The following is a 142,933-nucleotide window of genomic DNA, read 5'->3' on the forward strand; positions in this document are numbered from 1 at the left end:
AAGTCGTGACCTTTGAACGAGGATACAAAATCATCATCAGCGCCAACCGCCGGGTTGAGAAGGGAGAGGAGGTAACGTACCACCAAGCAGACCCCTCAGTTACTCTCAGCTTCAGTATTTAGCATTCTTTACAGGTCTTCACCTGCTGGTAAATTAGGATAGATTAGATTTAACTTTATTGCCTTTACATAAGATACAAGACAGTGAAACACCGTTTAGCATCTAACCAGACGTTCAATAAGAAAGAAGTGCAGAATGTACAGTAAATACAGTGTATACAGAATATACACAGTGAAATGGACAAATATACATGTGAATATATATATATATATATATGTGAATGTTAATATCTAATATACAGAAGCTAAAGTTTTGACTACTGTCTCAGTTCTCTGAGGAATTATTTCCATGTTGTGTGAAAATCAGAAATGTTAAAATTGTATTAATAGCTAATCTGTGTTGTGCTGTGAGTTTAATCGCTGTATTCTGAGTCTCACTCCGCTTTTTGTGGGTTGCAGCTGTGCTACGATTACAAGCTGGGCCTGGTGCAGAACCAGAACCAGAAGACGCCGTGCCTGTGTGGCGCCGTGAACTGCCGCAAGTGGATGAACTGAAATCCGGAGAGGATCTCCGTCGGAAACCCAGCATTCCCTTAACTCACAGGTGCCAAGCGTCTGCGCAGACTCGGGTGCTGGCGACCGAAGACTCGACTACACCGACTCGACTGCAGTGTGAGGCAGCGAGAGGAGCCCTGTAGCTTTTGTCAGCCTGGTGATGAAATCATTTAGAAACCGTTTTTATTTTTATTTTAATTTGTTTGTTTGTTTGTTTTTGTGCAAAATCAAGAGGAAAAACACAAACGCCGGCGAGCCGCTGTGTTTTATAGCCATTTGCGTCGTTCTCTGGACTTGAGGAAGGAGAGGTTTGGTTAACCTGCATGTGCCATGAGTGTTTACGTACGTGTGTGTGTGTGTGTGTGAGTGAATGATTGTGTGTGTGTTTGTGTGCGAGTGTGTCACCCTGGGGCAGATTTCACCAGCGAATAAGGAGCGAGAGAGCGAGCACTGTGCCGGATATGCCTTATTGGTCGAAAGAGAGGGCGGGCCCATTTGTTTAGTTTGTTTTTGTTTTGCCGTGATTGGTGGAGACTGTACAGGTGTAAATCAATGTAGAACATCACTGAATGAAGAATGTACGGAATTGACTTCCGCAAAGGGAAAAGTTTAACTTGCACTAAAAAAAAAAGGTAAGGATTAAAAAAAAGACAACACACGAAACCAACTCACGAAAAAGAAAAGCTTCAAAATACTTGATTCCATGAGTCAGTTTTATCCTGGGTTTCTCTTTGTTGTTGTTGTTGTTGTTGTTGTTGTTTTTGTGTAAGAAAAGAAAAGGTGTTTTGTATTTATTACTGTGTGAGTGGATGAGTGATGGGCCTATTTTTAAAATAAAAAAGATGCAGAAACAAAAAAAAATGGAGCATACAAAAGTACAACATTAAAAATAGGATGCCAAACTGCGAACGTCAAGAACTTGGGGAACGCCGTGCCGCAGTTTGCAGAGATTCTGTTACATCTGTAAATAAATTGTACATAAGGATAAAAATATTGGAATGATTGACCAAATACTACCTTATTCGTATTGATGTTTGGGTGTTTAGATGTGCTCGTTTTGATTTGTTTTTAATTTCCTTTTATTTTTTCTTTCTCTTTTCTTTTTTAAAATTATTTAATAAGGATGCGCCATGAAATCCGTTTCAGAGGTTATTTTAAATGACTATTCTGTACAGAATTGCAAAGTAATTTCAAGAATTCACAAGAAAGTATTTTCTCTGTACTTTAGAGTATGGTATTGTAGTGACTCTTTGTGATTGACACATTAATTCTGACCACTTGAAAAGCTGTATTTTTTTTTATTATTACTATTATTATTATTATTATTAAATGTACGTCACGTTCAGTTTTATGCAAAGACAAACTGGTGACAAAGAAGTGGAAAAACCAATCATGGAGAAATTTTATGGAATTTTAAACCACCCACACACACACAAAACAAAAAGAAATGGACTTTATCTAGAACCGGCACAAGTAGAACTTTTTGTTTGTTTTTTTCTTGTTTTTTTCCAGTCAGGGTGCTTTTGTATAACCTTTGTGTCCAATTTTAATTCAAGCAGTTTTAAAGCATTTCAGTCGGATAAGCTTTAGCCGGTTGTTGCAGAAATCCCAAGAAAGTTGGAAGGACTTTCCTTGCTGGAGGAAACGGACGTGTGTACATAAACCATGCATTTAGAATTTGCTGGAAGAGTGCTACTCATTTTTTTTTTGTAGCTGAAATAAATAAATAAATAAACCAACCTCCAACCCGCTTTTCACCTTTCCACACGCCTCCTCGCCGAACTAGCCGCTTCGAGACGTTCTCTCTTTCCTTGTAAACAACTTTCCCGATCTAAACAACGGAAGCTTAGAACACTGATTGTACAGGGCAGGAATTTTTCTCAAAAAAAAAAAAAAAAATCACAAAAAATGTCAGTTGTATATATATTTTTTCTTGAACAGCTGTAACTAAATTGTTTCATGAATATTTTTCTTGTCCTGTAAAAAAAAAAAAAAAAAAAAAAAAAAAAAAATATTGGCTTTTTTTTTTTTCTGGTGGTGTTTTTGCCCTGTATAGTAGCGTCAAATGTTTTGGAAAAATGAAGCCTTTTGAAGTACAGAGCGATTATAGGGTTTGGTATTCAAGGAACTGAATTTAGGAACATTTACAGAAAATAAAATATTTTACATCATTATTTGTCGAAGCCGCTCCTTTTTTTTCTTTGTTTTTTTTTTCTTTGTTTTTTAATCTAAAGTATTGATGGTGACGCTATAGAGGGGGAATCTGTCTGCCATGTTGTCAAATTTGCAACCATAGGCGGAGCCAGACTAATCACCTACTCATTTGGTAGACCCGCCTACCCCCTTCTCCCAGACAGAGCCTCAGTGTCTCAGACCGTCTTCACTGAGCTTCCGGCGCAGAAGCAGAGCAGATTCCCAGCATTCCTGCATTCCCAGTCTGTCCAGTAAGTGTACTGAACAGAGAGGACGCCATGCAGGTCCTGCTGCAGACGACCGGCCTCTTCCAGCCAAGGCTGTCTGTCAATCACTTAATGTGTAGCCCCGCCTCCTTACGATAGAGCCAAGTAAGGGTTAAAAACGCTGCCTGATGCCTGAGACACTGTTCTACCAGAGTTCTGAGAAGAGCTCGGCTCTAGAACCTGCTTTTAGAACCAGATCATTAAAACGGTGGAGGGATACATGCTGCCTTTAGGGTGTAGTGCAGCAAAAAAGTAGTCCCTAAAGGAAACTGGATTAGTTGAGATTCTGCATTCACTGTTTTACCATCATAGTGGCAAAAATAGTGGCTATTTTTGTGGTGTTGTCATGGCGACAGAGGCCTGTTTTATTCACCACCACTGTAAAGAACTGAATGTAAGACTGTTCCTTTAACCTGCAGTCCTCTGGCCTCTGGATCGGTGCTGCAGAGCTCTGGACCACAGAAGAACCTCCACAGACAGTAATACAGACTGGAGTGGATGTAGGGGTGGAGTCATGGCAGAGGGTGTGGGGAGCCTTTGTGCATCACCATGGAAACTTGGTGTTTAGTGGATGGGTGAGTGTGCGCACACACACACACTCCTGCATTTAGCTTCCCCCGCTGTGGACTGTACTGCGCCTTTAAGACTGGCATATGTAAATGAGCTCAGTTTTGATTGGCTGCCCTCTATTATGTTAAATGAAAAAAGCAGTCCAGGCTGAAACTCTGCTGGTGAGGTCAGGCTGAATGGGCGGGGCTAAATAGGCGAATTAATGTGTTTATAGAGTCCTTATAGTGATCCAGGACATGGGCCCTTTAAACCTGACCACTGTAGGTGAGGGGTGAGATACATGGGTGTACACACCTGACCTGACCAGTGTGGAACCAGGAGAACCTTCTAGAACAAAGACAGGCCAGATTAACCAGTACGAGAACATTCTAGAACAAAGACAGGCCAGATTAACCAGTACGAGAACATTCTAGAACAATGCCAGTCCAAATGAACCTGTATGAGAATGTTCTAGAAAGAACCAGCGTGGAACCATGAAAGCATTCTAGAACAAAGCCAGGCCAGATGAACCAGTATGAGAACTGAAGAACATTCTAGAACAATGCCAGTCCAAATGAAACAGTATGAGAGCTGGAGAACATTCTAGAACAAAGCCAGGTCAGATTAACCAGTACGAGAACATTCTAGAACAATGCCAGTCCAAATGAACCTGTATGAGAATGTTCTAGAAAGAACCAGCGTGGAACCATGAAAGCATTCTAGAACAAAGCCAGGCCAGATGAACCAGTATGAGAACTGAAGAACATTCTAGAACAATGCCAGTCCAAATGAAACAGTATGAGAGCTGGAGAACATTCTAGAACAAAGCCAGGTCAGATTAACCAGTACGAGAACATTCTAGAACAATGCCAGTCCAAGTGAACCTGTATGAGAATGTTCTAGAACAATCAAAAGCCAAATAAACCAACGTGGGACCAGGAGAACATTCTAGAACAAAGCCAGGCCAGGTGAACCTGTATGAATACAGGAGGATGTTCCAGAAGAATACAACAAAGGAACCAGTGTGGAACCTGGAGAACATAATTAACCACCACACCCCTTCCACCCCCTTCCACCCCCCATCCCACACCATCAGGTTCCTTGCCTCTTTATTTGGGGGAAAAGGGGCTCCGCTCTTTGTTTGCTGTGGTCTGCAGCTGACCAACCACCTGTAGAGCACCAGGGGGAGGAGCCTAAACACTCCTGCACGTTTGGCTGAACCTCACAGGGACACAGAACCCTTAACCACGAAAAGGTCAGACCTCGGTCATCAACCCCGCCAGAGCGAGAGGTGAGGGTTTCACGGTGGACAGTCCTGTCAGAGACAGCCACAGCCTGAAAATCAGCGTCACATTGGCTCCACCTGCTGGTGATTAGGTGTGAGTGCAGGCCTGGAGGTTCAAGGTCATTCAGATCCACTGCCTGGTGTTGGAAAGGCCAGCAAGGATGGACAAAAAGTGTTTTAATGGGTCTTGGTCTACCACTGGGGACGTCCACTGGGGACGTCCAAACCCTGCTTAAAAATGGTCCGCTTGGGGGTCCCAGTGGACAGTTTGTGTTTACGCAGGATTTGGATGTCCCCAGTGGATGGTCCATTTTCAAGTATAGTTTGGATACTTTGGATGTCCCCAGTAAAGGTCTGTTTTTAAGCATGGTTTGGACGTTCAGGCTGACTGTCCCCAGAATGTTTTAGCAGGGTTTAAGTGTCCCAATTTTAACACAGGGTGTGAATGTCCCCAATGGACGATACATTTTAAATGCAAGGTTTGGTTCCTTTGGCCGTCCCTATGAGACAGCTCTTTTTGAAGCAGGGTGGGGACATCGCAAATGGATGAGCTTGTTTTAAGCAGAGTTTGCTTCCTTTGGACAGTCCATTTTGGACCACTGGATAGACGGTTTTTAAGCAGGGTTTGGACGTCCTCATTGGATGGAAATTTTTTAAGCAGGGTTTGGACGTCCCCACTGGACGGAAATTTTTTAAGCAGGGTTTGGATGTCCCCTCTGGATGGGCATTTTTTAAGCAGGGTTTGGACGTCCCCACTGGACGGATGTTTTTTAAGCAGGGTTTGGACGTCCCCACTGGACGGAAATTTTTTAAGCAGGGTTTGGATGTCCCCTCTGGACGGAAATTTTTTAAGCAGGGTTTGGATGTCCCCTCTGGATGGGCATTTTTTAAGCAGGGTTTGGACGTCCCCACTGGACGGATGTTTTTTTTAAGCAGGGTTTGGACGTCCCCACTGGACGGACGGTTTTTAAGCAGGGTTTGGACGTCCCCACTGGACGGAATTTTTTTAAGCAGGGTTTGGACGTCCCCACTGGACGGAATTTTTTTAAGCAGGGTTTGGACGTCCCCACTGGACAGAAATCTTTTAAGCAGGGTTTGGACGTCCCCACTGGACGGAATTTTTTTAAGCAGGGTTTGGACGTCCCCACTGGACGGAATTTTTTTAAGCAGGGTTTGGACGTCCCCACTGGACAGAAATTTTTTAAGCAGGGTTTGGACGTCCCCACTGGACAGAAATTTTTTAAGCAGGGTTTGGACGTCCCCTCTGGATGGGCATTTTTTAAGCAGGGTTTTTCCGCTCCAGTGAACAGTCCATTCTTTGGACATCCCAAGACAGGTCAGGCATGTTTCTTTGAGCTGCAGAGACGGGGCGAGGAAGAGGAAGATGAAGGCGTAACGGCAGCTAAAGGAACATCAGGCAGCTCTGCGCTGAGCGGAAGGAGGTGACTCATGCTGTGTGCAGCGCCTGCATGCGCCAGATGGCGCACAAGTGTGTGTGTGTGTGTGTGTGTGTGTGTGTGCGTGTGCTGTGTGTGTGTGAGTCATGGCTGGGGTGAATTTGGACAGGCCTCTCGTTCCTTTGGAGGCGAATCCAACATGAGGCCTTGTGAATACGCCGTGTAGACATAAACACGGTGTGTGTGAGTGTGTGTTCACCTCCCGACTGAGCTGACGGCTCCTGTAGAAAGACCCCCAGCGCTGAGCTGTGGAATGATGGTGGTGCTCCATCCAGTCCTTACTAATAACTAACTAACACTGCAATCAAATCCTCACAGCAATGTTCCTCCTCCTCTAGTAGAAAGTCTTCTTCCCTGGACAGCAGAGACAGTTACTCCAACAGAAGCAGGATCAGCTCTTTTAACCCCCCTGATTTCAAAGAAGCCATGAACACTGAGCAGGTGTCCAAATACTTTTGCCCATATATTATATGTAAATGAGCTCTGTTCCCATTGGCTGCTCTGTATTGTACTGTACTTGTACAGTCAAAAGCCAAGCCGAGCCAGGCGAGGCACCGTAGAGCTGAGACAGCTGAAACGCCCCTTATAGCTGTGGCTTGAGTGGGCGGGGCTAAACTGCTGTATGATATTACGGGTTTTATTGTTTTAATATTTTTGTGACGTCACAAAACCGGTTCCATCTGCGCGAGCTGGGTTTTTTAAGTGTTTTTTTTTTTTTCGTGCTATGGGCCCTTTAAGGGGTAGACTGGTGTAGCTCCGCCCACGCCGGACACGCCCACTCCTCCGTACGTAGACCCTAAACAAGCGTGCGCACGTTCCTCTACCCGAGCTCCCTCTCGCGCTAGCGCTACCTGGAAGAGCTGCAGCTTCAGGTGGCTAAAGCTAGCTAACAAGGCTGCAGCTGAGAGCACGCGCCGTGGCGCGCGAAGCTCGTTTCTTGTTCGTTCGTTTGTTTGTTTGTTTATTTGTTTGTTTACTTTACACAACCAGGGCGCGTGATGGATACAAAGCGCGAGCGTGGCCCGCGGAGCGCTGCGGGAATGCGGATGTTTTCCCGCGGCACGAGGAGCTGGAGCCTCGCGACGTCGCCCGTTTGGCTCGCGCTTCCGTAAAAAAACAACAGGTTGGCCTCGCGCGGAGGGCTCCGTGACGGATTTGTTTTGTTTCGAAAAAAAAAATAAAAAACGGTTGAAAACGGAATTCGCGCGCAGCAGCAGCGCGAGGAGCCGCGCGAGACACCAAAACACCAAAACACCGCGGAAAAGAGGAGTGGAGGGGGGAGAAGATGGGGAGCACCGTGATGGACGCGAGGAAGAGGGAACCCTCCAAGAAGAACCCCAAGAAGAAGAAGGCGCTGAGACTGTACATGCCGGTGAGTTGTTTGGGGACACCTCTCGAGACTAGGTGGGCTCGGTGGTCGCGTGCTGCGCTCGCCTTAAAGGGTCCGTATTGTGGCAAAACTAAGACGTGTGACGTCATACCTGCTAGAGTTACCCCAGTCCAAATCTACAAACAGTCCGTATTCAACCAAACCAAGCTTCAAAAAAAAAAGTGTTTTCAGCCATAACATTAGAACCACTGGCAGGTGCAGAGAAGAACACTGGTGGTCTGGTTCCTGAGGGTGAATCTGAGACACTTTGGCCAGAACCAGACTGTGAGGTTCTAGACGATGACCGGGGTCAGAACATCTCCAGAACAGGGCGGTGTTCGGCCCGGTATGCCGCCGTGTCCTGCTGGTCAGGGATGCTTCGGCTGCACGAGTGGGAACCTTCACAATCTCGGTGATGGTCATAGCTGGTTCTAATGTTATGGCTGATTGGTATTGGCTCCGCCCACTCATGCTGTAGTCTTAAGGGGTGATTAAGGTGATTAAGTTAGGACTGCTTTGTGAAACAGGCACAATACAGGGCAGCCAGTCAGAGCGGGGCTCATTTACATGGGAAGGTGGGAAACCCTCCTACTGGTGACATAGTTTTGAAGGTGGGAGGAGCTTTAGACAGACTTGAGGTGGATTTTCAGGGGCCGGGGCTTATTTTGTTTACCTTTCTCATCGTAATGTTAGCTACCCAGTCCAGCTCAGACCTAGTCCTAGTCCTTGACTCCACCCATTTATGCAGAAGTTATAAGGAGTGTTTCAGCCTGATCTACTTTTTAATTATGCGCAACACTGGACAGCCAATCAGAACGGAGTTCAGGGTGATAGTATTTGAGTTATATGAGCTCGTATAAGTGTTGTCATTAAAATAAAAATATGAGATATGGCTCCTTTAAAGGGGCGGGTCTAAACATGAAGGACCACATCTTATATATTGTTTAATAGCTTTGCGGTCGTTTGATGTAGAGACTTGCTGTAAGTTGCGTTTTCCGGCAGAGGTCCAGAGCTTTTCGGAAAACCATGATTGCTGTTCCAGGTTCTCTCCTAGCTTTTACAGTTAAGCAGTAAATCATCCGCAGGCTTGTTTGCTTTTTTTACATTTCTATCAGAGAGAATCCAGCGTAGTTCCTAACGGCCACGGACGACACGAGTTCAGAGGTCTATATCGTCCACCACAGACTGCACTGAGGGTGAGGACTGAGCCGTCGTAGTCCTGTCAGTACCTGGATTCTGACCTGTGGCCTTTGGTAAATCTCAGAGAGCTCTGGGCAGCTGCGCTCTCCACGTTCAGCTCTGCTGAGGGGTCATAACGAAATCAGCGAAAAAAGGAGGTTACGAAACGGTTGGCGCTTCGTCTTCGGCTGGTTGTGAAACAGTTGGCATGTGTTGGCACACTGTCCAGCGGCCAATTCTGAACCGTTTCAGCGGACGGTCATAACAAATAAGGGAACTTAAAGGGGAAATCCACCCACTTTTCCCAAATTTTCCATAGAGCTCAGTGTTTGAGAAGAGCACACACAGAGTCGGGTTCGGTGTGAAACTGAGCTTCACTGTAGAGAAACTGACCCACTCTGATCTCTTTACAGTGGTGGTGAATGAAACCAGGCGTCGGTCGCCATGACTACAACACGGATACAGCCCATATTTTATTCACTATCCAAAAAAAACCCACCAGTGAAGCTACAGGAGTCTTCTGAGTTTTATATGGAGTGATGATGATGATGATGATGATGAAGGTAAAATAGTGAATAGAGAATCTCAACTAATGCAGTTTCCTTTAGGGACTACTTTCTGTAGCCGCACTACACCCTGCAGCATGTATCCCTCCACCATTTTAATGATCTGATTTTAAAAGCAGGTTCTAGAGCCGAACTCTTCTCAGAACACTGGTAGAACCGTGTCTCAGGTGTATTCTCTGGTATGTATGCGGTGCTCTGTTTGTTTAAAGGCGCTGTACTTTAGCCCACAGATAACGGCCGGCCTCCTCTTCCTCACGCTGCTTCCTCGTACTGAGGGCCAGCGTTCAGTAGAGGGCTGTAAAAGAGCTCTAATGACCCGCTGGCACAAGAACACCGCATTAATGCCTACTTATTTAGTCCAATAAGAATATACTGATAATATCATTAACTGCACTCCTACACACTGCGTCACACATTAATCACTACACACACATTCATACACGCGCCTCAGACCAAGCCACAAGACCAAGCTGGAGTTTAACTTCGTTAGCGTAAGACGTTCATTTCCGTCGTTTTATTTATTTCTGATTTGTAAGCGGCTGTGAGGAGAGTGTGGATTCTGAGGAGGAGGAGGTGAGCCGAGCCGAGTGTGAGGGTAGTTGTTATTGACTCCACCTGTGTCTTGTTAACCAGAACGACAGTTTTTTGCTGTTTTTATCATTTCTGGACAGAAAAACAAACGGGAAAAAGTAAACACTGCTCAGTTCTTTGAATGTTAATTAAAGGTAAGCGTAATTTTACTAAGTAATTGGTAATGTACTTTAAATAATGCTTAATTACATTACTCTTAATTAAACATGAAAACGTTTCTAAAAGCTTCTCACCCAGTAGAATGTAAATTAGATGTAAATGATGACTGTAACAGTGTAATTATGTAATTTTAATTACATTACTCAGAGTCGGAGTGTCATCCGATACCAATCCATTGTAATTGCCTCCGTGCTGAAGGGTCATCTAATCGGAGTACCTCAGTGCTGAGTATCATCCGATATAGATCTAATCCGAAGACCTCAATATTGAGTATCATCTGATACTGATCTAATCTGAGTGCCTCAGTGCTGAGTATTATCCGATACTGATCTAATCTGAGTACCTCAGTGCTGAGTATTATCCGATACTGATCTAATCTGAGTACCTCAGTGCTGAGTATTATCCGATACTGATCTAATCCGAGTGCCTCAATGCTGAGTATCATCTGACACTGATCTAATCAGAGTACCTCAATGCTGAGTATCATCTGATACTGATCTAATCTGAGTGCCTCAATGCTGAGTATCATCCGATACTGATCTAATCCGAGTACCTCAATGCTGAGTATCATCTGATACTGATCTAATACGAGTACAGCAACAAGCCTGCTGGTGACAGCCCCGGCCACACCTCCTGGCCCAGGAAAGAGCTGATTAAGCACCTGTTGATTTTGCTGCTCGAAGGGAAAAAGAAATGTGAGAATTCGATCACTCCTGACAAAACAAGCTGGCAGATGTGGTGTGAGAGGAGTGAGGGCAGGACGGGGCAGGACGGGGCAGGGCCGGGCAGGTCCGGGCAGGACAGGATGACATAACATTATGAAGCGAGACTGCAGTGATGAGTTATTATGAAGCAAGACAACATTAATGCAATCTTACATAATCAGACATAACAGGGCTGGAGCCGTTTCCACAGATACTGTAAGTGTGTATATATATATATATATATATATGTATCTATACAGCTGATACTATAAACACATTTGATCAATATCTGGCAGCACTGTAGAGGGGTATTGAAACGATAATGGTTATTAAAATAAGTAACTTGGATTTGGACTTGTAACAATATACAGGTATGATCAGATAATGATACTAAAACACATATCGACTCCGTATTGGATGAAACTATAGACTGAATTAGTACTGGTCATTACTATATGTGTATATATATAGGCTCAGTATCTGGCAATACTGTAGATGTATATTTGATCAGTATAGTTGGACGATATAAATACATATTGGATCAGTATTGAGCAATACTGTAAATATATAAGGGATCTGTATCAGCAATATAAAAAAAATAATATACTGTTATTTTTTGTATTGACGGTATGTTTTTGCGTCAATATGTATTTTTGGTAATTATATATTATATAATATGACACATTTTTTTATAGATAATATATTATTTATATATTAATATATAACATAAATAATGTCTCATATTCATATCTAAGTGGACTAATAGCTCAATACTCTCAAAATGTAAGTTAAAATATGTACTGAAAACTGATTGATACAACCAGGCAAAGAAACATTTATATCTCACGGTTCTAAACAGAACCATTGGCTCTATTAAAGAACCCTTTTTTACAGAGTAGTGACATCATTATTTTGTCTTTTTTTTTTCTGTTTCTACAGGATCTAAGTCCGTTCGCATCTCCCCTTGTGGATGGAGAAATGGACAGATCGGGTAAAGTCGGGACCCCAAAGGTAAAGATGATGTCAGAATGTAGGCGGGACCCTCGAGCGGGGTGGGAGGTTGGGCGTTTTGCTAAAACAGCTCCTTGTTCCCTGTGTTATTGCCTGTAATTGCCTCTGTAGATAAACCGCGGCACTGATTAGCCTCACACCACAGGATGGACGTTCACCTGCCGTAAATTCGGCTCTCTCTCACGTTTGTTTGTTCGTTGGAGAAGACGTTCTCCGGGTTCCGCGCTCTAACAGAAGAAAGAGGGGCCACTAGAATAAACCAGCCAGTCTAAAAACTCAGATATGATCTAGACAATGGACATGCTTGGCATTCCGGGTTATAGTCATGGTTATAGGCATATGAACACGCCTGCCTGCCTTAGCTTTAGCCGTAAACACCAGATCGCACTGAGGACAGCCATGATCAGCTGTGTCAGTAATCCAGTAACTGAGTGATTGTTTTGATGGTGAAGCACGTTCTAGGATCTAGCACCTTCAGACATTAGCAGCAGATCCTTTATGTTAAGTTCTGTAAGTTGGGAGGTAAGGCCTCCATGAGCATCAGCGAGCCTTAGTGGTAAGTGAGGTGAACGCAGTGGGATGGTGGTGTTGGTGTCCTTTCCAAAACACCTCTGTTTAAACACAAACACAGAAGTGAATCCAGAACAAACTACAATAGTAAACAGCTACTGAGAACTGTGTACTCGTATACGCTGAGTTACGCTGAGTTACGCTGAGTTACGCTGAGTTACGGAACAAACTTTCCATTGCACTGGACATCCCCTTCAACTCTGGTGGTTGTCCCCTCAGATCCACTGGACACCCCCCAACCCAACCCAACCCATAGCTCTGGATACTAAAACCCCCCTCCAATGGACGTCCCCTCCAAACCCAGTGGAGATACCCTAAATTCCAGTTGACATCCCCTCCAGTTCAGTTGGATATCCACCCACTCAATTAATTTAATTGAATTGGGGATACCCCTCCCCATTCACCCCACCCCCCCATTACATATCTCCCTCCGTATTATCATATTTCGAAGGAATGGTCTGAACTCTGTATACTGCTGTATAAAACATGGACGAGGTTTTCCTTCTTGTTGGATGCGCTGTTTTTTGTTTGTTTGTTTTTTGTTTGTTTTTTTGTTTTTTTTTGATCGATAAGAAGTGATAATGTTTTTGTGATGCATGAATCATATTTCTATCCATGTGTTTGTTGTTCAGTGTTTTCACTGTCAATCACTGCTGCACATGCACAGCTTGTTTAATCTCTATAGAAAAGCATTGCTGATATAACCGGACGCCTCAGAGTGCCCAATGCCATCCCATAGATAGAGGGGTATAAAGCCCTGCAGCACTGGAGTACAGGAGCTCCAGCCAATACTTCTAGGATAAGTTTGAGTAGAACAACAACTAACCATCTATTATCAGTACCTGACCATACCAAATGCTATCAAAACCTCACAGCAATGTTCCAAAAACAACAACAATCCAGTGCAAGACTCAGAGCAGAGCACACTCCCTGTTCTTACCATTGATTTCAAAAGCAGCTTCTAAGGAGCAGGTGTCTACAAACTTTTGGACATGGTAGTGTATCTCTACTACAGCCAGGCCTATGCTCAGGTGCTGCCCTCCTCACCGAGCTCATGCACAGCCTGACTGAACCTCCATCACAATCAAAGGGCAAATATGACCCAGGCCAATAAAACAGCCTGAGGTGGGGGGGAGGGGGGGGGGGGGTAGCTCGAGGATTGTAAAAAGCTCGGGTCACATGATCAAATAAACCGCCCGAGCTCGATCCAAGCGCGTGAAGGTCACCGCTTTGAGGTTTGAACTTAGACTTTGGTCTCCTGCCCAGTGAACGATGAGAACATGTACAGCAGTTCCAGGTGGAGGCATGGAAATCAGCAGGAGATCCTGGAACACGTTGCTGAAGGGCTAAATGATTCTGACCAGGTGCTGACCTTGCTAACGGGAGTCTCCGGGGGGTTGGGCACCCATGGTCTGATGCAGTAGTAAACCTTCAGTGGGTAAAGTAGGTTAGGTCACACAGTCTGTAGGAAGCATGGGGAGCGCAACGTCTCAAGCAACCACAGGTCTAGCGCCTCTGCTGGCCGGTTACAGTATAATGTTTAGCCTCGCCCATTTTCCATCTCATTGTCCTCCTCTAAACTGTCTCTCCATCTATATTGTCTCCAAACTCCAGAAGTTAGTTCTCCATGTGCTGATACTGACATTTTTACCAGAAAATCAGTTTAACCCATAGTCTGCTCTATCATAAGAAGGCGGGGCTACACTTTGGAGTGAAGTGATTGACAGACAGCCTTGGCTGGAAGAGGCAGGTTTTCTGCAGCAGGACCTACATGGCGCTCTCTCGGTTCAGTACATGTAGAGAAACTTAACGTGTAGTGGAGCATCCACTTACTGGACAAACTGGGAGTCCAGGGGGAATCTGCTCAGTGAAGGTGGTCTGAGACACTGAGGCTCGTTCTGCGAGAAGGGGGTGGGTGGGTCTACCAAACGAGTAGGTGATGAGTCTGACTTGGCGGACAGTTTTGGCTTTGTCTCTGGAGAACGGAAGGGAGTGGATCCACCGTGTCCGTGTTTTCTACAGTCATTAATGCGCTATTAGAAAATGCTTAAGTTATTAAATGTTGTTATTACATATTTTTGCTGATAAGCCTCTTAATGTTAATAAATGTGCAGCTCAGATGTTCATTGGGTTTCTGTCATGCTCAGAGTTGTGAAGGTCAGTAGAAGTCTTGCTTGTCTGATCCAATGTTTTCATACATGTTAGCATAGCTGTTGGGCTCAACCCTCCCTGCCGAAGAATCCACTTCAAGCTGGTTAAGCTGGTTGACCAACTTGGCTCTTGACCTGATCAGGATATGTTTTCATTGGAGTTTGAAGGTTTATGAGAACACATGCTATGCTGGTTCAAAGCTAAGCTGGTCAGCCATCATGGGTGGATTTTCATGGCATTTGACCATCAAAGACCACCATCTTGGACCATCTGAACCAGCAAAAGGCATGTGCAGGTCAAATAGCTCCAACACACTGATGCATGGACTTCACAAGACCTCTGAAGGTGTGGTATCTGTGGCATCCAGCATCAAGATGTTATCATCCTGTAAGTCCTGTAAGTTGGCAGGCAGATTGGCCTTGGGTTGAGATTGGGGAATGTGTAGGCGAGGGCAACACCTCAAACCCCTCGTAGGAGTCTCCTTTATTTACGTGGGTGGTCTTATGGCCGTGTTCGTGGTTTGGATGGGAAGGGTAATCTCCAGCTCCTAACTGAACCGAGTGTGTTCTTCTTCCTCCAGGCTGAAGAGAGTTACTCCGCCAGCCCGACTAGAGGCTTCTTCACCAGGGGTTCTGCCACACAGCCTTCCAGCCCCATGTCGGCCCCCATACGGCCCAGGACCAGCCCGAACACGCCAAAGACCGTTTTCCCGTACCCCTCGTCCTACCAGGAGTCGCCTCCCAAATCCCCCCGCCGCCTCAGTTTCAGTGGCATCTTCCGCTCCTCCTCTAGCTCCGCCCCTGCCAGCATCAAGCTCTTCTCCAGGGCCCGCAAAGGTAAGAGAGTGACCAGCTCACCACTGCCAAGATACTGCTCGGGTCATGCACTTGCTTATTAGCTTTAGGAGGTGGTGTGGGGGCTCACTGCTAAGAAAACAGGTGGAGAGAAAATAAATAAATAAAAACAAAAAAACAAGCCCCCCATAGTTGCAAGTTTAGCCAAGCTGGGTTCGACTGAAAGCCAGAGCAAGCAAACCTGGATGAACCAGTCGACTAAAAGATCCTGAAAACACAAGAAGGCGGGGCTACACTTTGGAGTGAAGTGATTGACAGACAGCCTTGGCTGGAAGAGGCTGGTTGTCTGCAGCAGGACCTACATGGCGTCCTCTCGGTTCAGTACATGTAGAGAAACTTAACGTGTAGTGGAGCGTCCACTTACCGGACAAACTGGGAGAAAGTGATTTCTCCTTTCTGTTCCTCCCAACACCAGTCGCTTGACTTCGCTCTTAGACCCGAGTTTTTATGGTCAGCACTGGTGTGGGGGTCAGCAGTTAGCTAGCTAGCTGGTTAGCGAGCAGCAGCTGCTCTGGGCTGTAGCTGAGCTAGCTGAGCAAAGGCTAGCTTAGCGAGTGGCTACAGAGCCAAAACTACGGTGGAAAACCTTAAACTTCAACCTCCTGCGCTTCCATTATTATCATTAGCCACATTTTTAAGAGTCTTTCTCGTTTAAACATTTAAAGTGGAGTTTCAGTCAGACAGCTGAGGAAGTTCTGTGGAGAGCAGAGCAGAGTTAGCTAACTGAGCTAGCTAATGCTAACCGCTTCTCTCTCCTGATTCAGAGCAGTTTAACATCAGCAGTAGTTCCCAGACTGATGGGTTAACACTGTGATAACAGTGCTGTATTTGATGGTTTTCTGGTATGAGATTTTATGGAAGTTGTGTAAATACGGGACTGTGTGCTACTTGTGCAACTTGCACTACTAAAATTTTGAGCAAAACAAAAATAATATTTCCCTAATTTTGCTTTTTAAAATAATTAAATTAAAATAATGTTTAATCTTTAACGTTATTTGGAGATTTCATCTTTTACACACTTCTACAATTCACAACAACAACCGCTGCATGTCTCCGGCACCGCCCCCGAAGCCCACGTCTAGTAGAGCGTCCTGTGTAGGGTTATTTAAAACCCTACCATATAAAATTCCCTCATGATGTGCTCTCAGCAGCTCCTCCAGCCCTCCTCTAGCACTAATGCACTGCGTTTCTTTGCCCAGGCTGTAATGAATGGCGGGTGAGCTGCTGAACTGAGGGGAGCAGCAGATGCTAGGCTGTCTGCTCACTGCACTGAAATAGCTGGATGTATCTGAACGGTCTGGCTCCAGCTCCGGCTCCGGCTCCAGCTCCGGCTAATGCGCTTCATCCCGCTCTCCGTCTGTCTGGATGAGCGCAGGGCATGGACCGGATGCCAAAGCCAGCCTAAGCATTTTTTACAGCTACAGTGAGACACGGTAACACCCCGACCGCACAAAGCTGTGTCCTCACCGAAACAGTTTCAGTCTGATTGTACGGCTTTAAAGTGGTCAGCTTTGTTGGCTGGGCGCATCCTTTGTGCTTATCGAGACGAGGCCTCACCAGGCTGCTGAGGTTAGGTGTCAGATAAGAGACTATGACTCTGGATCAGTGTAAACAGCCATCCGGCGCAGGGCTTCCTGTTTCAGAGTGCTGAGGCGCGGAGCAGGAAGTGCTGTGATCGCGCTCGCGGTTGGCAGCCTCTTGATTTGTATAAATATGGCAGCGAATGAACTCCTGCGGATTTGTGTGGAAAACGCTGTTGGAAACAGGGGTGTGCAAAAATATCGATATACGAAGTATCGCAATGTTGTGTAATACTGTATTGATTCTCAAAAACATAGTATTGATCATTAATGTTGGTTTGGATGGATAGATTGGTGTCGGACAGTGGGTCACCACTAAAGGGCAGTATAAGAGGGCATCTCTCACCTAATTAAATTATTATTGTAATTCAAAAAATAGTTTTAGTAAAGTAATGACGCCCAGATTAAAAGTTAAAACCTCTATAAATGTCTTCAAATGGTTTACGGGACTCTTCTTTAGGTCAAACTTATCAGACAGCTTTCAGAATATGTGAACACAAGCATTTCTCGCCCGCTACGCCACAGACGGCTGTTCCAGAGTGAAGGACCCTTCGTATGCAGCCTAGGTTCAGGGCGCTTTGGAGGACGCAACTGGTGCGTCCTTCCCGGTTAGCCTGCCAATGAGGACCCATCCTACCTCAGCTGCAGCCTGGGCTGTGGACCTACGAATAGTCATATCTCAGAATGCTGTTATCTGATTGGTTCAAACACCTCATTTGTTTGAGATACAAGTTTGTACTTCAGTAACTTGAGGTCAGAGATGGTGGTGAGCTTCATAGGGGCTAGTTTACCCTAAACTAAAAATAATAATAAACAATATACTGAATCAGAACTCCTGAATCAGAACTCCTGAATCAGAACTCCTGCTAATGCCAGGTGTGAACGGCCTCAAGGTGGTTCTCGCCTTCTCTGTGGGCCCCTCAGAAGCCCCTCCCTGCGCTAATGCTGTGCTCAGCTGGGTTTCGAGGGCCGATCTTGTCTAGGCCGTGCAGCTGAAACTTCCCCACAGTTGATCCGGTTCTAGTTCTGCTGACCGCTGCACTCTGCTGATGTTTACGCTGGAGTGCGATTGGGGAAGTGAGGCCTGAACTGCACTTGAGCCTCAGAGCACTCGCGCAGACTCTGACCGTCCCTGCTGCCGTATTAATGAAGTGGTCCAGCTTCACTGGCTTTATCTAACGGGGCTCCACTGACCCCACCGTCGCTACCCTGAGTAGACCATCTCGGACGTCCAGAGCTCCACAACTCTTCCCTTTCTGTTCAGTGCGAGCGCTCCTGCGCCGCGTTTCTCTCAGACAGGAAACACAGTTCCACCCTAATGCGCGTGTGTGTGTGTGTGTGTGTGTGTGCGTGTGTGTGTGTGTGTGTGCGCTGTACTGCTACATCCTTTTTTTTTTTTTTTAATGGAGCTGTTATTCAGAGGTTAGTCAAAGCATAGTGCACTGATAGCTCTGTCTAACAGCGAGAGAGAGAGCGAGAGCGAGCGAGAGAGATTGTATAAATGTGGGATTTGGAGGCACTGTTTGTCCACGTCCAGATAAACGCTAGCCTAAGCATCGCTCTGGCACGTGGTGCGCTGGCGAGATGGGGAAACACCACTGTGCGCCTCCGTGAGTCCTTGACTGAACCACAGTGAAGCTAACATATACTGGGCTGCTTAGACACCCGTCACCTATCTCCCCGTTCAGCTGGGGGCCATTCAGCAGTTCACGCTAGAGCCTAATGCAGGAAGAAGCAGGTCCTTCTCGGCCCCTGTTTGTCGCTCGTGTCTGTTGGAGCCTTTATCATGATTAAGATGAAGTTTGTGGTTTTTCTGCAGCAGGGGTTTGATTGCAGCAGGGGTTTGATTGCAGAGCGGCGTGTTTGTGTTTCAGCCTCGAACTCTGTCCTGCATTAGTCACGACTCGCTGTTCCGGACGCGTCTTACTGATGATGATCAAAAACTTGAGGCCACAGGACGCGCACACTATGTGTCCAAATGTTTGTGGACGCGTTTTCTAATGAATGCGTTTGGCTACTTGAAGTTGCACCAATTGCTGACCGAGAACCACTGTTTAGAGAAGACTGGAAAATGTGGAAACGTGTGTGTGTGTGTGTGTGTGTGTGTGTGTGTGTGTGCTGAGCTAAGCCTCCCGTCTCCATCTGGATTAAGGGTTGGGTTTGGTTTTATTACAGAGGAGATTCTAAGCGGTTCTCATTTCCTCATTTCTTCTGCTTTCAGTTTCAGCAGCTTCCCCTGCTGTCGGGCAATGAAAGTGCAGAAGGACAGAGCAGCTGTGATTGGCTGAGCGCCGCTGCTGGCCTTCAGCAAGACTGTACATGCTGATATTACTCTTCTGTAGTGGCCAGAAAGCTGGATTAGACCTTGGTACAATAAGCTGACAGGGGGTATTCCTGCCTTGAGTCCGGTCATTTAGAATAAGCTCTGGACCCACCATGACCCTAACCAGCCATGTAGAAGTTGAAGATGGGTGGATGGATGGATGGATTGATGGATGGGTGGGTGGGTGGTGGTCTGGCCACGGTGCCAGATGTTCTGCTGTCCCATTCCTGTTAGGGAGTTCGGCTCTATTAAGATGCACCCATTGCTGATGCAGGCCTGATCACACACCTCCTTAGAAGCAGCATCCTCTGTAGGAAAGCACTGACCCAATAAACGGCCTGCTGATGGTGATTGCAGGACACGCAGAGACTCTTCCGTCAGCAGGCGGTCAGTACTGTCCATACTGCAGGGAGCCTCACTGTAGAGCCTCATTGCAGTGGGTAAGGAGGCAAAGCCAGGCTTTAAATAACTTAAGGTGTTGAGGCGTCAGGACCCAACCCCGACCCCAACCCCAACCCCGAAAGCTGAGTCACTCCTCCCCTGCTGTGGTGGAAAGAAGGCCTGTTTGTTTTTTCATGAGAGGAATATTCCAGAGTTTGGTCCAGCCACAGTGACCTCTGGCACGGGCAAGCTTCTTTTCCACCCGTAGTGGCGCTGCCACGGATGGGCCTCGTTTCTAGAAACTTCTCTAAGAAGTGGAATTCTTGACCATGTTTTGGGTTGAAGACTCTTACGGGCGGCTGGAACGTCCAGTCGTCTTCGGTGGCGGCCGCTAACCGTGTTTGTTTGGTTTTCCTTCGTTCAGTATCATCACTAGTGATACGCGCTGCCCTTGGATGTGCACTGTAATGCGGAAAGTTTGTGGACACCAGCTTATCTGGTGTTTCTGTAATCAAGGATACAAAAAGGAGTTTAACAAGTTTGACATCTGGCAAGGCTTTACTGTAGATGTTGGAACATTGCTGTAAGGAGGGTTTGATGGCATTTAGCCTCACAGTGAGAGCATCAGTGAGGTCAGGTGCTGTCCGATGTTGGATGATCAGTTAAAAAGTGTTGGTTAGAGCACCAGAGAACCCTGTTCTGTAGTTCAGTCCACAGCTGCTCCACAGCTCAATGCCGGGGGTCTTTTTTCCAATTGGTCACTGCTTTTATATAGAGATTATACATGGCTATGTTGTTCACTGTGTCAGTGGTGAATGCTACTTAATAAGAAGGGGTGTCCACAAACTTTAGGACATAGTGTACTTTTAATGCAGTAGAGCTTTACATTGAGTATTAATAAGAAGGTAAGAGTGGAAAATGTTGTATATGGTATAAATATGATTGCTGTGGTTAGGGGACAAACCAGACGTCCTCTTGGGCCAGGTTTCGCCTGCAGGCCACGTTTTGAGCAGCCCTGGCCTAATAGAACTGTGTCAGGATATTTAGGATCTAACAGCATCCAGGGGGTCGTCTGGAAGGCCTCAGAAGATGCTGATATTGCTTTTTAAGATAATTTCCAGTCTTCTGTCTTTTTGTGCCTCTCTTGATGATGCTTTACTTTTCATTTGAACTGTATTGTCTAAAGAAAGAGCTTTCTTGGTTCCTATCATCCTTGAACTTCCTTCACTGCTCACTAGGAGGTGCTGCGACTCAAACCACAGAGTGAAGAGATGAGATATTAGGTAGTGAGACTCAATAAAAATGTATCGCACCCCCTCAGTCCTGTCCACTGCCTGGGTCTTCTCAGCCGTAAGGCAATGCTGTGACCCGTCAACCACAAGTGAGAGGAGCATGTCCATCCTCGCCTCGGTCATGTGATGAGAGCAAGCTGAGTGACGACACGTCCGTGCTCTCTGTTTCCTCCTGGCTGAGGTGGGACTGTTATCTAAAGAATTCTCACTCTTAAAGAGGAGCGCGAATGTGTGACCTTATCTGAACATGTCTGACCGTGCAACTCCAGCCGTCCATTTACGGCCAAAAACGGGAAGCAGTGGGGTTCCAGTTCGGTCATGAACAATCATCTCCCGATTCCTTTTCTGGGTTTTAGTTGATTCTCCACCCAAATAGAGAGGAACACACTTCACGTTCTGTGCTGAGAGATGCTACGCTATATGGACAAAAGTATTGGGACACATGCTCATATATTGTTTCTTCTGAAATCTGCTAAAGAGAGTTTCTGCTGCTTTTGTTGGAGTAACTGTCTCTACTGTCCAGGGATGAAGGCTTTCTAGGTTTTGGACTTTTGGTTGCATTTGATTACAAGAGCATCAGTGAGGTCAGGATGAGGTCAGCATAATGATCACCACCCCACCTCATGCACAACGTGTCCTAAAAGTATTGGATGGAGCGCCGTCCATAGCTTAGAAAACACACAGAGAGGGAGAGAGCACGGTCGATTGTGCTCTCTTGGACTCTGGCCTCTGGCCTTTGATGGCAAAGTTGAGATTTGAACCTCTGAGCCACTCAGAGCCCACCAGAAGTAAATCTGTAAGGCCACTATGTCCATGCTGAGCCCCAGCACCAGGCTGTGCAGTTCTCTGGAGTGATGATTGAGCTCCATTACCTTTAGGGATGGGTTTAAGCTGCAAAACTAACCATCCAACACCAGTACCTGACCTCACTGATTCTCTCACTCTTGTGAGGCTGAATGCAGTCAAATCCGCCTCACAGCAATGTTCTACCATCTAATTCAAGGCCTTCTTAGAAGAGTAGAGGTCACTGAAGCAAAGGGGTGGCAAACTCCTTATCAATCACCCTTGTTTTCAAAAGAAACACTGGATGAGTAGGTGTCTACATACTTATGACCTTGGCCATATAGTGCGTGTCATGATACGTACTGTAGCACTTAAGTGTGAAGAGTGTTTACTGCGGGATAGTAAGCGCTTTTACTGATGGTGTACTTATTAACTTACAATAAAATTCAGGCTCAGAGATGCTACAGCGCCCAACAGTGGCTGCTTAGTCGACCTGGGTATTGAACCCACAACCCTGTGATCTATAACCTAATAATCCATAACCCAGACTCCATCAACTGAGCAATCACTGCCGAATCTGCTGCTGTATTTAATTGACAAACATTAATGAACTGGCAGGCAGTTCTACCCTAACGAATGTCAAGCTGGCCACAAGAGCTTGATTTTGACGGCTGTAGCGGTTCTTGGCCGCTGTAGTGAAAAACCCCAGACTGTCTGACGGCAGCCCGAAGATAGGCAGGCTGCTACCCCACTGGACGAAACGCAGCTAACGGCTATCATATCACACATTGTTGTTCCAGGGTAGATCGGCTTCTTGCTCCTCGGCCCCTTTCCGATACCTTATCCAGCATTTTCTGAAATCCGTCCCCATTCCCGAATCCATCCCTACGCCGCCCCTGGCAGCAGCCGCCCCGGTTTCCTTCCGTCTTCAACATGTCCGGCTAACGGAGTCCCAAACACACAAGCCTTTCTGAGATGAGCTTTGTGGGAACAGCAGGAAGCTCCAGGAAGGCAGAGGGAGGTGGAAGCTGCTAAAGCGAGAGGTAGAAGGATGGCATGGGACTCTGTCCCAGAAGGAGACCTGTCTTTTTAAGAATAGATCTCCCAAAGGGGCAAATTCAGACCAGTGGGGGTCGACTGTGAGACGTGGTTTAGGAAGAGTCTCGGTTCAGGTCTTTTTAGTCGATGCTGTGAGGAGCAGGACAGGCAGCGATTCAGGACACCGCAGAGAAGAATGTGACGGTGCGATCAGTGCTGGCGGGACTCCCACATCCAGGGTGGGAGGCGTGGTCAGGAAGGAGGCTGGGCCGCTGGTGGGGGTTGGCTGGGCCAGGCGGTGGGCGTAACTGGCTCTGGACGGTTGGTCTCCTTTTACACCATCCTGCCATATGGGCTATTTTAAAAAGGCACTCTCTAAACTTGCACCTGGCAAGTTACCGCAGAAAGAGCAGGGGATCGCTGGCCTACAGCTTCAGCTGACCGAGGGAGGGAGTGTGGAGGGGCAGAGTATCAAATCTGAGAAGGTCTCTCCGACACGATGCTGGGACCTTTTATTTTCAGTAAGTCTTGGCTGGGCTGGAGCACTGGTATCAAGAGCTTGAGGGAACGTTGCGTCCGAACAGAGGTCTAAAAAACCTCCATCACCTTCTGCAATGCGACAACCGCTGCCTACAAGAGGTTCGACAAGCGCTACGAGTCACACCCCCACGAGATGCAGTAAAGGGTCTTAATCCTCTAGAAATAGGAAGGACATCTGCTACGCCTGCCTCTCAGTCCAGGCAAACCTCAGATCGAGTACCGGTTCGGCTCTGGGACCTTGTGTCGATGCCTTCAGCGGGATCGTCTAGGCCGTCTCCTTTCTGACTGTCCTGGAATTCTGTTTGCATGGTCGTCAAACGACGACTGAGCAGGAGCCCACCACCTCGCAGCCTTCAGGTCTTCAGTCTGAGGGGAATGGTTTACGATCCATCCAGGGCAAGGCATGTCGTTTCCCTTGAAGAGGTTCGGTAGCTTCAGGAGGAGCAAGAAGCGCAAGAATGAGGAGCAGCTCAGCCTAAGCCGGAGGCGGCAGTCCGAGCCCCCGTGTCTCCCCGGTACTGTATCGTTGGGAACCATGAGTGACGAATGACGAAGAGCTGTAGCTTTTGAGTCAGAAGTGTTTCCCTAAAATGAACCGTTTTGCTTCTCCAGCACTGCAGATTCATTTTTTAATAACTAGAACTTGGAGCTTCATTGTTTTCCTGTTCCTCCTGGGTTTGGGAGAAGGAACTTGTGGTGTGTGTAGTTTGTGTTTAGCAGTAGAGAGTGTTGTCAGAGTGCACTGGGGCTGGGGGGCCCGGTCTTAGGCCAGCGTACCGCCGGACCTTCGCAGTCTGGCTGTTGAATGGTGTTAATGTTGGTAACAGGCTGGAAAGAATACGCTGGCTCGAATTGGGACAGGCGTAGTCTGATTTCCGTCTCTCCGGGGGTCTGTTTGAAGCTCAAACTTCATTAAAATAGACGCCCCAGGCTCCTCACCTACAGTACAGCTCAGGTCCTGATTTGGAAAAGGACTGACCCCGACCCTCACAGCTGAGTCGCAGCGACCAGCAGACCGGGCGCCTCGGTCACTTGAGCTGTTAGATAAGCGGTGTGTTTGTGAGAGAGAGGTTTCGGTCTCTTAAAGCTGCAGATAAGAGCTTATGTCATTAACGAGGAGTATAAGAGATGTGTGATTCATACACACACACACACACACACACACACACACACACACACACACACTGTGTCCAAATGTTTGTGGACATCCTGTCTAATGAATGCGTGCACCCATTTTTAACACAGACACACTCCACGTCCCTGTAGAGAAATACTGCCAATAGAATAGGACTCTCTGGAGTGGGTAAACATCATGAAGCTATTGGCACCATGCCTATAAAGCCCCCCAGCATTGAGCTGTGGAGGACGGTGTTGGAGCTCCATCCAGTACTTTTAGGATGAGGTTCAATATCCTGACCACACTAACGCTCTTGTGACTGAATGCAACCAAATCTTCCCTGAACAGTAGAGACAGTTACAGGATAAATGGTGTCATCAGCAGCCGGAGCCAGAGAGAGCACGACTCTCTCTCCCCACATCACTACAGTGTGATACTGGCTGGCATGGGCATCTGCTAGCCGCTGCATCAGAGCTGGGTACCCCGGTGCTTTCCTTCCAGCACCTTCCTTGGTTACCCGGTTATGTCGCATCAGTTCAGCAGTTCATTCAGTGTTGGAGTGAGTTGGGTAACTGGCTATCTAAAATTGGGGAGGGACATTCCTAACCAGTCACTGAACACCCCTGTGAGGAGTGTGGCGCAATGTGAAACCAACCGAACCAACTGACCCAAACAATCTAGGTATGAAGATGGTGAGCATCCAGACTCTTTCCTAGAAAATTCTCTTTCCTAGATCAAAACAAATCTGCTCATGGAGACGTTTTCTCTTTCAACAAATCACAGCGTAGGGGGAGGTTCTGCAGGGGTGCCTTTCCCAGAAAGCGTCATAGCGTGACGGTCATCGTGACCTTTGTATATCAAGTGTTGGTTTAGACTCCATCAATCTTCCAAAGATCTGAGACCCCCTCACACTCGTGTTGCCAAACTTAAGAGAAACTCTGCCAGATTGGCTATTTTTACACCAGCCAGTGTTCACACTGCACCAGAGCTTCAGAGAAAAGGAGAGATGAGGTTTCAGCAGTCCTTCTTGACCCCGGGGGGGGGGGGCATCCCAGGAGTGCTATACTAAGGACTGCTGGAACTGGTCAGAAGAGGGTTCCTTAGAGAGCTGCTTTGTTTTCGTTTTTTAAATATTGACCCAGTTTTCCTCCCTAGTTTAAGACTAGCCAAGTACCCGACCCCCTCCTTAGTACCTGACCCCCTCCTTAGTACCCAACACGGGAAGGCTTTCCACTAGATGCTGGACCATTGCTGTGAGGGTTTGAATGCATTCGGTCCACATGAGCGCATCAGTGTGGTCCGGTGCTGACGTTGGGTGATTTTGTTGAACCGTATCAACTTCAGATGAAGCACCGTCACTCCAGAGAACACTGGGGGTCTTCAGACTCCGCGACACTGGACTCGACGTGTATCATCAGCTTCAGTCTTTGCTCAACAACTGCTGAGCAGACCCAACGATGGGAACAGCACTTGGCAATAGTAGCGAGAAGGAGCTGACCTTTGGGAGAACAGTCCCTCGCTCGCTGAGCTAATTAGTGGAGTAAAATTGGCTCTGTTCCACTTCAGCTCACGTCTCTCAGGTCTTTGCATGTGCTGGCCAGTTCTTTTTCAGTTTAGGGCTAGCAAGACTTGCAGTTTAGAGACGGTCCACTTCAGCAGGCAAAATAATAATGTCCAGAAAAAGGTGAAAACCTTTACATTAACATTTGACTTGTTTTCCAGTCATTATATATTGTTAGGGTTGTCTTGGATATATATTTTATTTATTTATTTTATAGTTCTCTAAGAATTATTCTTAGAATAACAAAGTTAAAGCAGCATTATGCAAATGGAGTATTTCTTGCTCCTGGCCTCCCCCTACAGTACAGGGTGTTTTGCACTTTGGTAAACACAGGCTGTGCAGCATGTTCTTTAGGGGTGTCACAAGCCAGGTAGAGAAGCATGTGGGCTGAGGTGGTAGAGTAATATTACAGGATTTTACAGTAATACGCCTCGGGTTACGCAGCGATACACATTTCTCGTAAGCGTTGCCCTGCTCATGTCGCCAGACCTCCATAGTGCAGTTAGCAGTGTGCTGAGCCCTGAGTGGCAACGATAGTGACCCCATTCTTCCCATTACTGTGAGTGTGCCATCATCAACGTAAAAAACTACATAATGTTGCTTTAAATAGTCCCGTTATGTTCTTACAACCTTCTCAGACTGAGGCAGTGTAGATTTCAGGACACAGGCCAGGTCTGAACACTGCATAAGTTCAGTCGGCTCGGCTCGGAGTGCAGGAGTGCAGTCGGCTCGGCTCGGCTCGGCTCGGCCCAGCCCAGCACTGCCCTGCCCTGCCTTGCCCCGGCCCGGCCTGGCCCTGAGGCAGGCTAGCTTATCTGCTCCTGTGGAATGTGTAGCAGCGGCAAGGCTAAAATAAGAAGTTAACACAGTGACCCACCAAGCGGGCCGCGGCCAGCTGGCAGAATGCGGCTAAATGTCAGGAGATAGCGGGAATTCCGGAGACCCACCGCTCTTCCAGAGTCGCTGCCGGTTGGAGAAGAGGAATTCTCCCACATAGTTTCCTTCAATGTTGTGATTTCCCCTCGACAGGTGGGAGGAAGCTGGGCTGAGGGGATTGTGTCAGCTGGCCTCGGGTTCTTTCACTAACTGGAACTAACAGCCCAGACAGATATAGATATAGATCAGTGCACTAGTATAGGGTGTAGGGTAAAGGGTTCTTCAGTGCTGTTTTTAAAGCAGAAAGGCCTGTGAGCGGTTCTCCGGTTCTCCCGCTGGTCAAACAGAGCGCTTCAGTGAGGGGTCTATAAAGGGTCCGATGGTTCCAACACGCAGCAGGACAGTCCTGTTCCTCTGAGGCTGTGAGCAGGGTTGGTACAGTAATGTCAGCAGGGCAGCGAGTGTGTGAGTGTCATGTGTCAGCCAGTGCTGGGGGTGACGTTTGTGATGACTGTCGTGTGACACACACACACACACACACACACACATTTCTTCAGGTCTTGAGTGTATCGACACACACCGGCGTCACTCACCTGTGGCTGCCAGCGCGGTCAGCTGAGGGCCGTTAAAGGGCTGATCTGCTGCATACCTGAGTACCAGAAACGGTCGGGGTTCAGTGTTCACTGCTTACCAGCCTCTTTATCCTGTGCTGAATTAGCACTATTTCTGTATGTAAATGAGCTCTGTGTGGATTGGCTGTCCTTTTTATGCCAAGTGTAGTAAAGGGAGAGCTGCTGGGAGTGTGTTAAGCAAGTTTAACTAATGCTGTGAACTCTAGCTAATGTTTGGTAGATGTTAACTGATGTTGGCTAGATGTTAAACACCCTAGCTGATGTTGGCTAGATGCTAGCTGATGTTGGCTAGATGCTAACTGATGTTGGCTAGATGTTAAACACCCTAGCTGATGTTTGCTAGATGTTAATTGATGTTGGCTAGATGTTAATTAGTATTTCCAATGATTTATTATGTTGTTTGTTTGGTTTTTGTAGCCTCTGGGGTCTCGTCTCCCCCCAGCACGCCGACGCAGAGCTCCAGCCCTCTGGTGTTTTCACTGGACGCCCCCAGCAGTGCTGCGGAGCGGCTGGAGGAAAGACGTGCCCGGTCCCTCTCCTCTCCCCCAGACACTGGCCAGCGCTTCAGCGTAGCCTCCAGCTCCAGCAAACCACCGCTCTCCACGTCCATCCCCACCTTCTCACCACTCAGCTCCTCCTACCTGGTGAGTGCCTCATGCTCACTCTGTAGCCTCATCTTAGCCTTATGGCGTTAATAATAAGAGAGCCTCCTTTGGGTCCACCACCCTCAGCTTTACTTCATCCACCTTTTAACCCTCCTCCATGCTTTAACCCGCCTCTGCTTCATCCGGCTTTTGGTACACCTCTCTCAAAACTCAACTTTGGAGCAAGAAGGGGGTGTGAAAGAGACTCCACAGAGAGGCCAACCATCACTTTGGAGGAGCTACAGAGTTCAGTGGCTGGCACTGGAATGAAGGTGCACCAGTCAACTGAGACTTTGCTAGTGGGTGGGAACTGGGGAGGGCGGACACCCAAGAGTCTGAGGAGGGTCCAAAGAGAAACACTGTAGGAGCTGTTTTACCTTTTAGTGCTGATCTGGGATTTGATCTGCTGTGCCCCCACCAGAAGTAGGACGTAAACCACCCCCCTTTCCAACGCCTCCACTGTTCAAACAAGACGACTAGAGGATGAAGATCAAAGGCACCAGGCGAATGCTCCCTGGCTGGAAGGGTGTGTGTGATCTGTGAATGTTTTACCTGCTGTGTGTGTGTGTGTGTGTGTGTGTGTGTGTGTGTGTGTGTTCCACATGTGGAGCTGCATGGGCAAACTCATGGGTGAGAGAATTTCACAAGGTGCCCTCTGTCCCTGTGTCCATGCGCTCTGCTGGCCTTTAGCGTGGACAGGGCGAGCAGGCAGGTGCTGTCTTACTGGTCAAATTCCTAATGTGGCTCTGCTGACGGTTCAGATGGTGGACTGGCCTTCGCCGGTGACCGGTCCTGAACGTTGCTCTTGTGGTTTGATATGTTGCCTTTTGTTCACTTGCAGGTTTATGGTGTAGCTGAAGGCATGCTGGAGAAACTTGACCTCGGTGATGAAGGTAATCTTCACCTTCTTCCAGACGTTCTGCTCGTTTCCACTCTAAGGACTCTGAGGGTCAGTTAATGGTGGTCTCTCTTTTTTTTGTCCTTCCAGCTTCAGAGGAGCCAGGCTCTGATATTTACACGCGCTTTATGAAGTCCCACAAGTGCTACGACCTCATTCCCACCAGTTCAAAGCTAGTGGTCTTTGATACCACACTACAGGTAGGTGTTCATTCAGTTACGCTGTCCATCGGTCCGTTGGACCTTACTCGTCCAAACATGCATCCATTACACCCCCAGTTTTGTTTCTTCTGTGTTCTGTCCAGTCAAACTCCTGTCTAAGGCAGATCTCCTCTGTTCTCAGGTAAAGAAGGCCTTCTTTGCTTTGGTTGCTAACGGAGTAAGAGCTGCTCCACTGTGGGAGACCAAAAAGCAGAGCTTTGTGGGTAAGAAAGTTTAGTTCACGCTGACCACACCTACTCTAGGGCAGTGGTTCCCAACCCTAGTTCTGATGGACCTTCTGCCCTGCACAGTTTAGTGTTTGCCTTACTCCCAGCTCACCTGATCCAGCTGATCAGCTCATTAACAAGCCCTTCCTGAGGTGAAGGTGGTGTGTTGGAGCAGGAGACCACTATAATGTGGGGGTGGGGGGGCTCTCCAGGCGTGCACTGGATTTGCTCATGTTGGGTGGGTCCCAGGTGGTCATGGGCTCTGAGCCTAGTTGAACTTCCCAAATGGGCCCCATCATTATAGCCCACCCTAATCTCACAAGTCCTGTCTAGGTCCAAATGCTCCGTGGACAACCCACACGGGGCCCATGCTCAGCCCCTAATGGTCCCATTACTGATCCTGGTCGGCATCCATATGTAGAGCCAACATGGAACTCGAGGACAAAACTTGTCCTCTGGTTCCCAGTTGGGCCACCCATACAGACCCCACATGGACATGTTAGCTGGGACTGTGTCCATATTTGGTGTTTATGTTGGTGGGCCAATCAGAATCAACCTAATGTTAATGTGACGTGTGAGCATCGAAACTGGTTTAGCTTTCTCATAGCAGAATAATGGTGACAAAGAGCCTGTTTACACCTGGCTTTAACAGCACTTTTCACGGGTCAAGTGTAAACAGTACCCGGTCGAAGTAGATCCAGATACTATCCGGATAAAAAGCGCACGTTAAAACCAGGTGTAAACCGATCCAAAGTGAGCGCAAGTCATGGAGTGAGAATAGGAGAACACACAAAGCTGGCAGCAGGGAAGTGGAGAGCCAGGTCAGGGCAGAAGGCAGGAACAGCTCATCTCCCAACATTAGAGAAAGATACAGGAAATTGATGCAGCAGGAGAAACTGGTCCAGAGGTTCGGAGCTTCTGATGATTTAGAAAATAATGGTTAATTTATGTAATTGATCGAATTGTTTTGCTTTAGGAATGCTGACCATCACAGACTTCATCATCATACTACACAGATTCTACAAGTCACCTTTAGTAGGTGTTTAAGCATTTTCACTTTTTCCTCTTTAAACACAAATGAATTCAGGATTTAAAGCAGATTTGAGTTTGTTTGGGAAAATAGTCATTTCTTTTTGTCTGCACAGGTACAGATATACGAACTGGAGGAGCACAAGATTGAAACCTGGAGAGGTACCTATTACTTTAGAAAATCATGATTACAATTTATACACAGCTTGTCTACTCTCTGTAGAGAAGTACTGCCAATAGAATAGGACACTCTGGAGCAGATCAACATGAAGCTACTGGCTCTATGCTGCCTAATGCCAGGCGTGGACTAGAGGGGTATAATAAAGCCCCCCAGCATTGAGAAGCTGTGGAGCAGTGGAAGAACTGTGTTCTCTGGAATGATGGTGGTGATTCATCCAACACTTATGGGATGGGTTGGGGAGGTGCTCAGTCAACATCCTAACATCATTAATGCACCAACATGAAGCGTCGCTGAATGCAATCAAATCCTCACACCAATGCTTCTCCTAAATCTAATATAAAGCCTTCTTCCCTGGACAGTAGAGACAGTCCAACAAATACAGGAGAATCTCTTTTTAATACTCTTGATTTTGGAAGAAACAGTGAATGAGCAGGTGTCCAAATACTTTTGTCCATATAGAGTATAATATCATGATACTTGTTACTCCTTGTTTGACCTCATACAGAACATGATGCAGCAGTACTCGTCAGCCCTAGACTGGAACCTTAGATGTACATTAATTCGGTTCTGACCAACAGTCTAGTTTGCTTTAGTCCAGTGTGGCGATGCAGTATGAAGAAGTATAAAGAACACCTGCCAGATTCCCAAAATGCAGCGAAGGGTTTTGCATCAATGATAAATTTGTCCAATTCATTTGTGGCTAATGTGGAGCAGATTTCCCCCAAGGGGTTTAAATCTGTACTAGGACCAGGCCAGAACATCAGATGGTCCAGGAGCTAAGAACTAGCTTCTGATTGGCCGTGTTGTAGAGATTGTAGTGATTCCCTGTAACAGTGATGGAATGCTGACCCGTGATGTTGAGTGTGTTGTTTGGTGAACCGGGGCTTGTGTCTTTGCTCTGTTGTACAGAACTCTACCTGCAGGAAACGTTCAAGCCCTTAGTGAACATCTCCCCCGACGCAAGGTACGTTTCCCTGCTCCTCATTTCCATAAACCAGGGCCAATCCAGACCCACTCTTAGAAGACCTCCCTGAACTGCAGTGATGCTGGATTCTCTCTCTAACTGTGTGTGTGTGTGTGTGTGTGTGTGTGTGTGTGTGTGTGTGTGTGTGTGTGTGTGTGTTTTTCAGCATATTTGATGCTGTTTACTCGCTCATCAAAAACAAAATCCACCGGTTGCCAGTGATTGATCCGGTCACAGGGAATGCACTCTACATCCTCACACACAAGCGGATCCTCAAATTTCTGCAGCTTTTCGTAAGTAAAAGCCGCCGCAGAAAAATCTCTTGCTTTTTCATTCTTTTTTATTATTAAACACACACAGTATGAATCATTTTCTGATGAATGTTATTTCAAGAAATCCAGTTTAGTAGCACAGGTTTTCAACACAAACCGCCTCTATGTTTTCCTGGCAGGTGTGTGAGATGCCCAAGCCGGCCTTCATGAAGCTCACGCTGGGAGAACTGGGCATCGGAACCTACTCCAACATCGCCTTCATCCACCCGGACACGCCCATCATCAAAGCCCTCAGCATCTTCGTGGAGAGGAGAGTGTCTGCGCTGCCCGTGGTGGACATCACCGGTAAAACTCATCTGCATAAAATACAATGTTATTAAAATACATAATGTTACTTATGTCAAGTTCTTCAACAGAGTCGGAGCAGCACAGAGCGAGCCTGACCCACAAACTAATATATAAGGAATAATATAGGAAATTACTGTTAATTGAATCCAGAGAATTTAGTAGAATTAAAAAAAAAAAAGAAAATGACTTTGTCAAGCCGGGGTATCGAACCCACTACCCTGTAGTCAGTAGGCCAGTGCTCTAACCACTGAGCCACCATCACCTCAGTGAATAAAATTTTCGGAAGTCATATTCATGGTTTGAGAAGGAATAGGTTCATTCAATTAGTAAAATGATCTTGATTAAATAGAGAGTGTAGGATAGAAAGAGGCCTAAATTAGACTATATCAGTAAGTAAAAATGACAAGTAACTAATTAGTATCTTGATTCTCTTGTAGTATTAGAACTTGATTTAACTTAAGTAACTATGATCAGAAGATTGCTAGTTCAAATCAAGACAGCTATTAATAACACCCTGATTATATATGCAGGAGACCAGGGGGGGGGGGGGGGAGGGGGGGGTTTGTGAGAGGGGGACGCAGACTGGGGGGGGGGGAGAGACAGAGGGGGACAGACGAACATAGAGACGCGGACAGACAGACAGACATAGAGACACAGAAGGAGAGAGCAAATGGTAAGCTGGGAGCGGAGGGTTGAAGGTACTCATGCTTTGCTCAAGGGGCAATTGGCCAGCAAGTCTGCCAAGCCCCGGTTTCGAACCCACAACCCTTTGATTAGTAACCCAGTGCTCTAACCACTGAGCCACCTCCGCTCCAGTAAAGACAGCGTTCGGAAGTCGTATTCATGTACTGAGCTGCAATGGGAGGAATAGGACGAGGCCTAAATTAGACTGACTCGAAATCAGTCAGCCAGTCAAATCCTCAGCAGTATACAGTAAACACAGTTCTACTGCAGGGTGTTCATTACCGCCCCCTGCAGGCAGTGAAATGAAACCGAAGCCTGTAATGTATCTCTGCAGATGTTTGGAAAGGTTTAGTAAGGGCTTTCCCAGGAATAAAACATGATCTGTGTGTAAACAGCCCCACAGGTGTTAGCAGTACAGAGTAGTGAGACTTTACAATTAATTAATTCTATAAATAAATAAATAATAATTATGTTTCTCTTCTGCAGGAAAGGTTGTGGATATCTATTCCAAATTTGACGTCATAGTAAGTCCTACATTCACTTTCTAACTCTTCTAACTCTGTTTAATTACGTACAGCTGGGGCCCTGATACACAGTATACTTTTCTATGCGTACGGAGGACGTTGTTGGTGCTTAATAAACACTGATCAACTGCAAGTATCTTTACAAACAGTAATTAGACTGGTTTACCTGGATGGAGTTCAGCAGATTTAGAAATCACTACTCCAATTGGGAGAGAATCTGAACAACAGTTTAAGAATCTGCTGCTACTGAAGTATTTAGTCTGTGATTAAAATATGCATCATTAAACATCTCTTTAAATATGATTAAATATCATTAAAAATGTCTTTGCCCAGTCCTAGTTGAGTGTTATTTTTATATATGAGTTAGTAATGAAGAAAAAAAATACATTTGAATAATAAAAGTAAAATTTAGGATGCGTCTACATTGCGTACTTATTACTAACTATTTTGTTTAGCATATAGCATAGATAGTGTGTCAAAGTTGAGTATAATCAAATATCAAAGATACATGCTCAACTGTGGTTACAATGTATGTTGGCACAGCAACGCATCACTTCTTGTTAGTTCAAAATGGATTACTTTGTTAATATTGAGTGCACTGACCTGCCAAACCTGCACAAAATGAGTATATAGTATTAGTGTTAATATACAAATTACTTCATTAATTACGTTTCATAAAATCTAGAACTGCTTTTGTAAATTTACTGTTTTCTTCAAATTGATCAAATTATTATTTAACAATTTGAAGTTGCATAATTAAGATTACTCTTATTTTCCAAGACCTGATATTTAATTGCAAAATGCACAAATTGAGGGAAATAGAAAGTTATCATGTATAAAACCCCCTGTTCTCTCAGAATGTCAGTATTGCTGTGTCTGGAATACACACTACAGCCTGGGCTATTTTTTATAGAATGGCACAGGCCTGTGTGTTAAGTGTGTGTGTAGTGGCGGTGGGTGAGGCTCCGTGTTCATTAGTGTGGTGGGTGTGTGTGTGTGTGTAGAACCTGGCGGCAGAGAAAACCTACAACAACCTGGACATTACGGTCACTCAGGCGCTGCAGCACCGCTCGCAGTACTTCGAGGGGGTGATGAAGTGCAAACGGCACGAAACGCTGGAAACCATCGTGGACCGGATCGTCAAGGCCGAGGTGAGGGTCCAGAAAGGGCTGAGCGCTTATCACTTGGGGCAGATTTCGTCAAGAAGATTTGGTCCTAAAAATACATGAAATGATTCTTTTTCTGTATAAATTTTATGCTGGACGCTGTTTGTTGTGCAGGTTCACAGGCTGGTGGTGGTGGATGATAACTCCAGCATTGAAGGAATCATCTCACTGTCTGACATCCTCCAGGCCCTGGTCCTCACTCCCGCAGGTCAACACACCCGGCTTCAAATTCAATATTTACCCATCCTTCATTAGCCTGGATTAAAACCGCTACAGTGCTTATAATCAGACACTGCAGATTCATACTGGATTAAAAGTCACTACACAGTTACGAACAGCCTGTAAAACATTTACACCACCTGGATTAAAATCTACACTAAAGGCAGATTCATACTGGAGTAAAATTGCTCCATCACTACTACCATAAGACTATAAAAGGTGCACATTAACTGCAGATTCATACTGCATTAAAGTCACTTCACAGTTACAAACAGCCTGTAAAATAAATACACCCTGGTGAACCAACCTGGATTAAAATCTACACTAAAATTGTTCCCTCACTAAAATCACAAGACTGTAAAAAGTAATACTGGATTAAAATCACTCAAATGATTTCCACCAGTCCAAACACAGTGCAGCTACTGCCTTCAGACTTTAATTCAGTATGAATCTGCAGTTATTACCTTCAGACTGGCAAAATTCACAAATTCATACTGCACTAAAACCACACTTTCTTTATATCCCCTTATACTATTAAAAAATTATAAACATTAAAGATTCATACTGGATTGAAGTCAATTCAATTACTTCCATCAGACGGACAACAACTCACATTTCACATTGGAAATTCATACTGGATACATATTAGTTCATTATTTAAATAACAGAGCCCCTAGTGGGGCTTTACAGACCACTCACTTCACCATTGCACCTTTAAAACCTTGTGCCGTTCCCTTTTACAGGGGGAAGCAGGAAAGACGTCACCATGGAGTGACGAGCGGCACTGACTGTTTAGGGGACAGCCTGGAAAGGAGGAGGAAACCGGTCCAGTTGGACTCGTGGCCAGTCCGGCTGGACGTCTTGACCCAGGGATCGTTTTGTAGGACTCTCTGAGAAATCTACTGGAAGCACTTTGACGCGTTTGGACCTGCTTTTTCTTTAGGTGCCTTTTGGAGCGGCTTTGCGATCGGACACGTTCGGATATTACGCACACTTATATTTTGATACACTCGTCTAAAGTAAGCGTCTCTGGGGGTCCAGTCCTGAGCGTCTGCTGCTGTACTGCTGTACACTGGTCTGTTTTGTGGGATAACTGGCTCACCGAGCTGAAACGACGGTTATGCACTGTGGGGAGATCCTCGTCAGGTAGCGGTTTGGGTCGTAAATGCGAAGCTGAAATAAACACAGTCCAAACGCAGAGAGGGCGGAGCTTAAAGGAGTACTCTGGTGTTCTACGGTCTGCTGTCTGTCTGCTGCGTCTGATGCATACGGTCAATTTCCACATCCAGAAATCTGGATACGTTTCCCTGAACTTTTAAAAGGGAAACGTTGACTTCTAATAGACATCAATGGGCAGTCGCTGAGTTCCAGTGGTTAAAGGGCGACACACATTTTCCTGAGTTACTTACAGAGTCGGTTCATCAGTAGAGCAATAAAATCAGTGCATTAGGAAGCGGGACTAGTTTTTCTGAGGGACTCCAGCAGCTGCCCATTGACTTCCATTACAAATAGCTTTTGCCCGATTGGGTTTTCCGTCTGTGTAGAACTGGAACATTACTGTGTGGGGTAACTAGATATATGACACACAAGCTGCAAACAGAGACACAGTATAAAGTATAAAAACACCGGAGAGTATTCCTTTAACCACCTTTAGCCACTTACTGTGGCTTATATCCTATATACATCCAATGAATGTGCTTCTGAGAATGCAGATATTGCTATACACTGTTATTCTTGCTACGTGTTCGCCCAGCGCCGTCTGCCGTGCCTTGTAAACCCCACCCTGTTTTATGTAAATGAGAAATGAATGTACCAAATCAAAGAGGACGCTGGCTCTTGCTGGGTTTTACATGATAACTGCAACCAAGACAGTCTGAATGGATGGGAAGCCATCAGTATTGTGTTGTCTATATACTGTGTGATCAACAGAGCTGTATATTTTTATAGTGGTTTTCCTCGTTTTCCTTTTTGCCGGTGTGTGTGTTTAGCTGGTGTGTGGGACGCACCAGTCTGGAAGTTAACGGAGTGCTCCAGTGCTCTTCAACCTGATCCTCATCTTCTGCATCTGTGTTGGGTGGCCATTTACAATAAACTCCCAAATCTGGAAAAAACAGGAAAACACAGTCACTTATAATAGAAGCCAACGAGCAGATGCTGAGTTCCGCTAATGAACAATTATTACATGTAGCTGTGTAACACAAATTTGACACCACAACTGATCCACTTTAACAGTACGTTTGTTTGAGCCAGACTGAGAGACTTCCCTATAAAAAAAAAAGTTAAATAAATGTAATCCAACAAATTTAATCCAACACTGGAGAACAAAAGTAGTACTTTTACCAAGCCTTCTGCTGTAGCAAATGACTATGAATTATGCTTAATATGCTGATTTATATTTATATATATATACATACACAGATATATAGACAGATAAATGAGCTCCAATGAATGACATATCAGCTGCCCGGTCAGTACATTATGCACACGTTACATGATAAATGGACCAATAGAAATGGCCCAAAAGGACCATTAACATAAACTAAGTGTTAAACATAACATCTCTCTTTTCGGAGGTTTTCACTTCAGAGCTGTGTAACACTTTTAAAAGTGTTTTATAAATATATACCCAATCAACACTTTGCAGAATTCAGCATCCGCCCACTGACTGCTACTGTAAGCGACTTTTGAGTTACCAGGTTTCCTGGTCTTTTCTCAGTTTAGGGAATCGTGTTGAAACGACTGACCGCAGTAACTGACCACACGACGCCGCTGCAGCAGATACAGATCAGGTTGGAAAACACCAGACTACTCCTTTAAAAATATGGGAGTCGCCCTTTTTTTTCTGGTGACCTGCAAAACAAAGTGTGTCTGGTTTGGTGAAATGGGTTAAAGGTCAGGAGAGTGACCAGAGCCACCGCCTTCAACTATCTGATCTGGTGTAAATACAGAAGCAGCATGGCCTTAGCTTGATTTACATATGCAAATTAGCTGAATCATGTTTATTTTACTGCAGATTTTTATAGATTTTTTATTATTATTATTTCATAGGGTTTTTGTTTTTGTTTTTTTTAGTTAAAGAGGACAAGGTGTGTCCAGAAGAGCAGCGAGCAACGACACTAATGTTGAAATGTTATGTTTTTAATATTGTCTGACTTCAAATACACGCACAGTTCGCTCTTACTGCCGGCGTTTTATTACTGGATGCTTATTACAGACCTGGATCATGATGATTAATTACATAATACCAGAAATAATAACAATAAAACATTGGTATACTGGGGGAGATAAGGGTGTTTTCTAAATATTATTAAGTGTTTATTATTGTTAAAATTTGAGCCACTGAGTCACTGTTGCCATTCCAAAACTGTCCAGTGGGTGGCAGCATTACATTATTGGCAAGACTTCTCACTTCACAGTACACACACACACACACACACACACACTCTACAGCTGTCAGCCAGAAGCTGGAGGTGGTTGGGGATGGTTGGTGACTGGAGCAGCTAAAGATAAAAATAATCAAACCACAAAAACAGGAAGTAAAGGTGTGATCAGATTGGGACACTGTTTACACATGTGTGTGTGTGAGTGAGAGAGAGAGAGAGAGAGAGAGAGCTGTAGAGAGCGTGAGTGAAGCTCCTGTGGGAAGCTGCTCTCTGAATTTACAACATCATGCTTTTCTCACATTCTGAGGAGCTCCACTGTCAGAGAGAGAGAGAGACTAGGGAGGGAAAAAGAGAGAGAGAGACACTAGGGAGGGAGAGAGAGAGAGAGAGAGAGACTAGGGAGGGGAAAGAGAGAGAGAGACACTAGGGAGGGAGAGAGAGAGAGAGAGAGAGAGAGAGAGACTAGGGAGGGGAAAGAGAGAGCGAGAGAGAGACTAGGGAGGGGAAAGAGAGAGCGAGAGAGAGAGAGACTAGGGAGGGAAAAGAGAGCGAGAGAGAGAGAGACTAGGGAGGGAAAAAGAGAGAGAGAGACACTAGGGAGGGAGAGAGAGAGAGAGAGACTAGGGAGGGGAAAGAGAGAGCGAGAGAGAGACTAGGGAGGGGAAAAGAGAGAGAGAGACACTAGGGAGGGAGAGAGCGAGAGAGAGAGAGACTAGGGAGGGGAAAAGAGAGAGAGACACTAGGGAGGGAGAGAGCGAGAGAGAGAGAGAGACTAGGGAGGGGAAAGAGAGCGAGAGAGAGAGACTAAGGAGGGAAAAAGAGAGAGACACTAGGGAGGGAGAGAGCGAGAGAGAGAGAGACTAGGGAGGGAAAAAGAGAGAGAGAGACACTAGGGAGGGAGAGAGAGAGAGAGAGACTAGGGAGGGGAAAGAGAGAGAGAGAGAGAGAGAGAGAGACTAGGGAGGGGAAAGAGAGAGAGAGAGAGAGAGATATGAAGGAGGGAGGGGAAAGAGAGAGAGAGAGAGAGAGACTAGGGAGGGGAAAGAGAGAGAGAGAGAGAGAGAGAGACTAGGGAGGGGAAAGAGAGAGAGAGAGACTAGGGAGGGGAAAGAGAGAGAGAGAGAGATATGAAGGAGGGAGGGGAAAGAGAGAGAGAGAGAGAGACTAGGGAGGGGAAAGAGAGAGAGAGAGAGAGACTAGGGAGGGGAAAGAGAGAGAGAGAGAGAGAGAGAGAGAGACTAGGGAGGGGAAAGAGAGAGAGAGAGACTAGGGAGGGGAAAGAGAGAGAGAGAGAGAGATATGAAGGAGGGAGGGGAAAGAGAGACTAGGGAGGGGAAAGAGAGATATGAAGGAGGGAGGGGAAAGAGAGAGAGACTAGGGAGGGGAAAGAGAGAGAGAGAGAGACTAGGGAGGGGAAAGAGAGAGAGAGAGAGAGAGATATGAAGGAGGGAGGGGAAAGAGAGAGAGAGAGACTAGGGAGGGGAAAGAGAGAGAGAGACTAGGGAGGGGAAAGAGAGAGAGAGAGAGAGACTAGGGAGGGGAAAGAGAGAGAGAGAGACTAGGGAGGGGAAAGAGAGAGAGAGAGAGAGAGAGAGAGAGACTAGGGAGGGGAAAGAGAGAGAGAGAGAGAGAGAGAGATATGAAGGAGGGAGGGGAAAGAGAGAGAGAGAGAGAGAGACTAGGGAGGGGAAAGAGAGAGAGAGAGACTAGGGAGGGGAAAGAGAGAGAGAGACTAGGGAGGGGAAAGAGAGAGAGAGAGAGACTAGGGAGGGGAAAGAGAGAGAGAGAGAGAGACTAGGGAGGGGAAAGAGAGAGAGAGAGAGAGAGACTAGGGAGGGGAAAGAGAGAGAGAGAGAGAGAGACTAGGGAGGGGAAAGAGAGAGAGAGAGAGACTAGGGAGGGGAAAGAGAGAGAGAGAGAGAGACTAGGGAGGGGAAAGAGAGAGAGAGAGAGAGACTAGGGAGGGGAAAGAGAGAGAGAGAGAGAGACTAGGGAGGGGAAAGAGAGAGAGAGAGAGAGACTAGGGAGGGGAAAGAGAGAGAGAGAGAGAGACTAGGGAGGGGAAAGAGAGAGAGACTAGGGAGGGGAAAGAGAGAGAGAGAGAGAGAGAGAGAGAGAGAGATATGAAGGAGGGAAGGAAAGATATATATATAAATAAATAAAATACAATAAGACGGGAGAGGGATGGAAAGGGCGAGAGAGCGACTCTGCTCTGAGGAATCAGTTTTACCCTCATTGCGTTTAGCAGAACCAGGCTCGCTCCGGGACGGCTTTGAAGTTTGGAGAGCGGGAGGGAAGGAACAGCACCCCGAGTGCTCCAAGAGAGGGAGGGGAGGGATCAGGCCACTGTAGATCAGTCTGACTCTGTAATCAGGTCACTGTAACAGTAGAACAGCAGCTTTATTTACAGTGATGGTTCTGCAAAATATGTAGCTAGAACCAGCTGCTCATCTCTACTAGAACCATCATTTACTGTGCAGAACCTGCTCCTCGGCTCAACTGATACCCACAACCTGCCGCTCGGCTCAGTTAACAGCTGGAACCTGTTGCTCGGTCAGTGAACAGACAAAACCTACTGCTTAGCAAATATCTAGAACCTGCTGTTCACCTTTGTTAACAGCTGGAACCTGTTGCTCAGCTCAATTCCTAGCTAGAGCCTACTATTCAGTTTAAGGACAGAACCTGTTACTCAGCTCAGTTAACAGCTAGAACGTGCTGTTCATCTTGGTTAATGGCAAAAACCCTGTTGCTCAGCTTAATTAATAGCTAGACCCTACTGCTGGTAGTAGCTAGAACATCTCACTCAGTTATCTAGAACACGAAAAGACTTTTTTGGGGGAAGGAAATGTCTGACAGATGAACGGCAGTGTTTTCAGTCACGTACATACAGCACTCATACTGCAACACACACCTTACATCAGCCATAACATTAAAACCACTGTCAGGTGAAGTGAAGAACCCTGATGATCTGGTTCCAGAGGCTCCATCTGTCGAGGGATGGATCTACATATCAGGCAGTGAGTGAACAGTCAATTCTCGAAGGTGTTAAAGCAGGAAAATAGACAAGCATAAGAACCAAACCGTGAGGTTCTAGACAACTGGGTCAGAACATCTAAAAAATAAATAATTTGACACGCGTTCCTGGCATGCCGTGGTCAGTACCTACCAAACATGCTTCCTGGAAGGACATCCTCGTGTAACGGGGCCCCAAGAAGCACTGATGCTCACCTCACATCTTCCAGGACCTCTGAAAGGATCTGCTGCTCACGGTTGTCTTGGGAGGTCCTGCGGCGCCACATTAGGCCGGTGGTTTTAATGTTATGGCTGATGGCTGAGAGAGATAAAGGAGTCTGGAGCCGGTCTGTAGGGTTTGGGTTCTTTAATCAGGTCACTGTACGAGAGGATAGTGTGATAGCTTATTTCAGGAGTGTCACATGCGGACTATGTACAACAGCACCGTCACGGGTCTAGATGTGGAGCACTGGACGCTTCGGTGTGTTTAGGAGCAGCATGAACCTGGAGCCAAACTACGGTTCTCGCCCCGGCCGGCAACACCGCAACACCCAGTCATTCAGAACAGTGGACGTTACTGTGTCCCATAGAACAACATGAGGGTTCTTTTTTTTTTCTTCTTCTTCAGATTCGAGAGAGATAAAATCAGACAAAACAAGCTGAAGACGTTGTGATGCAGAAACACTTACTTATTTACATATACACTCTATGTCCAAATACTTGTGGACACCTCTTCTAATGAATGCATTCAGCTACTTTAGGTTAAGCACCTGTGCAAATGCGCGCACACATGTAATTGGTGATCAATTATACAACGTCCTGAACGCTCTTTTACGCTGAATACAATCAAATCCTCACAGCCACATCTAGAAAGCCTTCTTCCTCCCTAGACAGTAGAGACAGTTACTCAAACAAAAGCAGGATCAACTCTTTTTTTTAATACCCTTTTGATTGATTTCAGAAAAGAAACAGTGAGAAGTAAGCAAGTGTCCCAATACTTTTGTCCATATAGTGTATCGCCAACTGCCCACTGGGTTCTACAAGCTCTGTTAAAAACGTCGCTACATTAATATATGTTAAGTGTGTCCTGTGATATACACGTTCAATAAATATCCAACTAGCTATTTAATATTCATTTATAGAATTAAGTATCGTGAGCAGCGTTTAGGCAGCAAATTAGGATCTTAATAAAACTCTAGATATTTTAAAATATAGAAAAATAAACAAACAAAAAAAACTTGGAACAAAAGTTTCGATATTAAAATGATCAACTTAATTTGTTTTATAAAAGGTACCTAAAATAAATAATAATGATAATAATATAAAAATAAAAAACAAATGATCAAATATGGCATTTCAAATCTGGTAAGTATTAGTGTGACATTATTGAAAGTAAGAAAGTGGCTGTAAACAGTGGAAAGAAATGACAGCTTCTGTACATTCGCCAAAAAAAAAATAATAAAAAAAAATTACACAAAATAAAAAATTAAATAAAATGAAAATTGATCGTTTTATTGTTTTGGTGTCCGCGCAATGCAAACCTACAGTACTGATTCAGTAACAGGAGCTCAGATCAGAGCACGCCAGCACTACGGCCCTAAACATCAGTCTCATACTAAGAAGCCAAGGCCGGGGGACCGGGACTGGGACCGGGGGGTTTAGGGTGGTGTTAGACTTATTACCATCCTATTCTTCAGTACTGAGATAGTTCACTAAAATATTTTTTACCAACATTAAAATTAAACATCAATGATAATAACATTGCATCTGATACAAGGTTTTAGATCGGCCCTTCTAATTTTCAGAGGGCGTTAGTTTACTGTAGATATCCCGAGACTAGACTAGACCAGATTAGGCTCCTAGAGCTGCCTAATTGAGACCTTTTTAGGTTGGCTTTTTAAATTTCTATATATATTCAGTTTCTAAAACTGATTATAAAAATTGTTTTTCTAAACTTAAAAGAAAATGTATGAACGCAGCTGTTTGTGATACAGATTTCTGCTGTTTTTTTGGCTTTCAGTTCTAGGATTCATTTATATAGAAAGATAGTTTTGAATTCTGTAATATCTATTGAGAATGTTTCCCACCAGGACAATTACAGACGTGTTTGTTTTTGTTTATAATTTAGTTTACTGTACTTTTAGTATTTTCTGCATTTAAAGCCTCGATGTTTCTTCGTGTGCTTTATGGTTTAGAAACTGCCCAATTTATGCAGTATTAAGTTCACCAACAGTCTGACACACAAATACAGCACTGTAAAAGCTGTGATCCATCAGCGTCTGAAACACTAAAACAACAACAAATAATACAGAATTAAAAATCCCACAAATGTTCAAGTTAAAGCTGAACAGAAAGATCCGGGGTCTGTTTTAAAGCGTGTAGCAGGCCCTGATCTAATGCCATTGTCCGCATGAAGGTGGACTAAAACTAAACCCCCTCTCTCTCACACACACACACACTCACACTCTCACACACACACACACACACACACACACACACTCAGAAAACTCTCTCTGTGAATTCGGGTCCACATGAACCAAAGACCTGCTGAGACAGCACTGAGTGCTGAACGCAGATCTGAACAGGGTCAGTGAGAGAGGTTGGGTTCTAGATAACCTTACCTGGGGTTCTACAGTGGAGGTGAAGGGAAGCAGACAGCTCCACCTAATGGCGGTGTACGGTATTACCAGAGGCTGCACAAGTAGCTAGCTAGCCGTGGCTTCTGCGCCTCCTGGACCTCATTTCAGCTGTATTTAAAAACTGAAAAATCGCCAAAATCAAAGTTCAGTTTGTCCACAAGCGAATAAACAAGCTCAGCTTCCTATCTGTCATTTAATAAAGGTAAAAGCACCAGTCTGAGAACAGCAGCAACCGCTAAACTGCCCGGAATCAGGAGAGGGCTGTTAGCATTAGCATTAGCATTAGCTAGCTCTGCTCTGCTCTCCACAGAACTTAGCTACTGTCTCAACTGTCTGACTGGAAACTCACTTATAAACGAGAAAGACTCTTAAAAATGTGGCTAATGATAATAATGGAGCTCAGGAGGTTGAAGTTTAAGGTTTTCCACCGTAGTTTTGGCTCTGTAGCCACTCGCTAAGCTAGCCTTTGCTCAGCTAGCTCAGCTGCTGCTCGCTAACCAGCTAGCCAGCTAACTGCTGACCCCCACACCAGTGCTGACCATAAAGACTCGGGTCTGAAAATGGGAGAGAAATGAAGGAGAAATGAGAGACCGGTTCTGCTGGGTTTGGACTCGTAGCCAGTGAGCTAGCTAGCTTTCTAGCACTGTATTTTAGCTAGAGAAGTTAGCCGGCATGCTAAACACCAGGGCACACGCCGTGTTCCGGCTGACGGAGGCTCAGATCACACCTGTTTAGAGGATAAAGCCTCTTACCTGAGGCCTGAGCGGGGTCCTGGGAGTGTGTTTCACTGTTTTCGGGCTCATTTAGTTAGCTAGTACCCATTTCTGCTTGGTTCTCCCTTCCAAACGAACTCAGCGCGTCGTTAACGCGGAACTACGGTGGGCTCGTGCTTGTTTACTTTGTTTCCCACCTGTTTTCAGTCAATCAGTGAATCAGTGCGCTCCCACAGCGCCCCCGTCCTGTGGCTCGTGTAACTGCACATGGGGGAAGGAGGGTGTGTGTGTGTGAATAGGCTTATTTTCCATGTTCTAGATAAGACACAGAACAGAACTGATCTGACCTCCTCGTTTTTTAATTACTGCCCTAATAAAAAAACACCGCCCGATGCCCCAGACACTGTTCTACCAGAGTTCTGAGAAGATTGTGGCTCTAAAACCTTTTCCGAAAATCGCATATCATTAAAACGGTGGAGGGATACATATGCAATATGCAGGGTGTAGTGCGGCAAAAAGTAGTCCACATAGAAAACGTGCTTTGGGGAGTGTTGTAGTGTCGCTTCACTGGTGGGTTGCACTGATGGTGCAACAGGTAACACCACTTCCTGCCAGTGAGCTACCACAGCATGTGGGAGACCAGGGTTCGATTCCCGGTCTGGGTGACTGTGGGTGCTGCACTACACCAGTAAGAGTCCTTGGGCAAGGCTCCTAACACTACATTGGCCCAGTGGCTCTGTAATACGAGTAACCTTGTGAGCTGCTCTGGATAAGAGCGTCAGCTAAATGCCATAAATGTAAATGTTGTAGTCATGGCAACTGACCCCTGGTTCCATTCACCACCACTGTAAAGAAATCGGTCGGTACGTTTTTGTACAGTGAAGCTCAGGATGGCTCAGTGATCTTATCTCAGCATCTCATCTTTTCAACTGAAATTCTGCCCATAAAAAAAACTAACTGGTGGACCCCCCCTTTAAAGTCCTAGTTTATTGTCTTTCACACCTGCGGAGCGTTCCTCAAAGTGTCTAAAGCTTTCCGTCGCATTCAAGTCTCACATTCGCTTCGGCTCTCTTAGGAATTCCAGCCTTTCGTTAACGAAGCCCTTGGTGCTGCCTGTGTTTCTTCAGTCAGAAGCTGTTACGCTGACATGCTCTCTCATCTCCACTCTCCTAACCCACCACATTCACGTACAAACGCTTTCTCTTTGGCGTTCTCTCTCTCTCTTCTGCTGCACTCTCGGTGCACAAACCTGCACACAGTCCTTAACCAGAGCGTTCCTCTGCGCTCTCCAGCAGACGCTGACGCAGACGTGCTGCAGGAATGAGTGATGAGGATTAGACATAATAGCCTCTCCCTCCACAGACTCGCGGGAGGATGTCTGATCCATCACATCTGCTCATCTACATGTCTGGAATTTGTCAAGAGCAGCTGAAAATGTGGGTACAGTCTGCTTTCCGTCCTTTTCCGGAATCGGAATTCGGCTCAATCCTCTACCTTCGGCTGCTTATTAATGCGGTGATCAGCCTCTGAGTCAGTATGGCAACACGTGTCACAACCTGTTCAAAACACATCAGCAATGCGCCTCGTTTCTCAGCTCCGGCCCCCTTGTTTTTCCGAGTTCATTCTCCATTACCAGCTTTGCCGGAATTGCGTGAAAAGCCGAGAGGTGTGAAGAATCTTTCAGTCAGCTTTCCGTCTCCGCTGACAGCTCCGGGCCGAAGCCGTCAATCTCAGCCCTGTTTGCCTTTCCGCGTCTCCGTGCAATCCAGCCTTTATCTTCTCCGCCTCCGTGCCGAGCCCACAGACACTACTTTCAGAGGAGAGGAGAGGCGGTCTGTCAAAACTTTCATCATCTTCCAAACCCAGAGTGAGACTGAAGCAGACCAGGGTTCCATCAACACCGTTCTCCAGGATTCTAGAACCCTACTGGAGCTGAGTTAACTTTACCTGAGGAGGTTCTGTGATTACCATCGACGGTCTGACAGTAATGAGTGTGGAGTGGTTTTAATCCAGTATGAATTTGCAGTGTGTAGTTTTACAGTCTGACTTGTGGGGATTTTAATCCGGTGTGAATTAGTGTGCCATGTTTCTGCAGTCTAACAGTAATTACTGTGGGCTGGTTCTGAATATGGAACATTTTTAATCCAGTATGAATTTGCAGTGTGTGTGGTTTTACAGTCTGACAGTAATGAGTGTGGAGTGGTTTTAATCCAGTATGAATTTGCAGTGTGTGTGGTTTTACATTCTAACAGTAATGAGTGTTGAGAATTTTTAATCCAGTATGAATTTGCAGTGTGTGTGGTTTTACATTCTGACAGTAATGAGTGTTGAGAATTTTTAATCCAGTATGAATTTGCAGCCTGTGTGTGGTTTTACAGTCTGACAGTAATGAGTGTGGAGTGGTTTTAATCCAGTATGAATTTGCAGTGTGTAGTTTCTACAGTCTAACTTCTACATTCTTACTGTTGAGTGGTTTTAAACCAGTATGAATCTGCACAGTGATGATGGTGGGGATTTCAATCCGGTGTGAATTAGTGTGCCTAGTTTCTACAATCTAACGGTAAGTACTGTGGGCTGATTCTGAATACGGAGTGATTTTAATCCAGTATGAATCTGGACTTTCTAGTTTCTGAAGTCTAACAGTAATTATTGTGGGGTGACTTTGATCCAGTATGAATCTGCACTGTGTCTAACTTCTACAGTCTGATAGTAATTCTTGTAGGGATTTAATCCAGTATGAATAACACTTCTAATCCACTGATCATTGTGCAGTGAATAGTCTTCTGTAATTGGCTGAATCAGTAATAGCAGTGTGTAAGAACTGAGTGTGTCTATGGAGTGATGATGATGATGATGATGATGATGTAAAGATTCTTACTAGGACTGTCAGGCTGCCAGTCGGATCTCTAAAAATGACATAGCACAGCCTCCCGTGGGAATGCTAATCCAGCTCCAGCAGCGCTTCAGAGGCACCCGGGGCAAGCTAGCATGTAAAACACTGCAGGACCGGAGAACCTGTTCACAGCACAGATACGGGTTCTCCAGCACTCTTTACGAGTGTACTGTCAAAACCAACCCAACCAGCCGCCTTCCTTCAGCCTCTGTCCCCTCTGCTTTTCTTCCTCCCTTCCCAGTGCCCTCCCTTTTCCAACGTGGGGGCGGCCTCTTCATTTCCTGCTGTTTGTGCTTGAGCTTTGAAACTCCGGGGTGAGGGAGAGCGAGAGAGAATGAGAGTAAAAGTGAGAGAGAGAGAGAGTGAGAGAAAGAGAAAAGAGAGAGAGTGAGAGAGAGATTGGAGGAGAAGGTCTTTGAAGAGACGCATGTCCTGGACAGGAGCGTCTCTGAGGGGCCGAGGAAAAAAAAAAAAAAATTTATATATATATATATATATATATATATATATATATATATATATATATATATAGAGAGAGAGAGAGAGAGAGAGAGAGAGAGAAAGAGAGAGAGAGAGAGAGAGAGAGAGAGAGAGAGAGTGTTGGAGACAGAGAGAGACAGAGAGAGAGAGAGGGAGGGGAGCTGTTCATTTCTGAGCGAGGTACGCTCCTATGGTGAAGCCCACGGCCCCCAGCGCCGCCAGGCTGAACACCGTCACTATGGATGGCCAAGAGCTGCTGAAAACCGAGTCCTTCTGCCGGCCATACAGATCCACGAAGGCATCCTGGTAGAGAGACACAGAGAAACAGAGAGAGAGAGAGAGAGAGAGAGAGAGAGAGAGAGAGAGAGAGAGAGAGAGAGAGAGATTTAGTTTCAACACACCTGACTTACACTATATGGACAAAAGTATTGGGACACCTGCTCATTCATTCATTGTTACCTCTGAAATCAAGGGTATTAAAAGAGTTGAAAGAACTGTCTCTACTGCATTGCTGTGAGGAGTTGATTGCATTCAGTGACAAGAGCATTGTTAGTGAGATCAAAATGTAGGATGATGATGATCACCACCTCACCTCATCATCCCCAACTCCCCAACTCATCCCATCCAAAAGAACTGGATGGAGCTCCACCACCATCATTCCAGAGAACACAGCTCTTCCACTGCTCCACAGCTCCTCAATGCTGGGGGGGCGCTATACCCCTCTATAGCCCACGCCTGGCATTATTAGGCAGCATGGTGATCTGCTCCAGAGAGTCCTATTCTATTGGCAGTACTTCTCTACAGGATCTAGACAAGCTGTTTATGCTAGACGTCTGTGCACCACATGTAGGAAGGAGTAGGAACCCATCTAAGGTTGGACTAAAGGACATCTGAGAAGGACTGAAGCTGAAAGCAGGCTAAGCTTTTCCACAGTCTACTGAATGTGCCGCCCCCTGGTGGCAGGTATGTTCAGTGACCAGGCAGCCTCTGAGTTTAACGGTGTGAACAAAGCAATCTGGGGGGTCTGCCGAGACGCACCTGGAGTTTAAAGAACCTCCTGGCTGAGAGCCAGCACGTGCTAGCACATGCAGGAGACCAAAATATCCGAATGTAAACATGGTGGTTTATCTGCAAGCCAAGATCGCACACAAACACTCCCAAACAACTCAGCAACCGCCTCAACAGCCCTCAGAATTGTGCAAATTCCCTTCCATTTATGGTTTCGACACTAAAATGGAAAGTTCTTTAAAGTGCAGGAAAGAGGATGTCCGCTCCATGCGGCCGCAGATGGGCCGAGGGAGGCTCATCCTAAAAGGAGAAGCTTTGTGTTGGGCAGGATGTCTGAAAAACACAGCTGAAGTCATGCGGAGGGAGTAGTTCCTCTAGCAGAACCGGCCTCCGGTGGCTTTCGCTGGAGACGATTACGAGCCCATTACCTCATGTCTTACATAACCGCCTTTACGTTAGCTTAGCCATGACCCTGGACACGCTACATCACCGCCTCGGGTCACAACGGTAAGCACCGGCGTAGCGCCTAATGGCCTCTATTTATAGAAATCTGACTCCACACCCCGGCCTCTAGCTTTCGCACCGGCTTGCTTCTTCCTCACGGTCCTGCTCTTAGGCCCAACACTCCAAACAGGCCTGGAGTGAGTCGTGTCCCAAAGAAATCCACTGCAGCGACAAGGCGAACGCACTGCACCACAAAATGGATGGATTAGCGTGGTGCTAATGCATGCCTAACTCATCTGAAACCAGGTAGGTGTGTGTAGGTGTTTAATCAGTAATCTCAACAGACCTGATTATGTGGTTTCAGACGTTTTATCTGTGAACATGGACTAAAGTACAGAGCATAGCCACGTTAAAACCTTAGCAATGATCGTGATGGAGCCATGCCTCCATCATTTTCACCACAGAAGTGAGGTAACCACCCAATCCACTGCCTCAGATGTTGGGCCTAGTCCACGTTTTCTCTGCTATACTGGATCCTCTGGATTACCAGTCTGTTGAAAAGTCAAAATACAAATGCTGCTACATGTTAAGCTACGTCTTGCCAAAAAATACCCCAAACAAACCAGCAGGCCTCTCTATAAACTCCATAACTGCCCTAACTAAAAGAAGTTTCATAGGCCCTACAATAGAACCCTGTGGGATTCCACAAGCTATGCTAAACCACGGATACCCAATAACTCACAATAGTTCTTATTATTGACAGGATTATTAACTGAATTATAAACCTATGGTGGTTCGAGGGGCCAGTGGAGGTTAGTTAAGTGTGTTTGGCAGCAGTGAAGCACCGTTTGAGGATCTAGTGCGGTTCTTTAAGACTGTTTGACGTCATTTCAACGTCATTTCAGATGTAGGGGGGAGGCGGGGGGTTTAACCACAGGACCTGACCCTACAGGACGTGTTCTTACTATGGTCAGGATGCTGGTTTTAATCAGTCTTGGCTACATTTGAGGAACATCACTCATGCAAACTGTTGCCCATCAACTTTTCAGCTCTCAGGTGCCGGGCAGCCAACGGGAAAATATCCCCCGCCAATCCGGGAACATTTCCTCCCATTCTTGCCGTGGGACTTTCCTTGCCATTTCAGGCCAGTGTCTTACAATAGGAGGCTACGGGCAGGAGCTCTGAACAGAACTCACCAAACAAAATCCAAGCGAGAGAACTTCACTTCACTTCACTTCACTTCACTTGTGTTGTTTGTTTTTTTCTCCAAAGAGGAGTTGAAGAAGCCCCGGGAGGCCCGAGGAAAGCACCCCTGCTGGGGTCCGATCACACCGCGGCTGGTTAATTAATACCTGAACGTTAGCTACTGTTGGAGTGGAGAAAGTGCAGCGTCGGTTGACCTCAGGGTGAGCGCTGACCTACATGGCTCTCCTGCACGGAGGCCGGAGTTGGTTCGCTCGTTGGTTCGCTCGTTGGTTCACTCGGATAGCGATAAATGAGCAACCGGGAAGAAGCGGCGTCTCTTCCTGTGGGGTTTCGCACTGTGGGGGACTCAGAAATCCAAAAAACAGAAGTGGATTTTTTTTGTTTCATGATTTCCATTGAGCTTCGGGGTGGTGAAGACTGCTGAGCTGCTGAGCTGCTGACTCCAGCGTCTTTCGCTGGCTAGAGGAAGTGAAGACAAGAGATAGGAAATGGTTTTGGCCTTTTTCTGACTCTGTACAATGGGCCACACTCTGGAAACGGAGGTTATCTCCCCCATATGATCAGTCCTGTGTACGTTTTCCTCTTGGATCCTCTGAATCACCACTGAGAAAAAAAATAATGACAAAAGTATTGGGACATCTGCTCATTCCTGGTTTCTTCTGAAATCAAGGATATTAAAATAATAATAGTCATCATTTGTTGGAGTAACTTGGAGTTGGAGTTTCTACTGTCCATGGAAGAAGGCTTTCCATTAGATTAGAATAGTTGAAGGACCATTGCTGTGAGCATTTGATTGCATTGACCACAATGACCACAGCGAAAGCGTTCCTGTTATCCTTTCAGACCATTCAGGCGAGTCTATTCGGGTCTATTGGAGTCTTTTGAGCACAACAGGGGCAGACATAACAAACAGCTCGAATCTTTGCATTCCTCAGTGCGTTCCCAGGCTGGTACAGTAAGGTGGGCGTGGCCTCTCCACTGTAAAGAGCTGCTCTGTTTGCTGTGGGAGAGTGAGCGCAGGGTAGAAGTCATGAGAGTGGGAGCTGTTGAAGGAGGGAAATCAGGTGAGCATCATGGGACGGCGGAAAAGAAGATGAACATCACGCTCTGCTGCTTCACCATTCACACACACACACACACACTCACACACACACACACACACACACACACACACACACACACACACACTCAGACACGCATCAGCTACATGTGACCTCGCTGCTGGTCGGCTGAAGTCAGGCCTGCTTTTTCCATTACGCTTAGCTAATGTTGTTGGATAAATACGGTCTCGCAGCGATGCTGGTCACAAGATGTTAGCGCTCCCAAAGACGTGCCGCGGTTCAGAGTAGAAGTCATTCATCTTCTCCTCTCTCTGTGTGACCTTTCCTTTCTTCTCGGTAACCTTTCTAAAACACCCCCAGCCACCGGCTCCCACCTGACCTGTTGCGATGATGACAAATCCTTCTCTTCCTCCAATTCCTGCCTGGAATTGAGCCTAGTTTTTGACTTTAGGGCTGTATGGCAGTACCTTGATTTGATATGGGACATTTGGACAAAAGTATTGGGACAATTGCTCGTTCACTGTTTCTTCTGAAATCATGGGGATTAAAAAGAGCTTCTCCTGCTTTTGTTGGAGTATCTGTCTCTACTGTCCAAGAAGAAGATTCTCCAAAGGAGTGTTAGTGGGGTCAGGATGTTAGATGATCACTATCCCAAAAGTACTGGATGGAGCTCCACCACCATCATTCCAGAGAGCACAGTTCTTCCACTGCTCCACAGCTTCACAATGCTGGGGGGCTTCATACCCCTCTATCCCACGCCTGGCATTATTAGGTAGCATGGTGCCAATGAGTTAATGTGTATCTGCTCTAGAGAGTCCTATTCTATTGGCAGTACTTCATCACGGTAGCAGGTAGCTCTTACCACAGGTGATGTCAAAGTAAAGCATCTACCATCAGAAAGAGACTAAACACGTCTGAGTTTCATGGGGGGAGTGCAGGGGGGAAACCCTTGCTATCACAAAAACTAGACCATGACCAGGGCGTCTGGAAGAAGATCTGGAAGCACACCAAGTGTGAGTCATTGAGGTGGAAATGGGTTTGTGGGAGGTGGTTTGGGTTGCTTTGACTGTAGGATGTTGTGTTGCTACATCCTTTCTTGACTTTTGTCCATTTAAACTGAGGGAGGAATTCCCCCTACCCTGTACCAGGCTACCAGTAACAGCGTGGCCAGCTCAAGCAGGTTAAACTGGTTAAGATGGTTGACCAGTTAAGCTCCTGACCAGTATAGGGTGTGTTTTTATTCGAGTTGGTTGATGGTTTATCTGGTCTACCAGTGCGAACAACCTGACCGAGCTAGGCAGCCGGCGTAACCAAGCATAAATAGCATGACAGGCCTAACCACACTGGTCCACCAGTATTACCAGCATAGGGCATGTTTTCATTTGAGGTTGAATGGTTTATCTGGTCTATAAGCAAAACCAACATGTCCATGCTAGTCAACCAGTGTGACCAAGCTGGGTGGCCACCATGACCAGCATGACAGGCCTGACCACTCTGGTCCACCAGTGCAACCAGCGTGGGATGTGTTTTTATTGAAGTTTGATGGTCTATCTGGTCTATTTACCAGCATGACCATCCTCACCATGCTAACCAGCTTGGCCAAGCCAGTTTGGTTGGTCATGCTGGTAGACCAGCTAGTCCATCAAACTCAAACAACAGCTCAAACAAACAACTGTGTCCTCATCAGGGAACACCCCCTACCTTCTTCTCATTGAGTTGGTTTGGACACCAGTTGTTTCCAGAGCTCCATGGTTACTAGGGGGCACTTCCTCACACAAAAAAACCCCAAAAACCTCGGGCCAAGTTTTCAGAGGGATTTTTCCCTGGAGAAGGTCTTTCTCTACTCCAGCAACAAGCCATATCCAGTGAGGACAGACTGGACGTCCAGTTTTGGGCCTGACTCTACGCCCTCAAAAGACAACATGCTCATGTTGGCTTAGTTTTGGTAGGTACTGACCACTGCCTACCAGGACCACCCCACAGTTAATACAGTACATACAGTAAATGAATTTCTGTTACAGTTTGAAAATCAAAGTCTAAAACAAAAACAAAAATTCTCGGAAACTAGGCCTGAGGTTTTGGGTTTTTTTTGTGAGGAAGTGCCCCCTAGTAACCATGGAGCTCTGGGAACAACTGGTGTCCAAACCAACTCAATAAGAAAACTCCTCGCCGAAGGTAGGGGGTGTTCCCTGATGAGGACCCAGTTGTTTGTTGGAGCTGTTGTTTGAGTTTGATGGACTAGCTGGTCTACCAGCATGACCAATCAAACTGGCTTGGTCAAGCTGGTTATACTGGTGAACCAGTGTGGTGAGGATGTCATGCTGGTCATGCTGGTAGATAGACCAAATAAACCATCAAACTTAAATAAAAACACATCCCATTCTGGTTGCACTGGTGGACCAGAGTGGTCCGGCCTGCCCCCCTTCCCATGTGATTACACTACATACAGCAGTGTGTATAGGACAATATGGAGCTCTGTGTACGGCAGCTTGGAGCCTAAAGGCACTCAACTAAATCTGACCCCACAGAAACAGCCCAGGCGGTCACAAGGGCTTCAGGAGCCAGGAGAAAATAAACACCTCATCAAAGTCCACCAGCGCAGGAGTGACGGTCACGTTGCGATGGACCTCAAAGGCGAAGAACGCTCCAGCATAAACTCTTTAAAACGGTTTACAAACAGCCGCTCGCAGCAGACATAACACACGCACCTACAGCCATAACACAGGTAGCAAACATCAGCTAGTTAAAGGTCACTGCTGCTGTTGATTACAGGCTGGTTTTGACTCCCGTATCCAAGCAGGGATTAGGAGCCGGGACCGGATAGGGTCGGTGCCCACGGTTCAAGCTCAAGGAGCTGCATTGGAAACATAAGCTAATGGCGGTGCACCTGAAGATGTTCTGGCTGTTCTGGATTGAACATGATCTGAGGCTCGAGATATAAAAAGAAAACATGTGGAACCTCTCACAGTCCTAGCCAGGAACCTAGAGCCTCCTAGATCTAGAACCTCCAGAAGGCCTTGAGTGACTTCTTTATTAATAATCTTACGTGTCTGATGTGTCGAATTTCTGTTCGAAGCCTATCTAGAACATGGTAAAATAAGCTCGAGAGAGCCACAGGGTAGGGGGCGCCGTGGGTGCTGGCAAAAAAACAAAACAGGTGGATAAAAAAATGAACTCACTGTAGCATGGAAACCTGGATGCAACTTTAAAGCAGCTGAATGCATTCGTCAGAAGGGGTGTCCACAAACATTTGGACACACATCAAAGCATTAAAGGGCCCATATCGTGCAAAACTGATTATTTCGATTGAATTAAAGAGCTTAATCTAGTGTTTCAACCTGGATTTGTATTTGAAAGGGGCACAATACAGGGTAGCCAATCAGAGCAGAACGTGCGTAAATGTACACGGTACGGTAGGAAGGGTGATATGGGGGTGATGTGATAGAAATATCGTATCACAGCATTTAAATTGTCACAGTACCCAATTTTAATCGGCATGTCTTGAATACAAGCATATTGTTTATTATAATACAATTAAAATATCGTCATATCACAGTTGCACTAGTGATTCATACGTATATATCGGATAATATATCACAAATATATGGTTGAAAAATATTACAATATGGTGGTCTATCAATATCATGGTATATCATTATAATGATATATCGTCCAGCACTAGTCCCCCTGCAAAACGGCCCTGTCTGTTTTCAAATACCCGAGCTCGAGTACACTGCGCCACAGTTCCTATATGGTGCTTCATGGGAATTTGACAGTGCGTGTTTTTATGGCGGCTGTTTATCACCCTGTATTTCACCATAAATAAACCAGCACAATGTCTGGGGGTCTGGTGTAGGTGGTGGTGGTGGTGGTGGAGGACACGGTGAAGCACAGTAAAGCAGATTAGGCCAGACTCTGAGATGGGAACTTTGGAATTGAGTGTCGCAATGACCTCGTCTGCAACAATGAGGCATGTATTTGGGACACTGCAGTTTGTTACTGATTCAATTAGATCAAACGTCTGGGCCGACAATGGACCCCGCTGCCCCCGAGAATTGTGGGCTGAGGCACAGCCAGAGGCTGCCTCCATGTTTTTTCCACCCTAAGATTAGCGTCCGGTTTCACTTTGAGGCGTAAAGGACATGAGGATGTGTTTTACACACACACACACACACACACACACACACACACACACACAGCACCTGGGCCTGCTGTCTCCACAAGGCTGCTTGTACGCAATAATCCTGTTGGGCCGGACACCGGGTGCGGACACGCAGCCTGGATAAAGCCGTTATTGATCGGCCTACGCTGCAAAAAGTCAGATAAAATATCGTTGCTGTGGTGAGACGACCTCTCAGAGCCTAACCTTAATATAAACGTTAAAGGCCCTATCTCATGGAAAACATGTAAAAATGCAAGCAAACTGTTCACACACACTAAACATATACATGAATGATAAACACTTAAGATATATATTATAGTTATGTTTGGTTAGATCATTAGTATATATTTTAAGATATACACTAAAGATATATACTATGATATACACTAATGTATATGTAAACGGTGCTAGAACGGGCTAAGGGAACTAATCTAATAACTCATTTGAATGTTTTTCTTCTGATCGGAGTCCAGATATGGAGAATAAGCTACTGAAACAGCCCATTTTGCATTTTTCGTTGTTTGTGAGGTCACAAAAACCAACATACTTATCTAAAAGGTATATACTAAAGGCGTGTATATATATATATATATATATATATATATATATATATATATATATATATATATATATATATATATACACACATACACATACACATACACACACACTAAACACATACATGAACGATAAACACTAAAGATATACACTAAAGTTATGTCTGGTTAGATCACTAGTGTATATTCGTATAATGTATTCGTAGTGTTTGTGAGGTCACAAAAACCAACATACTTACATGCTGTACAATCATGTATGCAGGTTACAGTAGATACAGTAAACAGGATCAACCCCACCACCATTCACACTGATGATATAAGGTGGTGTTTCAAACCAAGCTGCTTATTGAATGAAGCACGAAATGGGGCAGCCAATCAGAACAGACCCGTTACCCGTTACGTTAGTCGTTTCGTCATGTAATGTAGAAGGATGCTGGAATTGCATGAAAAATACTTTCTTGCCTGTTTTGAAAAGCATTCAAATTTCAGCTCCAGCTGAAAAAGGTACTGAAGGAACAGCTAAGTGGACTGAAAAGCTGCTGCCTGAGAGAGTACGGCGCCTGTAGTGGTCTGAACATATAAGTGGTTGGAGCGCCATAAATACACCAGGTCAGGTCAGCCAAACAGTCTAATAAAGACAGGCGTATTGTCTCCGCACACTGGAAGCTGTTTGAAAAGGCCAGGATGACGCGCATGAGGACAGTCAATAACAGCAAAAAGGTCGCCGAGTCATCACCTGCAGGGCGCGGGCAGACGTCAGAGAGAGAACGAGGCTAACCGGGCGAGATGTCCATTTATGAGGTCTGAACACCTCAGCGTATATATATATCTCAGTCCTGCTGAGATACACACTACAGATCTACACTAAAGATATACAAAAAGATATGCACAAAAAATACTTACCAAAAGATATATACTGAATATATACGTTTAAAATATACACTAAAATATACACTAAAGATATAGACTAAACATGTACATTAAATATATACACAAAAGAAATGCAATACAAATAGCTACTAAAAGTATCTAACAAAGATATATACCACAAATATCTGTTTAAAATGTATACAAAACTACACTAGATATCTATAAGGTATATACTATAGATATATAGGATGTGCACTAAAGCTATACACTACTACTACTACTACTATAGGGATATCTATTAAAATTTCTATATTAAAAATACTAAAGATACAGACTAAACATATACAAAAAGATATGCACTAAAAATACGTAACAGATATATACGTTTAAAATATACACTAAAATTATCTACAAAAAAATATACACTAAAGATATAGATTAAACATGTACACAAAATAAATGTGTACATGTACAATTATCTAACAAAGATATATACCACAAATATCTTTTAAAATGTAAATAAAACTACACTAGAAATATACTATAGATATATAAGATGTGCACTAAAGCTATACACTAATGATAAACACTAAAGATATACATACAACATACAAATAAATTAATTTCACTATAGTCTTTGGTTTATATGATTAGTGTGTATCTTAAGATATACACTACAGATATATACTAAAGACACATACCAAATATATTCACTACCTATATATACACTAAGGATTTACATTAATGATAAACACTAAAGAAATACACTATAGTTATGTTTGGTTAGATCATTAGTGTATATTTTAAGATATACACTAAAGATATATACTATGATATACACTAATGATGTAAATCAGTGCATGTCTAGAACGAGCTAATCAGGGAACTAATCTAATAACTCATTTGAATATTATAATATATTCTCTTCTGATCTGAAACAGCACGAAAAGCCAGGTGTAAAAACACTCCCAGGACACAATGAGATCAGATTACAGTCGGATTAGGAATGTCCCGATCCGAGTCAGGGAAGCAGGACAGGATCCGATCCAGGCATATTTTAATGGATCAAGGATCGGAACTGTTCTGTTCCTGAACTGTTCCAGGTCCGATCCTTTGTTTTTGCCGCTGTGTAGAAAACCCTCAACTTCTCCTCCTCTGGATCAGACACCTGCTGCCTCGCGGTAAGTGAAGGGAGGAAGGGAGCGTGAGAAGTCCCAGTACACACCCTCATGCTCCTGGGGTTTACAGATTAGATGAAATGCAGCCACACAGGCTGTGGAAACCAGAACATTCCTCTGTGGCCTGTCGTGTCTTGAGAGACCGATCCGTCCTGTGAGGGAGCCAATTTTCCTCAAACCAAGTCCAGACGAGTAGACGAGTAGCAGAACTCAAAAACTCAACATCACAAACTGCACGGCACCGGCCAGCGGTCCGGGTGGACACTGTGCCACTGACGAACACTGGGTTTGCCGTAGTTTCCATGCAATAGGCTTAGCAACAAAGATCAATGCCACTGACCGTGCAGCCGGGCAACAAATGGCTGACGTCAACAAAAGGACAAGGCCTGTCCATATAAAAGCTGCTTTTAGTGAAAATGTCAAACAGTCTCATGATGCCAGCGGGAACAATATCGCAGAGGAAATGCCTGTGAGAACAGTGCTGAAGAATCTCCAGCCCAGAATGAGGATGACTGACTGAGGATGTTTTTGTGGGATAACCTCACTGTCTGGAGAGCAGCTGACTTTTCCACGGAGCAGTTAATAATGCCAAGAAACAGACACATGGCCACAGCGAGGGAGGAATGCAACACCGAGCCAAACGTCTGGTTACTGTGAGAACAACAGCAGTATGGCTGGTTGGGGAGGCCACTTAAAGGTGTTTGGGTGGAAAGCAGTTTAAGGGAAAACAGCCCAACTGCGTCAGTACCGAAAGGAACTGGGAAGCTGGTGGGGAGAGGCAACACTGATGTTGCACCGGGAAAAATGTGACGCCTTCGAGCAATGAATTCCACAGGGATTACCATCAGCAGCCCGGGGACGGGGGATGCACGCTGGTGTCGGAATCATACAGATATCTGGAAACACGGGTCAGATGCCCTACAGAGTTCTGCTGGTGACATCTTACATAAATATAATGTTAAATAATAAAAATAGGTGACCACAACTTAGTAAGACGTGGGAATGAGATAATTAAGTCATTGCCACAACTTAGCAAGGCATTGGAATGAGATAATTATGTCATGACCATGAATTAGTAAGGCATAGTAATGAGATCATGAGGTCATGGCCACATGATCTTGTTCCCACACCTTACTAAGTCATGGCCACAAAAAGTAAGTCATGGCCACAACTTAGTAAAGTGTGGGAACAAGATCTTTAAGTCATTACCACAACTTAGTAAGGCATTGGAATGAGATAATTATGTCATGACCATGAATTAGTAAGGAATAGTAATGAGATCTTGTTCCCACGCCTTACTAAGTCATGGCCACAGTAAGTAAGTCATGGCGTGTGTTAGGCAAGGGAATGAGATCATTAAGTAATTTCCACAACTTAGTAAGGTGTGGAAACAAGATCATTAAGTCGTGGCCATGACTTAGTAAGCTGGGGGAACAAGATCTTTAAGTCATTGCCACAATTTAGTAAGATACTGGAATGAGATAATTATGTCATGGCCATGACTTAGTAAGGCATAGTAAAGAGATAAGTCATGGCCAGGAGATCTTGTTCCCATGTCTTGCTAAGTCGTGGCAATTACTTAATTATCTTGTTTTAATGCCTTACTATGTTGTGGCCACAAGTTAGTTTTATTTATGAAAGATGTGATTATCTCCATATAATGCTGACCCAGGTGGGTTTAGTTCTAGTTTCCTAGAACTAAGGATGTTCCCCATCTGCAAAGAAGTACAGGAAAATACTGGACATCAGCATCAGTAGGATGTTTGGTTGCAGGACTTTTGCAGTTGTCTAATTCCTGATTTCATTGATGGGAATCGAGGAGTTTCCCACAATTCATACGAAACAAGATCTGGCACATAATACAGTCCTGCTGACTAGCTGAGGGTATGACTGATGGATTGAAGGGACCTTGACATATTGACTTTATGAGCTCCCACCTCAGCAGACCTTCAGGGACCCAAGATGTCAGTTCAAATAAATGACCTATTTGTTTTCCAGCCAATCCAGTGAAGTGAAAGGCTGCATGTTGCTGACAGTGACGGAAGAACATCTCACAATCTGCAAACATTCTGCAAACCTAAACGTCTCTGTGCAGAATCCAGTCCAAGCTTTGGAAGGGACCCTGATTCCCAACTGCTACCCATTTACAGTTTATAACTAAAGATGCTTCCAATAGATCTTTGAGTGAAGCCACTTTTGGTTCCATAAAGAACCACGGTTGTAATAGAGATATGGTTCTTAAGGCCTTCAAAAGGTTCCTCAAACGTCTCTATAACAAACATGGTTCTTTTCTGGAATCAAACGTGAATTACAACATCATGACATCATGGTGCAGAACTGATTATTGAAGATCAGTGCATGTCAGAGAACCGGTATCAGGTTACCAGATCTGAAACTAGATGAAAAGTCAGGTGTAAACACACCAAGGACACAAAGAGATCAGATTACAATCAGATTAGTGATGTCCCAATCCGGCCGAGTGGCTCTGGGGACAATCCGGGCATGTTTTAATAAACCGTCCAGCTTTTCGAAACGCCTCTATGGCAATGACCACCCCGGTCTACTCCATCAGCTCCACTCCCCATATAGGAGAACTTTGTAGTTCTGTAATTCCAGACTGTAGTCCATCTGTTTCTCTGCATACTTCAATGGTCAGGACCCCACAGTTGGTCCACCTTGTAGCTGTAAAGTCACCTGCTGAAAAACTCCTGGTCCTTCATCAGTGGACACAGGACTAGATATTCCATACACCAACACACTCGCCACCACCATCGGTCAGTGTCACTGCGGAGCTGAGAATGACCCACCATCCAAATCGTGTATTTGAAGACTGTACTGCAGGCAGAGCGTGAATACTGGGTTTGATCAGGTTACCGTAAATTGGTTCCACCCAGTAGCTCTTGGTTAATTACCAGAAGCTCCTCAGAAGGAGGCCACAAGGCCAAGCACCAACGCTCCTTTAGCTCCCAAAAGCAAAGAGACTTGCCTGATGATCCTCAGGCATTTATCGACTCTGGAAAACAAGTTACTTAATAGCATAATGGAGCGTCAACACAGTTCAGGTTACTTTTTAACAGCTACATCCTTGATTCCCAACAGCTGAAGGGATCTCCGTCTCGCTCTGGCTTCGAGCGCTTGCTGTAAGTGAAGCCAAATAATGCAAACGGCTGAGAGATAATGAAACCATCAAAGTTAAAATAATAACCCCCCTCCGAGCCTCGCTGAGCATCCCCCCACGGCCGAGTCTCTCCTTTCATGATGCAGGCTTTTGGAGAAACCCCGTAATGAATCTTTGACAGTTTTGGCAACAGAGTTGCTCTTAGGATGTCGCTGGCTCACAATGGAGCTTGGTTTCAGGTTCTGAGCTTTTCTGTGTGGAACTGGAACAAACCACAGATTGTGGTTGAGGGAGCGAGAGAGCGAGAGAGAGAGAGAGAGAGAGAGAGAGAGAGAGAGAGAGATTTAGGCTCTCGGGTGACCATCTAAATAAAGGAGAACAATGATCTACTTGAGAACTCCTTCGCAGCTTCTTTGAAGTTCAGCGTGGGCGTACATTGGATTGTACTTATTGTCATACGGGTTAATTAATCCATAGGCCATGCAGGCGCACTTGGAAGGCTCGTGCACTCGTGTACTTTTAGCCTCGCTTTGACATCACTTTGGAAAACTCCCAACCAGCAGATGACTGAAATTGGAGAAGTTGGACTACTCCGAGCTCCACAACCGAGTCTCGTGTGAGTAATGTGCCACAAATGCTACCTACGCCGCGAGATCTCTAGGAATGAGGTAAAACTGGACAACCGCTAAATTTAAACAGTGGTTTTGGCCCAGAATAGCCGGTTCCCACATCACGGGAGATTAGCTTGCGCGTACCAGAAGCAATCCTGAGCAAAAGAACGTTTGGACGGAACGGACACATGGTATGTACACTAGGAACACTAGATGTAGTGCAGTTAGGTAACTCTCTTGGATCCCCGGTGCAAACCAGTCCTCCACGGATCATAAGGGTGCTCACGAGCGGATCCACTGCCATCTGGGTCAAGCAAGTTGCCATAGTGATTTTAATTTTTATTTTCGTTATCCAGGAAATGATCCTCTGCTGCCGATCACTTCCCCACTGTAGCAGCATTACAGCGAAAATAGCAGCAAAGGATAAACCCGGTATTTGGGGGAACTGCAGCAATCGGACCACAGTAGTGCCATCTCTGGCAGAGCTAAGCATTTGTGCTGTTAGTGATGCGTCTACTGGCACTACTGTGGTCCGATTGCTGCAGTTCCCGACATCCCGCCCAGCATTAGTGGTGGGTGGCCAAACTTTAGGTCTGTCAAACCACTTCTCCTAAAAGCACCCATCAAGGCTCATGAAGGGTCCCTTAGCAATGGCAGTTAAAGGTTGAGATAGACACCAAGCAAACTTTCCTAGGTCATGAGGACCATGAGCACCGCTGGCGAGATATCTTGAGGTACCATGAGCACCACAAACTTTCCTAGGTCATGAGGACCATGAGCACCATGAGCACCGCTGGCAAGATACCATGAGGTCCACGAAGTGGTAGATAGGTGGTAGATGATACCAAATTGTTCTGGAAGGTCCTCGATCAAGAGTATTCCTCCAGACAAAAAAAAAAGTTGAAAATTTGAACATATGCTCAAGACATTTCTCCTCTGGCCCTCAATGAGGTCACGTATGAAAGCAGGGCTGGAGCGCGGGAACATCCTCAGATTGTACATCTCGCAGGGTTTAAAATAAATCCCCATGCAAACACTCGCCCATCCTCTTCATTTGCACAGACAATGGATGGATCGGTTTCATTGCTCTTCCTTTTTATGAGTCTCGCCGAGGTTAAGCCCCTTCCCTTTCCTGCCGCAAGGAGCCCTCCCCCCCTCCCTTCCCCCCTCCCTTCTTGTCTGTCTGCTGTATACAAGAAAGCAGGGAAAAGTTCAGTCCTACCAGCACCCAGCTGATTCCCATCCAGATCACTGGGAGGAGGAATGAGAGGAATGCGCTGGTGCAGAGAGACAAACAGTCCCACTGTGTTTCCTACCGGCACCGATACTGGAGGCCAGCGTGCACTGCTCCGACAGAGGCAGAAGCGTCCAGCAAACGGACAAACATCAGGTTGAGAAGACCTGGAGCGATCCAGACTTCCTAGGCTTTAATTGTGAAGGTGTGTGTTTCATTTGAATCATTTGAAGTAACTGACGAACGATTCTTCTAGTCATTAAGCTCTGAAGCTTTTTAGTGTCAGTGCAAAACTAAAGCTAACGAAGCCAAATTTGGCTCCAAACTTGTCTTGGCTGATGGAGAACATCTGGAGTAAGAGGACAACTGTGCAAATTAGATTCTTTGCCAAACTAACTTCTCCCCCCATGAAGTCCCACAAAGGGTCCCTTAGCAATGCCAGTTAAAAGTTGAGATAGAAACCAAGCAAACTTTGCTAGGTCATGAGGAAACCTTGCTAGGCCGTGAGCACCATGACATTAAGATTGACCATGAGGTCTCCTCCAATACAGGTATACAATACAGCCAGACACTGCCTAACAGACGTCTGTGCCGGCCAACATCACTTAAGAGTGATGAGGAGAGAGCGCCATCTACCCATCGACTTCAAGAGACCACGACCAATTGTGCTCACTTGGACTTCGGCTGCTGATGGCAAAGCGACATGGCTCGGGATTCAAACTCACGACCATAGTGGTAGTCTGTTAGCATTACACCACTGAGCCACTCTGAGCCTCAGCACCTACAGGAGCCTTCAGCCTCCATGACCGTCGGTGCTGTGATTCCAAGGAAAAGACAGGAAAAGGAACTGCATAGAAATTAGAGATGCACTGATCCGATATTAGGATCGGATATTGGTCCCGATATTAACAAAAATAGCTGGATTGGGTATCGGATAATTAGACCGATCCATAAATATTCCGTAAAATATTTAAAAATAAGATCATTTACTGTTTGTGTGTTTGATAAAGTGAAGCTACTTATTTTAGTTTAGTTTTGGCTAATACGTTTTATGTATTTCAATATATTTTAAGAAGTTTGACTTCTGGTCCTGCATCATTGTTTATTTTAGTGACAAATAGAAATTTAGTACATTTATATATATGTGTTAATTTGTTATATTATATTAAGTAATGTTTAAGTCAATCCAGATGCCTTAAGTCTCTCCCACATTAATTGTGGTTTATTAATTCAACAATGGTATCGGATCGGTATCGAGTATCGACCAATATGCAAAGTTTATGTATCTGTATCGATATCAGAACTGAAAAAGACGGATCGTTGCATCCCTAATAGAAATCCGAGGAAAACTCTTAGTGGTTGAACAATGAGTGATATGCTTACTTCACCTCTTAGCCACCTTTTTGCCTCGACCCTTTCTTTCACATTGCTTTGCTTCACTGGTTCTGACATAGCCAACTGGACCGCTGGGGAGAGTTCCTCTGTAGCTATCCCACATAAACAGAGATCGACAAGGCCTTGAAAAGTCTAGGCATCCTCAACGATATCATTAGACTCTCCACTGACACAACCCACTAAAAGCTCTGAAGGTCGCTGCCACTTATGTCAAGGTTGTATGAGGCAACAATCAGCTCGAGCCCTCAGGATCCAGACGATTGAGAGTACAGCTATTACACAAAGCCGTACTCTTATTTTCTCAGAGGGGGAAGGTCATGAGTGAGGGAAACACCTTAACAATACAACATGAAACATCAGTGAATCGTTAAATTAGTGGCCTTTTTCAATCCATACATCATGTACTCAAATCAACATCGCCACACATTTCACAGTACCTCAGTAGACTGGAGACTCCGGGTTTCTTAACCCTGGTCCTGGAGGGTAGAGCTTAAACTTACAGCAGAGAAGGAAGCTTCAGCAACAGTCCTTCAATGTTCTTCCATTTCACAAGAGTAGGAACAATCACAACTTCACAATAAATGATTCCCAGCATTGAGAAACTGAGGCCATGAATTTTTGTTTGGATTCTTGGTTAAACCACAAACCCAGGGTACAGAGGGTGCCTGTAAAGAACCAGGTACTCCAGCCAAGCTACCAGGCCTAGGCGCTGGATGACCAGCATCTTGGAGGTTGTACAAAATTCTAAATCCATTCAAAATTCATACTGCAGCGACCCTGAAGGACTGATCCCAAAACCTGTCTAGTCCCTGTAGAAAAGTACTGCCCATAGAACAGGACTCTCTGGAGTTGGCACCATACCTAATGCAAGGCGTTGGCTAGAGAGGTATAAAGCCACCCAGCACTGAGCTGTGAAGGAGTGTGGGATAATGAGGAGGGGTGGTGATCATCCAACATCCTGACCTCACTAAAGCTCTTTTTGCTGAATGCAATCAAATTCCCACAGCAGTGCTTCTTCAAAATCTAGTAGGAAGTCTTCTTCTCTGGACGGTAGAGATAGTTACTCCACCAAAAGCAATGTGTCCCATTACTTTTGTCCATATAGTCACGTATAGTATAGGTCAAGACGCAAGCCGAGACCAGAGGCCATGGCTGGATTGTGAACAACATGTGAATTTGAGCAGGCAATGACCCCCAGGGGACACTATGAGATCCTCAGGGTAGGGCGGAAAAGAGAACAAGCAACTGTGTGGACGCTTAAAGAAGGAGGAAGATGCTTGTGGTTAAACTTGCACCATCCTGCTGCTCACGAAGAGGAGGTTGTTGGAGGCAGGTCTGTGGTCAAAAATATAAACAGTCAGCGAACTGTGAGATCTCTGTACCACAGTTCTGCCAAGCTGTGGTCATGTGGATGCCAACAGAAGAGTGCCAACACTCATCAGCATACATCAAAAACGACCCCAGGTGGAACAAGACACTGCCATTATGACCCGAGGATTCCTGGTCATGCAAATCCCGGATCATGTCTCAGTGTGATGCTGGCCGGCACGGGCATCTGCTAGCTCATACATCAGAGCTGGGTACCCGCCGCTTTCCTCAGAGCGCGTTGGTTGCCTAGTGCTGTTGAATCGGCAGCAGTTGAAAAAAAAAAAGAAGGCGGTGGCTGGTTGCACTTGTGTTGGGAGCATTACATGTGACAAGGGTTAGGACTAAGGTATGGGTTGGGGAATTCCCACCCACCGCCAAATCTGGTTGGCCAGTCATGGACTTAGCCAAAAAAGAAACGTAAACAATTGGGCTGTGATTAGTCCGTCCAAATTTTTCCCAAAGTGGACGACCACATTTATCCCTAATATAGCCAATAAAAAAATTCGCTTCAGGCTTTTGATGACTGCTATTGCTGCAATGGGGGTGGGGGTTAGCAGGAGGCCTTGGTAAGTTTAAGGTTGGATTGAAGTCGTTGAAACAACCTGAAAATATTCTGTCTTTTTAACTTTCACTTTGCAACCAAATTTAGACGTCTTTTTCTAGACGTCCTTTCAACTAGTTTTTACTGGGTGGGTTGGCTATCGAAAATTATGGAGGAAAATTGGCTAAAAATGAATTTATATAAAAATGAAAGTTCCTTCCATAACTTGACATACTTTAAAGTGAACCACGAGTATCAGGGGGTGTTTTTGACCTAGCTAAGCATTTTTCAGTCTTGATAGTTGGGGATGGTGGAAGGGTTGGGTGAAACATAATATTATGAGTTCAAATAATTTGCCCCGCCCACTGCAGAAATGGCATTTTAATGAAAGACCACATTTTTAATGGCAACCTGGATCACGCAGAGCCTTTTCTGACTTTTATGGTTAACTTTTACACCCAAAAGCATGACATTCCTCGCGAGCTGCAGAAACTGGCCGTCTGACAGGCAATTTGGTCGACACACCATACGCTGTAGGTTCCCAGACGGAGCTTAAGCCCAAGACTTGCTTTATTAGCAGCTAAGCGCTGACGTTGATGTGGCTGACAGAGTAGGCAGCCACTCCCTGGACACCCCCCACCCCCCTCCTCCTCGTTTGTCTGATGTGGTCCGGCTGTTGTTGTGTCCACACTCCACAGTCTGACGTTCATTAAAAGGGGCGTCTGTAGTTTGACGAAGGTCCCTCTCCCCAAAAAACGCCCCCCTCCCTGCCTCTCTGTTAACATCTCTTCCAGATCAAAGAGCACTAATCGCTGCTACTGCTGCGGTGCGCCTTATTATCGGACGCTCTTTCCTGCCCACAATCCCTTTGTAATGGGAGGACGTGTTCGCAATGCGCTATTCGGACCCCATTAATTTAAGGTTAGGCAAGGACAAAAGTGGGGCTGGAAACACAAACTAGAAAAGTTTTTTAATCAGATTCACAACAGCGGGAAACCGAGGCTTAGATGTAGTTACTCGCACTAGGCCTCTTTTAGACCCTCCCTGTGGCTTGTTTGAGTAATACAGCGTAAAGCGTTTTATTGACACTTTAAAAATCTACATTTATATCATATTAACTTGTCTAGACATTGTTTTCTTTCTTTTTTTTTAAGACGTCTAGTAAAATAAGGACGGGGTATTGTGAAGTTTCTCAGCCCAGCCCAACCAAGTAATTGTCTATTCTTTACTTCGTTGGAAGCCCTTTTTCATTTCTTTTCCAACATAGAGAACCACTGAAATACACCTGATTTGACTGAATTAATCATCATCAAACCCCAGGATGGCAAAGCTGGGTGTGCTGGCACATGGCAAACACCTCAAATGCATGAATGCAGTGCCAGGATAAGAAGCCATCCATCCATATCTTTATCCATTTCTTCCAGGTCACGATTACATTTACATTTAACGCATCTTCTCCAGAGCGACTTACAAAAGAGCTTCACTATTTACCCAAGAAAAACCTCAAAAATTAAAAGATCCTCTAATCTTAGACTCTACTAAACACAAGTCAATATGGAGACCATAGTACTCTTCTCTTCACCTGAGTACTCTCAGAAGAGGAGGGTCTTCAGTCTGGGTTTGAGGACAGCGAGTGTTGGACTCTGCTGTTCGGACACCCAGGGGAAGTTTGTTCCACCACTTCGGTGCAGGACAGAAAAAAGTCTGGACGCTCGTCTTCCATGGATCTTAAAGGATGGCGGGTCGAGCCAAGCCGTACTTGAAGCTGGAAGGGCTCTTGGTGCAGATCGGCTTTTGACCATCGCCATCAAGTACGGAGGGGCCGGCTGGTCCGTTCTTTGCTTTGTAGACCAGAGTCAGGGGTCTGAATCTGATGACCTGGGCAGCAGCTACAGGAAGCCAGTGAAGAGAGAACCCAGCAGAGAAGGAGCTGAACATGGCTGAACTTAGAAACGTTGAAGACGACCCGTGCTGCTGTGTTCTGGATAAGTTGCAGGGATCTGATGGTGCGTAAAGGAAGACCAGCCAAAAGAGAGCTGCCGTGGTCAGGTCTTGAAGTGACAAGAGACTGAACATCTGAGCACCTGGATGACTGGAAGGGTTGAAGTCTCCGGATGCTGTACACTGTAACTGATCATCCATGACTACACCAAGGCTTCCAGCTTCTGTAGAAGGAGTAATCAGTGAGTTCTCGAAGGAGATGGCAAGATTGTTTTTAGGTCTAGCAGCTCCCGGGACACTGCTCCCGGGACACTGCTCAACCCCACATCCCACTGGTGACAAGGCGCTCCAGAGGGAACGGTAACGAGGGGCTTTAAGGGAATGTTGACTTAAACCCAGGGAAAGCTGCACGAGGTAAAAACGCAAGCTTTTATCTCCCCGACATCCCACAGACAGCCTGTGCTAACACTTCAAACCCAATCCGACGCCTTCAAAGGTGACGTCTGAAGGAACGGTGGCAAGCACACCCGCCTGGAGAGGACAAGATGCCATTAAAACAAGGCTCCCTGCTTAAAGAAGGTAACATCCCAGCGCTCATAATGCCATTTTCTGGGGGATTACTGGTCGAGAAGCTGGGGAAGACGGGGGAAAATCATTGTGTCCCATGGTATGCGGACACGAACGCTACATGCTCTGTCCTCAGCTGTCCACCATTAAAGCTAGCTCAAGGCAGATGTGTGAAGGTGTGAAAGCTAAGCTGTCCTCTGGAAGCATGGTTTCTTGCCAGATGTGAAATCTAAATTGGCGAACATGTCGTCATGGCGTCACTGGCGTCACGGATCCGTCACTGCTTCGCCTGGGCCTGGGCCGTGTCATGCTTGTGTGACAATAATAGAGGAGCATTATTATACACCCAGGATGTTACATTAGCAGGGAAAGGTAAGGTTTCCCCTCTCGTTATAAAGACAGCGATATTCTTCCGTGCCGTTGGATTGTGCGGCCGATGTGGTATGTGGGCCGACGGGGTACGCTTTCCAGGCCACCAGACGGCTGACAGGATGCTAATGCCACCCTCAGGCCATGTGCTCCCCACCACAACTCTCGTGTCACCCAATGACAAAACAGTGTAGCATTGATTCTGCACTGGCTGCTCGTGCCAGCGCTCGCAGAAGGTTCACACTAGGTCTTGAAGCTGGTCATTACCAACCAGATTCCAGCTCTTAGGGTCATTCTTGGACTGGACAATCATATCGTAATCATATCGTAATTATATCGTAATCATATCGGTATCGCTAGAGCATTGCTTGAACCAATTTTTCAAGGGTTGCACCAAACCTCCAGAAGCTGTGTGGCAAAATTGATCGTTTCCGAAAATCCATGCAAAAGGACCCACCCACTCAGCTAAAGGGATGATTCTGATTGGTTCTTTCGTTGCGTTTGCCCGTCCTCCCAGCTGAAATTAGCAGTTTGATTGGTTCTTCCGCTGAGAATTCCCACACCAGATCTAGAAAATCTAGAGATGATAGGACAGGTGCTTGGGCCCCAGTTTGCTCGGCATGCCCTAAAATGACAGCGCTCCAGTCCTGCAGAAAATCCTGCAGAGTAACCCTATAGAGCGCCACGACAAACAATACAACAGCGTACAATGAGGCGTGACTCACACGGCCTCTGTTCCAAATATAGAAACAGCAGTCTCCGGCAGAGCCGGCGTGACCTTTGCCTCACTGAAGGCAGCCTGGGTGGGCTGGATCCTGTTGGGTCGCTTCCAGCAGCTCGCTCTCCACAGACGATTATCCCAGCATCATGTTTCACCTGCTAATTTCGAAGGCAGGCGATATTCCCCCGCTTCTCCGAGCATCGCGCCGGAGTTCACTTTGACAAGGACGCGTCCTCTGCGCTTTAACAAGAGGCGGATCGGCCTGAACGCCTGGGGGTTGGGGGTGGGGGGGGGCTGCTCTCTGCGGTCACCTGACGCTGGAGCAGGTAGCATCCGGAGGACATGCAGCAGAATAGCCATCATGATGGGAGGCTCTTGCTTGAGGGATGGCCATTTAGTGTCACCTCATGCATCTTTCAGCAGTGCGTGTTCTGGCCTGGATGAGACCGAAAGAAGAGTCATGTCATGTCATGTCATGTCAGGGTGGCGTCAACTGTAACGTGATCATATGTTAAAAAAAGTCATAGAGCGGATTCGGCATTCGGACAGGCAGGCATACTGATATTGCAAGAGGCTTCAAGGTGTATCGAGGGCTGGATGGAGTCATTTAAATACAGTGGAGCATCCGGGGCGCCTATTTTGACCCAATTCTCCCTAATTAGGTTCACCCGCAAGCTAGATCTACCCCAGCACACCATGCTACCAAGGTGTAGGTGCACTCTAAAAATAAAGGAGCTGCGAGGGTTCTTCATGTTTGTAATAGAGGTAAAAAAACCCCAAAACAACACACCAGTCGATGGCATCCAGAGGACACCACGAAGTGAAAGATAGCCGATCTATTAAAAATGCCTAGATCTGCCCTTGATCAATCCCGAGTCAATGGACTGGATTGGGGAATCCCTAGTTCCCAAGGATCCCAAGGATCAGAAGTTGCCTGGGCTTTAAAAGCAGATACCTGATCCATTGAAAATGGATACTTAGATTGCACCCCCCCCCCATCCCGAGTCACTGGATTGGGACATCCCTAGTTTAATGTTAACGGCTGATTTCAGTTCATTTGCGCCCTCACTGCTATACACTGGTAATACATTACAGCTTCCATGGCTGGTTTTGGGAGAGAATTTGGCTACATCCTTGGTATAAATCATGTGTATGCAATCACAATATGCAGCAATACGACAAGAATTATGACCGTGCCCATGGCTGGACATGACTGGACATGACTGGCCAAGCCGAATACATGCATCTAAACCTTTCTATACCACATTAACATGACATGAAAACAAGGCCCGGTTTGACCCATGCTATCCTGCCCCCAACCATTGTCCAGAGGAAAAACAAAAAAAGAGAAAAAAATCTCGTCCACACCCGCGATCAGCTTCTCAGGAAAGCAACACCCAGGTCATCTGCTTTATTTATTTACATTCCTAAAAGCAGCAGCAGGGGCCTCCAGAGACGGGCCCCGTAAATAAGCACTGGATGGGTGTGGAGGGCTTGTGGGAGAACACACTAATCCCATACACTAACTACACCGCACAGTGCCCCACCAGAAACAATGGATTACAGTTGCCTAGGATCACGGGCTGGAAACAGTCGCGACTGGACAATGCTTCTGTTTCTGTACATGGTGCACGCCCATCAGGACAAACACTGGAGACAAGCCTTCAGTGAGCGTCAGGCTTCAGCATTTGGACACCATGGGACAGTTTACTGGAAACAGTCATGTGTATTAGATATTTAGGCTGATTACAATCACCAAGTGGCCCCATCAGGCAATCAGAACTGGGCTGATATTGAGTTTTCATGAGCAGGGTCAGTGTTGCCGGGTTCACAGGAACGGTAGCAGTAGGAAACACTGCAGATAAAACTGGGACCAACAGCAAGGCCGACCACAGCTTCCATGGCTGGTTTTGAGAGAGAATTCGCCTACATCCTTGGTATAAATCATGTGTATGCAATCACAATATGCAGCAATACAACCAGAATTATGACTGTGCCCATGACAGGACATGACTGGACATGACTGGCCAAGCCGAATACATGCATCTAAACCTTTCTATACCACATTAACATGAGATAAAAAAACAAGGCCCCGGCTTGACCCATGCTATCCAGCCTCCAACTTGACACTGCTGAGGGCCGAACTCAACTCAACAGGACGGTCAGGGTAGACGGGGTTCCACTCAGATATTCAGCTGACTGAATATCTCCTACAGCTGTAGCCGATAATAAAAGACTGGGTATCTCACAAGTCACCATGAAGTTCTGCTGATCTTTACAAAAGGGATCGACTCCAACCTGCTGCAGAACCGAGCCCAACACACCCCAAATGAGCCGCAGATTCGCCCCACCATGACCCAAACGAAAGAAAGAGTGGGTGGGAAATCAGTTTTCATTACACAACGCATCCGAAACACGATCAGGAGGCCAAAAAATCTAAATCTGTGCCCCTTCACACACGACTCCATTCTCTCTCCGACTAATGAAAATCAGCAGACTAGAGCCAATCAGAAGAGACTGAGCCAGACGGAGAATCAGGGCTAAAATGGGGGTAGATATCATATCATATCAACAGTGTACGTCTCACTGTGCCTATAGATCACAGCCTGCCTTGGGGATAAATACGTGGCCAAAAAAAAAAAAAGGCTTGAAAAGTGGTCCGTGATCACCATTCGGACCAGATTAGGACCTTGGGCCCGTATGTTCCGTACCCCTGCGCTACAGAGCCTCCTAACAGAGCGAGGTCCTACAGGGAAAGAGAACGCGAGCCTCAGAGGAAAGATGTGACAGATTACTGTCTCTGGGCCGATTACTGGAAACACTTGGAGGACGGCTCCAGATCGAGGGCCCTGAAAAGGAAACCTTGGCCTGCCTTCGCACACAACTTACTCATCCCAAGCAGGCCTCAGAAACACACTCACGCTGAGCCTGATCAGGAATATGGAATATCCTATTAGGGTTTATTAATATAGTCCAATATTTTCAGCCAGTTGTCTTAATCCTATCTTAATCCTGACATATGATGGTCATGTGCCGGTCATACAGCATCATGAAGGTTTCTAGACTTACAAAAGGAAAACAACCGCGCTGTACGCTTAGCTGGACGATGTCCACCCAGAGTCCAGATTTCTGTATGGGTTTAGTCCTCTAATCTGTCCTGAGGTGTAGAGTAGAGCTGCATGACCTGAGAAATGAATGGTTTTAACACATTATAGAATATATAGCATCGCAAAAATCATTTTTGAGTACATTTTAATTTCAATAATTAAAAATAAAAAGAGCTATTAGAGGTATTATTAATGTAATTCATTCATTTTTCACCAAATTTCAGAATAGATTTCATAATCTTCTTCAATTTTAGTCTACTTTAGTCTACTTCACAATCCTGATAGCTCGGCTAGTGGGCGGTCATTTTTCTGCTCATATTGCTAGCCCACCTTCTTAGCCTCTGTACGGAACTATGTGTCTATGAGCAATGTTATGAACGGCGTGGGGGGGGTTGCAAAATGAGTCATTTTTTAATTGGAATTAATTTTCCAGCAGGAAAAACATGATTCCAATCATTTTGCTGTATTTTGAAACTTTTACTCGGGTAAATTTGACCCGAAACATAAAAAAAGGTTTAAAGAAACAGTCTAAAAAAAGTGATCATGACTGACCACTGTCCCAAGATTCACTCAATCAGCAGAGACATGTTCGGTATCTGACGTGTGCTTCTTTAGATTAGAATAGGAGATGCTAGACTAATGTCGCTAACAAACACTGGACTTAGATTGTCACCAATTAAATTTTTTGCAAATTCAAACCTTAAATCCTAATCAATTTGTTTAAAATCTGTCAAAATGCTACGAAAACAGGATCGTTAGATAGCATAGACCCTACTTGAACATCTAAGCTAACGTTGCTAACAAACACTGGCCGGTCACCAATCTCAGCTCTTTGTCAGTTTGGTAGATGGATGTGATTTACCTTACTCTATAAACTCAAACACAAACATCCAGAGTTACCGGAACCACTTTGTGTGGTATCACTCCGCACACTGCGCTCCGGTCGTCCGGTCGAGGATGATTACGTAGCTCCAGGCGTAGATTAAATATTTAAATAAGGTCGGTCTGTGCTGCTTTAGGAAATCGTAACTTTAAGAGTTTGGTCATGTAGTGACGGATATGAGATCGGTGACAGTCCACATCCAGTGTCTGTTAGCAACGTTAGCCTAGCATCGCCTGTTCTAATCTACAGAAGCACACCTCAGATACCAAACATGTCTCGGTTGGTCGAGTGTATTTTGGGTCCGTGATCAATCATGATCATTTGATTTTTCCTGAATGGCTCCTTTAACTTGAACATTACTGACAGATTTATAATTAGCTGAGCTTTAATCAATTACGGGCGTCTCTGAGGACACCTGGGCATTAATTAAGCCTTAGGACTAATTAGCTGCGGTGCTGACGGTGGATCAGCAGTGGACACCGGGTGCACCACTGTAATATGGGGCTTCATGGTTTACGGGAGTACAGACAGCAGCTCATGCAGCGAGATCTCTAACCTGGTCACGTGACGCCGGGGAAAGAGAAAGCAGGTGGTGGGGCGTGGCTTTCCCCTGCCCACGGACTCTGTAGGTAAAAGGTGAGCTTGTAACTGGAGCTCCTCCTGTGGGGCGCTCAGAGTGGGTCAGCTGAGTGCGTCCAGTGGCCCCGCAAAGGCCCATCTGTCTCTCTCTCTTTCAGTTAGTCTATGTCTCTCTTTCGAGCTCACTCTCTCTTTCACCTCAGCCCTGCAGGTGCGCTCTAATCGAAAGAAATCAAAACAGACCACACACACACACACACACACACACACACACACACACACACACACACTGCCCTTTACCAGAGGTAGCTCTTTGAAGCAGCACGCCCAGAGTGGAACGTCCTAGAATGCTCCAGATAGTCCTATTCTATTGGCAGTACCTCTCTACAGGGTCTAGACAAGCTCATCTGTGTCAGCAGCAATAGGTGCAACTTCAAGTAGCTGGATGCATTCATTAGAAGGGGTGTCCACAAACTTTTGGACATACGGTGTAACGCCGGTGCAGCAGCTGAGACCAGCGCACGCTCCCGAGGGTTAAACCCGAGGGCCGTGTGATTAAGTGGCAGGAGCCGCTCAGACTCCCACTGCGGCGCCGAGCTGGCCTGAGATCAGGGCTGTTGAGTGTGTAATTTTAGAGGCCGCCAGCGCAGCCGATCATCCACAACCCACTGTAATGTCACCCAAATAAACACAGGTGCAGCACGCCCCTCCCCGCCCCCAGGACGCTGCCGCGGAGGCCTCTGGGTTAGGAAGAGGACACCAGGTAGGGGCTTTCCTGATGGAATGAGACCGAACATGCACAGACACTGAGGGTTAGAACCCATGCACGCGCCAGTTCTCCGAGACGGCTCCAGATCTTTACATTGCTCTGTATGTCCTACACACTTATGAGCGGGGAGGAGAACACTGTGTGAATGAGGGGGAGAACCTCGGAGAACCGTGCAAATGGAAGATAGCGTCCTAAAACGGAGTGGAAGTAGAACAGTGTAAATAAGAGGGAGAACGTTCTAGAACCGTGTGAATGGGGTGGAACGGAACATTGTGGATTGGTGGGAGTGGCAGAAAACGTCCTGGAAGGGTGGGAAGACTCGGGATGGGGGGTGGGGGGTAAATAAGGGAGAGAACGTTCTAGAACCATATGAATGGGGTGGAACATTCCAGAATTGTGGAGAACATTTTAGAACCATGACAAATGGGGTGGAACATCATGGATTGTTGGGAACGGTAGAAAACGTTCTAGATTAGTGGAGAACATTCTAGAACAGTCTGAATGTAGCACTACATCCTGGAAAGATGGGAAGGGTGGAGAACATTCTAAACCTGTATAAATGGGGTGGAACGTTCCAGAATGGTGGAGAACGCTCTAAAGCTGCGTAAATCGAGTGGAACGTTCCAGAATTAGTGGAGAACTGAATGTAGCACTACATCCTGGCAAGGTTGGAAGGGTGGAGAACGCTCTAAAGCTGCGTAAATCGAGTGGAACGTTCCAGAATGGTGGAGAACATTCTAGAACCATGAAAACGCCGTGGAACATTATGGATTGGTGGGACGGCTGGAGAACATTTCAAAATCAGTGTGACGGGAGGGGGGGTTCTAGCGGTGTATATGAGGTAGATAATGTTCTAGAACAGTGTACATGTTTTACAACAACCCTGAATGGTAGGACTGGTGCAGAACATTCTAGAACAGTGTGAATGGGGTAGAACATCATAGATTGGTTGGAATAATAGAGAACAGTCTAGAACAGTCTAGAACATGTGGCAGTACATCCTGGAAGGGTGGAGAACAGTGTGAAAGAAGGGAAGGACATCTCAGAGCCACATGACCTAGTTGAAGAAGAGACCCGGTTCTAGAGCCCGGTTCCAGTCACATGCAGGTACGACACAATAACTCCACGTTGAAGAATTTCAGGTCACATGACCGACACACTCACAGCCCTGCCACTGCGGTCAGACGGAGACAAGTTCAGATCAACCTCAGTCTGGGACCGGTCCGAGAACGTGCCAGAAAAAGACAAAAGACACACACACACACACACACACAGAGACAGAGACGTGGAGAGAACGTGAGTCAGTGTGCCCGTCCCCGTCCCCGTCTGAACAGCGGAGTGCAGTTTGGGCACCGACCAAGCCGTGACCGAATGTTGCCGCTCAAACCCAGACGGAACAAACAGCTGGTTGTTGCTGCAGCTCGAGACTCCGAGTCTGGGTGACGCTTCAGCAGCTGAGGCCACAAACCTGACACCTATTTTTAAGAGCTGGACAGGAAACTGGGGGTGGGCTGTGTTGACAGCCTGCTCACATGACCCTCACGTGTCCAGATGTGTTGGGCGTTAACGAGCGCCCACCGACTCTGCTTTCAGGGGGCGGAGGTAAGCAAACAAGCCAAGGTCAACGGTGTCCAGACACTTACGAGCCCACGCTGACGTCTAGAACCGCAACAACCAAAATTAGTTTGTCATGTTTCATCCAACACAACATTTATAATCCTTCTTCCATTAAACACTGCTTTAGCCTGAATGGGCGGGGCTAAAATAATGAATGGGCGGTGCTAAACTACTGTATAAAGAATCTGACTGGGCGAAACTATTGCAGGCTGAATGAGCAAGGCTGAACATGCGGTCCACTGAATGGACAGGGCTAAAGGACTGTGAGTGGAATGGGTGGGGCTAAGCTATTGTAGGTGGAACATAGGTGGAGCTAAATTGCTGTACACAGACTGGGCAGGGCTAAACTGCAGGGCCTAACTACTAAAAGTGGAATGGGTGGGGCTAGACTACTGTAGAGGAATGGGCGGAGTTCAGGCTGAACGTAGAGACGCTAAGCGGTTGTAGGCTGATGTGGAAGTCCTATGCAAATGTGATCGTGGTTGTGACATCACAACCATGTGACATCACAACCATGGAGCCTTTGCAATGCGATGCTTTTCAGTAAGAGCTTCTACATCTGGACAAGGTCAACTGCTGGATCAAACATTTATATTTAATAAACGAAGAAAAATGTGTTTTTCCGTGATACGACCCTTTAAGCCCGAAGTCAGGCCTCTTCAGCAGAAGGTCAGGGATTATCCTACTGGACAGTCCTCACTTTGTGCCTCAATTATCCAGCTTTACTGAGAAATCCTGCTTTGCAGAACTTCCCCCAGGCCTTAAATCTGCATAAAGACCGGACCCCTCCAACGTCTCCATTAAAGCACGACTGACGTGGTAAAATACTAAAATAATTCAATAATGAATTATAGATATATTTATTTATTACTTTCTCTCTTCTTGAATCGCAGCATTGTATAAAAAATTATGACCGCTCACAATAACGGGGGATATTTTTATCACCGCTAACAATAAACGTGTCTCTGCGAGACCCCCAGGCCTGACGTGGCTCCTCAAACTAAACTCTATTTTGGCAGAAATTAGATCCGGTCTGTTCGGGCCAGCCAGTCATCACTGGAGCTCTGTATGGTGTCTCGAGTATCCCCAGTGGCAGTTCCTCTAATAAAGACAGATCAGCCTTTCACGTTCTCTTCCCGGTGTTTTTCTTCACTGTTGGGGTCAGCGCTCGTCTAAAGCGAGCTGAAGAGGAAACTGCAGAGGTCAGCCTCATTGACTGGGTCAGTGGGATTCCTCTAAGCTCAGAGAACTGTAGGAGAATGGATCTGAATGTGTGACGGTGGACTGAAGTAGACACTGAACAAAGATATTAGTAACATGTTTATAACCTGTTAGCTTGACCGATTATTAACACCCCTAATGTGTGACCTTTTGACCCAGCCATAGTAGTTTAGGCCTGAAACAGCATTTATTGAAATGATCTGGACCATCAATGGGGGAGGAGCTGGACCCCTGACTGTATAGAAGATTAGTTATACATTGATTGGGGGAGGGGCTGAACCACTGACTGTATGTATATTATATCATGTATACAGTAATTGGGGGAGGGGTTGAACTGCTGGCTATTTATATGATCTATACAGTCACTTGGGAGAAGATTTTGTGGGAGGAGCTAAACCTCAGCCTGTATATATGAGCTATTTAATAATTGGGTGAGGAGCTAGACCGCTGACTGTATATATGATCTATACAGTCATTGGGGAAGAAGCTTTTGGGGGAGGAGCTGAACCTCAGACTGTATATATGATATATATGAGTTATACAATAACTGGGGGAGGGGCTGAACCACTGACTGTATATATGAGTTATACAATAATTGGGGGAGGGGCTGAACCACTGCCTGTACATATGATATGATCTATACAGTCATTGGGGGAGGGGCTGAACCTCAGACTGTATATATGAGTTATACAATAATTGGGGGAGGGGCTGAACCACTGACTGTACATACGATATGATCCATACAGTAATTGGGGGAGGAGCTTTTGGGGAAGGAGCTGAACCTCAGACTATATATATGATATATATGAGTTATACAATAATTGGGGGAGGGGCTGAACCACTGACTGTATATATGAGTTATACAATAACTGGGGGAGGGGCTGAACCACTGACTGTACATATGATATGATCTATACAGTCATTGGGGGAGGGGCTGAACCTCAGACTGTACATATGATATGATCTATACAGTCATTGGGGGAGGGGCTGAACCTCAGACTGTACATATGATATGATCTATACAGTCATTGGGGGAGGGGCTGAACCTCAGACTGTACATATGATATGATCTATACAGTCATTGGGGGAGGGGCTGAATCTCAGACTGTATATATGATATATATGAGTTATACAATAATTGAGGGAGGGGTTGAACCACTGACTATGTGAGTTATACAACAATTGTGGGAGGGGCTGAACCTCAGACTGTATTTATGATATGATCTATACAGTCAATGGGGGGGGGGGTTGGGGGAGGAGCTGAACCACTGACCGTACATATGAACATGCAGACACTGCTGCCTTTACTGGACATTGCAGATGAAGAATGGAAGCAGCGGTCACTCTGTGGAGATCTCAGGGTTTTCAGGTCTGAAATAATAACTGAAAGTAATAAATACATTCTGATAAAGATTATTATTATGCACACAAAAACACCTTCAGGGTCAGATTTGAGCAAATACGAGCGTATAGTTGATAACGGCAGCCGAGGAGAGCTCAAATTCTGGCCCAAAGACAAAATCAGATCTGAAACCTTGCCCCAAACGCTGGATTTCCCCTTTCAGACTCTTTTGTGAACGAACGTTTCTACTGTAAATGAATATTAACCGCTGCAATCTCTACACCTGGAGCTTCTCAGTGGCATGCTCTTGTTGTCTGAAGAGACAGGCCTGCAGACACATCACGTATATCAGATACTGCAGAAACACCAAGCAGACAGTGATAGCCTGTGGAATGTTGGCAGTTCAAATGATGGTCACTTTTGGGTCAAGTTTTCACAAAACAGTGGTCTGTCAGCACTTTTCCACTCCTTAGAGAATGAAGAACAATTCCTAACTCACTCAAACAAACAATCAATCAATCGCCATCGACCAATTTTCAGCTGAAATATGCGACCAGATCGCATAATATCTCTAATTAACCAATCCTGAGAGCCGATCGGATCTTATTAGCAGGTCCGCCCAAGGCGTCTCGACAGGACACTGCAGTTCCTTGTTCAGCCACTAGATGAAAGCTAACGTACAGCTTCCATCTGGTGGCTTGGTTCCTCTCAGTTGACCCCACTGGGAGGAACCAAGATCCAAAGACCCCACTGAGAAAACCCAAGACTTCACTAAGAGGAACCAAGAACCCACTGAGAGGAACCAAGATCCAAAGACCCCACTAAAAGGAACCAATATTCAAAGACCCCACTGAGAGGAACCAAGATCCAAAGACCCCATTGAGAGGAACCAAGACCCCACTGAGAGGAACCAAGACCCCACTGAGAGGAACCAAGATCCAAAGACCCCAATGAGAGGAACCAAGATCCAAAGACTCCCCTGAGAGGAACCAAGATCCAAAGACCCAACTGAGAGGAACCGAGACTCCACTGAGAGGAACCAAGATTCTAAGACTCCACTGAGAAGAACCAAGACCCCACTGAGAGGAACCAAGATCCAAAGGAGTTCGGAGTGTGAGCAGGGCGGCAGGAGCTCCAGGTCCAGCTCCAGCAGAAGCTCAAACACAGCATGAATCCCAAGCTTGCCGCAAGGGTACCACCACATCATAGTATTTTCATTTCCCCAACGCCTACACAGTGCAGGCGGCCTTCCCGAAGCGACGTGAGGAACGCCAACACACACATCGATATCTGGAAACCCTATACGGACACATTAGCAGCTCGGCACATCCCTATTCTCCAAGCACCTTCCTTCATTCAATAAAGGTCAACTTCAAAAAAGCCCTCTGACATCTACCCACACTGAAACGTCCTTCAGACCAGCGTGGTGGTCACACCTCTTGACAGCTAAGGGTTTTGCCAGGAACAAAAGGAGGCCTGGTTCAAAGCCATGAGGAGAAAAAAGGAAAAAAAAGGATTGGATAAATCCACGGCTGCTCCCGCTTCACCTTCAGGCCAGCCGGGCTTTGATATGGGGCAGAAGCCGGGATCTTCGGGGGGCCGGCACTCGAGGGGAATGTTAAACGCTTCTTTCCTTTAAGATGAAATGCGGCCCCATGCAATATTGATGAACAGCCTCTGGACTGAAGAATACGCGAGCGTGTTCGCCTCTTATTCGGCTTCGCGCTAATTACGCACAAATGAACTCCTATTTTTAACCGTGGGAGTGAGGGATGGGTACGGGGAGAGAGACACGGAGAAGCTGATCATCAGCAGGGCAGATGGTGTTCGTTTCTCTAGCCTGGACTACAATTTATCAGCAAATGTCTTTAGAGAGGAACCGAGAGTCCACTTATTAGAACCAAGACTTCAAAAGAGAAACTCCATAAGAGCATGAAAAATAACACCTGAGAAGAACCAAGATACAAAGACCCCACTGAGAGGAACCAAGACCCCACTGAGAGGAACCAAGATCAAAAGACCCCACTGAGAGGAACCAAGACCCCACTGAGAGGAACCAAGACCCCACTGAGAGGAACCAAGATCCCAAGACCCCACTGAGAGGAACCAAGATTCAAAGACCCCACTGGGAGGAACCAAGACCCCACTGAGAGGAACCAAGATCCAAAGACCCCACTGAGAGGAACCAAGATTTAAAGACCCCACTGAGAGGAACCAAGATCCCAAGACCCCACTGAGAGGAACCAAGACCCCACTGAGAGGAACCAAGACCCCACTGAGAGGAACCAAGGTTCAAAGACCCCACTGAGAGGAACCAAGACCCCACCGAGAATAACCAAGATCCAAAGACCCCACTGAGAGAAACCAAGAGAGAAACCAAGACCAAGACCAAAAACAAGACCAAGACCAAGAACCAAGACCCCACTGAGAGGAACCAAGATCCAAAGACCCCACTGAGAGGAACCAAGACCCCAATGAGAGGAACCAAGATCCCAAGACCCCACTGAGAGGAACCAAGACCCCACTGAGAGGAACCAAGATCCCAAGACCCCACTGAGAGGAACCAAGACCCCACTGAGAGGAACCAAGATCCAAAGACCCCACTGAGAGGAACCAAGACCCCACTGAGAGGAACCAAGATCAAAATACCCCACTGAGAGGAACCAAGAACCCACTGAGAGGAACCAAGAACCCACTGAGGAGAATAAAGATCCAAAGACCCCACTGAGAGGAACCAAGAACCCACTGAGAGGAACCAAGACCCCACTGAGAGGAACCAAGAACCCACTGAGGAGAATAAAGATCCAAAGACCCCACTGAGAGGAACCAAGACCCCACTGAGAAACAAGATCCAAAGACCCCACTGAGATGAACCAACACTCCACTAAAAGGAACCACGACCCCACTGAGCAGAACCAAGACTCAAAATAAGAAATCATAACCTTAAGAGCATGAAAAACACCAGGGGGGAACCAGGACTAAAAAGTAGAACCTCCTTTAGAACATGAGGAAAAACAACTGAGAGAAAAAAAGAGGAAGACTCATTCCTAACCTTCACCCAAATTTACACATTCAGTCAAGACATGTTTCCACTGAAGCTACAATGCTAATGTACCACCATCACCACCACCATCACCACCACCATCATCACCACCATCAGGAAGCTACAAGCCTAATAAGACCTCATCACGCTAGCTTTGTCCGCAAACGTTCACTGCATTTCTTTAAAGTTCTAAAAGTCCACACAACTTCATGAATGAGGTCAGCATCAAACGTTTAATCAGCTGTCGGCGCATTTCAGTTCATTCGCGCCCTCACCACTACAAACTAGTACTACATCACTGCCCCCTAGTGGACATATTTTCAACTGGAATAACAAATATACCTCAAATACTTCACACACTGTGGATTTTACGGAGAAAAGCATCAATCATTAATATTCGACGGTCATCTGGGGGTTGGTTTTGAGACCCTAAATAAGCACTGCAGTGCGTGTGCAGTGCGGCATAACGAGCCCGATAATGCAGCAAAATAACTGGGTGGAGGACAGGGTGGAGCTGCAGTGTTTGTCCTGGTGTGTAGGCAATTTGTACGGTTTCTTCCCCCCCCAAGTTAACCAGAGGCTCCATCCTCCACTCCACCCCTCCCAACCTCACACCACCCCACCCCACCCCACCCCTGTCTGATAGCGAGCTTGTCAACCTGGCCTAAACTCAGCGCAGTGTTGTCGTGAGGCAGTGCCCTGAGGGGCCGTTCAAATTAAAGTGACATGTGCCCCGACGCGAGTCCCCTCTGTTTCCGGTGCACTCCAGCTCCATCGATCCCAAAGCCTAACCAGGATAATGATCCCATCTGCTAACACACACACACACACACACACACACACACACACACACACACAGCAGCTACAACAGCCCTTCACAGCTCACCTCTGCTGGCAAAACAACCAGCACCGTGTCACTCAGATGAGAACCACAGCTAATAATGCGGAGTGGGGGTGTAGGGGTGGGGGTGTAAGGGTGTGGGCGGGTGGGGGAGGAAGGCAGCGCCCCCACCTGCGAATAAGAATAAGGCGGATCGGCCGCGGACATTTAGTGCAGAAGCTATGGGTTCCCAGTGTTCCCAGCTCCAGTTTTTCTGGGTATCTGGGTGCACCTCAGCTTTAGCTAGCACCCTAGCACTTCTCTAGGATCTAGGAAGAACATCATCTCTAAGAACATGAGGAAGAACCCCTGACTAGAACCAAGAAAGATGCTGGTCTAAATAAATCAGAACTACCAGTGCGGCCCAAGACCCTTGAACGAGTGAGACCCTTGAACCACTGAGGAGAACCTAGATTCAAAAGAACTTGAGAGAACCCACGGCTCAAAAAAGAACCTCCCCAAGAGCATGAAGCAGAACCACCGAGAGGAACCAACAAGTTTAAGAGCCTGAGGACGACCTACTGAGATACTGAGATGGGCCAACATTCCAAAGGAGAACCTCCCTGACCACTGAAGAACCAGGAGAACTTCTCCAAGAGCATGCTGAAGAACCATTGTGAGGAACCAATGACTCAAACATTGGTGTTTTGGTGTTTGGGAGGTGGGGGTGGGTTCTGGGCTGAACTGTGCTAGAACATCTACAGCTTCGACAGCTTCTGGAACCCTCCACTAATGTTCTACTGCTCTGTAATGCTGATCCAACAGGAACATCTACATCAGCTGCATGATCTAGAACAGTGAGAGAACCACACCTCAGTTCTTGCAGTCTTGCTGGTGGGGGCGTGGCAGGGGTGTGCCAGCAAGCGCGGCCGCTCATTGGTCGGCGAAAGCTCGACAAGCAGCGTCTGAGCCCAATCAGAGGCGGAGAGGGGAGCGACGTCATACTCGAGGGGGGCGTGGCAGTTGTGTGTGTGTGTATGTATGTGTGTGTGTGTGTGTGCATATATACCCGGAGCTCCAGTAGAACCTGCTGGAAAGTTCTAGATATGTTCCTACGTGCCTACGTGAACGGAACCGTTACTCACCCATCCGCCGTTGTCCCGTATCCACCCCCTCAGCACCGGGCCGTTCAGGTACTCGGTCATCCAGCGAGCCACGTCCCCGGCGATGCCCTCGGCGGTGGTCCTCCTCCGCTCCACGCACACCGCCGCGCCGAACTCCAGGAAAGCCACGATCCGCCCCCAGTTCACCCCGTCCCGGAACAGCTCGTCCGCCACCGCCGCGAAGCTCCGGCGCGCGGCTGCGGGCTCCAGCTCGAGCCGCCCGGTCATGTCGGTCAGATCTGAGCGGTACAACCGCTCGAGCTCGTCTCCAGCCTCCCGCAGAGCTCCGTGCACGGCCGGTGGAGCTGGGTGCACCCTCTTCTCCGCCACCTCTTCTTTATCTTCCTCCTCTTCCTCCTCCTCTTGCTCGTGGAGCTCCCACGCGTGACCGCTCTTGGCCAGCTTGTGGTGCAGATAGTTCTCCACTATGCCGCGGCTGTCGTACACCATGTCGTTTTTGCTGGCCATGTCTGTCGGTGCTGTCCCAATATAATGCGCACGAGACAACAGAAAACACACCCACTAATAATAATAATTATTACTATATAATAATAATAATAATAATAATAATAACGAACTCCCCTTTAGATGCAATGCAATGTCCAGCAAATGTCTTAAAATGTTGCAAGGTTGCAAATCATTGCATTTCGCGCGCGAAGGGGTAAAACGGGTTGCGAGCACGTTTAGCAACTTGGTGCACGCGCGCAGCCTGCAATGCGAGAAAATATAAAAATACAAACTCGGTTGCACTGCAAAATGCAACTCAATGCTGTGCAACTCAGCTGCAGTGCTGTTAAGGTGGTGCTGGGCTTGGCGGTGGTGGTGGTGGTGGTGCTGGAAGGTGTGTAAACCCAACCCACGCGCAAATACGCCCAAATACAACTCAGTTGCAATGCAAAATGCAATGCAATACAAAAAAATCCCCCAACTCAGTTGCAGTGCTAGTAGGCTGGTGTTGGTGGCGGTGTTGGTGTTGGTGGTGGAGAAGGAGGGTATATGAAGCAACCCCACGCGCCAAAACGCCCAACTACAACATTCCCAGCAGTTGCACGAGCAAGAAAAAAAAAAAAAAAAGCACCCACCTTAATATGTCAGTCCAGCTAAAACCGCCCCCCTCATGCAGACCCCGTCGAGTTTTCCCACGATCCTGCAGCGCGTGAGCAGAGCAGAGTCCAATCCTGGGAGGCAGGGCGAGGAGAGCAGGAAGAGCAGCAGAAACGCGCGTGAAAAACAGCAGTAACTAACCCTCCGCTGTGGTCCTGCCTGAGCGCGCGCGTGGCAGCGTCTGGGGGGCTCAGATGTCCCCCATAAGTCTGGCTAAGTTGAGTGTGTATGAGAGAGTGTGTGAGACTGTGTGTGTGTGTGTGTGTGTGTGTGCAGCAGCAGCTAAAAGCTACTGCGAGTCAAGTCCTGCAGGATCTGCTGCTGCTGCTCCTCCTCCTCCTCCTCCTCCTCCTCTTACACATCACTCAGGCATTTCCTCCGCGCTACGTCACCCATTCAAATCACCCTGTTGCTGTTTTTATCCATTCAAGCCATTCCTGCTGTGATACGAGCAGCTTTTAACCCCGCCCCTATTCCGACAAGCCCCGCCTCCTGCGCTGGGATCGGTCAGCAGAGCCTCTCCTCGACTCGCACTGTCCCCGCCCCCCTGTGTTATGATCGGTGTTCCTGCAACAAGATTGGGTAGAAGCGCCGCTACCCCTGCAGAATAATTGGCTAGTACAGTCTCCGCCCCCTGTGTTATGATTCCGGCAACAGTTTTGGCTAATAGAGCTCCACCTCCTGCAGAATGATAGATAAGTATAGTCTCCGCCCCCTCATGTTATGACTGGTATTCCTGCAAGTTTTGGCTAATAGAGCTCCTCCTCCTGCAGAATGATAGATAAGTATAGTCTCCGCCCCCTCTGTTATGATTGGTCTACTGTCACTATTTTGCAGCTAAACTGGTTAATATGATTGGCTAGTATAGTCTCCGCCCCCTCATGTTATGACTGGTATTCCTGCAAGTTTTGGCTAATAGAGCTCCTCCTCCTGCAGAATGATAGATAAGTATAGTCTCCGCCCCCTCTGTTATGATTGGTCTACTGTCACTATTTTGCAGCTAAACTGGTTAATATGATTGGCTAGTATAGTCTCCGCCCCCTCATGTTATGACTGGTATTCCTGCAAGTTTTGGCTAATAGAGCTCCTCCTCCTGCAGAATGATAGATAAGTATAGTCTCCGCCCCCCCTCTGTTATGATTGGTCAACTGTCACTATTTTGCAGCTAAACTGGCTAATATGATTGGCTAGCATAGTCTCCGCCCCCTCATGTTATGACAGGTATTCCTGCAAATTTTGGCTAACAGAGCTCCTCCTCCTGCAGAATGATAAATATTATGAATGCATTATGAATGGTTAGTATAGTCTCCGCCCCTCTGGAACATGATTGAACGTGACCCTCTTCCTGCAGCAAGATTAGCTAATTTGATTGGCTAATTCAGTCTCTGGCAAATATAGTCTCCGCCCTCCCTTTCTTATGACTGGTACTCTTGCAACAGAATTGGCTAATAGTGCCCATCTTTCTGTCCTTTGATCGGCTAATATAGACTCCGCCTCTTTGTATTATGATTGGTCTTCGTTTGGCTAGTCCCGTTCGAACCTCCTGCGCTGTGATTGGTTAAATGTCCCTGTTCGTGCAGCAGGATTGGAAAATGCGACTGGTTACTATTTCATGCAATCTGCAACTGATTGGTTAACTGGTCACTGTTTCTGTACCAGGACTGGCTAATATGATTGGCTAGTACCGTCCCCACATCTTGTGCTATGGCTGGTTAGTATTGTCCCCGCCTCCCTTGTTGTATCGCTGTTCCTGCATCTGGATTGGTTAGGTGCTTGGTTAGGTGTCTATGATTGGTTGGAGTTTGTCAGAGCTTGCAACAATCTTCTAGCCAATCCCAGCACAGGAGAGAAGAGCCTATTGAGGCAATCGGGGCACAGACACTTCTAGCCTTTCACCGCGAGAAGACGGGTCGGCGATGGTCATTTTGGGGCCAGGAGGGCGGGGTTTGCTGGAATACAGGTGGGAAATGAAGCACGTAGACAGTAGATCCCAGTTTGTTTGGGGTAATTGTTGTGTCTACATTAGCAGCAGGGCTTGGCTGTGAGACCTGGTGTCCCGGCCCGAGCGCTTGATAACCAGCCAGGCCTGCTGAGCTTTAATTTTATTAAAAATGTCAGTACCGGCTCCACGGACGCGCAAACAGCCCGGAGAAACAGGAGCGTAAATGAGCGTGAAGTTGGAGCAGAGCGGAATTGTGTTGGCCGGGAATTGGCTGGGACATTAGCATGGCTCCTTTGAACAGTGTGCGGCCTTTGATCTGTTTCAGCCCCTTGCTGTCACCCCCCGCTCTGAATATTAGGTAAACCAGCTCGGGCCTCATGAATAATTGCAGTGCTCATGCTCGGAATTGGACTGAATCATGCATATGAGCAGCAGGCTTTTGATGTGAGACCCCTGGTGGCCAGCCAAGGCCTCAGAAATCTGGTCGAGGGCGCTAGTTCAGTCTCCTTGCATTTCCTTCACTGGTGGGCAGGCAGGAGGCCTGTGCACTGCAACGCTTCTCAGTGAAGTGGACATCGGGGGAGCCCAGCTTGCTTGTTTTTCGTCCAGCTTCACTCCAGCTCTCTTGGACGTACAAGTCAAGGCCAGAGGCGTCCGATCTCTCATCTTTTTCCTTACATGGACTTTTTCAGTCGGTGAGGATGTGGATGATCCCTCTTCATGCCTCGCTGATATGGGAGTGATCAATTTTTAAGCAACAGTTTGATAAAACATCTCATTTGCATAATTGTTACTAGACTTAAATAAATCTTTGCGTTGACGATGAGCCTCGAGAACCCCAAACTTTTACCAGCTCACAAGATATCAGATATTTTTAATGAATCTATTTATTTATTCTTACTGTATTTATGACATTTATTCACTTCAACAGTACACAACTGGCACACTGGCAGCTGCCACTAGCAGGCTGGCAGTAGCCACAAACAGACGGACAGCAGGCACTAACAGGTGAGCAGCCGCTACTATTCCTAATCTCAGGGGCCGATCAGAGACTGTTTACTTTAACAATATATGACTGGCAGGCTGGCAGCAGGCACTAACAGATGGGCAGCTGCTACTGGCTGACTGGCAAAGCCACTTATAGTTAGCCAGCAGCCTCTGGCTGACTGCAAACAGCGACTAACAGACTCGCAGCCACTGGCTGAATATCAGCAACCATCAACAAACTGACAGCAGCCACCAACAGACTGGCAGTCACGACTGGATGAATGTCAGCAGCCACCAACAGACTGGCCGACACTGGCTGAATGTCAGCAGCCACCAACAAACTGGCAGCAACCACAAAGATATGCAAGAGATTTAAACCACAACTGTAACAGATAGTCAGCTTGTGGCAGCTCCATGGCAACAGCCACTAACTGACTGGCGAAAGCCACTGTGAGACCTGGTGTCCCGGCCCGAGTGCTTGAGCAGCCAGGCCTGCTGAGCTGGAAAAAGCCACTAACAGGCTAGCAGGAGGGGGTGGCAGCTGGAATTAGCCGCGTGGCAGCAGCCACTAAACCACTGATTGAGTGGAGATTCTTGATGTAGAGTTTAAATCTTTGATTAGCTGCTGGACATGGCAACTAATGCAGGCAGTATCCACTGGCTAACTGGAAGCTGCCAGTTGCAGATTGGCAGCTGCCACTACTAATATTTTCAGCTGCCAATCAGAGACTGAACCCCTTCTTTATCAAGCTTGGTCCATTTAAGCCCTTCAAAGCTTTAGAGGTCAAATGCTACTAGCAGATTGGTTCATGAGTTCAAGGTAGACTAGATCGATCAGGGGTCCGTAAAAGTTTTTGCGGAGTCAAGTTAAATGAAATAATTCATAACTGAAACAGACGCTTTCAGGGTAGTCAATTTTTGAAGATTCTTTTTTTATTTTAATCATATAAGAAAATAAGACAAAGCAACAACATCCTCCTTTTTTTTTTTAACTTCAATGGCACACAAGGTGAAAATCCGACAAGTTTGGCAACCAGAAACGAAGAACGACGAAAGAAAGCTTAGAGGGAAAAACGGTAGCGGAATGTGTCCAAGGCTGGTCTTATTCTTATATATTTTAAACGAGATGAAATTTACCTTAAATATCTCTTAACATCAAACAACAACAAAAGGGTAAACTAGAGCATGAGCGCGATCCAATCTGTCGAACACACCATGAGCACAGGCTTGATTTTGCATAGCTTTAAAAGATCGTAAAGAAAGAAGATCATTGCTTGTCTGTTAGCTACGTACCGGACTGATTAGGGTGCGTCGGAATGAGCAAGTGCTGTTAAATCTTCAGCCCCGCACGAGCCAGCGCCTGAACCGGAGCGGCTTGTGCCGGACGGCGAGCCTCGGGCCAAAAGTCCAATGAGAACGTCGTCACGGAGACTCATGCATTCTCACCTTCATACTTTGGTTCCATGTAAGACCTTAAAATTTCATCAACCAACAAAAATCTAGAAGTGAAGCGAACCCAAAAACAACATCGTCTCCATTTAGAAAGTCACGAAAAAACGTCGGGTGAAGTGTGAACTGTGGGCTCCGTTCCTATCGCTCTAAAAAAAATAAAATAAATAAATAAAAATAGAAGTGCTACAAAAGGTTCTTCTCTATTCAGGAACCATTTCTGTAATTTCCTGTAATTAAGATGTGATTCTTGAACTGATAAAGAACCTTAAAGAATCAAGAGAAGTTCTATTGGGTCTTTTAAAGGTTCCTAACACAATCTCTATGACAAACACGGTTCCTTAAGGAACCAAAAGTGGTTCTTCTATGGTATCCCTCAAAGAACCATTTGTTGCACCTTTATTTTTAAGCTCTACAATAAAGCTCTATGTTAAAGCAACAGTTTCATTAAAAAAATAATCAAATTTACTCAATTACACAGTCCGTATCCTAACGTAGTCGTTCAGCTAACGCGTTCGATGTTGAAAATTCACGTCTTCATTTTGAAACTTGAGCTACAATGCTAATACAGCTAATAAGTCATAGAATCTCATGTCGCTAGCACACTGCTAACTGCTCCATCACCTCAAACTGCATAGATTTGTTGACATTTTTTTTCCCACAGATTTACTTAAGTTGTTTCTGACGCTCATTTTTAAAAATTTAGGCTAAAGCTACTGATTTCAGCTGAGCCTCCATTACTTGTTGGCTACATTAGCTTCAGCGCTAACCAATGAGACCAAACAAACATCACTTAGCTGGAAGTCTACGGTAAAGCGGACATTGTGACAATGAAACGTTTCGTTAAACTACTGCTTTAACTGATCTCTTAAGGCTTAAAAATGGGCCTTTCGCGACTGTAGCTAGCGCGTGACCGCTGCGGTCAACTAGCCACGACCCAGGCTAAACGGAGCAGCTTAACGCGGTGAACAGAATCCCACCACATTCCTTCAACAGTTGATGACGGCAAAGGAAGACAAGAAGGAGTTCAGATTATCTACATTTAGCATTTATGAAGCGTTTAGCACAGAACGGGGGATTTATCTGGAAGGCCTTGTCCTAAAAAACGTCACATTAACCGACCCCATCGACTCCAGGTCATAAAGAAGCGGAGCAAAGGCAGCTTAAAGCTACAACAGCTAAAGAGACCAATCCGTAGATGAACAGTCAAATTTACAGCCCCCTCTTTACCCCAAATGTAGAACTTCAGGTCAGACCTTTCAGCTTCTTCAGCTTAGCACCAGAGCTATCAGGCTAACACAGCCGCTGTAGTTTCTACCGCAGCTAAGCAGTATGTGCCATTTTTATAGATAGCGGTGGGTCAGAAACCACATCCGCCAGTATAACTGTGTGAAAACCCCACATAGGCTGTAGCGTGACGCAGTTTGCGTGATGCTAACACGTGTAGAAAAGCTCCTATTATCTAAACGCCGTCCAGGTTAGCTGCATTAGCATCACAGTTCCAGTAAAAACAAACGAAAAACAACAACTTTTCATTCTGAACTTTCATTCTGAAGATTAGGTAAACTTGCAGTTAGTCAGGTTTAACAGCGGCAATCCCCGATATCGGACACTTCTGTGAATTGCGAATTTCCGATCTTTCTTTTTGCCAATCGCTTGGACTAAATTTCAAATATGCAAGCTCTCGCCTTAGAGAGGCCTTCAAACTTCTTCTGAAATCATACCATGTTGTAATCTTGCTCGTCTAGAGCGAAAATTAAGAAATTCGCAATGCTCGGATGTGGCCTATATGAAAGGAATGGCTGCTGTTAGCGGTGAAAGAGGCTAAAAGGCTAAAAATGCTAATGAAAATGTGGTAGAAAACAAACAAATAAACAATATTACTGACCGAAACTCGGCTATTGTTATAATTGTATTGTTTTCTATGTCGTTCTCATCAGTATTTTAAGCTTTTTAGCGTCTTTCACCACATTTAACTACGAAATTGGTGGCAGGTGCTCTCTTAGCCTCGCTCTCTTAGCTTAGCTCTCTTAGCTTAGCTCTCTTAGCTTAGCTCTCTTAGCTTAGCTCTCTTAGCTTAGCTCTCTTAACTGATTAGATGATGCTTATGGTCACACTTTCTTCCACAATGCACAGCTTAATATTATGTGCAAAACATGACTGCTAAGGTAACTAAGCTAAAAGAGACCCTGCCACTAATTTCATAGCTAGCAGTTAGTCGCGTAACAATGGCCACTTCCGTGTTTTGCGAATTTCCGCATTTACGCTCTCTCTTTCTGCTAATTAAAAAAGCCTAAGCTCTCACCTAAGAGAGGCCTTTACACTATTCGTATAAAACAAAAAATCACGTACACCATATGTAAACCTCGCCAACAATGTCGTAATCTAGAGCGGAAATGGTAACAAATACGTGCACCTAATACGTAAAAGTGTCATCGACATTGGGGATGGCTGTTAGTTTGCTAGCTAATAAGGCTGAATGTATGATCCTCTGATCGTAGTGACAGTGCCTTAGACAGGGCCTACTTTGCCATAATAATAATAATAATAACAATAAATTATATAAAAGAACCTTATATTTCTGAGTCGAATAAATCTCATTTGACTGGAACTGTTTTCTTCATATTTGGTTAGACTGGAACTATGATGCTAATGTCTAATGCCAATGCTAAGAACTAATTAAAATCTATAAGGGTTATAAGGTCAAGCTCCATACTTTGAATTTATTATGATTTTAAGAATCAGCGAAAACCCTGTAACACACAACAAGCCAATATCTAGGCCTAACTGTTGAGGTCTAAGCTTAGCAATGGCTAACTTCCCCTAGGAGACACCGGGAGAGGCGTTAGTCTTGGAGCTCCAGAGTAAAACTAAAGAAGCAAGCTTTAAACAGATGGACTACATAAGGAGTAAGTTCGGGGGGCTGTGAAGTAGAATTTGAGTGCTAGCGCGGGCGCTAACGTGCACACTGAATACCTTCACGCTCACGCTAACAGTTCAGACCTTTGAGTACAAACCCGCTCTGCTCAGTCCTGGCTAAAAAGCTCCTGTTCCTCCAGCGCCCTCTGCTGGCAAAGAGGCAAATCAACTCGAACCAGCGAGCCCTTGCCCTCACGCAGTTCAGTGGACCCTTAACAGCCCCTGAGGTCACCCGAAACACACATACACGCACGGGCACACAGTCACACGTACAGTAAACATCTCCAAACAGGACCCCCATACAGAGAATCGAGGATAAGGCAAAAATGGCAGACCCAGGCCGTTTGTTTATCCTAGAACACAGAAACTGTTCGCGAGTCGAACGAGTCGAGAACGCTGAGCGTCAGTGCTTTTATCTAGAACGGGGGGAAAAAGCGGCACTAAACAGAACTAAAAAGCAGGACAGTCGAGGTCACGACTCGCACAGGAATGTCAAACATTTACCTTTGCCAGCAAAGGTGATCAACCTGACCGGGACTGAAGCTCACAGAGGGACGAGGGACAGTGGGGCAAACTCTGTTTGTGTACGTGATTGATAAGGACGTTAAACTCGTATGGCACATGGTCACGTCTCTGTCTGAGAGATCCACAAAATTAACGCTTTAGACCCAGACTAAGCTCGACAAAGGCTTTTTTTTTTTTTTTTAAATGGCTTTTTCAGTTTAGTCCAGAGCTTAATCTACAGGCAGGAAAAGAGGAAAACCCATAGTGATCGCTTATCAAGTCTTAAAACCAGTGGAAGCAAAACCACCTAGCATGCCTTTAGCAGCTTGAATCTAGAATCTAAGATCTACGGCTACGTTCACATTACAGGCCTCGGTTCAGTTTTTTTTTTTGCTCAGACTGGATTTTGCAGCCCAGTAGTCTGCACCATCAGTCTGTATCATCAGTCTATCAGTCTGCATCAGTCTACATCATCAGTCTGTGTCAGTTTGCAGTCCGCATTAGTCTGGATCATCAGTTTGCGTCAGTCTATTAGTCTGCATCAGTCTACATCATCAGTCTGTGTCAGTTTGCAGTCCGCATTAGTCTGGATCATCAGTTTGCGTCAGTCTATTAGTCTGCATCAGTCAACATCATCAGTCTGAGTCAGTTTGCAGTCTGCATTAGTCTGGATCATCAGTCTGCGTCAGTCTACATCACCAGTCTGCGTCAGTTTGCAGTCTGTATTAATCTGTATCATCAGTTTGTGTCAGTCTATTAGTCTGCGTCAGTCTACATCAGTTTGCAGTCTGCATTAATCTGTATTATCAGTCTGCGTCAGTCTACATCATCAGTCTGCGTCAGTTTGCAGTCTACATAAGTCTTTATCATCAGTCTGCATCAGTCTATTAGTCTGCGTCAGTCTACATTAGTATTTTATCAGTTTTAATCAGTCTGCATATGATCTTTTGCCACTTCAGCCAAGTAATCTGAACGTAGCGTGTTCAGTTTCACCTGTGGTTGAGTGCACCCCCCCCCCCCCCAACCTCACTTCACTGTTTATTTAACTTCATCTTTCTTTTGCATGAAGAAGAAACAAAATCATAAAAAAAACACTTTCTATAAATAATTCTCATCTTAAGGTGGTGTGTGAACACAAACCCCTTCATTTCAGAAGCTAAAATTTGTCAGTTGCCAAAAATGAGGCTCCACGACCAAAAACTCTTGGTTCTAAGTGTACTGAGGTGGTCAACAACACAGAAAACGACAGTGACCACAGTATGCATTACGAAAACCTAAAAAGAAATGTTTTGTTTAGCGTGCAGTTCTGATGGTCACTGCCCATCTCAGTACTGTGTGTGTGTGTGTGTGTGTGTGTGTGTGTGTGTGTGTTTTTCTGTTTTGGGGTAGGGGGGCAAATCGAGTGGGAACTCCCTAGACTTTACTCTCGTTTATCGGCTGCTTTGGACTGCTCCCTCTGGATCATGCAGCGGCGGACAATGCTGTCGAAGCTGCCCAGGTAGAAGAGCGCAATGGTGCGGAACAGACCCATGGTCACGATCTAAACACACACAGATAGAGAGAGAGAATACAGTGAGCATAACACACACACACACACACACACACACACACACACACACACACACACACACACACACACACACACACACACACACACACCACAGCTGTTCACATGTCAGTGTATGCTGGGTCCTTTAGCCAGGGTGGACAAAACAGACATCCTCTATATAGCAAAAGGTAGCTGGACCTGCCACTAATGGCTACTTTTCTATTAGTTAATCTATTGATGATTTCCCTCTAAAAACGTTACACTGAATTTAAAATTCCTTTATTTTGACAAATGAGTGAATAAAAGTCAGCAGTATAGTAAAGTATCAGCATATTAATAGTCAGCAGTTAAGTGGGGTGTTTATACCCCTTATCAAACGTGTGCTTAAAATAATGACCGAACAGAGTCACTAGATATGGGTTATATCCAGTCCAAGAACAAAGTGCACATCACATCTGTATCATTACAGGTTCGATACAGGAAGCCTTTTATATAGGTTAGATTTAATCTGCTGAGTGTGAGTGTGTGTGTGTGTGTACAGGCATCAGGACTGGCCCATGAGACCAAACAGGCAAGGACACGGAATCCACATCGGCTTCCTACAGTGAAATAAGCCCTCAGTACTAATAATCGCACTACGACCATGCCCCCACGTCCCCATGTTAAATCTACCCCCAAATGTTTTGGCCACCGTATGGTCCTGTAATAATGTGGTCAGGACCACAAACGTAATGAGTAATGGTACCTGCTGCAGTCCCTCAGTGATGGAAGTGACGGGAGACATCCCACAGGTCAGAGCGGACAGCATGTAGCCGTCAGGGCCGACAGAACTGTTGAAGTTCCCCTGCTGTAAAGAGACCACAAATCATTGCCATGGTTTAACCCCTTAAGCCACTAGTCACCAACTACAGGGACTTGCGTACAGACTAATCTCCTTCCACAGCAGAAGGCGTGTACGAAGACCTGTACTCCAGCTAAACCGTGATGCAACAGGTGTGCAGTCTGGGTGCTTACCACAGCGTCTTTTACAATGACTTTGGCCACTTGCTCAGGCTGATACACTCCGGACGTCTCCGAGATCAGCTTGGTCTCTAAAGGCTGGATTATCAATCAGAGAGCATCGTTAGGGGTCAATCAGTCAATAAAAAAGGAAAGTAAGGAGCATGTATATAGCAAATATGATCATCACTGTTACAGAAAAATGGGTTTTCTCCAACTCCATGATGAACTGACCAATAGAAATGCTCCGAAATGACCTGGAATATTTTTCTTTCCATTGAAAGTTGCTGTTTTGGAAATACAAGGTTTTCTCATGACAGATATGATAGGTTCAGCTTTCACTTTAGCGCCACAGAATTCAAGCACAAGCTTTAGAATGAGGCACAATGCAGGGGGACGCAGTTCATTTACATAAATCTATTTATCATAAATCTAATTTATATAAAGCCATATTTAAGGACATGTACATTAGGGGCAAATAACAAAAATCACTAAAAACTACTATAGTAGTACTTTTTTTTAAAGAAATAATTAAAAAACTAATTACTGGACAGAGACGCGAGAAACATTCGGTATCTAAAGTCTGCCTTTGCTGCTTTAGCTCTGGACCTGTGATGCTATGTGGTGCTAATGAGCTCACCTTAGTCTTGTTCTCCTCCGTCAGGCATGGTGTGTCCGTGTCGGGAGGGTAAGACAGCGTGACGTAGATGTTATAAGGCTTCACCTAGTGGAGAAGTAGAGACACAAACGTTAATAAACAAACAGCAGAGAGCCGAACTGAGCCCGGAGGAACCCTCTTCATTAATTACAGTTACTGATGCTAATGAGACGACGTTGAAGCTTCATATGCAAATAAGCATTTCTGAGCTGGAGCAAACTGAATGCAAACACAAGCACCTGTTTAAATGACGGGCGGGTCAAAGTGTGAATAATTAAACAACTCCTCGACAGGACAAAAACATTAAATATGATTTTCTGCACATTTAAGACAAAATTAGTAGAGATTAATAGAGAATATTATTATAACTTGTAAAACCGAACATTAAAAAATCTTTTTTTTTTTTTTACAAATGGCAAATTTGAAGTAATTTATAACAATAATATTATTATTTCTTTTTTTACAGTTTGTTAAATTAAGCAGATGACCAGTCAGTTCCATCAGTCCAGACTCAAAAATTCCAGGCCCCTAAAACTATGCGACACTCACTACCTGCAGGGCCACCATGTGGCAATAATATATATATATATATATATATATATATATATATATATATATATATATATATATATATATATATATATAATAATTCTGTAATAATGTAATTATATTTACACAGTATTTTATGTAATAATGATAATAATAATAATGATAATACGAGGATTACTATGTAAATAATCCAAAACTTGAAAAAAATGAATAACTAATGAATAAGAATATAACAATATTAATGATAATAATACAACCTACCTCCATCTGCAGAGCCTCAGCCAGCCCCCTCAGGGCAAATTTGGAGGCGGAGTAGGCCGTGTATCCGAACAGGCCGATCTGTCCGGCCTGAGAGGAAACAAACACGACCCGGCCCATCCTCCGCTCCTTCATCGTGGTGATGACGGCCCGCGTCGGATACACGCTGCCCAGATAATTCACCTCCATCAGGCTCTGGTGGACACACACACACACACACACACACACACACACGCACACACACACACTTTTTATAGATTAAAGCGAAACGCTGCCCATCAGCTAAGACAGGTGTAGTAAGTTAGTTTCTTTTAGCTTTACTCTGGAGCTACGAGGCTAACGTAGCTATCAAGTAACAAAAACCTACAGACACCAATTAGCATGATGCTAACTGCACGTCTGAATCATCACACTCTCTCCTCAGACAGTGTGGAGGTGATCAGTAGGCTCTAATAGACTGGATTATGTGTCTATGATTATCTGTGTCCATGAACACGGAATCTGTCCACAGTCCATAAAGTGGTAAACATGAGGTTGCAAAAACAAAAGGCATATATATATATATATATATATATATATATATATATATATATATATATATACACACCTGTTGAATATATATTTCTGTTGCCACGGTAACAGAAAAAGGTGCGTCTACACTTTCGATGTTTTTATTTTTTCTCTATAATGTGAATCAGGCAGGTGTTCTTTATACTGTCTCAGAATGTCATGATGAGATCTTCTCAAACAAGAACTTGAGGTTGTGTTTTTTAAGAGGCTCAAACTAAGCTGCTGATCAGGATCCGCAGGTCATCACTGCTCTGACCAATAACAATCCCAGACTGACCCGGAAGCGTTCAACGTCCACCTCCTCGAACTTTCCAGAGATGGACGTCCCTGCACAGTTCACCAGCATGTCCACCGGTCCCAGCTTCTCTTGAGCCTGCAGGACACACACACACACACACACACACACACACACACACACACACACACACACACACACACACAAAGAATCAGACTCTGAAACCCTAATGTTCTAGATAGCACACAAAATACAAAATAGGACTCAATCTCAGTGAGGGTATCTGAGAGGGTCTAAACTCTAACAATACTGTCTGATTAATATGTGCTTATTATTGTAATTACATTTTCTTTTTATATATGCTGAACATATAAATACTTGTTAAATATTGACATGAGTAATCATTTTTTATGTACACCGAATATATAAATATTTATCAATAAATACTGACATGCATAATTGTTTTAAAATAAACAAAAAATATAAATACGATATTATTTGTATTATTATTATTACTTTTAAATACACTGGGTATATAAATACAAATTAAATATTGATGTGTGATATTTTTTAATATTCTAAATATAAATATTTATTATTAAATATTGTAATTTTTTTTATTCTGAATATATAAATATTTATTAAATATTAACATGTTTTTATTTTTTTATATTCTGAATATATACATACTTATTGAAGATCACATTTTTAAATAATTAGACATATGATTATTTATTGAATTTTGACATTTGTAATAATGTTTTCAAAATAAGCAGAATACAAATACTTATTATTAAAATTAAACATGTATTTATTTTTAATATAATGAGTATACACATATGACTGGAGAAGCAGTGGATTTTAGACGGTTAAAACAGCAGGTTTATATGAATTTGTCTGAAAATAGTCTAGAACTCTGACCAACTGCATGTCCCACTATGTTACGTAGACAGAGTGCAGAAAATATTCATATTAATATTAATAATTATTATTAGTTTTTTTTTTTTTTTCGTTTTTAAAATCGGACACTGCTAGTGCTTCCTGCCTGGGTGTCAAAATATTAACACTTGCAGTGCATCGTGAAAACATGTATCTCCACAGTACTGCTGCTGTATCGCCTGCCTCAGCACCTGCCTCAGCACCTGCCTCAGCACCTGCCTCAGCACCTGCCTCAGCACCTGCCTCAGCACCTGCCTCATGAAATATTAGAAATATAACATCTCGCATTTGTTCTGACATACCTGCTTTATCACACTCTCCACTTGGCTGTAATCTTTGGACACGTCGACAGAAATGCACAGCACCACCTGAGAGTCAATAAGCAATCAATAATCAATCGAATGATGATCAGAAGCTCGTAATCTCAGCGAAAGGCATCCAGTGTGTCTCCGCGTCCCGCTGTGATCGTACCTGTTTATCGTTCACTGCGCACTTCTCCACTTCCTTCTTAGCCTGAACCAGCTTGCTCTGCGGAGAAAATTATGAAAAAAAAATTATTACGATTATACTGGAAAAAATATTGGCACCCCTGCAGGCCAGCTGGAATCTGATAGGAAGGTGATTGAGGTTCTTTAGATTTGTCTCTTCCGTCCACGTCCAGGGAGGTCAGCCGCCACACCTGCAGCCCTGAGACGGTCCGTACATAGAGGTGCAGGGGTGCCAATATTTTTCTTAAAATCACACAAATAAAGTCCTTTTTTTTTGCCAGACAGACTAAAAGGAACGATCTGCAGTTCTAGCTACGAAACATCAGACCCACAAGTACTCACCTCATCACGCGCCACCAAAGTGATGAAGGCCCCTTGCTTGTAGCACTCGATGGCGATGCTCTTCCCAATGCCACTGCTGCCACCGGTCACCTGTTCAATTCACTCATTATTCTTTCTCTCTTTCAACCTGTTCAGCTTCACTCATTCAGCATTTTTTGTTTTTTTTTACATTGGAAAAGGTTCCTCACACAGAGACACACGCCTCATTAAAAAAGGCTACAGTTGTCTGAAGCTGTCTATTCATTTTGAGGATTAAGACAACAGGTTCTCAAGGTTCTCAACAAGTTACAAGACAAAGTCCATCTGCTGTCCATTCATCCATCCATCCAACGAGCCTTTCTTTTTTTATCCGATTTGCCCCCCAGATCGCCAATTAACCCCCCCTCTCCCAACGCGCCTGGGTGGAAGCGGCTCCAACGCCAAAGATGCAAAGACGGGGAGAGAGCAAGGCCAACTGTGATCTCTCTGGGCCTCGGCTGCCGACGGCTAGCAGCATGACCAGGATTCGATCCAGCGATCCTCTGATCATACTGACAGCACCTAGTCTGCTGGACCACTCGGGGCCGAAATCGAGCATTTCCATTAAACAATATCCACAAAACAGCAGCGTTTCAGTTCTCAGACAGTTTAACTTTTTAAATATTAAATTTAATATTAATTCTATTAGGTGTGCTTTACTCCAGATGCTGTGCTTTACCCAGGCTGAACTAAACTGAGGGTTGCGTAATTGGTGGTCCAAATTGGGGAGAAAGTGGGCAAAAAAATCTGATACAATAAACAGAAAAAATATATATTTTATTTCTATTATATTTATTTGTGTATATATATATGAAAGATTTGAGAGTATGAACTGGGTAGGAAGGTAGGAAATGGGGAAAAGCGCATAAACTTAAAAAACATAAAAATATATCAAAAACTATATCAGAAGCGTCAGATTCTTAAAATCAAATGAATCTAATTGGTTTTAATTGAACCAATTGATGATCTAATAAACCCAGTCTTATCACACAGCCTGTAAGGAAACCTGCAGCTGATATCCTCCATATGCTTACTGCATTATTACTGTACATTATGATACGTTCAAATATCATCATATTGCCCAGCTCTAGTACACTGTGTTAATAATTATGGATAAACGGACCAATATAAATTCTCTAAATGACCTCTAATAAACTTTTCATTTCACCTGACTTCCATTTAAAGCTATTCATCCATTTGTTCACATGTTATTCATGTGTTCTGTATATTTTTCAGCTTATATATTAATAGGGTGTGAAAAAAATGCTTGTTTATTTGTATATATTCCACATTAAAGACACAAATACTGCATTAGATATTTTGTCACAGTCCAGCAAAAACCTCGTATGTCCATTTTTGCTGTTTTGTTTATGTATTAATTCACTTATTTAGTGCCTTTATAGAGTATTTACTAACTGTGAGGGGCTACACATCTCCAACATCTCATCCACAGCTGTTTTAATGTGGCTGGGATCATTTTTCATATAAAAAAATGATTAAATATGAAGAGCTATGACAGACAGCTACAGTTAATCAGAAATAGATTGATTCTATGGAGATGAATTATTAAACGTGAACATGAAAATGAATGAAAGTATTTGCTAAACCACTTATATTCACTTATTTTAACACATAAACTCTATTTAAGACATTAATATCTTATATAATGGTATTAATTAGTGATTACACTCTTATATAATTGGCTGGCTATATTTTATCCCACCTTAAAAAAAAAGCACCTGTAACTGCTGGAGTATTTAAGGTGGTCATTCAAATAAAAGGTTGATATTAATTGATTATGATAATAATAATAATAATAATTAATAATTAATAATCAGACTGCAGACTGATGAGCTAGTTCAGCTGCTGGTTAGCTTTAGCAGTCTTACCACGACGTGGGCCCCGTTGAGCTTCAGAGGTTTGGGGCTTATTAGAGGAGATATCATGTAGAGAAGCAACACGAAGGCCACGACGAAGGCAGCGGCCACTAACAGCATGACGAAAGGCAGGAGCGGCCACCAGGAGCTGGGGAAGAGCCAGGCCGAGACCGCGGAGCTCCAGCCCGGGTCGGAGGACATGGGGCTCCGGGCGGCTGCAGACAGCCAACGAGCTCACTAACGCGGTGTGATACGGAGCCTTTAGGAGGCGAGGGCCGCTGCTCAGCGGTTCAAGGACTCTGGGGTTAATAGTCGACGTGCCGGGAGCGTCAGCGGCGGGAACACACAGCGGCTTAAACACGAACGACTGACAGAACCGACCAAAACCGACCAAAACACAACACAACATCTACTGGGGCACTTGGACGGGAGTCCTCGGTCGCTTGTGGGATTTGTAGTTTTCAGCCTCTGCCCTGGCGCTTGGGGACGTTGCGGAAGGACTACATTGCCCAGAGCTCAGCGCCGCGGCTCGGGCGAGCGTTTCAGCGCTTTATGGGATTTGTAGTTTTCTGGTTTCGCCCCGCGATTGAGCGGGCTGTAAAAGCTGGGATGAAGGACTACAAATCACAGAACTCCGAGTGACCGCGGCTGGAAACGCGCAGTTAAGGTCGTTTTTGGCATTTTTAGTGTTTAAGGTGGAACATTAGAGCCACTAGAACCTAATTAGTGAGGTTGAACTTAAATAGAGAGAAACTTTGGTTATAAACGTCCTAAATTATTAACATTAGCAAAGCAGGAGAAAAGTAATAACATTGCTAACATTTTGAAAATGTGTAATAGAGAAGAAAGTCTGAGACAAATTAAGTTAAATTAGTCAGATTAGCCAAATTACTCGAACCCAAGGTCAGGTTTCTCCAATAGGAAAAGAGCTAGACAGCATTCCCCAAACTTTGGGCTTAGGATATCTGGCGAACTCAGGAACCCTGCTTTGTGATCCACCCCTCAGGCATGGCCATGACTACAACACAGATATATGGAATGATGATGATGATGATGATGGTGGTAAAATAGTGAATAGAGAATCTCATCTAATCCAGTTTTCTTTAGGGACTACTTTCTGTAGCTGCACTACACCCTAAAGGCAGCATGTATCCCTCCACCATTTTAATGATCTGGTTCTAAAAGCAGGTTCTAGAGCCGAGCTCTTCTCAGAACTCTGGTAGAACAGTGTCTCAGGCATCAGGCAGCGTCTTCATCACCATTAGGTGAAGAACTTTCTGTGAGGAGCTTCTTTTTATTAGAGCTTCAGACTAGGGTCTGCTTCCCTTCACCTCCACTGTAGAGATCAGCATAATAAAAAATGTAATATACAGAATGTATCCAGCAACATGTGGGATTACACAGAAATCAGTCATACTGTCATTTAAAAATAAATCAAAAGAATCAATGCAGAATTCAACAAGCGAATGCTTCGAACCCTTCCGTTTGTTGCAATCTCAGCCTTTATTTACAGGTGTGTAATAAATGAAAAAAGCAACACCAAAATGATGCAGATGAACGTCCAACTGAAAAAGACGAGTATACACTTATTGTAAAAGTACACAGTAATAGTATATATTTTTAAAAGCCATATTCTCTAGATTTTGATAAGATTTCCAGGAAAATAAACCGACACCGTAAGTGCATAGGAGTACAGGTGTGTATACAATCTGAGAGTATGATTTTTTTATTATTATTATTTATTTATTTATTTATTTTTAAATGAAATGTGCAAATAATAGTCGGATAACCGTGCCCCAACGTTTTGCCTACGGAACATATGAACGCGGACCTTTTCATCACTTCTGTTTTTCCTGAACTGAGCAAAGACAAAGAGATACACGTAGTAAAAAAAGGCACGTGGTCAGCTGAGCCGCGGCTAAAGTGTCGGCAGCGAGGTGACCAGGTGAAGAAGGCATGTTCGAACGTTGACCCCGAATCACATGACCTACCTTAACCTTAATAAGCAATTCTGTGGGGCACCACTGTCTCACGGCCTCGCTGTCTCGCTGGGAGGCAGCCCTGCAGTGTGTAGAACTCACCCTTACACTTGCGCACAATGAAAGGTGTTGCTATCTCACAGTTTTCTGTCAGAAAGGACTGCAGTTTAGTGGAAGTTGAGATTACTATGTATAAGAAGTCACATACACTTGAGTGCTTGGACCTCTAGAGGCCTCTTAGCGATGCCTAGTGCGGTCCAACAATGCAGGAAAGTTCTTGAAAGGGAAAGTTTGTAAGTATACAAAAGCATCCAGTCTGAAAGAGTGACTACATGTTCAAACCTCACGACCTTCAAAGTCACAAGAGGACCTCAAGGCATTGTTATAGTGATCGTCACACCAAGCTAGTCCACTAGCCGTAGTAAACCTCCCCTCAGTCTCCTGAGTCCATTCAGACAATCGCTACCCTATAAACCTGAACGCACACGAAGGAACTGAATCGGATTTGAAATGACAGATTCAAACGAAGGCTGTCGCCCTCGGATTGAGCAGAAACATCTCTGAACTTCATATTAGTGCCATGTACCACTGAACATAGTCGTTCATGAGAAAAGTAGCTAAGCTAGCTGTGCAGACGGAGATGGTTACGTCTGAAAAGACATGTAATGGACACGTAGTCTGGGTTTGTAGTAAAACTGAACATTTCAGAAAATAAACTAAAGGCTTGTTTATGAACAAATTCACACTTATCAGGTTCCCATGTAGCGTTCAGACTAGCCCGTATGTGCCGTCTGCTCAGCCGCCAGTCGTGGGGGAAAAGTCCAGAGGGGGAGGGGGGGAGAAAGAGAAAACACAAGAAACGGAAGGAGACTTTACAATCAGGATGTGTTTGCTTTGGTTCTAGAAGAGAGGTCTCCCCCTCAGCCCTCCTGTCCGAAGTCCTCGGTGAACTTCCTCAGCTTCTCCAGATCCTGCTCGTTGACTGTGGGCTTTGTGTTGCTCAGCGATCTCAACATGTCCGACTGAAATTACAAGCAAGATCCAGGATTTATCATTTGACATAAACCAGAAATCTCACTCAACCAGATAAAGACTGAGACACATGGAACCAGGGTTCACTTGCGGTCCTCTACGCTGTGGTACATAGTTGTTTTTTTGTTGTTGTTTTTTTAAGGTGGTCAACTAGTCAGCCATGGCTTTAGACCATCTTTCTTCTTCTTTTCCATTAAAGATTTCCCTTAGAATGAGCTTTCTGATAGAACTTACCATGCTAACCACCGGCTCCAAGAGTTTATCCCCAGGAACCTCCATCCAAGTCATTTCTACGGCATTTGGATCGCCTGGAGAACAAGGGGTCAGCAGGTCTTCCAGAAGGACATTTGGATTGTCCCTCGACGGGCCTCGTACCTTTTCAATATACAAATAAAAACAAAACATGATACAAATCTCAATTCATTTAAACTAAAAAAAAAATTAAATTAAAAGGTTCTTCTCCACATTCACAATATGGACAAAAGTATTGGGACACCTGCTTATTCATTGCTTCTTCTGAAATCAAGGGTATTAAAAAAAAAAAGAGTTTATCCTGCTTTTGTTGGGAGTAACTGTCTCTACTGTCCAGGGAAGAAGGCTTTCTACCGGATTTTGGAGGAGCAATGCTGTGAGGATTTGATTGATTTCAACAACAGGAGCTTGAGGGAGGTCAGGATCCCATCCAAAAGTATTGGATGGAGCACCACCATCATTCCAAAAAACACAGTTCTTCCACTGCTCCACAGCTCAATGCTGGGGGGCTTTGTACCCCTCTAGCCCACGCCTGGCATTAGGTCCATGGTCATCTAACCTAGAGAGGCCTATTCTATTGGCAGCACTTCTCTTTCATGCAAAAGTAAATGCATTCATTAAAAGGGGTGTCCAGAAATATCTGGCCATAGTGCATGTAGTAAATATGGTGAAAAAGCAAGATGGTAAATAAAGCTTCAGTAATCATCTTTCTTATGAAAATTAGAGTTAGTCTGGAGTTCTGTGGACTCCATGTAAAAGCAGAGGGCCGTACCCGTTTGAAATGAGTGGCAGATTGGACCTTCCTGACAGGCTGCATCAGTGCGTCTCTCACTATAACGCTGATATCAGCTCCCGAGTAGCCTTCCGTTTTCTTCCCCAGAGTGACAAAGTCTGCGTCGGTGAGGCTGTTGGGCGTGGTGCCCAGGTGCAGCTTAAACATGAAGGAACGAGCGTGCTCCTCCGGCAGGGGGATGTAGATGCGCTTCTCAAATCTGTAAATAGAATAAAGTTAGTCAGTTTTACAGTAAAACAATCCACCAAACCTCCCACCAATTACGTCACGCACACACTCAGTTATATAGAGAATTTATCTAAAGTGTATTAAGTGGTGCAGTGAACCCCTTAATGCACCACTAGTCGAAACAGCTTAGTCATTCACACCAGCTGTTTCACTGGACCAGTTCTGCTGCACTAATCTCACAGGTGAGGGTTTTTCCTTTTGTGATTCTCTCTCAATGACTCATGCTGACGTTCTGCAGTCCTGCAATGCATTTCTACATGCAAAAGGATTAAAAAGGAGTTGAAAAACCTGTCTGGTGCTGGAGCTGGAGCTGATGTCACACCACGAACTGATGGGATAACTAAGCACATTTCATTTGTAAATTCTAAAGAAGGTTTCCTATGGCGATGAAGTGTTTCAGGCATGGCTTTCACTCTATATACATTCCCTAGAGCAGTGGTACCCATCCCTGGTCTTGGAGGACCCCCTGCCCTGCACATGTTAAAGTTTACCCTGCTCCCAACACTCCTGATCCAGCTAATCAGATCACTAAAAGGGCTTTCCAGAGTTGAAGGTGGTGAGTTGGAGCAGGAAACCACTCAGATGTGCAGAACTGAGGGTTCTCTAGGACCAGGCTTGGGAACCACTGCACTAGAGGACATGAGTGTGTGTGTGTGTGTGTATATGTGTGTGTATATATATATATATATATATATATATATATATATATATATATATATATATATATATATGTGTGTATATATGTGTGTATATATATATATATATATATATATATATATCATACTGTCTAACCCAGAATAACCAGTCTGCCTTGTCTTTACCAAGCTCTGGGTGGGGGTACTTTCTACCACTGTGTGCATTACCGTCTCCTGATGGCAGAGTCCAGCGTCCAGGGGATGTTCGTGGCTCCCAACACCAGAATTCCCTTATTATCATTCCCAACACCTGAGGAGATACACAGCCAATTAGACTCTACTGAAAGGGTTTTAGATTTTATACCTTCATAAGCTGTATTTGCATGCACAGTACCGGACACTCATACTCCTTGAACAGCTGGTTCGTTATTCTGACTGTTGTCCATGTCTCCTAATAGTGACAGGACTACACAGCCTTCTGCCAAATAGGGGCATTTAAACATAACCCACCTGATACTGCCAAAAAGCTTCATTAGCCAGCGTCTCCTCATACTGTCTGCATAAGCTTCACTCTCACTACAATGACGAGCCTTTAGGAAGGTTTCCTCACCCTGCATCTGCACAAGGAACTCTGTTTTGATCCTCCGAGCCGCCTCGCTCTCGTTCTCGCTTCGCGAGCCGCACAGGGAGTCGATCTCATCAATGAAGATGATGGAGGGGTTGTTCTCTCGGGCCAGAGTGAACAGGTTCTTCACCAGCCTAACAGACAGAGACCACACAGCTATTAAAGACAGAACAGAACGCTGTAGGAAACAAACGACATGAGCCTTTGATTCCAGAGTCCAGCATCGCTAATGATAACAGGAGCTGGACTTTTCACCTGGGAGGAGTGCGGTCAGTGTGAGGTTTAGAATAGCTTATAGACGTTACAGGGAGGAGAACACCAGGATAACTAGGTCAAGTGAGTTCGGCAGAATGAGGAAAAATATCAATGAGTGCTTTTATTTATGGACTGGTAGAGAGATCAGATTTTAGCTGGTGCGGTAAGACTGGGGAGTCCCGGAGTTCCTCAGAGCATGTCAGCTGCCCAGCGATGCGGCTAATGAGAGTTTGAGGTGGTGGTTGGCTTTATGTGTTTTAGGGCAGACCTGTAAAGTCCTTACCCTCCTAGTGTTGAGGGTATTTCTGGTGCTAGGGGGAACAACTCCAAGAGGCTGGTTATGCTTCTTCAGATTGGTGGGAAACATTCAGTACAATCATCAGGAGTCAACAAACCCCCTTTTTCAGTTCTCATAAAAATAACTTTAATTTTAACTTTGTCTCAGACTGCAGTGCATGGTGTTCGCATTTCAATAACACTAGAAGTCCACGGTTATATATAATCAACTCACTTCTCGCTTTCTCCCAGCCACTTGGACACCAGGTCTGAAGAGGAAATGGAGAAGAAGGTGGAGTTGTTGGCTTCTGTGGCCACAGCTTTGGCCAGGTATGACTTTCCTGTGCCTGGAGGTCCAAAGAGAAGAATTCCCCTCCACGGAGTCCTTTTACCTGGACAGAAAGAAGTGGATGGGCTCTTTAGAGGCTACAGTAGGGACAGTGATTGTCAAGGTAGACCTGAACTGGACACTTCAATGTGTCTAATGTACAGAAGAACTGTGAAACCTGGTGAACGACTAACCATAACAGTGACCATTTTGAAAGCAAAATAAAAATGACTGCGATTATAGAAACTGTTCATTGTAGTCTGATGGAGTTTAAAAAAAGGCTCACCTGTGAAGAGGTGTGGGAATTTGATGGGTAAGATAACAGCTTCCTTCAGAGCCTCTTTGGCTCCCTCTAGACCGGCTACATCGTTCCACTGAATGTTTGGCTTCTCCATGACGATGGCACCTACAGAGCCACACCCTCCATTAGCTAATCACACGGCAAGCTCTAAAGTGTTCACTTAATCAGAAATAACGTCCGGAAACAATATACTGTATACAGCATAATCTGACGAAATGACAGACAGCATCTTCACTATGATAAATCTGATGAAGAACAGACCCGAGAGCTGGTTCTGAAACTTCTTCTTCTCTGGATCTTCTCCTTCATCGCTCTCATTTCTAAAAAAACAAAAAAAAACAAAAAAACAACATTTTAAAGCAGCATATTTAAACATTTTTAATGTATTTTTTTTACTTTTAACTTATGATGGAATGTTTAAGTGCTAAACATGGTCATAATTCAGTTTTAGATTTTCCAAAAACGTAGAATTTTCAATACCGTCCCTTAAAGACTGATATATGTAAGTGACCTCCGTTATGACTGGCTGGCTTGTATTTTACCTGGCGAATAAGTAATCCAGGCTGAAGTGCTCCTTGTAAGGCTAGCATAAATAGGCGGGGCTAAACTGCTGCAGGCTGAATGCTTTTGTGACATCATAACATTATTTACATACAACCTCTTTTTTATTTAAAGGGTCCGCTTCATGAAAAACATCTTTAACAGCTGTTTTTAATAAAAAGAGGTTGACCCAGTTCGTTACATTTTAAAAACAGTAGGTTTAGTTTGTATAAGAGAAAAGAGCATTGATGATGTTGGGCTGGGATGCGAGGCCAGCAGGGATTGTCTGAGTTGGAAGTAAATAAGTCTAGGTATTATGGTGGCATGTATGCCTTGGCTCCAAGAAGCCCGTGGATCTTTCAGGGCAGCCATGCTTGCTGTCCTTTCGCATCTTCCTTGGCTTTCCTTTCGACTTGTGTTCTTATCATCTGGAGCGAGACACCGAGTTCACTGCCGATCATAACCTAGTCGTGACACTATTCACACTACAGGACTTCGACTCGCCGACAGGTCCAGATATTTAGCACCCTAGATCAGCAAGTTCGGCATAAGCTGCAAAAACGACCCCTTTGACGTCACAAAAACCAATGCATTTACATACATGCATGCATATATGTAGCCTTTCCGGCCTATCACAGTTCAGCTCTGCCCACCTACACTATAGCTATGAGGACTGTTTCCACCTGGACTGCTTTCTGAATAAGGCACAATTTGCAGGGCGGCCAATCAGAACAGAAGTCATTTACATATCTCATAGCAACAAAGACAGTCTGTTAAATTCTGAATAAACTTGCAAATAGATGTGAAAAAATAAATTATAACTATTTTGGGTTTATAACGCCACGAAACAAAGAGTAGTTAATAAATAAAATACTAAAATAAACGTTGGAAATCAAATCTATATATTCTATATTTCATTACTATTTTATTCCATTTTACTCAATTTTTTGCTGATTATATTTATATATTAGACATTATATCCTTTATTATTTTATTTTATTATTAATAAAGCATTTCACTGCCAGTTGTACCATGTATGACTATCTATTTGACAAACAAATTTGGATTTAATTGTGATTTGAAACTCATCTGAAAAAAAATAAGTACAGTGTAATGCGTATGAAATCTAGCATTACCAGCACAAAGCACCATAGCCATAAATATACACACCCTTTATCGTCAGACTGCGACTCCTTCACCGGTTTGGCGGGGGCTTTCTCTTTTTTCTTCAGATACTCCTTCAGCTTCTCTGCCCGGTCCAGATACTCTGCACATTTGGCTCGGATGCTCTGTTTCGCTTTGTCCCCTTGAGCTTCGTCTGAGAATCAACCAGCAGCACAGTTTCAGTCTTTCGAACAGCTTGATGATTAAAACTACACAAACTCATCATTTAGATGTAAATGATGTAAACTGCTTTTTGAGTTTTACACTGGAGCTACAAGGCTAATGTAGTTACCAAGCCAAGAGACAATTAGCATGGTGCTAACTAACAAAGTCAGAGTCAGAAACCACTTAAACAAACACAGTTTAAGAAACCAAACCGGTCCTGTCCAAGTTACTGCAGTTTACTCACATTTGACCACATGTAGGAAGTACTGAACTGCATGCTGGTACAGTCGCAGGGCCTCCTCGAAATTCTGGGCCTTGTCCTCCTGAGCCGCCTTACTGGCAAGATCTATAGCTTTCTGTGAACACGAAGGCAGAAAACGGAAATCACGCTTCAGGGACGTCACGGTACCAAAACACTAACCCCGATACCGTCTCTGTATCGCAGGATTCGGGTCGGAACGATACAATGGCAAACATTGTCTGAACACACTGGGTCTGTTTTCTGGATGTAGATACAGTACAGTCTTGGACTAAACGGCAGTGTCAATGGTTGGTGAACCTACACTATATGGACAAAAGTATTGGGACACGCTCGTTATTCACTGTTTCTTCCGAATTCGAGGCTATTAAAGAGAGTTGATCTTGCTTCTGTTGGAGTAGCTGCCTCTACTGTCCAGGGAAGAAGACTTTCTACTAGATTTTGGAGCAGCATTGCTGTGAGAATTTGATTGCACTCAGTGACACAAGCATTGCTGAAGTCAGGATGCGGGACGATCGCCACCCAGCAATTTAACATATCTGACTTTTAACTCAGTAAAACTCCTCAAGCTCATTTGAATAATTTAAAAAAATAATAAATACAGTTATTATTGTTGTACCTTTAAGACTGACATATGCAAATAGAGCAAAATATGCTCTGCTTTTCCTTATATTATACACGGGCCCTTTAATGTGGAGACAAGCACGAGCAAAGAGCTGCTCAAACAGCTGCAAGTGGTTTCAGTTCCACAGTTGACTAAAACCTCAGCTGTGAGCTTTGGGTGAGCGTTCTTCTCACATCGCACTACAGAGGGCAGGGCTGTGTGAAAGAGTGTGAGATATCAGCAGCAAAAAAAAATAAATCAGATAGTTATTATAATATTACCTTTACTGTGGCTGCCTATTTTCCATAGCATAGCAAATACATGTGTGATCACTGCTGCGACTATTATACACCATGCCGCAACACAGACAGGACCTCATCAGGAGCATGTGATATCGGTCAGGACGCCCACAGCACATAGTAAAAGATGAAAGGGCTCATTTGCATATTGCAGCCTTCTGCAGGACCAATACCACACACTGATTTGAACAGGCAGGACTGGAATCAGTCCGGTTGTACAGACTGTACGAGGTACAGGAGGATGTGGCTAGACTGCTGCACATCAGACTGCAGCAAAATCTGAATTTACAGTTTGTTTGTTTGTTTGTGTTTTTTTACTTATTAACTTTCTCAACTGGGATTTAACCCAATGTTCTCCACAGTTCTGTCATGTCCTATTCCTAAACCACCGCTGACGCAACACCAGTGGAGCCATCAGCTAATTCTGTTATGTCAGGCAACGGACACCTGCGCTGGCTAGCATCACCTGATGGGATGATGGGGGAGAGGGAGGGCCACCCTAATATAGAGAATGAGGACAATTTCTGCTCTCAGGGACTCCCACTTATATGGCTGTGGCATTAACGGGAATTGAACTTGCAACCTCCTGAAGATAAATACAACTTGGGAGTTCAGCACAATATTACTAGATGCTGGCACACAATATTTATTAGAGACAATATATATATATATATATATATATATATAAGTGCGGGTGGGGGTTTGGGATGGATTTGGATATGGATGGGTATGGGTGGAGGTTGGGAATGAGGACTGAAGGCGAATGGGGATGGGTATAAGGACATGTGGATGGATGAGGATGTGTGGAATGGGTTATGGTGGTGGTGATGATGATGTTCGGGCGAGTATCAGGATGATCTGTATAAAATGCTGGAGAACGTTGGGAAAAGGATTAACCTGATTAATCTGATTCTGTAACAAAAACAACAACAACAACAACAACAACAAACAACAACAACAAACAACAGATCAGGGGCATCTTCGCTGTTATACATCAGAAAACAATGGAAATCTTGATTTTATAGAGGTACTAGCTAATAATCATAAACGAATAAATTATTAACAGACATTTAATCATTACTATTGTTTTCATAATCATCAGTATCAGAGCTTGAGGCATTAGGAGGCACCACACCAGCAGCCTCTCTGCCATACGTCCCTAAGGAAATATGTTATTTAGATAAAAACAAAGGAACCATGAAGGAATACCTGGTTCTCTAAATTAGCTAGATCACCTGTTCTACGTGGTTCTAAGACTGTAAGAGGAGTTATTTGCTAGCTGGCTATGAGCCCCTTATGAAACACAGCTAGCGAGTGCTAGCTAATAGCTAAACCCATCACAACAGTTAGTTAGCATAGTTAGCTATAGCTAGCTAGCTAACGAAGCCCCGGAAAACAACCACTTCACTACTAAACACGGTTTAATTTGACATTATCTCAATTATAAAAGCTATTTTTATGGTTTAAAAGCCTTAAAAACTAACTTTAGTCTCTGTTTAGAAACATTACGGTTAACCAGTCAGCCAGAGCTCTGAGCTCCAGCCGAGCGGCGGCAGCGGCGGCAGCGGCGGCGCCACAGAAGCGCCCACAGCCGCTCCTTCCTAAACTGAGGGGCTATGGGAGGTGAATGTGAGATTTCCTGAGGTAGAGAGTATTCAGGGTGTTGTATTTAAGGAGTTTTTGGGGGTCTCGGGTGTGTTCGGGGGGGGCTCTTACCTGCAGGTTGTTGTTGTTGGCAGCCATCAGGCTAATCACAAACACCAGAGTCCGACGAAGCACGAGGCGTTCCCGCTAGCTAACTTACCCTGGGTTAGCCTTACACCGCCGCCACCATCCGAGACCGCGACCCCCCACGAAAAGAGCAGGAAAGCGGGAGAAATGTCGGCTTATTAAACCACGGCTTCACTCGATAATGGAGGAGGAAAAACTTCCGTAAGTAAAATGTCGAGTGTCACTTCCGCCTCGGCAAAAACACACACGCTAAAACCCCGGTGACGTCACGGCGGATGACGAGGTGACACACGAGGTTGCCATGTTGGTGGATTTTAGCATCTGCTGTCATAAACCAGTTTATTCAAAGAATAAATCGGATTAAAGGAATGTAAACACTTACATATGAAATCCTCACACACACACACACACACACACACTGTGCATTGCCCTCAGTAAGTGGGACAGCACGGCCCCACTTACACATGGGCACTACAGTGGTCACAAGACCACCAATGGACACCCATGGCATCTAGCCTCAGCCTTTAACACACCAAGGGACCACCGAGTACTGAACCCACACAACCCAGGGGCAGTGGTGGCTCAGCCGTTAGAGCGCCGGGATATCGATAACAGGGTTGTGGGTTCGATTCCCGCGCTCAAGCAAGGCCCTTTACCCTCTCTGCTCCCCTGCGCTGGAGTTGGCTGCCCACCGCTCTGGGGGGGTGTGTGTGTGTGTACTCACTGCCCCTAACACATGTGAGTGTGTGTTCACTACCAGATGAGGACACATTACACTGTACAGTGACAAATACGTGCACCTTTATCCTGTCGTCAACAGCCCAGTGCTTCACATTACACACAATTCTCTATTTTTCTGAACATATTATGTGTATTAATACTTTATTTTTGCTATCTCTACACATTTCATATTATATCTTATCTCTGTATATGTTTGATTTTATTTTAAATGATGTATCTTTTATCCATTCAGTCTTTATTGGAGAATTTCACCACTAGTTGTACCCTGTGTGACTCGATATGTGACAAATAAACGTATGCTTATGAAATTATTTACAAATAAAATGGAATTTATGTATTGGAGCGTATGGCTTTCTGTATACTCCCCATTCACTAATCCTCAACAGCAGCCTGGGGTTCACTGTTTTTGGGATGTTGTGAAAGCCTGTGCATTTACATGAGGTCTATATGGCCTACAGCAGTTTTCATATTGAAATTATTTGAATTAAAAAAGGGTAAAAAAGGGTCCAAAAACAGTTCCTTCTAATGACTCTTCCTTAAAGATTGAAGCTTGACGATGCACCCTACGCCCCCTTCTCACTCTTGGCAGTTATGAGGTTTTGGATTTGCCTGTCTTACCAGCATATGAGCAGTTTTCTCCAAGAGGTTTCTTGGTCTGTCAGATCTCACCTTGACCAGTCCACAAGCTAAATAAAAACGCGTAGCTGTCCTCATCTATAGTCCTCCCCTACCCTGTGGACATGGATTACTGTCGATTTCAGATCTTTAGACAGTTTAATCAAAGCTGAGTGGTGGTTGAAGGTTTGACGAGTCAGATTATTTATAAAACCTGGAGATTTGATGTAGCTGGCAGTTGTACCTGACTGTAACTGACTGTACCCAAACCAGGCCATATTCACACTATTCTTATCCAGGTAAACAGAGCTTGCACTCATCATGTTTTGTTCCCATGCAGGGATGGTCAGTTTGGGGCTGTTTTGAGATCCACTAAACTGTACTGCACATGAACCCACAGCATTTCAGGCAAGGACACATTTACGGAGGTTTTGGGGTCAGTAAATCAATCAAATATACTTTGGGAGGGGGAATTTGTCGAATATATCTGGCAACCCTGACTACAGGTACCAATGCAAAGAATCCCACAAGACACACCCTGAAGCTGAACTGCCTTACATCACACGGGGGCCAAAGATGTAACAGTGTACTGGGGGGAAATATATAATACATATATTATGAGCATATTTAGCTTTTATGGTGCTGAACTGATATCTGCTACTACTACCATCAGTCCAGCAGATGTTAAAGGGTCCATACCTTGGAAAAGGTATGGACCCTATACTAGATGAGCTGGCTTAGTTTAGTTGCAAGGAGTGTTTTGAGTGCTACCACAGTGCTGCCACTATGGCCTGGGGGTCGCCAGTTTGCCGCTTTGTCATCAGCAGCCAGAGTCTGAGAGAGCACAACTAGCCGTACTCTCTCCAAGAGGGTAGATGGCGCTCTCTCTCCCCTCGTTACTGTTAAAGCGATGTTGGCTGGCACAGGTGGAGCTGGGGACCCGGCACTTTCTTCTGAACGCACCGGCTGCCCAGTGGAAAGAGGCTTCCCGTGAACCACATTGGGGAAAAAAGGGGAAAACTGGAATGGATTATAATGGGATAATAATACAGGGCAGCCAATCAGAGCAGAGCTCATTTACATGTATTATTCTTAAAGGCACAGTGTGTTTAGATGTAAGGGATGAAGAGAGGTTGGAAAACAGTGGTGTAAAAAGGGAATTCTGGGCGTTTCACTCATCAGTCCAGCTATGGAGGGTGACGTTTACCTAGTTCTGTCCCAATAAGATCTAAATGAAGGTATAATAACCATAAAGGTGATCTACAGGTGAATCATTCATCCACACACCTCACCACTGTAGTGTAGTTCAGATCATTATGTGATGACTAATCTTCATGTGAGGAATGACCAACGCTCTGAAGGACACCAGAGGTTGACTGATTGGTACTTAATAAAACAAACTAGTGACCTCTAGTGACCTGTTTTTTATCCAGATAATCCTGAAGCTCCTCGACCCGGTCCAGGTACTGGGCACACTTCTCCCTGATCTTCTGATTGCCTTCCTTTCCCTGTGGCTCACCTAAACACACACATACACACAGATCTAAACACTTCTTCAAACACATACATCAGTATTTCAGTATGAGCATCAGTATGTCTGTGCTGGAACTCAGCATCACTCAAACACTCACGCTTTACTATATGCAGAAAATACTTCACAGCGTGTTGGTAGGATTTGATGGCCTCCTCATAGTTTCCAGCCTGATCCTCTTGTGAAGCTTTGGTAGCTACTGCTATGGCTTTCTGCAATGAAAAGGGCAATAGATTAATGGATGGACAGATAGATGGATGGATGGATAGATAGATAGACAGACAGCCAGATAGATAGATAGCAACCAAGCAGATAGACAGATAAACAGACAGATAGATAGATAGATAGATAGATAGACAGATAGATAGACAGATAGATAGATAGATAGATAGATAGATAGATAGATAGATAGACAGACAGATTGATTGATAAATAGACAGACAGACAGACAGACAGATAGATAGATAGATAGATAGATAGATAGATTGATTGATTGATAAATAGACAGACAGACAGCAACCAGACAGAAAGATAGACAAATAAACAGATAGATAGATAGATAGATAGACAGATAGATATATAGATAGATAGACAGATAGATATATAGATAGATAGACAGATAGATAGACAGACAGATAGACAGATATATAGATAGATAGATAGATAGATAGATTGATAGACAGACAGAAAGACAGACAGACAGCAACCCGGCAGATAGACAAATAGAAAGATAAACAGACAGACAGATTCATTGATAAACAGACAGACAGACAGCAACCAGGCAAATAGAAAAATAAACAGACAGATAGACAGAGAGACAGACAGACAGATAGATATTGATAAATAGAGACAGACAGCAACCAGACAGAAAGATAGATAGATAGATAGACAGAAAGACAGATTGATTGATTGATAAATAGACAGACAGACAGCAACCAGACAGAAAGATAGACAAATAGATAGATAGATAAACAAATATATAGACAGACAGACAGGCATATAGATAGACAGACAGACAGATAGACAGACAGACAGACAGATTGATTGATTGATAAATAGACAGACAGACAGCAACCAGACAGAAAGACAGACAAATAGACAGATAGATAGACAGATAGATAGATAGATAGATAGATAGATAGATAGATAGACAGACAGATAGACAGATAGAAAGATAAACAGACAGACAGATTGATTGATAAACAGACAGACAGACAGCAACCAGGCAAATAGAAAAATAAACAGACAGAGAGACAGACAGGTAGGTAGATAGATAGATAGATAGATAGATAGATAGATAGACAGACAGATAGACAGACAACTAGATAGATAGATAGACAACTAGATAGATAGACAGACAGATAGATAGACAGACAGACAGACAGCAACCCGGCAGATAGACAGATAGAAAGATAAACAGACAGACAGCCAGACAGACGGAGAGATAGATACATAGATAGATTAAAGATTTAGATTGGATCCGGGGCAAAATAACCTGATCGGGACATCCCTACTTTATATTTATATTTATCAATAAACATGAGAAAATGCAGACAATTATTTTATTATTATTTTAATCCGATGTTCTGTTTTGTTTATTTATCTGTTTTTGCCTCTTTTGATGTTCTATGTTTGCATTTGTGTTAATGTAAGTCCTCCCTCTTTACTGGACGATCCTATTGGTTAACAGAGTGTGTATTACCACTAACACTCTTCTATTGGTCCTCAGAAGAAGGGGGCGGGACAATGCCAGTCCAGCATGGCACACCTTCAAAATAATCCAGTGCCAGTCTTCCTTGTTTTCCTTGTCCCGTAAACAGAAGCATCTAAACCCAGTCAAAGCACAGCGAATCCCAGCCCCTCAGACACTGCAGCTCCTTCAGCTCGCAGACCCCGCCTCACGTCCCTGAGGAGCCGTCCAGTGTCTCTGTACACAGAGTAAATCAGGAGCAGGAGACCGCACTGCAGTCCGGCTGGACACGGCTGGCACAGTGTAGCCACTCTTTCAGGAAGGCTGTGATTCGTATCCAGGCCACTTCTACATCTGGTCATTCTGGTGGACACGCTCCTGACCAGGCTGAGAAGATCTGAACTCCTGAACCTCTACAAGTCTAAAAAGTCAGCTGAGATAGCCTACCTGTAAGTTGGTCGGCTCCATCGGGCGTCCGGATCTCAGGAGGAGTCATGCTATGAAAGCCGAGAGAGCTCCATGACTCACTTCCATGTCGTCTGCTGCCACTGTTGGAGTTCGGCTCTTTCCTGCTCCGCCTGCTGAGCTACACCCACTAGGCCAATAGCAGAGGAATGAGAGTAATGCAGAGAGACAGGAACACTACTCACATTGTAGCAACCAGGCCTGGGCTTCTCTAACAGACAGACAAACAAATAGAGCCGCACTGTAATCAGGACTAGATGGAGGCCAGGTTCACTAAGACCTTTAACCTTTGGCTGAATGACATCATAGCTCAGCTGAATCGGGCCTGTAAACGCTCCAGCTCTTAAATACATATCCTAAGTTGAGAGTAAATATCTGAAAATATCTCAAACAACGAACAATCTGACCACTAATGAAGGGCCAGAGGACGGCTAGCCCAAACTGTGCATTACAAGATTAGGACCTAATCTGGTTAGCGCTCTAGACTTCACTGGTGTTGAGGAGCATGTTGAAAAAGACTGCATGGATGGAGAGAAGTAATATGATGAAGCTTAAGGTTAAATACACTGTATAAATAAATTAATAAATTAATAAATTAAAAATAAAAATCTACCGTCGCACTTCTCTCTTTAAACCACAAGGTGGCAATGATGCTACACTTTGCAACAGAGCAGCAGAGAAACTCAGTTTAGTTTAGTTAAAGGAACACACACACACACACACACACACACACACACACACACACACACACACACACACACACACACACACACACACACACACACACACACACAGAGCGGTGGGCAGTCAACTCCAACGCCTGGGGAGCAGAGAGGATGAAGGGCCTTGCTCATGGGCAAGCTTGCTGAGCCCAGGTATCGAACCCACAACCCTGTTATCAATAGCCCGGAGCTCTAACCGCTGAGCACCACTGTCCATAGGTATAAACCATTAGACTACTGGGTAATTCTTCAATTAGGGGGTGTTTTAGGTCCCCAGGTCATTAATCTCTAGAGACCCTGCGTCTTCATATGGGGACATTACTTTTTTTTTTTACTGTAAATTTTACTGTAATTGTTTAAAAGTAAAAATGTTTTTTTTTTAGTCAAGTTAAATATTTATGTATTTTACATATACATATATTATATCTAAATATATATTTTATATTTTTCTATTTTCTTTGTTTCCACAAACAAGTGTTATGTAAAAAAAAAACAAAAAAACAACTCAAGGCTGTTACAGTAATGACGGTAATTATATAAGGTAATATATTGTTCATAAATATGCAAAGGTTAAATAGATATTCATGTAAATAATACATTCCATATGTTTAGTTATTATAAAAACAAATGTAATTTTTAATGACTGAAATAATAAATAAATAATCACTTTCTATCATTTTTGGAGGAAAGTAGCAAAATATTGATGATTAAAACTTTTAAAAATGGAATTCACAATGTTATTGTTTTGGTGATGCGATTCCTAAGCTATGTATTTAATAAAGTAATACATTTCTAAATGTCTAACATTTTAGTGTACTTTTAATAAAACCGAAGCTGTGTCCAAAACCGGGCCATATTCACTATGTAGTGCACACTAGTGGTGTCTGAAGATGAATAGTGAACAGGGCACAGTTTCCTGACCTCTGTATGAACGCTCTCATCTCCGGATGCAAACAAATCCTCACAGCAATGTTCCTCCTCCAAAATCTGGCAGAAGGTCTTCTCTTCTTCAGTTACTCCAACAAAAGCAGCACCATCTCTTTTTAATAGCCTTGATTTCAGAAGAAACAATGAAGAATGAGCAGGTGTCCCAATACTTTTGTCCTGACCGTGTGTACACTGGAGGGGTTTCTGCTGAAGTGGAGTTTTAATAAATTACCGTCCAGCTCTACTTACCGAAAGGATGTTTAGCGAGTTGCTGACCATTAGTGACCACCGCCAAACATTAGCGGTGGTGTTTATGATATCCAGGAGATAATGCCAGAGTGTTTTCTCTAAAATGGAAAGCGATAATTGATGTGCACGACTGAAGCCTCCTAGAAGACGTCATTCTTGTGTTTTTGCCAGTTTCCAGTCAGGCCGTTACGGCTGACGAACTCCTGGCGTCTAGCTAACCCTGATGACTGTTGGCTAGGGTTAGCATCCTAGCTAGGGTTAGCTTATCTCTCTCATTTCAAAGAATGAAGTCAATTAACTACTAAATGCTAGCTAGCTAGCCTGCTTTCTCAATATTAGCATGGCTAAGCTTAGCTAGCATGGTGTCCGTTCACAGAAATCTGAAAAGAAAAGTTACCTGCTACCATCATTTCCTTTAAGCTCCTGTTTAGCAGCTTAAAATGACTATTTTTAATAGAATATTTAGCTGAAAACCCAGATTTACACAGTTACACAGTCAGTCAGGCACAACCTGTTCGTTGTCTGAAGTTAGCTTGATTAGCTTTACACTGAAGCTACTTGGCTCGCATAGCTAACAATCAATACAAATGTATTTGTATATATGTATACCCCACAAATTAGCATGGTGCTAACCGTGTGTCTAAACCGTCACACACTCTCCTCAAACTGTGTGGAGGTGGTCGGTCATCTCTGACAGACTTGCTAATGTGGCTTTTTTTATGACACTGCACGGTTACACAATGTGCTAGCGTAGGTAAAAACACTAGCACCATGCTAATTTGAGGGGTGTAAGCTAGTATTGCTTGTTAGCTCCACTTGTTAGCGCCTCGTAGCTTCAGTGTAAAGCTAAATCTGACTGGCTAGGCCTGTGGAAAAGCAGGAAACCTGTGTAAATCAGATTGTACGAGTGGATTGGACGCAGCTGTGCTGCTGGAGTGTTTAAACACTGTGTCTGTCCACTCTATTAGACACTCTTATATAGTTGGTCCACCTTGTAGATGATGGTAAAGTGTTTATGCTGGTCATCCTCTAGTCCTTCATCGGTGGTCATGGGACGCTGCCTGCAGGACACTGCTGGCTGGATATTTTTGGGTGGTGGACAATTCTCAGTCCAGCAGCACCATGGCATGTCTGATCCACTCGTACCAGCAGTGCAACACAAACACTGTCCTGTCCTGACAATGCTGCTATGGCCCTAATAAAGTCTGAATTCAACCCATACATTACTGTGTAGATGGTGAGTGGAGCTGAGTGTGGACACGAGGATGCGTTGTTAATGTTACGGCTGATTAATGTAGCATAATTTCAGTCATAAACAGTTGTAAAAAGTGCGGACCACCCCATCAAACAAACACCGGGTCATCCTTGGTGGATGGTTGTCAGGTCTAACCCAATAAAGTGAACACAGGCATGTTATAATAACCATCTGCACATGGAGGACGTCTTACGCAGCTGCACTAACAGAGCATAAAGCAATGTTCTTCATAAAGCAATGCCCCCCAGATGGAGGTATCTACACGTGATCTTTAATAACAGCAAGACGTCAACATGTCCCTCCTGAGTAATGACCAGTGAGCACATGGAATAGACTGCATACTGGGAACACCTCACAAGACCTTCATCCCTGGCGTTTTGGAGATGTTCTGACCCAGCCGTCTACAACATCACCTTCAGGCCCGGACAGCAGTCACTGGATCCAGATCGTCCGTGCTGTTGCTTCACATGTCAGTGGTTGTAATGTTATGGCTGGTTGGTGTACTGCAGTGCTGAGTGGGCCGCGGCCTCTGGATTCCTGATGAGAAGAGGCAGATGTTCTCAGGAACTGCTTTGATCAGAGCAAAGTTTTAGAAAACACTAATGTAATAAACATTCTGTAAAATACGAGAGAACCACGGTTCTGCTGTTTGTTGCGGTAAACGGCGGGGACGAGTACTCTCGACGCCTGCTTGTGTCAAACAATGCGGGAATCAGCAGATCATACCTATCAATAGAGCAGAGATCCGGTAAACACCCGTATATCACCCTGAAGAGAGAGAGGGGGGGGGATGAGAGATAGAGAGAGAGAGAGAGAGAGAGAGAGAGAGAGAGAGGGAGAGAGAGAGAGAGAGAGAGAGAAGGGGGGATGAGAGATAGAGAGAGAGAGAGAGAGAGAGAGAGAGAGAGGGAGAGAGAGAGACAGAAGGAGAGAGAGAGGGTGAGAGGGAGAGAGAGAGAGAGAGAGAGAGAGAGAGAGAGTAAGAGGGTGAGAGAGAGAGAGAGAGTAAGAGGGTGAGAGAGAGAGTAAGAGAGAGAGAGAGAGAGAGAGAGAGAGAGTAAGAGAGAGAGAGAGAGAGAGAGTAAGAGAGAGAGAGAGAGACAGAAAGTAAGAGGGTGGGTGAGAGAGAGAGAGAGACAAAAAGAGGGAGGAAGAGAGAGAGTAAGAGGGTGAGAGAGAGTAAGAGAGTGAGAGAGAGAGAGAGAGAGAGAGAAAGAGGGAGAGAGGGAGAGAGAAAGGGAGAGAGAGAGAAAGAGAGAGAGAGGGAGAGAGAGAGAGAGAGAGGGAGAGAGAGGGAGAGAGAGAGAGGGAAAGAGGGAGAGAGGGAGAGAGAGAGAGAGAGAGAGAGAGAGAGAGAGAAAGAGAAAGAGAGAGGTGGGGTGAACGAGTGAGAGAGAGCGAGAGAGAGAGAGAGAGATAGATAGAGGGAGAGAGAAAGGGAGAGAGAGAGAAAGAGAGAGAGAGGGAGAGAGAGAGAGGGAGAGAAAGAGAGAGAGAGAGAGAGAGAAAGAGAAAGAGAGAGAGGTGGGGTGAACGAGTGAGAGAGAGCGAGAGAGAGAGAGAGAGAGAGAGAGATAGATAGAGGGAGAGAGAAAGGGAGAGAGGGAGAGAGAGAGAGAGAGAGGTGAATATTAGAGATGTGTTGTAGGATCATGTGCATCTTCACTACAGGAGAGGAACAGGAGGAGAGAAGAAGAAGAAGAAGAAGAAGAAGAAGGGAGGGAGGGAGAGAGGAGGTGAAGAGAGAAAAGGGGAGGAGGTGAGGAGAGAGGAGAGGAGTGAGGGGTCGAGCGGGAGCTGCTGGGAGCTGCTGTGAGAGAGGTGTCTCCAGGCTGCTGGATGATGGTGCAGGAGACTGACCGCTGCGTGTGGAGCGTAACATCGAGCTCCTGATCTCCAGCTGGACTCTCGGTCAGATACAGGTAGGAGCTCTACCTACTAATCTGAACAGGGCGGTTTATTAGGGACAGATATGAGGGTTAATAAGGAGGTAATAAGGAGACGACACCCAGAGGGTTCAGCAGCACTACAGTGCTAACCATGAAGAGCGCTGCTAGGGTTCTGCTGTAATGCTGAATGTAGAACCTGTAGAACTGTGATAATTATCCAGTATTTACTAATCATTCAATAAGTACCAATTGATAAGTATTAATTATGTAACAGCTACTAAATATTCTGCATCTATTTAGTATTCAGTAAGTAAAAACTATTCAGTTTTATTGATTATTCAGTATTTACCTCCTAATCAATAAGTAATAATTATTCCACAGCTACTTCTTATTAATTATTTGGTGAGTTTTGGTTATTTAGTATCTACTAGTTATTCTGTTTCTACTAATTATTCAGCACCTACTCATTATTCCACATCTACTTCTTATTTAATAAGTACTAATTATTCAGTATCTCATAATTATTCAGTATCTCCAAATGATCCAGTATCAATGTCCTATTCATTAGTAATTATTAATTGTAAGTAATAATTGTTCACTACATACTGATTATTCAGTAACTACCTCCTATTCAATAAGTAATAATTATTCAGTTTTTATTCATTATTCCATATTTACTTCTTATTTAATAAGTACTTATTATTCAATAAGCACAAATTATTGAATATCTTCTAATTATTAAGTATATTCTAACTATTTAATATGTGCTAATTATTCAATAAGCACAAATTATTGAAGTATATTCAAACTATTTAATGTGCTAATTATTCAATAAGTACTGATTATTCAATATCTTCTAATTATTTAATATGTACTAATTACTTAAAATGTGCTGATTATTTAATAAGTACCAATTATTCAGTATTTACAAATTATCCAGTAGCTATTTAATAAGTAACAGCTGTTCAGTACCTACTGATTATTCAATATCTACCTCCTAATCAACAAGTAATAATTATTCCATAGCTACTTCATATTAATTATTTGGTGAGTATTGATTATTCAGTATCTACTAATTATTCAGTTTCTACTAATTGTTCAGTACCTACTCATTATTCCACATCTACGTCTTATTTAATAAGTACTAATTATTCAGTATCTTCTAATTATTCAATAATCACTAATTATTGAATGTCTTCTATTTATTCAATATGTACTAATTACTTAATATGTACTGATTATTTAATAAGTACTAATTATTCAGTATTTATAAATGATCCAGTAGCTATGTCCTATTTAGCAAGTAATAATTGTTCAGTACCTATTGATTATTCAATATCTACCTCCTATTCAATAAGTAATAATTATTCTATAGCTATTTCTTATTAATTATTTGGCGAGTTTTGATTTTTCAGTATCTACTAATTGTTCATTACCTACTCATTATTTCACATCTACGTCTTATTTAATAAGTACTATTATTCTAGTAATATGCTATTATTCAGCATATTCTAATTATTCAATATCTACTAATTACTAAATATGTACTGATTATTTGTTTTAAAGTACAAATTATTCAGTATTTACAATTTATGTAGTAGTTACCTCCTATTCAAGTAATAATTATTCCATAGCTACATCAACCATACATAGAGTTTGACCAGGGGTGACCAGGGGTGACCAGGGGTGACGAGGACGGCGTAGTATAGTTACTGTAAAATTCTCAGGAGAAAGTATCATGATTATTATGCTGACGGACAGTCAACACAATAAAGCAAAGTAGCATTAGTATTAGCCCAGAAGTAACTGGAGTGAGGTAACGTACCTGTGGAGCTATGGTGTAACAGGGTGGTAAATGCGGTATTGCAGCAACACGAGCAAATGGTCCAGGCGCTAATCTGGGTGGTTCCTCTGCAGACGCTCACTCCGGCTTCCACAGAGGCTCGCCTGTCATCTGTCCTTGTCCTGTGTAAACATCCATCCAACTGTTATAATCAGCAATAAATTACAATATCTGTGTGTGTGTGTGTGTGTGTGTGTGTGTGGTTAAATAAACCCTGTTTATCAGTTGGTGTTACTGTGAGTGTTAGGCTACAGTTATTTTTCCATGCTGAGACGCTGAGAGGTGGGTTTTGATGTACAGCGGTCTGAATGAGTTCATTATGGGTTGTCCTCCAACTGACCCAGGGTTTGACCAGACTCTGGACGAGCCTAAAATCTTAAACCTTTCCCCTTTTAGACCTTCTAACCTACAGAAAATGTGAGGAGTAGGAGTATGGACAAAAGTATTGGGACACCTGCTCATTGTCCATTGTTTCTTCTGAAATCAACGCTATTAAAAAGAGCTGATCCTGCTTTTGTTGGAGTAACTGTCTCTACGGTCAGTAGTAGAGCCATTGTTGTGAGGATTTGACTGATGACAAAAGCGTTAATGAGGTCAAGATGATGGATGATGCCCACCACCCCAACTCCCCAACTCATCCCATCCCAGCTCCACCATAATTCCAGAGAACACAGTTCTTCCACTTCTCCACAGCTTCTCAATGCTGGGGGGCTTTATACCCCTCTATAGCCCACGCCTGGCTTTATTAGGCAGCATGGTGCCCATAGGTTCATTTTGGTTAATCTGCTCCAGAGAGTCCTATTCTATTGGCAGTACTTCTCTACAGGGACTAGACAAGCTGTGTATGTGTGTGTGTGTGTGCATTTGCACATCTGTGTCAGCAGTGGGATGCATCATTTTTACACTTGAGCTCCGCTTCAGTCGGTTCCTCGGTTTGAAGAGCAGCTTAACTAAGCACTTTAGGACGTGTGTGAAACCTAAACATTTGGTTTTACAGTGTTCATTAGCGCTGGGATGTAGTTCTGCGCTGGAGTCGTGCTGCTGAGGGCCACAGCAGGCCATCAACAAATGCAGTGTAATTCAACAAAGAACATTCTAGACTTCCTAAAAGACCCAGCAGGCTCTCAGCTAATTACACGCTCTTGTATACCAACCAGTGACCCGGTGTGTCTGGCTCTGCTGATGTTTGTTGGGTAACCCTGGTTGGATGGGCCCTCGGAGAAAGGCTGTAACATAAACACAGTCTTCATGCCATGGATTCGTGTTTACTTCCACCGTGCCTGGCTGTGAGAGAGCGATGGACTCTCGAGAGCCTGCGTACTTGGAGATTAGGGTCCAGCTAAACAAAACACACCTTAAACGACGGCCCCTTCTTTATAAAGCCATGGAGAACCTCGGATTAAGCACACAGTGACTGCTGCTTTGTCGTCAGGCGTTTTTGTTGTTCCTGTCTAGCGGTGCAGACTCTTAAGCGAGGAGATGGATTTCCACCAACAGAGCATGAATACGAATCAACATCATTGGTTTATTATGGGCTAGGTAACACTATTGGGGTGCTCTGCCGAGGACCCAATGGGGCTCCTTGCTGATTAGCCTTCATAGGGTACAATGTCGCAACAGCAGAACTGATTACACTGGAGAGCTCCAAAAATCTGCTTCCAGACGATTGAATTAGCACCAGCAGTCGAGGGCATTTCCTCCTCAATTACCCAACCCACTCGTTAGTCCTCTCCCCCTATCACATGTAATGCTCCCAGGAGCCATGGGGGGTGGGGGGCTCGGACATTTTTAAGGTCCAGTCACTGACAAGGGAGGTAAAAATGTACTTACTGAGTATTTGGGCTGAAGGGTCAGGACTGACACATGCACAACCAGCTATCCCTCCTTTTGACTGCTGTCAATGCAACATCTCCAGGCTACCTCCTGGGTGCCGGGTACCCAGCTCTGGTGCATTGGCAGACAGACACCAGTGCCAGCCCGCATCACTACCATCAACTTACCTGGAGATAGCAAGGCCAATTGTGCTCTCTCAGGCTCCGGCTGTTGATGGCAGACAGCATGACCCAGGTTTCGGCAGCACGAACCAAGTGATCTTCGGGTCATAGTTGTACTACTGTTCTAGGCCAGGCCAGATACTATGTTTCTGACTGATCTGTGGTATCTTCTACAGGTGTCTTTCCATCACCGCACCATGCTTCCATACAACTGCTCGTTGATTGACAACACATACATCATCCCCCACCCATCATGGTGCCCAGAGTCTGGAGCGTGCATCCTGGGGAACGTGACCTCGGAAGACCTCCCAGACCTTTGCTCGAGCCGCACCGCCTACCTGGTGAAGTACCTGGGTCACCAGCGCTCGGAGCTGTTCTTGCCCATGTGCATCGTCTACCTGCTGATCTTCCTGGTCGGGGTGGTGGGTAACACGCTGACTTGCATCGTTATTGCCCGCCACCGGGTCATGCGGACCCCCACCAACTACTATCTGTTCAGTCTGGCCATGTCCGACCTGCTAGTCCTGCTTCTGGGGCTTCCTCTGGAGCTCTATGAGCTTTGGTCCAACTACCCCTTCTTGCTGGGGACCGGCGGTTGCTACTTCAAGACGTGCCTCTTCGAGATGGTCTGCCTGGCCTCGGTGCTGAACGTCACATGCCTGAGCGCCGAGCGCTACGTGGCCGTGGTTCACCCGCTGCGAGCCAAACACGTGGTTACGAGGACCCACGCCAAGCGAGTGATCCTGGCCCTGTGGTCGGCGTCTTTCATCTGCGCCCTGCCGAACACCAGCCTGCATGGAGTCATCATGCTTCCACCTCGCTTTGGACAAACTTTTCCGGAGTCGGCCGTGTGCAGCCTGGTGCGACCCGCCTGGATCTACAACCTGCTGGTCCAGGTGACGGCACTGCTCTTCTTCCTGCTGCCCATGCTGACCATCAGTTTGCTGTATCTGCTGATCGGACTGCAGCTGAGGCAGGAGACGCTGACGGATAACACCAAGGCTTGGCCTGGGCAGGGCAGGATTTATATAGCGCAGAGCATCCAGCAGAGGGCAAAACACCGGCAGGTCACCAAAATGCTAGGTGAGTTGGACATCTCACATCCATCCCAAGTCTAATCCAGCTAATCAAGATCTTCTGAAGACAGCTGGCTAGGTCAGGTCTGGAGCTAGTCTGGGAGCAGGGAAACATGTGCAGGCCAGGGGGTAATCCCGGACTCGGTAAGTGGGAACTACTGAGATTTGCCTTCCTGCAGAGACCTTATCCACAGGTCTTTAAGAGTCCTTGATTAGCTGGAATTGGACAGATTGAAGGTTACATGTAGAGTGTGCGTCCTGGCAACGCCACACCCCCAAAACAATCAATTTTTGGTCACTGTGGGCTCAGGCTATGTGAAGAGGTCTCACTGCAACCAGACCTCCCTTGAAAGTTGACCCATCGGCTAGGTTGTTACCGTGACAGCCAGCATTAGCGTGGAAGAACCAACCCTGCAGTTTTGAGAGCGTTAACGTTAACCTGACGTTGATTGCTGGCTCTTTCTCTCTCTTTCTAACAGTCGTCCTGGTGATCGTATTCGGGATTTGCTGGGCGCCGTTCCATATCGACCGTGTCATGTGGAGCTACATCGACCACTGGACCAAAGAGCGGCACCACATCTTCGAGTTTGTCCACCTGGCCTCCGGCATCTTCTTCTACCTGAGCTCGGTGGTCAACCCCATCCTCTACAACCTCATGTCCTCTCGCTTCAGGGACATGTTCCGCGAGGTTGCGTGCCAAAAGACTCAGCATCACTCCAGCGTCACTCAGGTGACCCAGCGAAGCACGGTGTACGATAAATCTCCCCATGCCACCAGGCTCTCGCAAGACGTATCTGCGTGCATGCAAGGACAGAGCTGAACACAACTGAACACGAACACACTGACCAGCCATAACATTAAAACCACTGCCAGGTGACGTGAAGGACAAGCGGTGAATAGTGAACAGTCCGTTCTTGAAGGTGATCGTTGACGGTGTTGAAGCGGGGACAAAATAATAATGGACAGGCGTAAGAACCTGAGACGATGTAGACGACTGGGTCAGAACATCGCCGAAACATTAGGCATGTCCTGTGGGGTGTTCCCGGTACCAAAAGTGCTCCAAAGAAAGAGAACCGGTGAGCCAGAGACAGGGTCAGGGTCAGAGGCCTTGTGGAGTCCGTGCCTCTACAGGTGGACAGTTGTTTTGGCGGCACGAGGCGGGTGGTTTTAATGTTATGGCTGTTCTAATGTTATGGAGTATGTTTATCAACAATGCTAAACATTTAGCAAATATGTAAGTCTCGGATCACACTGTACTTACAGTGTAGAGCCGGAAACGCATGCTGGCAGTACCCTGCCATCATTTCTAAACATGCTTCTAATGATTTCATGGGTATAAATGACTGGTTGTAATGCTAACCCCATAATCATGTCCCATATATATTTATATATATATATATATATATATATATATATACAATAAATATGACTCGACTTACAAGCCATGACTCTGCGGTCTGGTGTTGCTGGAGTTGCTGGATTTTCTGCCAATGTAGCGCTTTCCTCTTACAGCAGTGCTCTAGTTTTCTTTGTTTTCTGCAAAAAAAATCTTCTGTATATCAAAAACAATGGTCAAAATAAAATGCTAGAATCTCCACGCTGAATGATTTTCAGCAAATATTCATTTATTTTCATGTTTTCCTCAATTCCTCATGACCTGGAAGTTTCTTTTCCGCACTGAGCACAGCCTGGATCCTTAGAAGAACACATTCAAACCCATTCAGTCCTTCTGCGTTTGCTGATCTCGCTCCTACACGCTCCTACACGCCCAACCTTTCTTCCACTGTTCCTTTTTTACTGACAGAGGCACTTCTCTTTAATCAATTAGGCCGAAAGTCGGAGCCTCCTTTATTATTGATTAAGAAACTTCTAAACTCTCATTTCCAGATTTGGCAGAAAGGGGAACTCCACTGATCTTTCTACATTTCTGCATAATTAAATGTTTAAGACTCATTCAGAGTGGGAGTGAAAAAAGTTCTAGATAAGCTCCCCCAGTCAGAGCTGTGGTTCTACAGTGGAGGTGAAGGGAAGCAGACGTCTGAAGCTCTAATAAAAAGAAGCTCCTCACAGAAAGTTCTTCACCTAATGGTGATGAAGACGCTGCCTGATGCCTGAGACACTGTTCTACCAGAGTTCTGAGAAGAATTCGGCTTTAGAACCTGCTTTTAGAACCAGATCATTAAAATGGTGGAGGGATACATGCTGCCTTTAGGGTGTAGTGCGGCTACAGAAAGTAGTCCCTAAAGAAAACTGTATACACTGTTTTACCATAATCATCTTCATCATCATCATCATCATCATTCCATATAAAACTCAGAAGACTCGTGTAGCTGCACTGGTGGGTTTGGATAGGGAATAGAATAAGGGCTGTATCCGTGTTGTAGTCATGGCGACAGACGTCTTGTTCCTTTCACCTCCACTGTAGAGCAATCAGAGTTGCTACAGTGAACCACTCTGAAATCCTTTTTTCTCTGCTGTAATGATGGAGATTACGGAGCTACACCCTGTAACACCCCGCTGTAAGTCCAGCCAGCGCTGAGGTTCAGCTGCAGGTCAGGTGAGCTGAATCAGCAGCAGTGTTTACAGATCCAACTTAATTCTGTTCAGCTGGAAAAGCCGTCACTCTGAGAGCATGAGGGAAAACAGAGCCTGGACACCACGCTCTGCTCTGTTTCAACTGCTCAACACACACTCATACCAACACACACACACACACACACACACACACACACAGGAGCAGGGCCCAAATGGCGGTCCATCTCCAACCTCTCCTAAATCAGCTCTGAACATCAGCAGATCTGAGAGGAACTGAGGTGAGTGGTGGGTTCTGGTGTAGCTCTCTGTGTGTTTCCATAAAGAGAAAATATATACCATAACTCCTCAGTGTATATCACAATACCTACATTTAGAGCGTTATTAATATTTACCCTAATGAGAGACTGTAGCTCCGCCTCCTCAGTGTATATCACAATACCTACATTTAGAGCGTTATTAATATTCACCCTAATGAGAGACTGTAGCTCCGCCTCCTCAGTGTATATCACAATACCTACATTTAGAGCGTTATTAATATTCACCCTAATGAGAGACTGTAGCTCCGCCTCCTCTGTATATATCACAATACCTACATTTAGAGCCTTATTAATATTCACCCTAATGAGAGACTGTAGCTCCGCCTCCTCAGTGTATATCACAATACCTACATTTAGAGCGTTATTAATATTCACCCTAATGAGAGACTGTAGCTCCGCCTCCTCTGTATATATCACAATACCTACATTTAGAGCCTTATTAATATTCACCCTAATGAGAGACTGTAGCTCCGCCTCCTCTGTATATATCACAATACCTACATTTAGAGCCTTATTAATATTCACGCTAATGAGAGACTGTAGCTCCGCCTCCTCAGTGTATATCACAATACCTATATTTAGAGCGTTATTAATATTCACCCTAATGAGAGACTGTAGCTCCGCCTCCTCAGTGTATATCACAATACCTACATTTAGAGCCTTATTAATATTCACCCTAATGAGAGACTGTAGCTCCTCCTCCTCAGTGTATATCACAACACCTACATTTAGAGCCTTATTAATATTCACCCTAATGAGAGACTGTAGCTCCGCCTCCTCAGTGTATATCACAATACCTACATTTAGAGCGTTATTAATATTCACCCTAATGAGAGACTGTAGCTCCTCCTCCTCAGTGTATATCACAATACCTACATTTAGAGTGTTATTAATATTCACCCTAATGAGAGACTGTAGCTCCTCCTCCTCAGTGTATATCACAATACCTACATTTAGAGCCTTATTAATATTCACCCTAATGAGAGACTGTAGCTCCGCCTCCTCATTGTATATCACAATACCTACATTTAGAGCGTAAACTGATTGGGTTCATTAATTAACGATTTGATTAACTGGTCATATTCTGGGTGGCTGGTCACCAACATCTACTGAAGTCCAAACATCTCCACCAGGCTGTGTGTGTGTGTGTGTGTGTGTGTGTGTGTGTGTGTGTGTGTGTGTGTGTGTGTGTGTGTGTGTGTGTGGATTTACAAGGCAATAAAGTCCTGAGCTCGCTTGGGGAGCAGCATTCATCTTCTCAACACCAAAGACCAAACTCCTGAAGCTGTGTTTGGAGTGGTGGAGCTAATTAGCAGAGGGATGGGGACTATGCTGCACTTCTCAGAACACTAACCAATTAAGGCATTAATTAAAACCAGCTGTTAGCATCGTGTCTCACTGTAGAGCAGCATTCGCTCCGAGAAAATACAAACGTCTGTACTACACCAATGACCCAAGACATGAAGACCACCTACCTCACATGCTGATGGTCTCGAAAGCAGCTCACTCTACAAGCCCTCTGAAATCCGCCACCAAGAAGGGTCAACAGATCTTTGACTGCCCTGCGGAAAAAACACTTAAGCTGGTCTACCAGCATGTCCCAGGTGGGCGACCAGCATGACCATTGTGACCACGCTGGTCGACAAGCGCGACCTGCCTGACCACACTGGAACTCCGCCCACCTGCGTGGTTTAAACAGCAGCTGCTTGCTCGCTCTACGCTGATGGCCGCGGTGGTCTCGAAATGAGGGGTGTTCAGGTCAGTTTCTGGAGTATTGCTGCGTATCTTGGCAACGGAAAACACAGGAGCCCTACTGACCGAAAACGACCTAGGCAGACATTCGTCAACACTCAGACGGTCGTTGCTATCTTAGCAGTGAATTGTCAACACGTGCAGCCCGACGCTCACACCCCCCCAAGCTTTACACCACTGACATATCAATCCGCCAAGGTCAGTCAGACCGCACCTGGCTCTTATCGGGCCTGTCAAGCAGTTTTACATAACTAGACAACCAGTGTGACCATCTTGACAACCGAGAACTAAAAATTATGCAAAGTATGCTAACAAAAATGTTCTATGTAAAAAATAATAAAAGTAGGGCGTCAGTATGCTTGATGGTATCGGTGCTCTCTATTGCCGATACCGATACTGTGTTTAAGTGCCAGTATCGGCCCTGATACTGATATGGTATCGGTATCGGTGCGGTACTACTTACCAGCAGATGCCTCAACATTTCTGTAGATCATCTCAAGGTAGCTCCAGACATAGCACTGCAACGAAACAGAGGGTGTTTCTGATTATTCTACTGAAAAGCCTTTCAAACAATAAACAAGAATTAATTTTATTTACATATAAATAAGTTTAATATACAACTATGGAAGCCGTTTCGCTCCATATTAGAACGATCCTCCCTGATTCCTTCAATCACGGCCTGCTATTTGAGCGGGAAGCTACTCTAAACACAGCCGAAGCTCCATTCAAACAGGCCCAAATTTCAGTCGTAGGCCGTCAGCGTTTATCGCTCAGCCTCTTCAGTTAGGAAAACAATTAGAAATTTACGGCCGTCTCCTTTGTGCAGCCGTTTCTATTCCTGCTCGGTTCATCAAGAAGTATACAAACACGTCCGCGAGGGAACATTCAGTCACACCGAGTCCGTCTTCCTCACGTAATCTTTCAGGCCCCAAAACTCTAAAATACCACCCAGTACGAACATGAAGTACAGCTGGCGGCTAATCCAGCCTCATACCCTCACACTGACCTTCTTCCACCACAGCTAGCTAGCTAACACAACACTTTATAATTTAGCTAACTCATTAGCTAAGTGTTCTCACGGCGGGTTTTAAGGCTTGTGTTAATGTTGACCTGCTTTCATGCTCACAGTATAAATATAACAGTTCTTAGCAGGGATGTTAGCTAACTTTAGCTTTAGAAGCTAGCTAACCACGAGGCCGACACTATGAAGATCGGTACGACAACATAGCGACTTAGACAACAGCAGTGTTAGCTCAATTTGGCTAACTAGCTTATCACTCCGCTATTTAAATAATACTTACCTTTACAATGGAAACAGAGGTGCTGACCTGTCCATCAGATATCACCAAGACCAAGTCAACCAGCACAACTATGATTTTAGCAGCCTACCAGTTTCTCTCCCACCATGTTTTATGTTTACAATCCTGTGTAAGTTTCACCACGTTCTACATCCTCCACTCGATTTGAGTTCCACCATATTATATATTCTCCACCCTGCTCTGTATTCACCTTCTTGTTTTACATTTACTGTCCAGTATGAGTTCCACCATGTTTTATATCCATCCTTCTGTTTGCTTCATCATAATCTATATCTACCACCCAGTATGAATTCCAGCATGTTTTATATTTACCACATAGGTTCTACCATGTCATGTATCTACCATCCAGTATGAATTCTACTATGTTCTGTTTCTACCATCCAGTATGAATTCCATCATGTTCTGTATCTACCATCCAGTATGAATTCTACTATGTTCTGTTTCTACCATCCAGTATGAATTCCATCATGTCCTGTATCTACCATCCAGTATGAATTCTATGTTCTGTTTCTACCATCCAGTATGAATTCCATCATGTTCTGTATCTACCATCCAGTATGAATTCTACTATGTTCTGTTTCTACCATCCAGTATGAATTCCATCATGTCCTGTATCTACCATCCAGTATGAATTCTACTATGTTCTGTTTCTACCATCCAGTATGAATTCCATCATGTCCTGTATCTACCATCCAGTATGAATTCTATGTTCTGTTTCTACCATCCAGTATGAATTCCATCATGTTCTGTATCTACCATCCAGTATGAATTCTACCATGTTCTGTATCTATCATCTTGTATGAATTCTACCATGTTCTGTATCTATCATCTCGTATGAATTTCACCAAGCTCTGTATCTACCTTCTTGTTTTACATTTACCATCCAGTATGAATTCCATCATGTTCTATATCTGCCATCCAGTATGAATTCCATCATGTTCTGTATCTACCATCCAATAAAAATTCCACCATGTTTAAATATACTGTCTATTATGAATTCCATCATGTTCCGTATCTACCATCCAGTATGAATTCTATCATGTTCTGAATCTACCATCCAGTATGAATTCTACCATGTTCTGTATCTATCAAGTATGAATTCCACCATATTTTATATTTACCACATAGGTTCTACCATGTCCTGTATCTACCATTCAGTACGAATTCTACCATGTTCTGTATCTATCAAGTATGAATTCCACCATATTTAAATATGCTATTATGAATTCCAACATGTTCTGTATCTACCATCCAGTATGAATTCTATCATGTTCTGAATCTACCATCCAGTATGAATTCTACCATGTTCTGTATCTATCAAGTATGAATTCCACCATATTTTATATTTACCACATAGGTTCTACCATGTCCTGTATCTACCATTCAGTACGAATTCTACCATGTTCTATATCTATCAAGTATGAATTCCACCATATTTAAATATGCTATTATGAATTCCAACATGTTCTGTATCTACCATCCAGTATGAATTCCACCATGTTGTATACCCTCCATCATGTAGGCGTTCCACCATGTTCAATATCAACCATCCAGCATGAATTCTACCATGCTCTGTATCGATCATCCTGGATGTTTTTCATAATGCTCTACATGCAATCTACCATCCAGTATGAATTTCATATCCTACATCCTGTATAAATTCCACCATGTTGTATACCCCCCATCCTGCATGAGTTTCACCATGTTCTATGTCTACCATCCAGTATGAATTTTCCCATGTTCTGTATCTACCATATAAGTTCTACCATGTTGTATACCCCTCATCCCGTATGTGCTCCACCATGTTCTGTATCCACCACCCTGGAACGACCTGAACGTAAACGGTGTACAGTAACGTTCATTACGCCGCGCTATAAACAGAATTTCCTCAGCACGGCTGGAGGCCGTCACTGTGACAGATGTTGGAAAATAAAAGTAAATTGAACAGAGTTGTGAGGTACGTCACTCTGAGTTCAACATCTGCTGCTAAAGAATGTGTTTCCGTGGATTCATGTGCAAGTGGTTCCTCCTCACGCCCACACCAGTCAGTCCAGCGTTGGTGGGGTTGTCATTTCTGAGCGTCTGGAGCTTAAAACTCTGCCAGAAGCCCTTTGATCACGGACGCCGTTTACGACAGAGATGCTGGACACAGCGCCACTGTCTGAAAGCTGTTTGAAAGTACATGAAAATATAGTAATCAAACGCGCTGTGGATGACCCTCGCTGTGTCGTCATCAGTAACGGAGGCCAAGCTCTGCGTCTTTTTTTAGCAACTGGAGTGTCCATAGTTAGGCGTAAAGCTAAAATATTTTCACAAGTGATAAAATGACTTATATTTAAATTGTATAGTATTCCAGGTGGTTGCTATGGTAATGGTAAGAAGTTGATGTAATTTATTCTTACATCCTATTTTTCTAAAAGCATCTTATTATTAACATCATCTTATCTAATAGAGAGAGTGCTTAGTGGGGTGCTCGCCCCACCATTTAAGACTCATCTCAGCACTGGAACCCCCCCAAGGTTGTGTCCTGAGCCCCCTGCTGTACTCCCTGTACACTTATGACTGCGCGACCCCTTCTAGCTCTACCACCGTTGTCAAGTTTGCTGACCACACTGTTGTTTTGGGTCTGACCTCTGACGATGATGAGAGGGCCTGCCTGGAGAACCGGTGCCAGGCTGATAATCTCCTCCTCTAAGGACTAAGGAGCTGATGGTGGACTGCAGCAAGAAGAAGCAGGAGAGGGGCCACCTCAGAGTTGCAGAGTGGAAAGAGCGGACAGCGTGAAGCACCTCGGAGCTCACATCTCGCAGGAGGCCAGTTTAGAGCGAAACACTGAATAAACTTTATTATAAAACACAAAAAATCAACATTTGTCCCGTAAATTCGTCTGTCTTGCTGGTGTCCTGGCCTTATTGGAAATCAGAGACTTCTGATGGAAGTTCAAGTGAAGTAAGTTTTAAAAAGTAAAAAAGAAAAACGGCTTAAAGAGGACAGGACTTTTAACAGCACCCGAGACGAACAGCGACACAAACCGTCTGAGGACAGACACAGAAATGGAACAGTTCAGGCTTGGGAGGCAGGTTGTTTCCAGCTGTTTGACAGATGTTGGCCACCCACTCTCAGGCCGTTTTGACAGCGTACCTCCTCTCAAACTGACTCACGTCGAACTTGCGCTTGCAGCCAGCATAGTTCATGTAGCGCACTTTACCGAAAACAGGCCGCTCAGCCCAGCCCTGGTCGTGAATCCCGCAGATGGACCACATGCAGCCTGGAGGAGGAGGAGGAGGAAGAGGAGGAGGAGGAAGAGGAGCAGGGGAAAGAGACAAACAAACGCAACACATGAGAATGAAGAAGGATTCCAACTTATTTCCCAACTCAGCTCAGCCAGGACGTGTTTGCTGTCCGATATTTGGCTTATTACGTTTTACGCTGGAACTATGAGGCTATTGTACACTATCTGTCCAAATGTTTATGGACACACCTTCTAAGAAATGCATTTAGCTACTTCCAGTTGCACCAATTGCTGAGCTTGAAGAAAAGAGCTGGTCTAGTCCCTGGTCTAGTCCCTGTAGAGAAGTATTTCCAACAGACTGCTATTGTCCCAATGGCCTACATCATCACATACACTTCTTAAATCATGAGGTGGTGTTCGGTCATCTCTAATAGACTTGCTTATATGGTCTAACATGGACCGATAGCCGTACTGAAACCTGACCACACTTTGGTCAACAATGAGCTCCAGCGTAAAACTAAAAAGAAGCACCAATTAATTCATGGCCTCATAGCTGATCTCTCAAGTCACCAAGAAATGACTGTAAATAGAAAACTACAGTAAAATTTGTCAGTTGTTAAAATACTTTTTTGGCTGCGTCCCAAACCACACACCTCTATACTTCACATACTACTCTAATGACTGGACTTCTAATGAGAGTGCACCATTTTTGTGGTTTGGGACGCAGCCATGGTCATAAACACACTGAGCTTGTGCTTGGATGGAACTAAAACCTGCAGCCACAGCACCCCCTTGTGGACACAATTGGTTAACCTGGGCCTAGAACAGCTTCAACTACCTGAAATACACTGTACATCATACTTTACAGAGCAGTCCTGATGTTCCCCACATTGTCTCCACAAACAGGGGAGAGGGAGGGCCAACCAGCTTGCCTTTCAGTTCCCAGTTCTGATCAATTATTAGATTAGTGCTTAGAAACACTTTGGTGCAGCTCTTGAAGCACGGCTACTGTCCCTCACCTACGTATCCGTTGGGGTCGCAGCCATCCAGTGAGTAGTGGTCATTCAGATAGATGGCGATAGACAGCGCCTCCTCTGGGGACGAGGTCCACTCCAGGATCTTTTTGGCCCAGTACATTCGCAGGAACCCATGCATCTTTCCCTCCAACAGCAACTGCCTCTGTGGGCGGAAGTACAAGATAGGGTGTTTCTAATAAAGTGGCCTCTAATAAAGCTTTTACGGTCCTCCAGCGCAGATACGGCGCTTCAGATTGTTCGGCGCTTGTTCTTCGCGTACCTGTGCAGCATTCCAGAGCTGATCGTGGGTTCTGCCGTTCTCCAGCTGCTCCCGGGTGTACACATAAGGCCGTTTGTCTTTAGCGTGACTCTTCAGCGTGTTCTTCGCCCAGTCATACGCACCTGAGAAAGCGACACTACAGTGAGTGATGGGCAACATGACGATGATCACTAAATCAAATCAACACAGCATGCTTTTCTGAGTGTATGATGAATATCAGGTCAGGACGTCTAGAACATAGAACACCTGCAGTGACATGAATGTAGATTTACACCAATTATAGAGAGCCCGTAATTAACCAAACTCAATTAACTGCAAAGGAACAAGCTGCTCAGTGGATTCTTTTTTTTTTTTAACTCCTTGCTGATTATAAATTTTTGTTTTTTTGGGGGGTCAGAACTCGTCCCTGCTTGGCGTGTCCCTCACCGGCGATGCTGTCGTAGTTCTTGTTGTAGAAGCAGAAGTTGTCGGCCAGCTCTCTGCGCACCACCAACTCCTCGGTAAAGGAGGCCACGGACTCCCTGGCATTCTTCCCCCAGCGCTGCACCTCCTTCACCACGCGCTGAGCAGACAGCTGACCTGCAGGTCGGAAAGGGAAGGGTTAATTCAGTACCTTCAAGATCAGGAACCACTCGTACCGGCACCACGTCAGTCAGGGTCGCAGCGGTGCTGAGAATGACCCACAACCTAAACACTACAGTCTGCTCTGTGATGGTCAGTCCTGTGGGGTCCTGTCTGGAGTTATAGACCTACACAGTGCTCCTCTATGATGGACAGTGGGTGTAGAAACATGGAGGTGGTGCAGGCTTCATACTGACCGGCATGTATCCAGGGCGAGAGCTGGCTGACAGCCGTCGAGTTCGGGTTGTTTCTCTCCGTGGCGAAGAGACGCAGACGCTGCTGGATGAAGGACTCCAGCATGGCCATTCCCGCAGAGGTGCCCGGCCGCGCCCAATCCACCTCACCCACGCTCCGGTCCACCTTCAGAGAGTCCAGAACCTCCTCCCAGTCCACCGGCTACAGAACAGACCAAGCAGTCCTTTAGCATGAGGCGTAATGTAATGGAAGTAATGGAAGTTTATGTACACCAATTAGCATACACTATATGTCCAAATATTTGTGGACGCCCCTTCTAATGAATCATTCAGCTACTTTAAGCTGCACCCATTGCTGAAACATTCATGACACACACAGCTTGTCTAGTCCCTGTAGAGAAGAAGTACTGCCAGCATGATGACCCTATTGGCATCATGCTGCCTGATAATTCCAGGCGTGGGCTAGAGGGGTATAGAGCCCCCCAGCATTGAGAAGCTGTGGAGCAGTGGAAGAGCTGTGTTCTCTGGAACGATGGATGGATGGAGTTGAAGAGTTGGGATGAGGCGATCGATCATCCAACTTCCAGGGCTAAAGTAAAGAAGCACAGGGGACGAGGCTGACGGACCAGGTTTACAGGGGTCTTCTAAAGAGCTTCCAGACCTACCTTTGCCGTTTTTGAGGAGGCGTGAGGATGTGCGTCCACAAGTGGGAACTCTGTGAGGAAATCGGAGAGGAGTTTGGTGATTTTGCCTCTGATGGTCCTGGCGCCATACTCCAGCTTGGGGGATGCCTCCCAGCATGGCACCACGTTGTGGGCATCAACCTTATCAACAGAAGAGACAGAGAGACATAACGTACCTCAGCCTCGTAGCTTCAGGGTAAAACTAAAGGCTTGAGGTTTGATGATGGATCGCTGTGGTTCACCTGCATGAACGGGATGTCAGCTGGAAGCCCCTTTTTGACGTTATCAGCCCACTGCAGGGGCAGTCTGAGGGGGTTAAAGTCCGTCACCACGGCTCCCATGTCCCAGCTTTTCACAAAGCCGGGAAGGGTCAGCTCAGGCTCGCCCCGCAGAAGGTGGAACTGAATATCCAGGCTCTTGCATTCCTGCGAGAGGGACAACAAACAGGACATACAGCTCTTAAAGGGACTAGTCTGTGGTCTATGGTAATCAAACACAAGCTGCAAGTATGAAGACTGTAGACTCTAGCAGCTGACTGACGGACAGTCTGGCCAATAACATCCAGCGCATCCCACCAAGACGCTTCTGTCCACATTAGTTGAAAATAAGCAACAGTGGAGGTTCCAGTGGAGGTTTGACCCCCCCCGGTGATGCCACAGCCATCCGTCAGTGGCTGTGAGACCCAAAGAGCATAACTGTCGCCACTGTCAGGAGGTGAGTGGGACGGCCCTCCTTCTCCCCCCCAACGATCAGTCGTTGTGGACAGTGGTGAATGAAGCTCTGTACCTTGGCCACCTCTTGCAGCCCTCGGATCATGAAGGCGTACTGGCGGTAGGCCGCGTCCAGATACTGCGGCACCAGGCAGAAGCAGATGTGGAGCGGCAACTGCTCAGCCAGAGCCAACTGCTGTGCATAGATCAGCGCCCAGTTATCTGAGAGACAGAGAATGAACAGAAATAGAAATAATGAAGTAAAAAATAAATATACATTTAATTATGAAGTTATTAAGATATTTAAAGTGTTTAACTCGGGCTCACGTGCAGAAAATCAACCCTTGGTTTGAATAAATGTAGGCGGAGCAATGCATTAGCCCCCTCCCCCCACCTACTGAAAGTGCTGGGTAAAGAGGTGCTCAACTTCCATTGCACCAGTTTCACCAACACAGGCTCCTCGTGCATGCATGCATTTAACTACTAAAAAAATAATAACTATCAACAGTGCAAAAGCACGAGGCAGCTCTGCTCTGCTCTATCGAGCACACCTTCATATTCACCCATATATTTAACTACTACAGTGCATTACCTTGAACCCTCTGGTCCCTCGCCATCCAGTACAGGACGCCCCCGCAGCCCTGCTTCACCTTCTGCGTGTCGGAGAGAAACCGCACGCGCTTCGTGTCCATCTTGCAGGCGGTGTTTTGAGCGCGCAGCTCGGCAACTTCCAGCTCCAGCCAGCCGCTCTCTCGCCCTCCTCCATCCTCTCCGGTCTTCAGCTTCTTCCGAACAACACCGCCCTCAGCCCGGCTCGAGCCTCCCTTACGCTTCAGCTCAGCCCTTTTCGCAGACATAGCGCGAGAGAACCTCAGAAACGCAGCCCTGGTTTCAAAGAACAGCTGCAAATGTGCAGCGCGAGGGGGTTTAGCTGCAGCGAGGAAGCTATTCAGCGCCGTCCTGCCTGCACACACAAAGCAATGCATGCACACGCGCTACGGGCGCCGAAGCTGAGACTCTGATTAGCCAGCGCAGAGCCGGGGGGCGTGGCTTATAAAAGCCTTTTATTATTATTTTTACAGTAGTGGATATTTTTTAATAATAATAGCAGTATTTTATTAATTAGCATTTTTACAATGTTAAGTTTATAGCTTTATTTAATGAGACGCGCTTTCGTAACGTTGAGACCGATATTCTGATTGGCCAGCGCTGGCTGTGTGGGCGTGGTGTACTCTGACTATATAACATCGCTTTTATACTTTCATAACAAAACTGTAATATTTCTAAGCGTTATTAGAGTACTTTAACACAATATACTAACTACATATGATACATAATGCATTGAAAAATATAGATTTTAAAATGATAATATTTTACTTACTTTTGTTTTATAGCTATTTACAGAAATTCTA

At 45.1% G+C, this 142,933-nt stretch overlaps 7 protein-coding genes across 21 annotated transcripts in view; 3 read left to right on the forward strand and 4 right to left on the reverse strand.

Annotated features, from left to right (window-relative positions):
* kmt2cb (lysine (K)-specific methyltransferase 2Cb) overlaps window positions 1-2,785 on the forward strand; it is a 93,101-nt gene extending 90,316 nt beyond the window's left edge. For all 8 annotated transcript variants that reach the window (XM_072688449.1, XM_072688451.1, XM_072688454.1 and 5 more), the window contains 2 exons: window positions 1-71; window positions 519-2,785. The exon at window positions 1-71 is cut by the window's left edge and continues 38 nt beyond it. In XM_072688449.1, the coding sequence (XP_072544550.1) occupies window positions 1-71; window positions 519-614 (167 nt within the window). In that variant the 3' untranslated portion in view covers window positions 615-2,785. The remainder of the gene's footprint in view (window positions 72-518) is intronic.
* Window positions 2,786-7,204: 4,419 nt separating this feature from the next.
* prkag2b (protein kinase, AMP-activated, gamma 2 non-catalytic subunit b) lies at window positions 7,205-38,177 on the forward strand. Of its 3 annotated transcripts, XM_072688467.1 has the most exons (16): window positions 7,205-7,736; window positions 11,872-11,943; window positions 15,245-15,500; window positions 28,059-28,285; window positions 29,127-29,178; window positions 29,274-29,383; window positions 29,526-29,607; window positions 30,587-30,645; window positions 30,756-30,801; window positions 31,730-31,784; window positions 31,951-32,077; window positions 32,236-32,401; window positions 33,575-33,612; window positions 34,617-34,763; window positions 34,893-34,986; window positions 35,741-38,177. In XM_072688467.1, exons 1-16 carry the CDS (start codon window positions 7,650-7,652, stop codon window positions 35,770-35,772), a joined length of 1,650 nt encoding a protein of 549 aa, XP_072544568.1. In that variant the 5' UTR covers window positions 7,205-7,649; the 3' UTR covers window positions 35,773-38,177. The 3 variants fall into 3 exon arrangements, with proteins under 3 accessions (XP_072544568.1, XP_072544569.1, XP_072544570.1); XM_072688468.1 differs by lacking the exons at window positions 7,205-7,736; window positions 11,872-11,943; window positions 15,245-15,500; window positions 28,059-28,285 and adding an exon at window positions 28,416-28,997; XM_072688469.1 differs by lacking the exons at window positions 7,205-7,736; window positions 11,872-11,943; window positions 15,245-15,500; window positions 28,059-28,285 and adding an exon at window positions 28,416-28,993.
* bcl2b (BCL2 apoptosis regulator b) lies at window positions 31,880-86,383 on the reverse strand. 5 transcript variants are annotated; one of them, XR_011980165.1, is made up of 4 exons: window positions 84,995-86,383; window positions 37,004-37,098; window positions 34,641-34,827; window positions 31,883-32,412 (listed from the first exon to the last, which is right to left on the reverse strand). XR_011980165.1 is itself a non-coding variant. In XM_072688474.1 (3 exons), exons 1-2 carry the CDS (start codon window positions 85,478-85,480, stop codon window positions 37,015-37,017), a joined length of 570 nt encoding a protein of 189 aa, XP_072544575.1. In that variant the 5' UTR covers window positions 85,481-86,383; the 3' UTR covers window positions 31,880-34,827; window positions 37,004-37,014. The 5 variants fall into 5 exon arrangements, 4 of the variants coding, with proteins under 4 accessions (XP_072544575.1, XP_072544576.1, XP_072544574.1 ...); XM_072688474.1 differs by having other exon boundaries at window positions 31,880-34,827; XM_072688475.1 differs by lacking the exon at window positions 34,641-34,827.
* Window positions 86,384-89,960: 3,577 nt separating this feature from the next.
* kdsr (3-ketodihydrosphingosine reductase) lies at window positions 89,961-102,829 on the reverse strand. The gene is made up of 10 exons (XM_072688458.1): window positions 102,412-102,829; window positions 100,505-100,594; window positions 100,146-100,202; window positions 99,977-100,042; window positions 98,778-98,873; window positions 97,934-98,125; window positions 97,106-97,189; window positions 96,481-96,564; window positions 96,212-96,313; window positions 89,961-95,457 (listed from the first exon to the last, which is right to left on the reverse strand). The coding sequence occupies exons 1-10, from the start codon at window positions 102,598-102,600 to the stop codon at window positions 95,338-95,340; spliced, it is 1,080 nt and encodes a 359-aa protein (XP_072544559.1). The 5' UTR covers window positions 102,601-102,829; the 3' UTR covers window positions 89,961-95,337.
* A 1,054-nt stretch (window positions 102,830-103,883) lies between these two features.
* On the reverse strand, window positions 103,884-119,006 carry vps4b (vacuolar protein sorting 4 homolog B). Of its 2 annotated transcripts, XM_072688459.1 has the most exons (13): window positions 118,890-119,006; window positions 116,853-116,964; window positions 116,640-116,740; window positions 111,217-111,328; window positions 110,814-110,961; window positions 109,365-109,423; window positions 109,089-109,208; window positions 108,710-108,866; window positions 107,929-108,077; window positions 107,547-107,628; window positions 106,435-106,654; window positions 105,645-105,785; window positions 103,884-105,400 (listed from the first exon to the last, which is right to left on the reverse strand). In XM_072688459.1, exons 1-13 carry the CDS (start codon window positions 118,908-118,910, stop codon window positions 105,299-105,301), a joined length of 1,524 nt encoding a protein of 507 aa, XP_072544560.1. In that variant the 5' UTR covers window positions 118,911-119,006; the 3' UTR covers window positions 103,884-105,298. The 2 variants fall into 2 exon arrangements, with proteins under 2 accessions (XP_072544560.1, XP_072544561.1); XM_072688460.1 differs by lacking the exons at window positions 116,640-116,740; window positions 116,853-116,964; window positions 118,890-119,006 and adding an exon at window positions 113,851-114,185.
* An 8,977-nt stretch (window positions 119,007-127,983) lies between these two features.
* nmur1b (neuromedin U receptor 1b) lies at window positions 127,984-129,705 on the forward strand. The gene is made up of 2 exons (XM_072687026.1): window positions 127,984-128,869; window positions 129,342-129,705. The coding sequence occupies exons 1-2, from the start codon at window positions 127,984-127,986 to the stop codon at window positions 129,680-129,682; spliced, it is 1,227 nt and encodes a 408-aa protein (XP_072543127.1). The 3' UTR covers window positions 129,683-129,705.
* Window positions 129,706-137,624: 7,919 nt separating this feature from the next.
* cpdp (CPD photolyase) lies at window positions 137,625-142,507 on the reverse strand. Its single transcript, XM_072687027.1, has 9 exons — window positions 142,114-142,507; window positions 141,598-141,743; window positions 141,054-141,236; window positions 140,794-140,952; window positions 140,132-140,330; window positions 139,740-139,892; window positions 139,314-139,435; window positions 139,037-139,196; window positions 137,625-138,053 (listed from the first exon to the last, which is right to left on the reverse strand). Exons 1-9 carry the CDS (start codon window positions 142,505-142,507, stop codon window positions 137,905-137,907), a joined length of 1,665 nt encoding a protein of 554 aa, XP_072543128.1. The 3' UTR covers window positions 137,625-137,904.
* Between the last annotated feature and the right edge of the window lie 426 nt (window positions 142,508-142,933).

This window comes from Salminus brasiliensis, chromosome 9 (genome assembly GCF_030463535.1).
Source record: "Salminus brasiliensis chromosome 9, fSalBra1.hap2, whole genome shotgun sequence".
NCBI lineage: Eukaryota > Metazoa > Chordata > Actinopteri > Characiformes > Bryconidae > Salminus > Salminus brasiliensis.

Bases quoted from the DNA above. Each gene is read 5' to 3' on its own strand.
- prkag2b (XM_072688467.1), top strand. From the start codon at position 7,650: ATGGGGAGCACCGTGATGGACGCGAGGAAGAGGGAACCCTCCAAGAAG. The intron at 29,384-29,525 runs GTAGGTGTTCAT...CTCTGTTCTCAG, and splicing joins TCTTTGATACCACACTACAG to GTAAAGAAGGCCTTCTTTGC. The intron at 32,078-32,235 runs GTAAGTAAAAGC...TTTTCCTGGCAG, and splicing joins TCAAATTTCTGCAGCTTTTC to GTGTGTGAGATGCCCAAGCC.
- bcl2b (XM_072688473.1), bottom strand. From the start codon at position 85,480: ATGGCCAGCAAAAACGACATGGTGTACGACAGCCGCGGCATAGTGGAG. The intron at 48,421-84,994 runs GTGAGTAACGGT...TCTCTCTACCAG, and splicing joins TACGGGACAACGGCGGATGG to GATGCCTTCGTGGATCTGTA.
- kdsr (XM_072688458.1), bottom strand. From the start codon at position 102,600: ATGTCCTCCGACCCGGGCTGGAGCTCCGCGGTCTCGGCCTGGCTCTTC. The intron at 100,595-102,411 runs GTAAGACTGCTA...TGAATTGAACAG, and splicing joins TCAACGGGGCCCACGTCGTG to GTGACCGGTGGCAGCAGTGG. The intron at 100,203-100,504 runs GTGAGTACTTGT...TTTTCTCCGCAG, and splicing joins CTTTGGTGGCGCGTGATGAG to AGCAAGCTGGTTCAGGCTAA.
- vps4b (XM_072688459.1), bottom strand. From the start codon at position 118,910: ATGGAGCCGACCAACTTACAG. The intron at 110,962-111,216 runs GTGAGTAAACTG...GTTGATTCTCAG, and splicing joins CTTCCTACATGTGGTCAAAT to ACGAAGCTCAAGGGGACAAA. The intron at 109,209-109,364 runs GTCTGTTCTTCA...GTGGCTCTGTAG, and splicing joins GTTTCAGAACCAGCTCTCGG to GTGCCATCGTCATGGAGAAG.
- nmur1b (XM_072687026.1), top strand. From the start codon at position 127,984: ATGCTTCCATACAACTGCTCGTTGATTGACAACACATACATCATCCCC. The intron at 128,870-129,341 runs GTGAGTTGGACA...TCTTTCTAACAG, and splicing joins GCAGGTCACCAAAATGCTAG to TCGTCCTGGTGATCGTATTC.
- cpdp (XM_072687027.1), bottom strand. From the start codon at position 142,507: ATGCATTGCTTTGTGTGTGCAGGCAGGACGGCGCTGAATAGCTTCCTC. The intron at 140,953-141,053 runs GTGAACCACAGC...TCTGTTGATAAG, and splicing joins CTGACATCCCGTTCATGCAG to GTTGATGCCCACAACGTGGT. The intron at 139,436-139,739 runs GTGAGGGACACG...TCGCTTTCTCAG, and splicing joins GAACTACGACAGCATCGCCG to GTGCGTATGACTGGGCGAAG.